Source organism: Panthera leo, chromosome A3 (genome assembly GCF_018350215.1).
Source record: "Panthera leo isolate Ple1 chromosome A3, P.leo_Ple1_pat1.1, whole genome shotgun sequence".
Taxonomy (NCBI): Eukaryota; Metazoa; Chordata; class Mammalia; order Carnivora; family Felidae; genus Panthera; species Panthera leo.
Window position 1 is genome coordinate 28,591,043 of NC_056681.1, and position 128,736 is coordinate 28,719,778.

General features: G+C 52.3%; 1 protein-coding gene, 4 long non-coding RNA genes and 1 gene segment (V, D, J or C); 3 read left to right on the plus strand and 3 right to left on the minus strand.

Annotated features, from left to right (window-relative positions):
* Positions 1–1,320: 1,320 nt before the first annotated feature.
* On the minus strand, positions 1,321–13,293 carry LOC122215726 (signal-regulatory protein beta-1-like). Its single transcript, XM_042931417.1, is given in 5 exon segments — positions 1,321–1,564; positions 2,038–2,175; positions 2,352–2,378; positions 4,966–5,319; positions 12,549–13,293. Coding segments are annotated over 5 exon segments (696 nt in total). The 5' UTR covers positions 12,706–13,293; the 3' UTR covers positions 1,321–1,544.
* A 1,227-nt stretch (positions 13,294–14,520) lies between these two features.
* On the minus strand, positions 14,521–31,023 carry LOC122215725. The segment is given in 7 exon segments: positions 14,521–15,034; positions 18,311–18,420; positions 18,536–18,862; positions 23,295–23,603; positions 26,037–26,357; positions 27,883–28,194; positions 30,199–31,023. Coding segments are annotated over 6 exon segments (1,500 nt in total).
* A 16,320-nt stretch (positions 31,024–47,343) lies between these two features.
* On the plus strand, positions 47,344–51,080 carry LOC122215727. Its single transcript, XR_006200509.1, has 5 exons — positions 47,344–47,687; positions 47,791–47,907; positions 48,402–48,479; positions 49,457–49,624; positions 50,592–51,080. It is a non-coding gene; the product is annotated as an uncharacterized LOC122215727 (long non-coding RNA).
* LOC122215728 lies at positions 48,944–60,468 on the minus strand. 4 transcript variants are annotated; one of them, XR_006200511.1, is made up of 5 exons: positions 59,055–60,468; positions 54,832–54,920; positions 54,135–54,245; positions 50,050–50,124; positions 48,944–49,908 (listed from the first exon to the last, which is right to left on the minus strand). It is a non-coding gene; the product is annotated as an uncharacterized LOC122215728 (long non-coding RNA). The 4 variants fall into 4 exon arrangements; XR_006200512.1 differs by lacking the exon at positions 59,055–60,468 and adding an exon at positions 55,714–55,917; XR_006200510.1 differs by lacking the exon at positions 54,832–54,920.
* A 17,190-nt stretch (positions 60,469–77,658) lies between these two features.
* Positions 77,659–78,910, plus strand: LOC122215729. Its single transcript, XR_006200514.1, has 2 exons — positions 77,659–78,092; positions 78,215–78,910. It is a non-coding gene; the product is annotated as an uncharacterized LOC122215729 (long non-coding RNA).
* Positions 78,911–85,872: 6,962 nt separating this feature from the next.
* On the plus strand, positions 85,873–87,524 carry LOC122215730. Its single transcript, XR_006200515.1, has 3 exons — positions 85,873–85,911; positions 86,027–86,117; positions 87,437–87,524. It is a non-coding gene; the product is annotated as an uncharacterized LOC122215730 (long non-coding RNA).
* The last annotated feature ends 41,212 nt before the right edge of the window (positions 87,525–128,736 follow it).

Below are 128,736 nucleotides of genomic sequence, written 5' to 3' on the forward strand. Positions count from 1 at the left end.
GTGAGACTGTGGTTAGAAGAAGGCAAGCCCTCTGCAAACTACTCTTGATAAGTCTTTACAAAAGATAAAACACTTCCCTTTTCAACATTTCTAATGTTTGCAGTGACCCCATACCAAATGAATAACAGCCTTACTTTTCTTTTTTCATGTCCTTATACATTCCTAACTGATAGTTGGAGGGCTTCTAATGTGTTGAAAGAAGTTTTTAAAGGTCGCAGAAAAATTGTTACTTTTCCCCTCTGATTATTGAGATCACTTCGCTTGCTTTCAGCGGCGCTGTCATTGCCTGAGTCCTGCGTCACTGTGCAAAGTGAGCACTGTCTCCATTTATCCTGTCAGCTGATCTTAAGTTCTAGGGAAACAACTCAGTTTGGGTTTGAGCTGTGAAAACACACAGTGGAGACAGGAATTGGTATTTTATGTGGGTGGTTTAAGGAAGGTGCCAGAAGGGAGACAATTTGACCTCCATTTCCAAAGGGTCACTGTGGCGGAACCCGGAGAGTCTGTTAGGCACGTGGCAATGGCCCAGGAAGGGATGCTGGTGGCCGGGACCAGGGGGCAGCCCGGGAGCGAGCAGTGTGCAGGTGCTGGGTAGAGCTCCCTGGTGGGCGGGAGGAGGCTTACACTCGCTCCTGAGAGCTTTCCAGGAATTTTGCAAGCTAGTTGTTCCACGGTTGGCAGCTTGAAATTGGCCGCATTGGGAGTGTAGACAACACAGAAGTGGACAACCACCACAAATGAGGCTTCTTTTTCTTTCCGAACGTGGATTGTTGAACATTTACCATCTCACCACTGGACATAGCATTATGAAGGCAGAACTGAACACGGGGTATAAAGAAGGAAACCAGGGAAGGGTCCAGGTTTCTGGACTGCCAGCACCTATACACGAGCGGGGGGATCAGGAAAGATGAAGCTGAATGGAGAGCTGGTGTCCCCATCACAGGGAGAGGAGGGAAACTCTCTACTTTGAGTAGAAGGACATGTAGGCAAAGGGGAAGGAGAATCATTTCCCTTCTTCCACACAAGATGGGATTCATCTGCATTCAGGAGGCATTGGAAAACCTCACTGAGGCTGGCAAGTCTGGGGGTTGGCAGGAATGGCCCATGAGAGCATGGCCTTGAGTGTGTACTTAATGGCCACGGTCCCCAGGAAATGGATGAGAGATAGCCTGGTACACGTACACGTGACTTATTTCTCACATTCTAGGAAGATACCCATGTGTCAGTTTCCAGAGCACGTTCCCATGGTCCCTGCTCAGGACCAGGTATGAAGACCAGCTCTGGGGGCATCAAGGACTGGGACAGGAGCAGCAGGAACTGTGGGCAGGTGGGTCTCTGGGGAAGCGGGCATCTGGGGCAGGGTTGTGGAAGCTTCTAGTTGTTCCTTGTCTTAGGCTGGGCCCCTCAGGGAAGGAAGGAGGCAGCAGAGACTGAGGATGGCATGTAGCAGGGGAGGAAGGAAGGAGCCGTGGACCCATGTTCACATTTGATTATCTGCTCATCATTCCAGAAATGTTCTCCACGTGTCTCCTATGTCCTCGGTGCTATTTTCCTCCTGGGTCACCTGTAGTGAGAGGACAGGCGGTCCCTGACATGGACTGTGCCTCCTCAGCCTTCCTCCCTAGGTCCTGATCGCCCTTCCCCATCCTCTCCAGTCTGTCCCACGGAGGGTCAGAGTGGGAGCCATCCTCAGAGCAGCCAGCGGGCACCTGTCAGCATTCCTCTAAATGTGGACACCTTGCGCCCAAATAATCTAGAGATGGTCTCCCCGGGGTTTCCCACCATCCAGCCCCTCTACCCACTTCCTTCCAAGAAGCCCTAGGACTCTGTGCACATGCTTTGACAGCCCTTGACCCCACCCACTTCCTGCAGGACCCCCACAGTCTTCTTGGGAGCTGGGAACCTCTCGGAACAATCCCTGAGGCTCCAGAGGGTGTGGACGGAGATGCGTCACCTGCTCTTTACTCCAGGTGGGCACTGACCCTGTATGACCTGTGGGCTGCCCCTTCCACTGACCTGGCTCCTTCTAGGACTGACCTGACTTTGTCCTCCTTGTCCATGACTCACAGTCAATCCATTGCTTCCTGTGGCCATAGATGGCAGAGACAGAGACGAGCAGCAGCAGCTTGGGGCCCAAGGAGAGAGCCACCAAGAGTGAAGGAGAGAGTTCTAGGTCTGGAAATGAAGGGACAGGAGGCAGCATCAGAGAGGGATCCAGAAGTCTACTCCCAGGGGCCTCCACTTACCCCAACCGAGGGAACCTGGGTCCATCAATGGTCTGAAGCTCATGAATTTCCCCTGTGAGGGCCTCGAGGCAGAATTCAGGGTAAGAGGTACTCCCTTTCACTCACCTTTTCCCAGGCTGCCAGCTCTCCTTCCTGAGGGAAGACATGGGGACAATGAGAACTCAACAACATGCAAGTGAGCTTTACTGACTTGTTCCCCACACCCGATGGGGCAGGTCTGACACTCTCTTTCTGAGGAGGGAACAGGCTCATAGTTTACGGAGGGTCACAAGATGAGTGGGAAATCACTCACTGCTGTCCCGTAGGGTGAATCTGTGACCTTGTCTTTGGACCAGGACATGTCCAACCTTTCAGGGTCATAGCAACGAATATCAGCCCAGCCTCGAGTACAGTGAGGACAATGTCATGGTGAATGAGGTGCAAGGCTGTCCTGCTTTCTTCCACGCACGGGCCTCGATGACCCCGTGTTCTCATGTGTTGAAGGAGCCCTCAGGGTGACCTGACCTCACAAGACCTGCTGCCTGGACAACACCCTAGAGAGGTAAGAAATGGGGCTTCAAACACCATCCCCCACCCAGACCCCGGTGCCAACATCAGGGAACATCTTTCTGTTGTACATAGATCACTGTTCTGGATGCATAGCTTCAGATTCTTTGCCTTTTTATAATGATTGCTTTTTGCTCTTAGATTTACATCAAGAAGTTCCAGTAAGTTTTTGAAATATACAGAATAATCTTTGAGGAAGAGGCAGAGACACCATTTTTACCCCTGGCATGTTGGCAGATGGTGGGTCCTAGCTGGGTGGCCCTCTGATCTTATACTCAGTTGAAAGAGGTGCATTGCCCATGTTTGCACCTGCTTCTAGAGGGCAGCCTGCAGCAGAGGCCTGGAGGAAGAGCAGGTACAGAGGTTTCGCCCCTCCGCTCCATTTTAAAAAGTCAAAAATAGCATCCGGCTCGTCCAAGTATGACTCTTCTGTGCTGCCTTGTGTTCACTATCTCCCTTTGCCAGTCTTGCCTCCTTCCCTGTCTCACATGCACGTGAATTGGGCAGCGCTCCACAGTGAGCTATCCCCCTTCTCGTGTATCTTAGAGGCTGCTTCCCAAGGCAGGTGACCTGCGGAGTTTGTCTGGGAGGGGTCTGGAAACCCAGCTCTAAGGTGCAGATACAGACCCGGGTCTCAGTCAGCTGACTGGCCAAGAGGTCCTCAGCCTGGTGGGTGTTGGGGCAGGGGTAGGGCCCAGCAGTCCCTGATATTGTCACTGCTAAAACCTCACAGTGGTGACCTGGGATGATGTGAGCAGAGGATGGGAGTACCCTGGCAATCTGGAAATGAGTTGGGAATTACAGGAACTATGGGATTGGATGGGTGTTGCTGGGCTGATGCCTTTCAGAGAAAGACGATGCAAACTAAGACCAGTGAATCACACCTGAAAGGTCAAGTGTGAAAGAGGACATCCGGGCAACATTGTAGACTCACATCTCCTAGAGCCGGAGGGAAGAAAAAGCTAAGGACACAATTGGGTCCACCATCACCATAAGAGCATCGGCGCTACAGAGAAGACTGGATTCTCAGCTTCAGTGCACCTGCTTTGCCAGAACAGGGCCGTGATGGGGAACGATGGGAGACAGATACTGAGATGTGGGATAGGGACTTTGGAGACAGGGCATTCAAAGCCCTCAGGGCACTTGTGTCTGCTGAGGACAAGGCAGCACCTTAGTTACTCATCTCCAAATAGAACTTCTAAACCCAAAGGAAAAAGAATAAAAGGACAGTAAATTCTATGGAAATCTGGTTCTCAATAGCCCTTGAAGACAATGCCCAACCTTCAAAATCTCTGGGAGAGAAAAGAGAAAATTCACCAAATCCAAAAGCTCAGTCACCTACACTGCTGCCCTCCCACCCTCACCAGCCAAAGGAAAGGGCAGGTGAAGGGGCCAAGGAGCCTGAAAGTTATTTAGAAATCTCACTGCCAATATTAAATCCAACTTAAATTAGAAAATATTGAAATATGTCCCGCACATCAGGACACAGATTATAGGAAACTGTTTCAAAGTATGCCTGACTTGGGACTTGGGATGGTTGGCCAAGATCCCTCAGAGTCTGTGAATAGGGTACCTTCCATGGCAAGAGAGACTTGTGTGGTCATTAGGTAGGGTTTTGAGCGGGTCGTTATCTTGGATTATCAGAGTGGAGCCAACTTAATCACAGAGACCTTTACAAGTGAAGGAGGGACACAGGAGAGTGGGAGCAGGAGGCATATTGACCGCAGCAGAAATAGGTCAGGAACGGGACCCTAGGCGCTGGAACAGCAAGGACACCGACTCTACCCCAGCAGGTGCTGAGTAAGTGCTGAGTAAAGGGAGTACTGGCCACATGAAGCAGAGGTCTCTCCAGAGGCAGGGGTGAGGTGAGGCCTTGTAACTGGGAAAGTCGCTCAGACTTTCAGTCCCTCATCGCTGGAACCAGAGGGCTGGTCAGGATTGGAAAAGGGAAGAGCTGGGAGCCTGCAGGCTGAGGTTCCAGATTTTCCACCAATTACCAGCCATGGGGCCTTGAGCAAATAGCACAACCTCTCCAGGCCTCAACGTCCCTGATCTGTGGAAGGGGCTCATTCAGGGGCACCCATAACAGCACCTGATCCTTATCTGTTGCTCAGACAGTGGAGGGCATTCTTACTGACTTGCCGTCACAACCAGGGGATGGAGCGATACTCACCACTCACGGTGACCTGGGTGCCTGGTCCAGACTTAAACTCCACCTCATGGGCCCCTTTCTGGAACTTCACTCAGTAGTAGGTTCCCGCGTCTGCTGGGGTGATGTTACTGATGCGGATGGAAAAGTCCAGGTTGTTTCTTCTTGTGGCGTCTGAAACATTTGTTACGCGGGGAAAGTGGCCTCCTCCGAAACTGAAGATTAACTCCCGGTCTGGCCCCGTCCCCCTGAACCACCTGATTTTCCCAACGGGGACCAGGGAGGTCAGAGTGCAGTGCAGAGTGGCCGTCTCTCCGGCTGTGACAGACACCAGCTTCTCGGGCTGGATCACCTGCAGTTCCGCCTCACCTGCCACACCTGGAGGGAGAACAAAGCAGGTATTTAGCATCCTTGTGCGATCCTGTCCATCCGCGCAAGTGTTTATCCACAACAGCCTTCACTGAGTGCACACCGTGAGCCCAGCCCGCTGCGTGTACATGGCATGTAGCCCTCGCGACGAGCCTGTGACACGGGACCCTGTTGCAGACGAGGAAAGGAAAACACAGAGAGATTCAGTGATACATATATCACATTTTCTTTATCCATTCATCAATAATGGACATTTGGGCTCTTTCCATACTATTGTTGATAGTGCTGCTATAAACACTGGGGTGCATGTGTCCTCCAATCTGTGTTTTTGTATAGTTTGGAGAAATATCCAGTAGTGCATTTGCTGGCTAATGGGGTAGCTCTGTCTGTAACTTTCTGAGGAACCTCCATTCTGCTTTCTAGAGTGGTTGCACCAGGTTACATTCCCACCAACAGTTTGAGAAGGTTTCCCTCTGTCCGCATCCTGGCCAACATCCGTTGTTTCCTAAGGCGTTAATTTTAGCCATTCTGACAAGTGTGAGCGGTATCTAATTGTAGTTTTGTTTTGTATTTCCCTGGCGATGAGTGGTATTGAGCATGTTTCTTCACGTATCTGTCAGTCGTTTGTACGTTTTCTCAGCCATCCAAAGGAATGCAATATTGCCGATAGCAATGACGTGACTGGAACCAGAGTGTGTTATGCGAAGGGAAATAGGTCAGTCGGAAAAAAGATACCGAATGATTTCAGTGATAGGTGGAATTTAAGAAACAAAACAGATGAACAGAGGGGAAGGGAAGGAAAAGTAAAATAAGATAGAAATAGAAAAAGAGCGAACCATAAGAGAGTTTTTATCTATAGAGAACACTGTGGGTTTCTGGAGGGGAAGTGGGTGGGGGGATGGGCTAATTGAGTGATGGGCATTAAGAAGCAGAATTGTCGTGATGAGCACTGGGTATTATATGTAAGCAATGAATTATTAAATTCTATTCCTGAAACCAATACTACACTATACGTTAACTAACTTGAATTTATTTTCTTAAATATAATTTTTTGTCAAATTGGTTTCCATACAGCACCCAGCACTCATCCCAACAGACATAAATGAATGGAAAAACTTCCTCTGTTCGTGCATTGGAAGACTTCATATTGTTAAGATGTCAATACTACCTAAAGCGATCTATAGATTCAATACAATTGTTATCAAAACCCCCATGGCATTTTTTTTTTTTTTTTTTTTGCAGAAATGGAAAAGCCCATTCTAGAATTCATATGCAGTTTCCAGGGACCTAGATCACCAAACAATCCTGGAAAAGAAAATAGTTGGGAAACTCATACTTCTTGATTTAAAAACCTACTACATAGTATAATAATTAGAGTACTATAGTACTGAAAAGAATAGGGGGATAGAGAAATGAAATTGAATAGAAAGCCTAGAAATAAACCCTCACATATATGGTCAAAAGATTTTCAACAAGAGTGCCAAGGCCATTCAGTGAGGGAAAGAGTACTCTTTTCAACATGAGATGCTGGGAAAACGGGATATCTACATGCAAAAAAAGAATTTGAACCCTCATTTTACTCTATATAGAAAAATGAGCTCATTGGATGAAGGGACCTAAATGTAAGAGCTAAATGTATAAAATTCAGAGAAAAAACCGTAGGCAAAACTCATGATATTGGATTTGACAATGATTTCTTGGATAAGAAACCAAAGGAACACATAATAAAATTAAAATATATGTAAATTGGACTTCATCAAAATTAAAAACTTTTGCACAGCAGAGGACAATATTAAAAGTGAAAGAGGGACGCCTCGGTCGCTCAGTTGGTTAGACATCCAACTCTTGATTTCAGCTCAGGTCATGATCTCACGGTTCATGAGTTCAAGCCCCAGGTTGGGCTCTGTGCTAACAGTGTGGAGCCTGCTTGGGATTTTCTCTCTCTCTCTCTCTCTCTCTCTCTCTCTCTCTCTCTCTCTCTGCCCCTCCTCCACTTGCACTCTTTCTGTCTCTCTCAAAATAAACAAACTTACAAAAAAAAGTGAAAGAGAACTCACAGAATGGGAAAAAATATTTGCAAAGCATATGTCTCAGAAAGAATTAATAACCGGCATATATAAAGAATTCTTACAATTCAACAAAAAAATATCAAATAGCCCTGTTAAAAAATGGACCAAAGACTAGAATAGACATGTCTACAAAGAAGATACTCAAATGGTGAGTAAGCACAAGATATTGAACATCACTAGTCATTAGAAAAATGAAAATCAAAACCACAATGAGATACCCTTTCATCCCTGAGAATGGCTTTTATCAAAAACAAAAGAAAGCAAAACCAAAATACAAGAAAATTAAAAATCAGAAAATAAGGATTGAGTAAGCTGTGGAGAAACTGAAACTCTTGTGTGTCGATGGTAGAAATATAAAATGGTGCGGCCGTTGTGGAAACAGTTGTGTTATCATTAAAATTTAAGTGTAGAATTTGCCATATGATCCAACAATTCCACTCTTAGGTAAATATCCCCCAAATTACAGGTAAGTACTCAAATACTTGTACATCCTTGTTCATAGCAGCATTATTCATGATAACCAAAAGGTAGCAGAAAAAATTCATTTCTATCCATAGATGAATGGATAAACAAAATGTTGCTGTAGGTATGTATGTGATATATACACACACACACACACACACATATGTGTGTATATATATATATATATATATATATATATATATATATATATACACACACATACACACACACACACACATATATATGTATATATATGGAATTTTATTCGGCCTTAATAAGCATTAATAAGCAATGATAGTCTTGGGGTGCCTGGGTGGCTCGGGTGGTTGTGCGTCTGACTTAGGCTCAGTCATGATCTCACGGTTTGTGAGTTCGAGCCCCGCATTGGTCTCACTGTTGTCAGCAAAGAACCTGCCTCGGATCCTCTGCGCCTCTCTTTCTGTGTCCCTCCCCAGCTCACACTCTCTTTCTCAAAAATAAACAAACAATAACAGCAGCAACAACAACCAAGAGCAGTGATAATCTGATATGTACTATAATCTGGATGAACCTCAAAAGTATCATTCTAGGGTGACATATGCCAGATACAAAAGGACAGATATACGGTTCCATGTGTATGAAGTACCTAGAAAAGACAGATTCATAGATACTAAAAAGTAGTTGCTGTGGGGGTGAAAGGAATGGAGAATTCTTGCTTAATGGGTACAGTGTCTGCTTAGGATGTTGAAAAAAATCCTGAAATGTGCGGTGGTACCAGCTTCACAACTATGTGAACGTACTTAATGCCACTGAATTGTATCCTGAAAAATGGCTGAAATAGTAGATTTCGTGTTATGTATATTTTAGCACAGTAAGAAATATCTACAAATATCTACAAACAAGGTGATCCCCCCCATGTAGAGCCTTTCAATTGGACTAAATGGCTCTAGGAGAAAGAAAATGTATCGTTCCAGGGGCTCATGCATTTGAGAAATCTGCCCCCGAAGGGGGAGATAGAACCATGGGAATGTCTAAGCAGGCGAACTAGTAGGCTACAAAATTGTTCATGTTCTGCAAAGAGTTGTGGGACGTTGCCTATGGCTGAACATTGAGTTATGCATTGAAAGGACGCGAGACGCCTTCGGAGCAATCGTTGAACTGCGCGTGCCAGACTTTGCAGGTGGATTTCACTGCCTCAGTGACTAGCCAGTCTCTGAAGACACAGAGAAATACAAAATTATTCCTTATTACTGGAAGTGTCCTAAAAACTAGGCAGGGATATAAATCAGAGAAACGGGCACCACACACACACCTGTGTTCTTTTCTATTGCTCAGCTACTCCTCGGGGAGAAAATCTGTGGTTCACTCTTGCAGAGTGTGAGCTGGTAAGACCCATGCACTTAGCACGATTTGCGACCGAGCATGTCTCCTCAGGAGGGCACGTGTCACCACAGCCAGGTCTTGGGTGTGCCAAGAACATCAAGTGGTTTGGTTATAAGTTTGGACGAGGAGATTGGGGTGAGGAAACTGAGCTGCTAAGACAAAAATGGGAAGAAACAGGAATGCATTTTTGGAGGAAGACATGGAGGGACCAGGAGAGGGAGGAGGTAAGAGGGATCAGAGCATCAAGAGGAACCAGGGTGGAGCGCCTGGGTGGCTCAGTTGGTTAAGCGTCGGACTTTAGCTCAGGTCATGATCTCATGGTTTGTGAGTGTGAGCCGTGCTCTGGGCTGACAGCTCAGAGCCTGGAGACTGTTTGGATCCTGTGTCTCCCTCTCTCTCTCTCCCTGCCACTCTCCTGCTTACACTCTGTCTCTCTCTCTTTCTCTCTCTCAAAAATAAATAAATACTTCAAACAAACAAACAACAGGAACCAGGGAAAGGTGTAAACTCTGCCATCTGTGAATCTATATTCCTCATAGATTTCCATCTCTGGCCCAGGCCTCGTCTCTGAACTCTGGATTTGTATGTGCAATGAGCCACTCAACAATTTGCATAGATAGAAGCAAACCTCTCACTGTTTACACTGTCCCCAACTGAACTCCTCAGTTTCCCCCACATCCTTGTACATCTCAGATGAGGCACCTTTATTCTCCAAGACGCTCAGGTCCAAGCCCTTGGGAACCTCTCTTTCCACTCCAAATCCTATGTATCAGGAGATCCTGTTGTCTCCCCTTCTGCATGCACCCACAATCCGACCTCTTTCCCCTTCCTCTCCTGGCTGCTGTCTGGGTGCAAAATGCTTTTCCTTGTTTGCACGAACATGACGAACTCTTGAATGCTCTAGTCGCTTCTGTCTGTGCCCTATGGTGTCTAATCTCAACCAAATGCTGGTATAAGTTAAAACTCATGGTGGATCATGTCATTTCTGTCTTCAGAACCTTGCAGTGGCAACCATTTTACTCAGAGTGAAAGCCCAAACCCTTGAACAGAACAGGAGGATTCTACTCTCCTGCTGTAACCGAGCTATTCGGGAAGGCTCTTTCCCCAGAAGATCACATGGCTCACACCCCAAATTCTTGTAGTCTTTGCTCTAATCTCCCTGTTCAGTGATGCCCACCCAGGCTACCTCTTTAAATACATCCCACCCTGAAGAGTCTCTCATTGTCTTCTCCAGCTGTACTGTCATGTTTTTCCTTAACACTCATCACTTTCTAAATTTTTTTTCAATATATGAAATTTATTATCAAATTTGTTTCCATACAACACCCAGTGCTCATCCCAAAAGGTGCCCTCCTCTATACCCATCACCCACCCTCCCCTCCCTCCCACCCCCCATCAACCCTCAGTTTGTTCTCAGTTTTTTAGAGTCTCTTATGCTTTGGCTCTCTCCCACTCTAACCTCTTTTTTTTTCTCTCCTTCCCCTCCCCCATGGGTTTCTGTTAAGTTTCTCAGAATCCACCTAAGAGTGAAAACATAACACTCATGACTTTCTAACATACTATGTTATTTCCTTATTTGGTATGTCTGTTGTTTCTTTTCCTTTTCTCCGCTACGATATAACTTCCATGAGGGCATCTACTTTTTCTCTTTTAATAACCAGTATGCCCAAAGCTCACATAACAGTTCTTGGCACCTAGTAGTTACCCAGTAAATATTGGTGTAATGTGTGAATTGCCCAGTGTGATCCCTGTCTGAGACCCTGCCCTCTATTTTCAGTGGAGAATTTCTCAGGAAAATATAATGAGAAGCTGAATTTCCCATGAAGATGACTGTGGGGGAAAAAACTACTTGCATATACTCAGAAAACGGAAGAGCCCAAAAGAAACAAACCACAAATGCTCTTCCCCCCCACCCTACCCTTCCCTCCACCCACTGGCAGATCTGCAGAAATCTCATGGGATGGATGTGGGGCCATAGGGTTCGAGAAGAGCAATGGTTAGACCCGTGAGATCTAGAATCAGACCGCCTGAGTTCAAATCATAGCCCTGCCTTCACCACTGAGTGACCTTGGACTTTTCCATGCCTTCTTTGCTTATCTGTAAGGTAGGGGGACAGAAATGTCTACCTTGGGTACAAAGATCACAGGACATAACAGACACATGCATTTCCAAGTGGGTGTAGCACATGGTGAGTGCTCAGGAAATTGGAAAGTGATTACTCATGAGATTTCCTGAGGCCTGGAGGCATCAGCTGACACTAGATGGTTGGGATCAGGATATAATTACAGGTGCGGATCATACAGGCAGGATCCTCTGTATCTTGGACCCCTTCTTTTCCTCCCCACTCCGGTCCAGCATGGAGGACCTCCAAGGTAGTAATGCACAAAGTTCTACTCCTTCTACCCAGAGAGAAGTTTGCTTGTCTTAAGAGCTTGGTGGATGGTGAGCAGTACTTTAGAGAAGTAGAAAAAGTGGGTGAGGAGCTGAGAGGGAACCAAACATCTGTTCACTGTGCATTTCACGTAGAGTGGACGTGGCGTGAGGAAATCGATAAGAAAGCGTTTTCAGATATCCCATACCCACGTGTGCACCCTTCCTCATGCCCAAACATGTACACACACACACATACACAAGTGCATTCCCAAGTATACATGAAGTGTGGCCCAGCATGCTAGCATACAGATCACTTTGAGGATTCCATGAAATTGTCATACATGTTAAAAGCCGAGTAAAAGATTTGGCGCATAGGAATCACCCAACACATCGTTAACCAAAGTTTGGGAGGACACACAGCAGAACTGGAACTCTGGAGACCTCGGAGTGTGCTAAGTGATGCCTCTTCTTCTGTTTCCCTCTCTGTATTTTCTGATGTTTGTTTAGTTAGCCTCCACCGAGAAGCCGAGCAGCATAACATGGTGAAAAGAATGAACCGTGGAGCTGGGTGGCCTGGACATGAATCCCGGCAGATGCACTGACTTAGGTAGCTGACATTGGGCCATTAACTCTCTCTGCCTGAATTTCTCCATCTGCTGATCAGCAGTACAGTCCTAGCTATCAGGCAGGGGTGTTGTGAGAATTAGATCATTTAATACCTACAAACTTGTCCTTGTGACAGATTGAAGCCTCCACTGTCTGGATGCCTCTGGTAACAAGCTGTAGGTGATGGATGCATAGAGGAAATGCTCAGATCCCCGACTTCCTGCTCTCAGATGACACCCAGTCCTTGGTCTTCTGTGGCAGCCCTGGGTAGCACACCTCTGGTTACCTGCAAGCCCTTGATGTCCAGGGACATGGGAGGTGTTGTGGGATCAGGAAGAGGGGATTGTACCCCAAGGCAGTGCTTACCTGTGAGCAGAGCCAGCAGCAGGTAAGGAGGCAGGTGGGGCCCGGAGGCAGGGGCCAACATTGCGGAGGCCTGGAGACCCTGCTCTGTGCAAATGTGTATGCTGGGTAGAATGGGCCTCTGTTCTGTAGAGGGGAAAAGCCTTCCTTCTCCTGTCATTAGGGGAAGTGCCTATGATGGGGTGACATGGCTGTGGGGCAACAGTCTGCTTCTAGATTGTGAAAGAGAAGTCAGGCAGAGAACACCTCACTTGGTGAGGGGTCCTCTTCTCTTTTTCAGAGAGAGTGGAGAGGCCCAGGAGAGATAATGCTTCCTGCCTGCATGGGGCCTCTGCCCCCTCCAGTGGGCCCTCCCCCCATCTTGAGGTCTTCATGGTGATTCCCACTTGGGAGCCCCAGACCAAGGCGGATCTGCAGTTGGGGGCTGTGTCCCAAGCTCCTGAGCCCAGAACACTTAGGGGTGGCTGGCTTGTGGCCTCAGGCTCCACCAGCCTGCCAAACGACGGGGGAGATGTCTAGAAGTGAAGTAACTCCATGCTTTGGAGTTACTCAGCAGGAAGAAAAGTGCCCAACTTTGTGATTGAACGAGGTCTGTTCCAGAAATGACTCCCCATTCCAACCCTGTATGTTGCAACTGGTAAAATTTCACCCAAAGGCACAGTACAGAGTGGACCTCTGAAGTTGTCTGTGCTTGGGGCACCTGGCTGGCGCAGTCCATGGAACGTGTGACTCTTGATTTGGGGACTGTGGGTTTGGGCCACACCCGTGCAGATTACCTAAAAAAAAAATATCTTAGAATAAAAAAAAGCAGTTGTATGTGCTTACATCATTTTCTCTCCTCTTTCAGGAGAGGCAGTGGGTTATAGGTCCCAGAAATCATCACACTCCCAGGCATTTATCTGAGTGAAATGAAAACCAGGACCTCACAAAAACCCTTGTGGGAATGTTTACAACATTCTGCAATGACAAAAAGCTGGAAACATCCCAAACATCCAGTAATAAGGGAAGGCTTGAACTACTTCTCAGCAGTAAGAAGGAATAAATTATTTACATGTGCACAACTTGTAAGTTTCCGAAGGCATTATGTTGAGTGAACAAAATCAATCTCAAAACGTCACGTACTGTGGGAATCCACTTACACAACATTGTCGAAGTTGCAGAGAACAGATGGGCATGTGCCAGAGGTTTGGTGTGGTGGGGTGGGGTGGGCACTCTGAAAAGCTAGCACAACGGAAACTTTGCGGCCACGGAGTTGTTCTGCACCCTGAATATGGTGGTGTTTACACCAAATACACATGAGCGGAAAGACACAAACGAAAGCTGGGAATGTTACAAGACTGAGCTGTAAAACACAGTGCCGTTGTCATTCTAAGGTGGACACCCACTATGACGTTATCTAAAATTAACATATTAAGATGATGGGATAGAAATGTGCACGCGGGGTGTGGGGTCCGGAACACCAGAGCATTGTATCCCCATCATTCATAGTAGGATGTCAGCGAACAATGCCTATGGGGGAGATGTCTAGAAGTGACAGCGTAAGCATGCTATATGAGATCTGGCTATGACATCTAGAATAATCAGTTAAAGATAATCAATTAAAAGAGTGGAAAATGGTTGCCTCTGACGGATGGAAAATAGTGGAAGGTAGGGAGATTCCGGTTTTAATATGTAGAACATACCGAACTCTTTGCCTCTTAAACCACGTGCATATGTAACTTTAATAAAGGTAAAATCTATCTAGGTGAGTAGATCGATAAGAGGTACTCATTAAAGAATGTCCACACGATAAGCGGTAATACAGGCTTGATAAGCTTTCTGAATCTAAGATCGATGTTCAAAACTCAATTACCATCCTATACAGAGGCCCAAAACCCAGTGCAAACAATAATAATAATTTTTACAGATTCCATAAACTAGAAAGTTAATACTCTAGTTAATAGCTCTAACTAGGGACGCATAAGAACAATAACGGAACAAAAAGCCCTATAAAATGGTGAATTAAAAGTCATCAAAGAAAACTGAACTTGAGGTGTCTCATGTCCATGAGTGGCAAAACTCATTGGAAGATGTCAGTGCGTCCAAATGAGTACGTAAAGTCAGTGTAACCAAATCATAATCGTAAAGGTGTTTATAATGAACGTTGACAAAGTGATTCTCAAATGCGTGTGGGCCAAGGAGAGCCTGGCCGTTCTGAGAAACCAGGACCAGGTGGGAAGGTTTGCCCAAAAGAGGTATCGAAACGTGTTCTACAGCTATTCTAATGAAGACAGCAGTTTTTTGTTTTTGTTTTTTAACGCATTTTATTTTTTGTTCTTTGGTGGAGCGGCTCGTCAAATCTTTCATGCACTTATAAAATGGGATTGTTTGTCTTTAAATATTGTCTCTCAGGCATTGGCGAGCTTTGTCTTAGATGGCCGGACAGTAAATGCTTTATGCTTGTGGACCGTCAGGTCCGGATGGCAATCACTTCTCTCTGACATTTCAGCCTAAAAGAAGCCACAGAATAAAACTTGACTCGCACAAACAGGGGGTTGTACCTAGTCCGCCTGTGTCCCAGATACAAGTCCTCGAGTAGATTCGTTTGACAAATACTTTCTCATCGGTCACCTTCCTTTTCTTTTTATCAACAGTATCTTCTGAAGAACAAGGTTTAAATTTTTACGAAGTCAAATGGATCAATGTTTTCCTTTCCAGATTGTGCTTCCCATGTCTTACCTAAAAGAGTCTCTGCTCACCCAAAATCATATTTACTTTTGTTTGTTTGTTTGTTTGTTTTTTCCTCCAGTTCCTTCTAGAAGCTTTACAATTTTAGGTTTCAAATTTAGGTCTAGAAAAAAAATTTAGGTCTATGATCCCACTGAACACATTCATTTGTTCTGAGTATTTTTGTGTGCATTGTACGATAATCTTTCTATAAGGTAATATTCTTTTAAGACCGTATTAAATGCTGTGTATGTTCTAAGGAAATGGTCACGTCAAAAGTTGGGGCGCCTGGGTGGCTCAGTCGGCTAAGCATCTGACTTTGGCTCAGGTCACGACCTCGTGGCTTGTGAGTTTGAGCCCCACCTCGGGCTCTCTGGTGTCAGCGCGGAGCCCGCTTTGGTTCCTGTCTGCCTCTCTCTCTGCCCCTCCCCAGCTCGTGTTTTCTCTCTGTCTCAAAAATAAATGAGAGCATCGAAAACTTTTTGAAAAAAAAAAAAAGTCATCAAAAATGAAAAGCTCTGGGGCGCCTGGGTGGCTCAGTCAGTGAAGAGTCCGACTTCGGCTCAGGTCATGATCTCGCGGTCGATGAGTTCAAGCCCCGCAACGGGCTCTGTGCTGACAGCTCGGAGCCTGGAGCCTGTTTCAGATTCTGTGTCTCCCTCTCTCTCTGACCCTCCCCCGTTCATGCTCTGTCTCTCTGTGTCTCAAAAATAAATAAACGTTAAAAAAAAAAAAATGAAACGCTTTTTTTTTTTTCTACTAGAAAAGCTCCCAAATGACACTAATACAGCTGCTGTGTGGACCACAGCAAGGGAACAAGAGGGACTCTCTCACTTGTGCCCACAGAAACAGAGAGAAAAATGCTCATTGCAAAGTTGTATTACCCAAACAGCAGATAGAGCTTTAATACTATCCTCAGAGTCGGCCCTAAGTTGTAGAATATTCTTATAATATTTTTTTAATATTTATTTATTTTTGAGAGAGAGAGAGACAGACAGACAGAGCATGAGTCAGGGAGGGGCAGAGAGAGAGAGGGAGACACAGAATCTGAAGCAAGTTCCAGGCTCTCAGCTGTCAGCATAGAGCCTGATGCGGGACTCAAACTCATGAGCCGTGAGATCATGACCTGTGCTAAAGTCGGATGCTCAACCAACTGAGCCCCCCAGGCCCCCCAGAGTATTCTTAGAATAGAGAGCCATGGAGCTGTGGAAAGTTAAGAAAATGCAGCTACATATACCAACGTGAAGAAAGCCCACATGCTACGCCGAGCCCAAAAAATAAAAGTTCCAGAGTGCTGTATACTGTATAACAGCATTTATATAAAACTTAAAACATGCAAACTAAAATTGTGTATTCCTTAAGGATTTATAACACGTTGTAAAATTTTAAAATCCACTTTGAGAAGGATAAACGTGAAATTCAAGACCGTGTTTTTAAAAGAAACAGGAGACCGTATCAGCAATATGTTACTATTTCGCAAAGACAGGATGGGGAGGGCCAAGGATTTCTTACATATTTCCTATATGTTTCGGAACCAAAACAGGCTCATTCCAGGCAGTGACCTCAAAACATACAGGGGTCAAATAAAATCGTACTTGCAGAAGGTATGTATGAAAGTAAAATGCGTTCCTCCAAAATAAGGAAGCAGCTCAAGTGTCTACCAAGAGATGAATGGATAAAGAAGATGTGGGTATATGTCCACATATACATTGCACATATACACACATTACTCAGCCATAAAAAGGAATGAAATCTTGCCACTTGCAGCAACATGGATGGATCTAGAGAATATAATGCCAGCTGAAATAAGTCAGGGAGAGACAAATACCATATGATTTCACTCACCATGTGGAATTGAAAACAAAACCAATGAACGATTTAAAAAAAGGAGGCACACCGAAAAAACAGACCCTTACCTGTCGAGAACAACCCGATGGTTACCAGAGAGGAAGGTGGGGGGTGGGGGGTGGGGAGGGGGATGGGAGAAATAGGTGAAGGCAGTAAGAGTACACTTAATCGTCATCAGCCGTGACGAATGCATAGAATTGTTGAATTCCTATGTTGTACACTTGAAACTGATATAACACTGTATGCTAACTGTACTGCAATTCACATTTTAAAAAGAAAAAAGGAAAGTAAAATGTGCTATGAAAATGAAGGGCTGTTCCTCATCACAGACACAATGGGAACCTTCTTTTCTTGACCCTCTTGATTGTCTTTGGGGCAGAGGCAGGGCCAGTGTGAAGCTCAGTGCATCAGGGTCTCTGGGTCCCTGAGACCAGGGTCCATCCTTGACACTGCTCTGAAGAGAGCGGAACATCAGGACTCCGCTCCGAGAGAAGAAACATCAGGAGGGTGTGGGGAAGGGGGCATGTCCAGGATGGAAATGGGGGCAGGGGGCAGCTTCTCCCACCATGTGAGCCTCCTGGACGGGGTGGGAGGAAATTCATTGCAGAGCATGCAAGAGCGATCGTGGAAAAATCATTCATTCATTCATTCATTCTTGTATTAATTCCCCAAATACTGCCTGGATTCATGGTACAGATCAGAAGTAAGACCCCTACTCACTACACCCCAGCCCCCTCTGTCTGGTATTCTGAACTCCCCCCACCCCACGTTCATGTTTGCCAGTAGTCTGAGCCTCCCTGTCCCTCGATGGGCTCCATTAGTAGATTTTAGCAATACTTTTCTAATTCATTCCAAAATAAGTCCTACGAAAACTGGCATATATAACAGTATATGGGGGCACTCTTTGGAGCTTGAGGCTCAAAGCTTTGACCTTCATCCCACCTCCACACCTTGGATCCCCACCCAGGGTTCCAAGGGACTTCATTTAAAAGCCTCCAAACCCAGGGCACTGCTGGATGCGTGAGAGCTGGAAGCCTCTGAGATTTCCAACAGACCTTTGGAGAAAACAAGTGTTTCCAGCCTCTTCTTGAGCCTGGATCTCCCTGGGAGGCACAGTGTGAAACAGTGGCCTTACCCTGGACTCCTCTTGCCAGCCCATGATGGTGACCATGACCTCTCTCCTTATGTACTAAGACCTGCCCCCAACTCACCTGTTACCGGCTCCGCCACCTGCAGATGTAGGTGACTATGAAACTCATCGCCAGCAGCACCTTGAAGCCCAGAAGGAATCCCACAAAGATGAGGGCAGGCATCTCGGGACCTAAGTACCAATGGGCAGAAGGACACGGCAAAGGGGACACTGTGAGTTTAAATACCTCACTCCACTCAGGAGACAAAGGTGACCTAGTTGCTCAGAGCAGTGGAGGTGGGCTTACCTGAGCTTCCGATGGGCTTGTATGTGCCGTGTGCTTCCGCAGACAGTATGAGGCTGGCCTGGATGGGAGGTTGGGTCTCGTGCTGCACCTTACAGGTGAGCACCTGCTCGGACCCCGGCCCTGACACGTTCACCAAATGCAAGCTTTCCAGGGTGTAGGTCCCATCGCTATTCTGCTTGGATGTGAGTTGCTCAGCTCCCTCGATCGTATGGCAGTTCTCCGTCCAGGTGAGATGCACACTCTGTGGATAGAATCTCTGCACGAGGCAGGTGACAACCACCAAGTCCGAGGAGGGTGAAGACTGGGACACTGTCACTGTAGGGGGAACTGACACAGCCCAGAGAGAGCAGACAATTACTATAGGAAGGCCACTGTGGGAGCCTGGGAATTCCTTGACAATGGGTCATCTGCCCAGGGTCTGCCCCAGAGGAGGATCCAGGTACTTGTGAACAGATTCCTGCATAGGTAAATGCATGGCCGAATGAGAGTGTGCTTTGAGTGAATGCATGCTTGATGCATGGTAGGAAGGAGGAATGCATGGATGAAAGAATGAATGGGCTTGATGAAAGCCTCAAAATCTTGCTCTCTCTTTTTCCACTTTGGCCATGAAAGATACAAAGATGAACATTAAATGCCATTTAAGAACCTACAAGTCAGGTGACCCACTCCATGACTTGATGATTCTACGAGTTGAAGATTCACGGACTCTACATCTTTACGACTCCAAGGTACTGAGATTTTACATCGGAAGGAACTAGGATTTGGAGAGGTTCAGTAACCTGCCCGAGGTCACAAGTGGCAAAGCTGGGGTTACACCAGACACAGCGTGTTTTACTGTCGTGCTAGTCGGACACCCCAACTTTCAGGCTCTATGCATTTATGATTCCCGGCTTCTGAAATCATGATCTAACGACTTCTAGAACTCTTTGCAACTGGGTTTTCAGCTGTGCAGTAGAATGTATTCACAATGAGGAGACTTTGGAATATGTTTCAATATGACACAACCTTGTTCTCGCGGTCCGTGAGTTCAAGCCCTGCGTCGGGCTCTGTGCTGAAAGCTCAGAGCCTGGAGCCTGCTTCGGATTCTGTGTCTCCCTGTCTCTCTCTCTCTCTCTCTCTCTCTGTGCCCCTCCCCCCTCACGCTCTCTGTCTCTCAAAAATAAGTAAATGTTAAAAATTTTTTTTTTAAAAGATGAGTGGGACAGCCAAGGCAGGACGCCATCCCCAGAAGTCACTATCTGTACTCAGCCTTTCCCCCCTCAGCACACAGGTAAGGATTACTCCCAAGCAAAGAGGAAGAACTGGAGAAGGGAGTATTCAGGATGGAGGAAGCCTGGGGTCCAGGAAGGATTGGCCAGGGTAAGTAAGAGGGCGTTAGAGGACGCCAAAGACCACAGAAAGGAAGGACAGGCTCACATGCCCTTTCTAGCCACCAGGGAGCTCTCCTGGCTGTGTGGTATCCAGGCAGCGTCCGGAGGACAGAGACCCGGGCCCAGCGGACGATCACTGTTTCGACACACAGAATGGCAGTGCATGTGTGGTCCCCTCTAATCCTCACAAAACCACATGAGCTGAACAGGGCATATGCTACCTAGTATCAGAAAACAACAACAGCCACTTAGAAGGAACCTGTACCAAACAGGCCCCGATCTCATAAAAATTCTCAAGGAAGAACTGGTTGAAACTTCATCTGGTAAAACGTTTCAGTGATGAAACTAATTTTGTTTAATTTACATCTTAATTCAATATAAAATATAACCACAGCGATGTGCCGACTCTTGGAAGGAGCGAGTGCTGCGAGTCTAAGGAAGTAGAGAGAATTTTCCCCCAAACCTGACTCTACGTCCTACCAGTGAATCCATATGGTACCTGCACATTTCACATTCGCGGCACCTTCATTAAAAGGTCGTTGAAAAATTATTTGAATGTCCTGTCGATTTTCACAGGGGCCTCTTTCAATCAATGCGTTCTCTCTTTAAGTTTTTAATGCTTATTTATTTTTGAGACAGAGAGAGACAGAGCATGAGCAGGGGAGGGGCAGAGAGAGAGGGAGACACAGAATCTGAAACAGGCTCCAGGCTCTGAGCTGTCAGCACAGAGCCCGACGCGCGGCTCGAACTCACGAACCGCGAGATCATGACCTGAGCCGAAGTCAGACGCTCGACCGACTGAGCCACCCAGGCGTCCCAACAACGTGTTCTCTCTTTTGAAGTGCCCACGGAATGATGAGTATCATGGATCTTCTTCGTTTTCCATCTGGAAGCACTCAGAGGCTTTGCCTGTGATGCCTGCGGTCCCCCCATCGTTGGCATCAACTTCTCGAAATACAACTTTTGCAAGATCTCTGATTTCATTTCACAATGGATGCAGATTCCTTCTGCATAGCGTGGTCTCTAGCTTGCCAATCAAGGCAAGACTGATCTAGAGCAGAGGGTTTCTAGACTACGCACCGCCTCCCCCAGCTGCTGGTTCAGAGTGGCCGTGCTGGGAGACTTGTCCCTCCTTGAACTCCCACGACACTTCCCGCATTCTCCGCCTTGGGATTTCTCCATAACCATGAAATGTCACCCAGACCATGCAAGCACATCCCAGCTTCCCTCTCCCCACCCCCCCCCCCTCCAAGGGACAATCCCCAGGAATGCTCTTCCCAGTTCCTGAGAGGGTCCCAGTAGGGCTGAGCCTCACTTGTCCACAAGGGCAACCATTCAATAACTCACCCTTTCTTGAGTGTCCTGCCTTCCCTGTCTGACCCTCCCCACCCCTTATCCCAACCGCTGTGCCTCTGTGGATCCCTTCCCAAACACCTGCACCTGGTCCTGGTTTCAGGCTCTGCCGTCAAGGGAACCCAGATAAAGACACCCACAGTGGCATTTCTGGGACGGGAAACCCAGCAGAGGTGCAGCCAGTGCTGAGCAGCGAGGGGTTTGAGTGGGGGCTAGTTTTACAAGTAATTCATTTGTGAATATCTGTATTTTCTAGGATTTTTGCTTTCCTACACCATTGTCCTAACTCCAGGGAGTTATATAATAAATACTCAGGTAATGAAGAACCCTCTGAATTATCATTTTCCTACTTTACGCTCAAATATACTGAGGCTGGGAGAGCCTGAGTAACTAAGCAGGCAATCCCATAGATGGTAAAGAGTGGATAGAAGCCTGAGTTCACCTCTTGCACTGCTGGTGGGAATGCAAACTGGTGCAGCCGGAAAACAGTATGGAGGTGCCTCAAAAAATTAAAAATAGAACTACCCTACGACTCAGCAATTGCACTACTAGGCATTTATCCAAGGGATACAGGTGTGCTGTTTCGAAGGGACACATGCACCCCCGTGTTTATAGCAGCACTATCAACATAGCCAAAGTATGGAACAAGCCCAAATATCCATCGATGGATGAATGGATAAAGAAGATGTGGTATGTATATATACAATGGAGTATTACTCAGCAATCAAAAGAATGAAATCTTGCCATTTGCAACAACGTGGATGGAGCTAGAATGTACGATGCTAAGTGAAATAAGTCAGTCGGAGAAAGACAAATATATGATGTCACTCATGTGGATTTAAGATACAAAACAGCTGAATGTGAGGGAAGGGAAGTAAAAATAAGACCGAAACAGAGAGGGAGACAAACCACAAGGGACTCAAATACAGAGAACAAACTGAGGGCTGCTGGTGGGGTGTTGGGTGGGGGGGAAGGGCTAAAGGAGTGAGGGGCACTAAGGAGGGCACTTGTTGGGATGAGCACTGGCTGTTACATGTAAGTGATGAATCACTGAATTCTATTCCTGAAATTATTATTACACTATATGTTAACTAAATTGGATTTAAATTTAAAATAATAATAATAATAATAATAATAATAATAATAAAAGAAGCCTGAGTTCATATGAAAAATCTCTCACTCGCTGGCTTTGCAACCTGGGGATGGCTTTACTTCTTTGAACACGAGTTTCCTTCTGTAAATCCTCAAGGGCACAAACAGCACAGGGCAGTGGCATACCTTTAATTCGTCAACCCACATGAGTGTGCTTTACTCACTGTGTGCTATGCTCATTTGAGGTGTTAATGTCAGTATTTTTATTCGTGTAAAATGATGTCTTTCCTGCCACAATAATAGCGAAAATATTGAGAAAATATTTTATAGACTTTAAAGTCCGATGCACATTTAAGGAATTAAATATTACTGCTGTGCATCCTTGGACCACTCACTTGCCTTCTCTGGGGGTTAGACTCGTCATAAACAACGGGATGCTTGCTATAATTCCTTCTAGGCATGATGCCCATGACCTCACCGAATTTACAGACCTGCCAAGCATGGGTCCAGGCCAGGAAAATCGACAACAACAAAAAAATCAGATGACACATTAGGCTCTTACCTAAGTATGAGTAATCGTCCAAAGACGACATAGTCCCTAAAATTTAGAAGCTGCAAACACTTACATCCTCTTCATATAAAACAGCAATAATAAAAACATAAACTTCCTGGAAGGTACTGTTCTTCATTTTACAGATGAGGAGACTGAGTTCAGAGAGGTGACGTGAATGGTACAAATAATAATTAGTAGCCACCCCAGCGGCTGCCACCCTGAAAGGTTAGCACGAGCAAGGCACTGTGTTGTGCACCTTACAGGTGTCATTTCACTGCACCCGTGCCACCACCAAGTGAGGGCTGTGCCATTTTCAGAGGAGGAAACAGAGGCAGAGACATCCACAGCCCAACTCTGCACGGACCCACCTGAGCAGCGAGAACGCCCTTACCACGGAGGTACTGGTCCAGGCTGATGGCTTTCTGGAAGACCAGTGTGGATTTATGACTGACGTGGCATTGGACGAAGGAGAGCACATCGTCCGCTTGCAGCGGGACGAGCACTCGGCTGGTCACATTGTGTGTGTCCCCACTGGGGTGGACGTAGGTCTGCGTCTTTGGGAGCTCGTGGTTCTTTTTAAACCAGGTCACGGTAATGTGGCGCGACGGGAACCCGGAGGACACGTAGGTCAGCTGGATGCTCTTCCCCGGCTCAGATCGCTGAAGGGGGCCTTGCAAGGAGTAGGAGTAGGTGCTCCGGCCTGCAGGGAGAGACCACCCCTCCCATGAGAGGCACGGAGGTGCCCAGAGACCACGGCTCCATGAGAAGCCCCATCGCGTCCTCCCCCTTAGGGTGTAAAGGTTAATTCCAACAGGAGTGGGATTCTGAAGCCAACATCGGAGGCCCGACAGTGACTAGACGGGGAGCACAGCAGTGTGTATGGGGCCGACTCCCACCCACACCCCCCGGCCAACACCCGCATCACTGGACTCATCTCCATTTCACAGATGAGGAAACTGAGGCCCAGACAGGCTAGGTAACTTGCCCACGGTGCCCAGCCAGTCAGTGGCAGAGCCGGGGTTCTTAGCCAGACAGTCTGGCCCCAGGGTCTTTGCGGTCTCAGCTCAGGCGTGTCCTCTATCCCCGACAAGGGAATATCACGTCCATGCGCAAAGCTCCTGGGTCAGAGAAAAGCAGGTGGCACAGAGAAGACCTTAAGAGCACAGGTGTTGGGGGTCACACTGGGCTGGGCACCCCGGCGACTGCAAACAGTCCAGGTGCCAAGCAAAGGTCAAGGAAAGGAATCCCCAGCAGGCCAGGCGAGCCCCACAGGTGTCAGGACACAGATGAGGAACTGAGCCCTGGGCAGGCAGTGCTTTGCCCGAGGGCTCAGATGGTTGGTGGCAGCCTTGTGATGGGACACCGATCTGCTCAACTCCAGAGTCTGGCCACCTCTAAACACGAGATCCAGAGTCCGCTTCAAAGGAGCGAGGGAGGGTCCCGTCGGCAAGCAGACGGAGCCCTGCAGCAGGTGGCCCCGCGGGAAAGTGCCAGTGTGATGACCGAACCATGTGCACAGCGGGGCCGTTCAGGGACAAGGACAAATCAGAAATAGAGCACGTAAGCCTGAGTTTGAGAAGAGACCTGAGGTAACACTGAGGTCTATCTTCTCCGGCAGGATGGGGGAGAAAAATACAAAAGAGCACAGTGATTTTGCAGACAGACCGCCCTGCCTTTTGACCCCAGCTCAGACCTCTCAGACCTCGGCCCCTCCGTTGCCTGCCCTGTCCTATGTCAGCCAAGCTACGCGAGCACGACTGGGACACGGTAAGCCCCCTACAGGCGTCAGCCAGATGCGAACGGAGGGCCGAGGTGGGGATACCGAAGAAGGGCTCTGTGGGCCAGATCGGGGAGGTGCTGCTGTGCAGGGGCACTCGCACCGAACGGAAGGGGCCCTGAACGCCAGAAAAGGAAGAAAGATAAGACAGAGAGAGGAAAAAACTCGGAGTGAGTCAGTAAAGAAGTGACTCAGAATGAAATAACCATACTTGCTTTTCCGAGGACAAAAGACCAGTTTGGAGTTTTCTATCCAGATCTGTGTATCCCACTGGGTGGGGTTGGGGGGGGGGGGACACTTCTCTTATTTCTGCTGGACGTGGACAAAAAAGAACCTGGAGAAACTGAATGGTGAGTAGGATCATTCCCCAAGAATTCTTACAGCAGGCAGATCAAGGCCGGATCTGTCCGGGAAAGATAGGATGCAGGGTCGAAGCCCTTGCTGGGAAGACGGGCTGTTGTGCCAGCCCGGCCTCCATCCACCCTTTGCTGGGAGCGGCAGGGACCCTGAGACATGTGCACAGACGCAGCCATTCACACCTGCACACACCTCCTGTAGGGAGCTGTCCTCCCCCACTTAGGGCGGTTCTGGAGAGCTGTCAGTCCGCACTGGGGCTCCCCTAGGCCTGGCCAATCATGATACTCTCTTCTCTTCCCATCCCCACATCCCCTCCTGGCCCGTCATTCATTCTCCCGAGCTGATCCAAGCTGGTCCAGGAGAAGCAGCTTGCGCGGCTGGTGTGGGTCTGAACTGCGAGCAGGCAGCTCCCCCTAGTGGACACAGTCACGCGCGGCCACAAAGGGCGAGAGAAGGGGAGCTTGGAGAGGATTAGGATGGGCGGAGGGAGGCAAGGAGGAGAGAGAAAGGAGGCAGAGAGAGAGAGAGAGAGAGAGAACTGAATAGGAGAGAGGAGAATCTTGCTCTGGCACCCACTCTGTTTCCCAGCTAAGGGAGTTGAGAATTCTGGCCTCTTTGAAATTGACTCTCAGAAACTTCCAGCTGAACCAGTCTTGATTAAAAACCTTTGGTGCCCAGCAGTCCCTAATCTCTGCCATTTCCTGCAGTCAAGCGTGAAGGCAGCAAACTTCCTACCAGAAGAGTGCATGGGACTGGGGAAGGGAAGTCCTGCTCCTTGTTGGTGAGGGTGGGGGGGAAGGAGGGAGGGAGGGAACTTAGGGGTGAATGGCTCCGAGTTTTATCGCCAGCCCAGGGAACCCTCCCTTTCGTCACCTTCATCCAGTGCCACCCCGAGCCCCTGACCTACTATAGCCTGCACCCCAGGCCCATGCTTGGTGTTTTCATGCCTGACTCTCCCATCCATGCCGCCCAGAGGGGCCAGCAAGAGACCGCACCCACCTTTCCCCAGCCTGGGTGCCTGGGCCCGCAGGGTGATGTTGGCCCGGAAGGGTGGCTGCTCATCCTGGACCACCCAGCAAGCAAACTCGCTCCCGTCCAGCGTGGCCTCCGCCTGCCACGTGTGTTTCAGAGAGTAGGTGCCATCTGGGTTTCTCGTGACCTGTGGGGACTCCACCGTGTGGACCTGGTGTCTGTTCTCCATCCAGGTGAGACGTAGGTGGGAGGGGTAGAAGTGGCTCGCGTGGCAGGTGAGATTCACTCTCTGTTGCACGTGGATGTACGTCCCGGAGGTCTTGGTGGTGATCTTCAGGGTGGGGACAACTAGACAACCAGAAAGGAACATCTGTTGAGATTACCCCTGCCCAGCTGGCCTCTTTCCTTCTCCCAAGAACCAGACACAAGACCTGTCACTCTCATCTGTTACCTTTCTTGTATGCTTAATGTAAGGCAAATAAAGTGAAATGTTAACATTCATTAAATATGAGTAGGGGTGCCTAGGTGTCTGGTGTGTTATTTTTTGTATGTTTGAAATATTCAGTACCATGAAGCACAATTTTAAGAATCACTGGGGCACCTGGGTGGCTCAGTCGGTGAAGTGTCCAGCTCTTGATTTCAGCTCAGGTCATGATCTCACTAATTTGAGCCCCGCATCAGGCTCCGTGCTGACAGTGCAGAGCCTGCTTGGGATTCTCTCTGCCCACCCCCTGCTTTGACTCTCTCTTTCAAATTAAATAAACATTTAACAAATCAAATTAAGTTAAGTTAATAAAAAGAATTACTGGGGCACCTGGGTGGCTCAGTTGGTTAAGCTTCCAACTTCAGCTCAGGTCATGATCTCACGGTTCGTGGGTTTGAGCCCCATGTCAGGCTCTGTGCTGGCAGCTCAGAGCCTGGAGCCTGCTTCTTCCTCTCTGCCCCTCCCTTGTTCGTTCTCTCTCTCTCTCAAAAACAAACATTAAAATTTTAAAAAATGTATTAAAAAAAAGAATTGCTAAAATATGATGCCCACAAGGACAAGGATTTAATTGTACTCGTTGCTGTATCTTCAGCACCCAGAACAGTGCCTGGCAGGCAGTCAATGTTCATTATTTGTCGAATGAATAAGACATTTAAAAAATTTTCTTGAAATTTACATTTATTTATTTTTGAGAGACAGAGAGAGAGGGCACAAGGAGGGGACGGGCAGAGAGAATGAGACACAGAATCTGAAGCAGGCTCCAGGCTCCGAGCCGTCAGCACAGAGCCTGACGCGGGGCTCAATCCCACGAACCGCGAGATCATGACCTGAGCCAAAGTCAGATGCTTAACCAACTGAGCCACCCAGGTGCTCCAGGACATTTTTTAAATTTAAAAATAATAACAATGATATTAATAGAGCAATGATATTAATAGATGCAATGATAGTAGCAGTGATATTAATCGCAATGATATTAATAGATATTAATAGAGGTGTTTGGGATGGAAAGTTGAGACAAGATCATGAGATAATAGTAAGATGATGATGATGGTGATAAATGGAAAGTTGGGACCAAACATTCATCAACAACTTCCTGTGTGCCAAGCACTGTTCTAGGTACTTCATAAGGAATGACTCATGTAATCCTCACATGAAACCTACAAGGGCTCATTTTTATTCCCACTCTGGGAGGGGACTGAGGCCCAAAGAAGTTAGGGGACTTAGCCGAGATCACACACGTCATAAAATGGTGCAGCCAGGATTAAACCCAGACGGCCGCCCCCGGTCTCCCGGGGAGTGGAGGGGAGAATGGGACTTTGGGCAGAAGACACTGAAAGCTAATGCTGCTGGGAGGTGACACCCTTCCCCCCACACTTCCTGCCCACCCACCTTGGAGCACTTGGGAGAGGTTCATGGTCTTTCGCAGAGGCTCTCCCAGCGCCCTGTGGGTGACTTCACAGGTGATCTCCAGTAAGAGATCCTGGAGGGTCAGTGTCACCCACACCTTACTGGTAACGAAGTAGTTGCCTTGGTTGTTGGTCACCAGGTGCTGGGCTGAGGCTGGATGCTCATCGCTGCCCTTCATCCAGGTGACATTGAAATCCCAGGAGCTGAAGGGGCCGGCGGTACAGTTGAAAGGCACCGGGTTTCCCGGGGTCGTCCTTCGAGATGGGCCCGTCAGAGAGATGAAGGGCTGCCCGGCTGTGAAAGAGAGCTTGTGACCATACAAGGCGCATCTGACACTCAACAGCCTGTAAGGGCTGCCGGTGGCACGTCAGGCCTTGGGGACTGACTGTGTGCTGTGTCTTGTTCCGGCCTTGGGGAGCATAGGACGCATGATGACAAGTAAACAGACAAACATAGCATTCTAACTGAGGCTCAACCTCAGGGAAACAGAGTGCTGAGGTTAAAAAAAAAAAATGCCAGAAGGCTTATTCTAGAAGAAAATAGTAGTCTACGGCCATACCACCCTGAGCGCGCCTGATCTCGTCTAGAAGAAAATGAGAGAAGGCTTCCTGGAGGAGGTGACATTTTGAACTGAAACTGAGAGATGGATAGGAGCCAGCCATGAGGAGGGGCATGGGAAGAACATTCTAGAAAGTGGGAATGGCAGGTGAGAATACCTTGAGAGGCTGAGAGATCTGTAGGACTCCAGCATCATGGGCAAAGAGGTACAGATGGGGAAAAGCCTGTGGTTCAAGGTAATGCTGCTGACTCTATTCTGAGTGCGACCGGAAGCCATTGGAGACCATGAACACAGGACCAGGTGGCCTCACCGACGTGGTTTAAAAGGATACTGTGGTTGCCATGTGGAGGATGGAAAGTGGGTGGCAGGATGGGAGCAGCGACAGCAGTGAGGAGGGGACCCAGGACTGCCTGGGCCAGGCCGGTGAGCGATGGGGGGGACCTGAGACCCGTTCGGCAGAAACAGCCAGCAGGACTCGGTCACAGACTGGACACAGCGGGCTATGGGGAAATGTGTCCCAGGCTTTTCTGTCGGGCATCTGGGCGGACGGTTCTAGGTTCGGGGAGAGGTGTGGCGAGGACACAAAGATCTCCCTTTTGGACACCAGTGTGACATCGAGAGCCACTGCGGGCAGGGATGGCCGGCCCTCCTAATCCGGTCCTTCCCGTCCACATCTCCGCTTGCTCAGCTCCGGGGAAGCGACATTCTCTCCACCTGAGGCAGCATCCCCCTTCCTCCTCTTCTAGCCTCCAATCTGTGCCCTAGACTCATCCCACGACACCTGCAGGACCGGGCTCCCCTCCCCCTCATGACAGCCTGCAGGGGCGTGACAGCGGTGACCTCTGCAAGTCTTCACTGCCCCTGGCCTCCCCCCCCACCCCCGTGCCCCTGCGCTGAGCCGGTCTATGAGCTGGGTGCTGGGGACACAGACAGGTGTCAGACAGGACCCCTGCGCGGGAGGAGCATCTGGTCAGGTGTGTGGGTGTGGGGAGGACAGACAAACCAGCACTGACAACGCAGGGTTCTGGGTGACGGAGGGCAGCTCGGGCGGCTGTGGAGCGTATCCTCTCAGCACCCAGCTCCGGAACCTTCTGCGTCATGCTCTCTTCTGAGTAGACCCTCCTGATCATCGTCACCCCACTGCACGGGGCACCCTGTGGCTCATAGAACGTTTCCAGGTGTGTGTTTATTCTCATCTGCATCCCACTGCGGGAGGCTGGTATTGTTGTCCCCGCTTTCCAGAAGAGGAGACAGCCACAGAGAGGTTTAGTGACTTGTACGAGGTCACACAGCCTGCGGGGGCGGGGGGGGGGGGCGCTAAGGAGGGAGGTTAAGCAGTCTGACTGAGAACCCTGCAATCTTCCTGCGAGGCCAGAGGCGCCATCACTCGGGGGGGGGGGGTCCTCCCTTTCTGTCCCTCCCACCCTCACACCCTCTCTGACCTAGATGTGTTAGCCACTCGGACCAGAGCTGACATCAGGGAGACCAGGTGGGAGGTGGGCTCCCCCTTCACCCCCTGCCCTCCCCCAGTCTGTCGTCCTTGTGGCCTCCTGGCCCCAACCCCCCATCACCTTTGTTTCTCACAGGTGAGGACAGGACACGCCCTGGCAGGTAGGCAAAGGGCCCCGCTAGGTCCTGTGGGCCCCAGACCCCTGCAACCCAAGGCAGCTGCATGTAGTAATCCCCGAGGGCCTCCCTGCCAGCTCTGAGGGTGTCTTGGGGCAGCACCCAGGACTTACCTGTGAGTCCCAGCAGGAGGGCAGGCAGGATGGAGGTCAGGACCTGCCCACACTTAGCAGCCATGGCGAGGAGGCTCCGGGTCCCTGGTCGTGCTGGGCACCAACCCCGGATGAGGCTCTGCATGAGCCCAGGAGGCACTGTCTGGTCTCCCGACAGCCGAAGGCGGGCCACACGCTTCCTGGACACTCTCCCACCCCGGGCCTGAAGCAGTGGCTTGAGCCACAGGGACAGAAGTGGTCACTGTGGCCCAGGCCTCCTTCCAAACCCCAAACCCTCAGGCCTGGGGTGTGTAGCTGGGGAGGCGTCTGTTGCCTCTGGCCTGGGTGCTGACTGTCCCCAAGGCCCCACGAAGGGGACCCAGAAGGGGCTGGGCTCCCCCCACCCTCACCCCGAGCTGGGAGCCAGCTCCCTGTGATGTGGTGAGAGCCTCCTCCGTGCTGAGCAGATGTGACTGACAGCCTGCTGTGGCCAGCCCATGGTGGCTCCTGGGTCTACAGAACGGGTTGGCTGGTAAAGTGAGCTGGGACATCCATGACCAAATAAAACCAAGTAAGTGCACAGACTTGGAAACCCAGCCCCCCCCTTCCCCCACCCCGGGGCTGGCACAGCGTGGCTGGGCTTCTCTTGTTGCCCAGAATCCTCTAGGAGCCCCCGGGGTGGGGGTGGGGGGAGCTGAATGCTACCGATGCCCTGACCTCTCCCCTGGGTCACGCCCCGTCCCCTTAGGCTGCTAGATTTGGCTTCTCTAGCCCTGACGTGTTTACTTACTTATTCCTGATCCCTTTCCCCCATTAATAACGATTGGCCAGTGGGGTGCCTGGGTGGCTCAGTCGGTTAGGCGACCAACTTCGGCTCAGGTCACGATCTCCTGGCTGGTGAGTTCCAGCCCCACGTCGGGCTCTGTGCTGACCGCTCGGGGCCTGGAGCCCATTTCGGATTCTGTGTTTCCCCCCCCCCCTTCAAAAAAAAAAATAAATAAAATGATGTTTGGCCGTGACGATTGCTGTCTTTCATTCATTGCTGTGACCAGCACCTCATGCTGTGCTGGGCACATAGTAGGTACTCAACAGTAACAAACGGGACCAGGTATGTTCTCAGGGCTAATAAACAGCCGCAAAGTCTGGCTGGGCCCCAGCGCTCCCACCTCCCCCATGCTCTGTTCACCCAGCTAACTGTGGGAGGGGAGATGTCAGCCTGGGGGAGACAGATTTGGAATCTGTCCCCTCACTGCCTCCGCCGAGCAAGGCGCTCCCCCAAAACAACTCCTCGGGACTGGGGTGCCTGCGGGAAGAGGAAGCCGGTTTTCTCCCCTCCAGATGTCTCCTGAGGCTGGCCACGCTGGCAAGAGAAAAAGGAACTGAAACCAGACAGGATGGTGGAGGTGCGGCCTGAACTTCCCCCATGGGGCGTGGCGGCGGGGGGGTGGGGGTGGAGGTGGAGGGGGCGGAGCCTAGTCCTCAGAACCGCCCCCCTCGCCCCCCCCCCCCGCCCCCACCAGGGCCCCCACCAGGGAGGACGATGGCCAAGCTTAGAGCATGCCGTTAGCAGCCTACTCAAGAAGGCCCCAGAAGCTGCGGGATGGAGTCTGGGGATGCGGGCTGCAGAGCGGGAGCAGACCATGCAGAGGGGGCTGTGCCGTGGGTCCCCTGCCACCACGCACACGTGCACGCTCGCCACGCATGCACGCACACGAGGCCCACGCCTGGGACCCGATTCAGGGGGCGGGAGGAGAAACCAAGGAGCCCCTTTGCCTCCGTGCCTTCCATATCCTGAAGCAGAGACGGAGGGGGGGGGGGGTGCCGGGCCGTAGTGAGTGAAGGTGTGATGTCCCTACGCTGGACGTAGTGTTGGCATCTGGAAACGGCTCGGGTTGGGCTGGGCTTTAAAATAGGGCCTGCCTGACACAGTAGAGCTTTTTCATAAAAGTTTGATGAAACAGTTCGCCCATGATCATCCATTCGTTCAACTATGGCAGAGGATCTTTCAACACGTGTCCAGAAATGTGGGGGCTGCCTAAGAGACAGAGGGGCCGGCAGAAGAAATATGATAGAGCCAAGCTGGAAGCAGGGAAGAGATAAATCAAACTGGTTCAGGCTGGCACCCCTGAAACGTTCAGGCTGTTCAATGAGGGGGTTGCACCAACCACAGGACCTTGGTCAAACCCGAGCCTCGGTTTCCTCATCTGTAGCAAGAGGCCAGTGATATCTGCCTGTGAGTGAGTCTTATGCATGTAACATCTGAAGTCCTGAGCATAAAACAAAAGCTAAGTAAACGTGAGTTTCCATCCTGAGAAACGCGACCCCATCCTGATAGCTCTGATGAGTCTTCTACCTGTTAACCCCTCCTACTCACCTTTCTTCTCTGAGCTCAGCTGTCTCCATGGAAATACAGCAGGAGCCACAGGGAGTTTTAGATTTCTAGTATCCACGTTGAAAAAGTAAAAAGAAACATGAAATTAATTTTAGCTAACACATTTTAACCCAACATCTGAAATAGTATCATTAACACATGTAAACACTAGAAAAATACTACGATATTTTACATGATTTTTTCCTCTAGTCTTTGAAAGTTTCAAGTGCAATGTAGCCCTATTAAGGCAATAAAGCTGTGTTAATATAATAGACATATTTTTACACTGCTTCAGTTTTTAAATTTAAATTTAAATTAATTAAAATGAAATACAATCAGGGGCGCCTGGGTGGCTCAGTCGGTTAAGCGTCAGACTTCAGCTCAAGTCATGGTCTCACCGTTTGTGGGTTTGAGCCCCGCGTCAGGCTCTGTGCTGATAGCTCAGAGCCTGGAGCCTGCTTTGCATTCTGTGTCTCATTCTCTCTCTGCCCTTCCCCCACTTGGGCTCTGTCTCTCTCTGTCTCTCAAAAATAAATAAAAATGTAAAAAAAATTTTTTTTTAATATTTAAAGAAATACAATTAGAAATTCAGTTTCTCCACCAACCGCATTTTTCACAGAACTAGAACAAATACTAAAATTTACATGGGACCACCAAAGACCCCAAATAGCCAAAGCAGTCTTGAGAAAGAAACACAAAGCTGGAGGTATCACAATCCCAGACTTTAAGATATACTACAAAGCTCTAAGAATCAAAACAGTATGGTATTGGCACAAAAACAGACACATCGATCAATGGAAGAGGACAGAAAGCCCAGAAATCAATCCACACTTATATGGTCAATTAATCTACAACAAAAGAGGCAAGAATATGCGAGGGGAAAAAGACGGTCTCTTCGACAAGTGGTGTTGGGAAAACTGGACGTCTACGGGCACAAGAATGAAACTGGACCACTTTCTTACACCATACACAAAAATAAACTCAAATGGATTAAACACCTAAATGTGAGACCTGAAATCATGAAACTCCTTAAAGAAAACATAGGCAGTAGTCTCTCGGACATCAGCCTTAGCAACCTTTTTCTAGATCTGTCTCCTGAGGCAAGGGAAACAGAAGCAGAAGTAAACTCTTGGGGCTACATCAAAATAAAAAGCTTTTGCACAGAAAAGGAAACCACCAACAAAATGACAAGACAACCTACTGAATGGGAGAAGATATTTGCAAATGATATATCCGATAGGGAGTTAATATCCCAAACATATCAAGAACTTCTACAACTCAGTATGAAACCCTCCCCCCAACCCCCGTTAAACACTCTGATTTTAAAATGTTTGGAAACATTTTTTTCCAAAGAAAACATCCAGATGGCCAACAGACACATTGAAAAGATGCTCAAATCACTCATCATCAGAGAGATGCGAATCAAAATAAAATGAGATATCACCTCACACTTGTCAGAATAGCTAGCTAGTATCGACAAGACAAGACTAGCAACAACAGGACAAGGCGTAACAAGTGTTTGTGAGGATATGGAAGAATAAGAACCCTTGTGTGCCGTTGGTGGGGATGCAAACTGGTGCAGCCACTGTGGAAAACACTGCGGGAGTTCCTCAAAAGATTAAAAATAGCACTACTACACCATCCGGTGATTCTATCATTGGGCATTTGCCCAAAGGAAATGAAAACACTAATTTGAAAAGATAACCGCACCCTTATATTTATTGCCTTATTTACAATAGCCAAGATATGGAAATAACCCAAGTATCCATCCACAGATGAACAGACCAAGAAGATGTAATGTATATACACAATGGAATGTTACTCAGCTATAAAACAGCATGAGATCTGGCCATTTGCAACAACATGGACGGGCCGAGAGAATATGGCGCTGAGATAAATCCGACAGAGGAAGACAAATACGATACGATTTCACTCGTATGTGGACTTGAAGAAAGAAAACACATGAACGAGTTAAGGAAAAAAGGACAAACCAACCAACCCCAGACTCTTGAACACAAAGAACAAAATGGTGGTTGCCGGAGGGGAGGTGGGTGAAATCCGATGGGTGAAATCGTTAAAGAGGATAAGAGGACGCTTATCATGATGAGCACTGAGTAACGTGTGGAATTGTTGAATCATGACATTGCACACTTGAAACTAATATAACGTTATGTTTGCTTCAATATATATATATATATATATATATATATATATATATATATACATTTAATTTCATTTCCTTTGTGGCACTGGCCACATTTCAAGTACTCAGTAGCCCCATGCAGCTACCGGCTGCCATTGTGGGCAGTGCTGTGTTGGGTGAAACATTCCTTCCTCGGGAAAACCGTCCCTGCACTGACGCCCACCCCCACCCCCGCCCACCACATAGGTTCAGGTACAAGTTTCGCATAGCATTTATCACAGCTGTGATTCGTTTTGAAATTTGCAACTAGCTGCACAATTCCCCTTTTTAGACTGTAAGCTCTGTGAAGGCAGCGGCCATGTTTTTGCTCACCTCTGTGAACACGTGTTAGGAGCTTAGTAAGTGCTCAGTGAATGTAGGTTGGTTGGATGGATGGATGTTTGGATAAACAAACAAACAAACAAACAGAGGATGTGCACTCTGGGCGTAAGGAAAAGGAGGAGGCACTACTAATGAGAAAGCACAGAAGGCTTCCCGGAGGAAGTGATTTTGTCTTCAAGGGCCCTGCTCTGCCCTTAGGCTTCAATCATGCCATCTACAAGAAAGGGAGGGACTGGCAACACCAGGCTGGGGCTGTAGGGGATGGGTAGCCATGGGCAGGGTGTCATGTGAAGCTGGAAGGCTTGAGGAGAAGTGGGAGATTGGAATCCTTTCGGGGGTGGTCTGAGAAGTGCCAAGGTACCCACAAGGCTCACCCAGGCTGGGCCTCATGCCCACCGGGCGAGGCTGGGTTTCCTGAGTGGAGCCATGCCAGTCTTCTTCCTGATTCCAGCGGCAGCAGGAAGCGGGTCTCAAACAATGTGCAAGCACGTCTTATGGGTGGAGGGCCCCAAGGGAGCTCATCATACGGGCGGAGCCCAGCCTCGGCCTAATGGGCTGAGGAACCCGGGAGACAGAGCCTTCCTAGTTCCTCAGAAAAGGGACGATGGTCCCCCAAATCCACCCCCTAACTGCGAGGACCCATTCCCATTCCCCTTCACCTCATCTTCTTAGACACGGCTTAGGCTCGGCTTCGCCAAGCCACCCGTCACCCTACTGCTCCTCCAAAGATCTGTGTTGCCCCAAGACGGTGAGCCAACTCCTTGAGGGCAGGCACCATTGTCCTCTTGCTTCACATCTGAGTTCTCTGTGCCCGGCACAACACCTGGCCCAGAATACCCTGCAAAAACGCTTGCTAAGTGAATTCATTTCATTATGAATCTGTTCATCCCTTCAACAGCTCTTCGTAGGGCGCCAGTGACGTGCCGGGGGCCAGCAAGTCACCATGCAAGCAAGCAGGGCGCAAGACAGGTCTCCACCCTCCGGCAAGCCGTGTTCTACAGGGGATCCTGAAAATAAAGGAACAAATAGGTACCGTCAGTTCAGGGAGGGTTAACTGGTATGAAGGACCGCACGGGAAAACCTCCTGGGGGAAGAGGCTTGTGGGCTGAGACCTGAATGAAGGGAAGCCAGGGGGCCATCGTGGGGAAGAATGCTCTAGAGAAGGAATCGGCATGCAGGGTGGGCTTGAGCTGGGTGCAGCTGGACCATAGCAAGGTCACCGTGTGGGAGCAGAGGGCAGGGGGCAGACGGTCATGGGAGAAGCCACGGGGCCTGATCTTGTGGGCTGCGGCAAGGAGGGGGATCGCAATCTGTATGCAGTGCGTCGATAGGCTGAGGGCAGAGGTGCCGCAGGACCTGATCTGTAAGTTAAAAACTCACACTCAGGTGGCTCAGGGAGTGGGGCGGGAGGAGGGTCAGAGAGGAAGCGTAGGGGGTGGTAGGAGAGGAAGCAAGAGGCTACTGCAGGGGTGGAGTCTGGAGCTTGGGGAAAAGACAGCAGAGAGGGGAGATAGACATTTGCAAGGTGTTGTCAGCATGTGACGGGTTTCCGTACAGCACGGGGCAGGGGCGACTGGAAACAAACGGAGAGGAGCGGCAGGGGTGGGGGGAGAGGGAAGGATCCCAGGGCTGGGGTTGTGATTCAGCTCTGGAACCAATTTGCAGGATGACCTCGGGCCATCTCTCTGGGCCTCAGATTCTGTAACTGGATGTGGAGGGGTTTGGGCCAGGTGACCTCAAAGGTCCCCCTTGCCTGAACTTTCATGAGCCGGGTTCATTTCCTGCAGTCTGGGGTCCCAGCCCCACCCAGGCCTCCCTCACACAATGTCTGCTGAGCCTGCTTCCCCAGACAAAGGGCAGGGTCGGCATCACGGGTACGAGATCCCTGCAGCTGGGCCGGGCCCACGCTGGGACAGACTCACACTCATTGCTGTGCCCTCACTGGCTTGAAACGCGTCGTTTTCGAACAGTTTTGAACAAGGGGCCCTGCATTTTCAGCCCGCACCGGGCCCTGTTCGGTGTGTGGCCTGAGCCGCCACAGGCCCTTGGCCTCCTCGCTGAGAGGAGGTGAGCTTCCCCAGAGGTTGCAGGCATCCCGCAGCGGGGTGGCGACAGGGAGGAGAGGAGGCCGCTCAGGACCTGCGACCCTGGCTGGGCCCCTCCCTGGGGCCTGAGTCCCTGCCGTCTCCGGCCCCTCTCCACCCCTCCAGACTCTCTGATATCCCCCACAGTGCCAACAGCTTCCCTGTTCCGGGACCAAAGACTTTGACCACTTGGATGGATGGACTCCAGTGACCCCACTCCCGTAAAGCAAAAGAAAATAAAAGCAAGTAACAGGAGACGACAGGTGAAGATCAAGGCCCAAAGAGTGGCTTTGATGATGGACTCGCAGGCTCCGTGCACTTAGGGAGGGGGGCACGTGCGTGGGAGCAGGAGGAAGAAAGTGAAGCCCGGGGAGGAGTGATCGCCTTCATAGAGACCCGCAGCCCCACAGGAGCCAACGGGGAAGTTCCAGGGAGGTGAATTTCACCTTCGGAGAAAGAAGGGCTTTCTAACATTGAAGGCTGCTGTCCAATAGTGAAACCTCTTACCTTCTGAGGGGGGGGACTTCCCTTCACCAGGGGCGCTGGATGCATGTCACGGATGCTGGAGGGAGGTTCTGGCAGAGCCGTGGGACGAGGAAAGGGCTTTTCAAACCATGGGCCACGATGCAAACTTGGGACATGAAATCAGTTGAATGGACCCAAAGCAGTAGTTTGTTTTTTTTTTTTTTTTAATGGAAAAGATAGGAGACGAGGGGCACCTGGGTGGCTCAGCCGGGTAAGCGTCCCACTCTTGGTGTCGGCTCAGATCATGATCTCGCAGTCCGTGGGTTCGAGCCCCGCCTCGGACTCTGTGCTGACAGCTCAGAGCCTGGAGCCTGTTTCGGATTCTGTGTCTCCCTCTCTCTCTGCCCCTACCTGGCTCTCTCTCTCTCTCTCAAAAATAAATAAACATTAAAATTTTTTTTAATCAAATAAAAGAATGGAAAAGATAGGAGACGACGTAAGAGAAGACAAGAGAAAATGTCTGGGTTTATCCCACATAGTTAGGAAAAACGCCGTTTCATGAAACTTTCTATGCGTGTGTATGTGTGTCTAGGCATGTGTGTGTGTGTGTGTGTGTGTGTGTTCACACTGGACAGCGACATAAAGTGCATTACTAATGGTGGATGCTAGTCAGAAAGATCAACAGCCTCAGAAAGTTCTTCTCCAAGAACCTCTCAGCTTTGCGGTCATGTGAGGCAAGGGTCTTCGATTTTATGTGTGGAATTATGAGACTAGAATTCTGAGACTCATTTATTTCTTTTTCATTCATTTACTTCACATTTATTTAACAGCTCTTGTAACCGCGCTGGGTGCCGGAGGCACAGAGATAGATCAGAATCAGTCCCTGCCCTCAAGTCAAGTGAGGGAGACAGACATTTAAGCAGATCATTATATACAGCGTCGTATATAATGACACTGCGCTTCAGTAAGCATTTGGCCAAGGCGTGTGCATATTTCATCCAAACCCATGAGGGGGGTGCTTTTCTCAGCACCTGTTCTGCAGGTGAGAAAAAAAAAATCAAAGCTAAGTTGGTCACACAAAGGATTAATCAAGGACACTCAGCAGAGCCCTGATTTTCCCCCAAGACCACCTGTTGGTACAGGTCAGGGGTATGGGGCTCGAGGAGGAAGGGTCAGATTGGGGCGGCTGGGGTGGTGAGGGAGAGTCCAGGAAAGCATCACAGTAGAAGGGACCCTTGAACTACCTCCCGAAGGAAGTGTGGGAGTCTGATGGCTTGGCAAGGTGGCAAAGGCTTTTCTTCCCTCAAGAGACAGCCAGGAGCCATGCTGAGAATAAGAAAGGGTAGGATTTTAGAGGAAACAGACCCGGTTTGAACTTTAGTTCCAGCTTTTACTAGCTGTGTGACCCTGGGCAAGCCACTTAACCTCTCTGGTTCTCCATTCTTTTCATGGAAGATTATCATGAGAGTAGAGATCCCGTATGTATGTAACACATCTAGCATTAGCACAATAGCAGAAGCTTCATGCTGGTTACAATCCATTGACGCACTTCCCCTGAGTTCAAATCCCAGCTTTGGCACTTACCATCTGGGTGACCTGGGGTAAGTGGCTCACGTCTCTGTGCCTCATCTTTAAAAGGGGAATAATGAGAGTACCTGCCACGTAAGGCTATGAAAATAGAATAAATCACTATATGTGAAGGAAGTGCTTAAAAGAGCGGCAGGTCCAAATCAAGGTGCACGGTAGAGACTGGCCACTGTCAATACTTGCTCAAGCTACGGGCTGTGATAAGAGCTTTATAATTGTATTCATTCATTAGAATAACAAATGACTGTTGAGGGATCGCCGCGGTGCAGGCAAAGTTCCAGGCGCATCAGAGAATCTCACTTAGTTCAGAAGCACAAGCTGGACCCCTGAGTGTGACATTGAGTTCGTCTTGTGGGGGGAGTGGCAGCGGGGACAGGATTTGGGTGGTGAGAGAGGAGGCTGGAGGGATGGGGCGGGCCATACTGAAAAGCATTTTATGTCACATTTACGATCATTTCACGAGCACCCTGTAAGCAGTGGAGAGCCCACGGTGATTTTCAATCTGGGGAATTTTTATTCTTGGAGTTTATGATTCCCCAGTTGCAAAACTCTATGTGCCAATGTCTTTATGATCCCAACATTATAGCCCTATGATTTTGTGACCCTTTAATAATTTCGTACTTGCAGTGGTAGATTGGTATACAAAATGGCCACAACAGGGGCTTCTGGTGTCAAGCCTGACACGTAAAGTGCTGAGAAGCCATTGCTTCTGTCTTAACCATAAGCAAAAACTAGGTGAGCTGAAAAACAATGACTACTCTTGAATCCACCCCAGAACTGAGGTTGCAAGGCACCCTGGGACCCCAGAATCTGAGCAGTCAGGCACATCCAGAAAGATACGGCACCCAAGACTGGCTTCCAACTGCTGAAGGTGATTTGGGCACCAGTGTAAGAGACAGAAGCCCCCAGGGACCCTGGTCATGGGCAGTGGGGGAGACCTCTTACTTTTGCAGCCTTTTCCTCCAGGAACCTCACCAGGCTCCAATGGGGGAGGGTCTGAGAGAGCTCCCCATGTGGCTCTGGCGGGGAGAGGCAAAGAGAGGCCATGGTAAAGTCCTCCCGGGACCTTCCTCCTCAGCTCTGGTGGATAGGACTTTGCCAGAAGGCAGTTCAGAGACTACCACAGCTAAGGCAAAAGGAACTCTGTGCCTCCTCAGTCCTCTCCAGACTTCCTGTTTCACTCAAGGGGGTGGGGGTGGGGGTGGGGGGATACCCTAGACAACAGAGTGAATAGGCTGGGCTGTTTTAGCCAGAGAAGATACCAGAAGCAGGGGGAGGGGAGCGCTACCTCGGGAGGAGGAATAGAAACACTCCCCAAAGGCCATGCTCCTGAGATAAGAGGAACCCACTAAAAGCCTGAAACTTCATTAGAAGGTCAGGGATGCCCCCACCCCCCAGCTTTACCATCACACCTGTAAGGCTCCAGAATCATAATAGTGCATGACGGCTGAAATTACTGCAAACCACAGGGAAGCTCCAGAAATGAAAAAGAAAGAGAGAACAAGGACACAGAGGAACTTGAAACCTATACTTGTGCCTAGAGCTACAAGTATTGAGTGCAGTTCAGCTCCTAGAAAGATTAGCGCCAGCCCTCAGTATTTATCATCCTATACAATGTGTCCAGCTTTCAACCAAAATTTACAAGGCAGGCTTGTGTTAGTTTCCCGAGGCTGCCGTAACGAATTACCACGAACCCAGTGGCTTAAGACAACAGAACTTGGGGCACCTGGGTGGATCAGGCTGACGAGCGCCGCCTCTTGGTTTAGGCTCGGGTCACACGGGATCCCAGGGTCGTGCGATCAAGCCCCGAGTCAGGCTCTGCGCTGAGTGTGCTGCCTGTTTAAGATTCTCTGGCTCTCTCCCTCTGCCCCCCCTCCCCCATTCGTGCCGGATCTCTCTCCCTCATAAGTAAATAAGTAAATAACAAAAACAGAAATGTTATTTCCTTACTGTCCTGGAGGCCAGAAATCCATAATCAGTGTCACCGGGCTAAAATGGCAGCTGGACTGCCACTGTCTGAGGGCTCTAGAGGAGAAGCGCTTCCTTGCATCTGGCGGTGGCCGCCATTCTCTGGCTTACGGTGGAGAGTCTATTTGTCTTCTCCATGGTCCCATCGCCTTCTCCTCTTCTGTGTGATTACACGATGGCTGTGATTGCGTTTACCCTGGACAATCCAGGATGATCTTCCCATCTCCAGATCTGGTTCTTCAGCCTCCCCCAGGGGAAGGAACAAAAGGCAAGGAAAAATACAGACTTCGGAGACAAAACAGACATCAGAAGCAGACTCAGATATCACACTGATGTTGGAATGATCAGACAGGGAATTTAGAATACCTGCGACTATAATGTTAAAGATTCTAACGGAAAAACATTCTCCAGGGTTCCGTAGGTTAGGCCACAGAAAAAGTCTTACTACACTTTAGAAGATTGAAGTTGTATGGAGAACAGATAGTCTCTTGACTGCTGCTGGAACCATATGCAGAAGAAAAAGATCCTTCGTATAGACCTTAGACTTTACATAAAAGTAACTAAAGTGAACTCAGATCACAGACCTAAAGGCAAAACACAAAACAATAAAAGTCTAGAAGAAAACAGGAGAAAATCTGCTTGACTCTGGGTTTGGTGGTGAGTTTTTAGATGCAAAACCAAATATGCAATCCATGAGAGAAAAAAGTTGCTAAGTTGGACACCTGTTAAGGCTTTGCTCTGTAAAATGCACTGTTGTTTTTAAATGTTTTTATTTATTTTGAGAGAGAGGGAGAGAGAGAGAGAGCAGGGGAGGGAAAGAGAGAGAGGGAGACAGAGGATCCGAAGTAGGCTCTGTGCTGAGAGCAGAGAGCCCTATGTGGGGCTCAAACTCATGAACGGCAAGATCATGACCTGAGCCGAAGTTGGATGCTTAACCGACTGAGCCACCCAGGTGCCCTTGTAAAATGCACTGTTAAGAGGACGAAAAGATCCCAGCCACAGGATGGGAGTAAATATTTACAAATCACGTATCAGATAAAAGATCATATCCAGAATATGCACAGAACGTCGAAAACTCACCAGGAGGAAGAAAACAAACAACCCAATTTTAAAATGGGCAAAAGATATGAACAGACACCTCAGCAAAGAAGACACACAGGTGGCAAACAAGCCTACAAAAAGATTCTCAGCCTCATTTATTTTCGGGGAAATGCAAATTAAAATAAAGTGCAAATGTAAACAACGACTACACGCCTATTAAAATGGACAAATCCCTCCCCACCAAGCTGGCAAAAGCAAGTGCAGATGTAGATGCGAAGCAGCGGGAACTCTTACTCATTGCGGCTGGGAGTGAAAAATGGCACAGTTACTTTGGAAGACAGTTTGGCAGTTTCTTACAAAGCTACTTCTCAACTTACCATATGACTCAGAAATTTACCCAGCTGATTAGAAATACTACGCTCACACAAAAGCCCGCACACAAATATTTATAGCAGCCTTACATTCCCGACAAAGCTGGAAGCGGCTAAGATTTCCTTTCATAGGTGAATGGACAACAGTGGTACATCCATACGATAGAATACTATTCAACGATCAAAAGGAAGCCGCTGTTAAGCCGTACAACAGTACGGATGCGTCTTAAATGCGTATTTGCTAAGTGAAAGAAGCCCGCCTCAAAAGCTATACACTGTTTGATTCCATTTATATGATTAACAAAAAGGTGAAACTATAGAGAGCAAAGACAGACCAGTGGCTGCCGCAGATTTGAAGAGAGCGGGATAGGTGATTAGGTGAAGCACCATCCTAGAGCCCTGAAACCATCCTGCCTGGCCCTGTAGCAGTGGGCACGTGACTATCCACTTGTCAGGACTCGGAGACCTTTACGAACAAGAATCGAAGCGAATCGTAATGCAGGCAGATTTGAAGAAAGAGTTTAACTGTATCGTAAACGTATGACATAGTCTCACCGAGTGATGTGAGATATAGGTGTGCCGACCTAAATAACTTTGGGAATATCTGGAGACAACACTGGAGGCCAAAGAACCGTCCGTCCATAAGCACTGTACTCTAGTTGGTAAAGTTATTTCTCATGGGAGCACAGGCTGAGAATTCCGAAACTCCCATGCATGTGTGCTGGAATTGCCCAATTAAATAAATTAGGACGCCAGATGGTGGGAGCAGGTGTCTCGCTGTTGAAGTGGGGGATTCTAGATAAGCAAGAGGAGAGAGATAGGATGAACGCTATGAATGGGGTTGAGTGGGAGGCATTAGCATGAAGTCATGTTTTGCTTAATATAGATGCTAATGAACAGATATAGAAATACAGTTATGTGTATATACGTGTGTGTGTGTGTGTGTGTGTGTTACACACAGTACCCACTGAGAATGGACTCCAGTCACAACAAGCACACCCAGGGTACAGACCTTGATTTAAAAAAATTTTTTTTTAATGTTTATTCATTTTTGAGAGACAGAGTGTGAGCGGGGAGGGGCAGAAAGAGAGAGAGACAGATAGACAGAATCCAGAGCAGAGTCCAGGCTCTGAGCTGTCAGCAGAGAGCCCGATGTGGGGTTCGAGCCCACAAATTGTGAGACCATGACCCGAGCCGAAGTCGGACGCTTCACCGACTGAGCCACCCAGGCGCCCCAAGGTCCTGATTTGCAATACCACTCTCCAGTGAAAGGAAACAGGCTCCGTGGAGAAATGGCTGATTGTAGGGCTGGGGCCGAAAACAAAGGAGATGAACTTGGAGGTAGTTACAGTGCCAGAAAGTAAGCAAGTGCTCAAAAATAAAAATAAAACCAAAAACAAATGATGAGGGTATGTCACAAGGGCACGGGGGCCAGTCATCTTACTAGCCCCAACGGGAAAAATGTGAGCAACAAAACATATAACATAGTGTTAGATGACGCAAAGTAAAGAAGAAATACCCATGAGTCCACGCTGATATGATACATGACATAAACAAGTAACAGTAGAGTTCCGAACACCTTGTGTAGACCCTGCCCCCTCAAGGAAGCGGGGAATAACTCTTCCTCTCTTAAGTGTGGGCTATGCACAGTGACTTCCCTTTACAGGGAACAATATGGAAAGAGGGAGAAAAGAGTCACATCCCAGTGGAGAAACCTTGCAGCCACCACCTTACCTAGCCGGTTCATCGTTAGTGAGAAGTGACACTGGTAACGTGTTCCCTTGATGTAATGTGGTGAGAAAGACACTTCACTTCTGTGGTCTTCTTCCCCCAAATCCAGAGCTCCATCTAATCATGAGAAAAACACCCGGCAAACCCTAACTGAGGGACAGTCGACCCAAAAAACCTGATCCGCACTCCTCCAAAGTGTCAAAGACTCCAACCCAAGGCAAGTCTGACAAATGGTCACAGCCAAGAGAAACCTAAGGAGCTAAGATGATTAAGTGTAATATGGTACTTTGGATGGGATCCTGGAATGGAAACAAGACATTCAGGAAGAACTAATGAAATCTGAATAGAGTACGGAGTTTAGCTAACGGTGATGCATCACTGATTGGTTCTTTAGTGGTGACAAGTGTCCTACGGTGATATAAGATATTAGCAATGGGGGAACCTGGGTACAGGGGTATATAGGAACTCCCTGTATTAGCTTTGCAGCTTTTTTGTAAATCTAACTATTGTAAAATAGAAACATTATTTAATTTTTTTTTTAACGTTTATTTATTTTTGAGACAGAGAGAGACAGAGCATGAACGGGGGAGGGACAGAGAGAGAGGGAGACACAGAATCGGAAGCAGGCTCCAGGCTCTGAGCCGTCAGCCCAGAGCCTGACACGGGGCTCGAACTCACAGAGCGCGAGATCGTGACCCGAGCTGAAGTCGGACGCTTAACCGACTGAGCCACCCAGGCGCCCCTAGAAACATTATTTAAACATATTGTTCAATGACCGCAACAGTTCACGTCCCATGCATCATCCCTTTTGCAATGCGACTTTGCCACCCTTCCCTTGGAAAGCTGGTTTCTATCTCCCCATTGAATCTGGGCTAGCCTGTGACTTGCTTGGGCTGAAAGAATGGGGACAGAATGTGGTACCAGTCATGGAGTTTCAAAGGCCTTGCACTATTGACTGAGACATTGCCCAAGCACCCTTCGTAGCCCAGCCAGGAGCCAACCAAACACCAGATATGTGACTGAGTCCCTTCCTCCTAGACAACGACCTGCAGACCTGCCCTCTGCTCCAGCCACAGAGAGACAAGGCAAAATTAGCTCAGCCCTACCCAGATCAGCAGGGCCACAAGTGACTCATATGAACCATAAGAAAAGCTTTTTATTATACAGCTAATAGCTAACTGATGCATTCGTACTGGAGCACAATGGTGTGTGTACAAGGTTATTTTGTTGCAACAATATGATTATAAAAGATTACAAGCAACCTAAAGGCTCATCCGTGGAAAACTGATCAAATAATTATGAGATCTGTACCACGGAATATTATGCAGCTGTTCAAAAGAATGAGGCCTCTCCGTACGAATCGCCATGGAACAAATCCCATGATACATCTTCTAAGTGAAGCTTCGAGATGCCGAGGAGCATAAGGCAGCTACCCATCCTGTGAAATATTTATATTTGCACAGACTTTCTGCTGGGGGATATACACAAGGCGGGTGACAATCGCCGCCTCTCAGAAGGGCAACTGGCTGCTGGGAACAGCCGTGGAAGGGACACTCCCTTTTCACTCTACGATCTTTTTTGTCTTTTGAGACGTGGAAACGTGTTGTCTATTCAAAAATAAATAAAAGCAGAATGAAAGAAAAAAACCCCAACAACCTCCCGTGCCTTTCCATTTCGGCCTGTTATTCTCCACTCGCAAGATTCCCCAGATCCGCGGGGTTACAAAGGGCAGCGGGGGAGCCAGGCTGCATTTTCTCCCGCCCTCCCCGCGGACAGCCTCCACCACGCGCTAAGGGAAGCCTGTTTCTGCGGTTCCCTTGTTTGCGAGCCCGGCCAGGCCGCCACGACCGCGCCTGCCACTAGGGGGCAGCAGGAGGCTACCTTCCCGGGCAGGAACTGCGGAGAGGTGGAGGTCGGCCCGAGCTGGCTGGCTCCTCCCGAAAGGGCTCGGGCTTTACGTATGAAATATAATAATATCAACAATAACGATAGAAAAAATAAATGGTTTCGATCTGGGACCAAAACTCATCCCCAAACCCCCTCCAGGCACTGGATCATCCATCCAGTTCCCATAGCGTCCCCAGGGGAAGCCTGTGCCTCTGTAGGGGTTGGGGGGCAGGGTTGAGGGTGCGCGGCCGAGAGGCGGGTGGGGAGTGGAGGGAGATGACCTTGCCCTCCACCTGCACCCAGCTGTATAAAACCTGCCGGAGAACTCGCCCTTCAGGCTGCCGAGACCAACAATCCTTACACTCAGGAGATCTGGAGGGTTTGCCATTGACCCCCCCGCCCTCCGCGCGCCCCTGAAAAAGCCCCTTTCAACCTTGAACCTGCTCCACCTCTGTAAACTGAAGACGTGGCTGTAAGGACGAATGAAGGGGTTCATTTGTGCCCTTGACCTAAGGACCTTCTGGGCTGTCTTATCCCCATTTTACAGAAGCTGTGGCTTCATGGGGCAGAGCAACTTGCACCTGGCTGCACACCTGGCAAGTGGCGAGCTGGGTTCGAATCCAGATTTCCCTGGCTCCTGACTCCCAGCTCTTACCGCTTAACTTATCCTGCCTCCGCGGGCCGCCGAGAGGGATTGCACCGGAGAGGTGGCCGCGAAAGAGCGTTGGAAAGGGGCACGAGGCCGCGTTCCCGAGTCCCGTCTGCGTGCCCGGCGCGCACCCCTCAGGGAGGTGCTTTCCCCTGGAGATGGGCCGTGTGACCTTCGCGCCCCCTTGGGACAGGCGAGGAGCGGGAGGCGCCCTGCGTCTCAGCCCTCCCCCCTCCCCCCCTCCCCGAGAATAGCCTAGATGAGCCGGCCGCGGCTTGCTCCCCGCCAGCTGTGCCCGCGGCCCCGCCGCCCCCAGCGGGCCCGAGGAGGGCGCGCGGCTGCGGGGGGCCGGGGCGCACGCTGCGCTCCGCAAACCAGGCCCTTCAGCAAGCGCGCAGTTCTTGTTTGCGTGCACAGGCCTTTGTTCGCGCACCGGGACGGAGACCTCTTTTCCTCGGTCGCTTGGGTCGCGTCTTGAAACACACACGCGCCAGGAACAGAAACGCCGCGCTGCGGCAACCCGCGCTCAGAGCGCGTCTCTGTGCCCGCCCGGCGGGCGGCGGGCGGCGGGGCTGGTCCCTGCGGCCCTTCGCTCCCAGGCGCTACACCCCTGCCTCAGTTTCCCCCTCTGCACCGGGAGGTGGCGTGCATCAGGGCCCAGCCGCCGGCTGGAATTCGGTCTTTGCAAGCGCCGCGCGCGGGAGGCGGCGGGGAGCGGGGCAGACAGGGCTGCCTGTGGGTCGTCTGTGTTTCCAAGACCGTAAACAAGTAAAGGAGAAAACAGACAAGATCATTTGAAATAACACCAAGTGGTAACATAATAGAAGCACAGGTAAGTGTACAGCCTGTGCCAGGCTCCCTTCTGAATGCTGTCGTGTCTGTGTCGGCCCCAAGCTCACAGCAAACCTGAGGGAGAGCATGACCCCCTTTCACAGATGGGAAAATGGAGGCTGAATCGCCTGTTGGAGGGAAATGAGAAGTTGAAGCAGTTGAACGATTTCCCCATTTCCTCGAGCGTCCAGTACGTGGTGGAGACCAGATTCGGACTGCAGGTGACAGCTGGGCTCCAAGTGTGGCCACGTAATCACTCGCACTGTGGCTGTGCGAGGAGGGATGATGACTTCAGAAAGAGAGTGCTGAGGCTAGAGGAGGGCTCTTTCCACAGGGAGGACGGAGAGCGTAAATTGGTGGCTTAGCTCTTCAACCCGCCCCCTAGCCTTCTGATCTCCTGGCCTCTAAGAGATTGCTGGTGACATTCATCAGCCCTTGGTCTCCAACCAAGGTATCAGATCAGCTAAGTCCTCATTTTATAGACAAGGTGACACTGAGGCCCAGACTGAAGGAATGGGTCAGGTGGCTTGTTACCAGTTTCATTTGCTGATGAGCCCCACCAGCATAGGCCTGACCTGGCCCTTAGATCCAGGCAAGGGGGACCCTACCCTTGTCCTCACGGATTAAAGGGCCTCTCTCTGGCCCTCCTCCAGCTGTGTATGACCCCCCCAGGGCCAAGGGGAGATAGCCACCCAAGACTTTATCTCTTTTCTAGACATACTCTGGGTTCCCAGGATTCCTGAAATCCAAAGGTTCCAAGCTGGCTTCCAGGGCCTGTGCAAGCCTCTTGCTGGTATGTTCTCTGGAGGCAGAACACTAGGCCTGGGGGGTAGGCAAAGGGCAGTGTGGAGCATGGGGGTGGAGGGAGCTTGTAAAGGCATGGGGTGTCTACACACATGCATGTGGGGTCTGCACAGAGCGGCCTGGGGCTGGGGATGACAAGGGAAGGGGCCAGCCCTCCCCACTGCCACCATTCTGCACGTCTGGGGGGTCTGAGGTTTCCAAACTGAACCTGGCCTTCCAGGTTGTTGTGAGGTTACTTACATTCATCGAGGAGAAGGATAGAACATGTTAAAAACAATATATTAGCTTGATGTATAATGTTTAAACATTTAGATTTGGGGGGATGGGGGGGAGCCCAGACCCCACCAATATCAGGAGTGGGTCTGGCCTAGCACATAGGAGATATTCAGCGTTTATCAGCCAGATGGATTAATCTCATTTAATTTAATCCTCACACAGACTCTACAAGGGAAGTAGGCATCGTCTGTTTTTTATTGATGAGGAAACAAAGCTCACAGAGATTCAGTGACTGGTCCGATTTTTCACATTAGAAGGTAGCAGAGTTGAGCCTCCAGTCCCAACATATCTGATTCCAAAACCCATCGCAGTTGGCCCCCTGACAAGTTCGTATCCGATTACGGACACATGAAATGTATCATAATGACTTGGGCACGCCCCATGGTCTTTTTGGATATGCACTGTTTGTATTACATGCAAAAGGAGGTAACAGGGCAGGCGTTAATGCTCCAATGAATAATCGTGGGGAAACTGAGGCCATGAGCCACGACCCAAGGTATCATCAAAGCTTAAACAAACAGAGTCTACTTTTCGTGTAGGACAAAATATCCGGAGGCGGCCAGGCCTCCAGATGGTGTAATTGTTACAGCATCCTCAACAAATACCTTCTATCTCATGGTCTGTTCTGGTTACGTATTGGTACCCAGCAGACACTCCCCAAACAATAATCATGTTTATTATTTTCTACAGTTTTGCAGGCCTGAAATTCGGCCAGGGCTCAGCTGGGCGGTCCTTCTGATCCATGGGCGTTGACTAGTCACTTGGCCGCGTTCAGCTGATGATTGGTTTCATCTGGAGGAACAAGATGGTTTGGGAAGACTGCAGTGCTGAGCTCAGCCGGGTCCCTAATTCCTTTCCGTAAGGTCTTAGGGCTTCTCCAGGGGGGGGTCTCTCCAGCAGAGTGGTTTGACCTTTTCCTTGGCAGCCATGGATCCAAGAGACCATGGCAGAATCTGCCAGTTGCCTTAAGGACAAAGTCCGGAATTGGCAGAGCATCATTTCCACTGTATTCTGTTGGTCCAATAAGTCACAGGCCAGCCCAGATTTAAGCGGAGAGGAAGTCCAAACAAACTCTTCCTCTTGAAGGAAGAAGGACCAAAGAATCAGTAGCCATCTTTAATTCATCACATAGTCCAGCATGGCTGTTTGAGAGCCAGTCGTCACATTTCAAATTCCAGCCAGCAAAGAGAAAGAGAGGAGTGAGATATCTATTCTCCTTTTTAAGACATTTTCTAGAAGCCACACAAAACATTTCTCACTGGTAAGAACTCACATGGACATACCTGGGATTCGGAAAGAAAGCAGGGAAGTGTAATCTTCATTCTGGGCTGCCACATGTCCTGCTGAAATTAGGGATTCTGTTGACAAAAGGAGAGAGTGGATATTGAGGAAAAACTAGAAATCTGTCGCACTGTTGGATTTTTTTTTTGCTACCAGTAGCCAAACACATACTTAGCGGACATGTTTCAATTCCATTCTTGTCCCTCCTGCGACATCCTCCACGCTGTCACCAAAATAATAACCTTTCCTTCTTAATTATTTTTTTTTTATGTTCCTAAAAGGTAAATCTTTTAATCATTCCCATGCCAACAGCAAGTTCTGAAGTTTTTTGTGGGGGGGGACCAGGGATTTTAATGCCTAAAATAACAATAAACGCGTAGGCACTTTAACAAGCACCATATGAATATATCTTACTCTGTCCTCACAGTAACCCAATGAGAAAGGATCATATATGAGGAAAGAGAAGCCCCGAGAGGTTAAGTGGCTTGCCCCAGGCCACACAGTGAGTAGGTGCAAGGTGGAGATTCATATCCTCGTCTGTCAGATTCCAGGGATGTGCTGAGGCACCCACACATGTGCAGCCCGGGATCATTTATTGGAAATTTATTGGAAATTACCCTGGAGCATGGACAAGGCCCATGCTTGGAATGTAAGTGCCAGAAGAGGTGAACATAAGCCGTGAGCCTGCAGATGCCCCCTCCTTCCTGCGATCCTTTGGCCGGGGTAGTGGGCATATTTCATTAAACTAAGCTGGCACCAGAAATTCATGTCATTCCACTTTCTTTATACCCTGAATGAACTCTGGACCATGAGTATGAGTAGGAGACTGTAGAACTGGCTACATTGCTAAGCAGTGGTCAGGATACAGGCCCAGTGACCTCCTGGCCTCTGTGGGCCCAGTGCAAGGAGGCGCCTTCCAGCTCTAATCCCAGTTTCTTCTCGCCTTAATTTTACCCAGTTCCAGAACATCCAGTGGCTCCCAAATTCGCTTCAGTTTTGCCCTGCAGGGCGTGGGGAGGATAGAGGAAGGGAAAGGGACAAACCTGGGTTCGAATCCTGATTCCCTTTTGGTGAGTCTCAGTCTTTGCATCCGTTAAATGGGAGGAATAATCCCTGCTCTGCTGACTTACTCAGGCATTAGGGACCACACAGGACAAGGGATAGGAACGGCCTTTGCAGATCAGAGCTGGTGACCTGTGCAGAACGCACTTCAGCAGATTGCATTGTCTCTTTGGAGGGCAGGGAGAGCTGGGGTGGGGCTGGGGGCAGTTTCAGGCAGAGTGCTGCCCCTTCTGGGGGGGCTCCTACCCGCAGCCTCACGGAAGAAGTGGGCCACAGTGGGCAGTTACACATAGATGCGCCCGTCAGGAGACATGATGATTCAGAGCAATGGTTCTGAGTCAAGGGCCAGTCAAACCTGGGTTATAAACCCGGCTCTACCCCTCACTAGCTGAGGGACCCTTGGACAATTCACATAACTCCTTTGTACCTCCATTTTCACGTTCGTCAGGTGGGATTAAAAACACAGCCTGTTGCATTGGCATTTTTGTGGAGAATTGAGTGAGAACGTGCCTTTAAAACACTTAAGGGCAGAAGAACTGTCCGACCAGTAGTAATGACAACGGTGATTACATTTTTAATTACATTTTTGAATGCAACCCTAATTAAATATGTCCTGTAGATGTTTCATTGCCTAGTTTAGTAGTCCTCACCGTAACCCTAAGACGTAGTTAACATTATTATTCTCCACTTAAAGAGGAGGAGATGGGGACATGGTTAGGTTGAAAGCTGCCCAAGGTCACCGTAAGTGGTAGGGGCAGGGTTTGAACCTGAACCCAAACTGCCTGATCCAGAGTCCACCGTGATCAATACCTTACGCGGCTGTTATTACTATCGCCATTGCCACGGTGGCTCTTAGAGTCTGTATCCACTTCCGTAAGTGCCCCAACAGCCGATTGGAGCAGGAGAAGTCACCTGACCCAAAGGCTGCCAAGAGATAGGCTAACCAATGATATAGCCTGGGGCAAAAGCTCCACCCAGCACAGCTGAGGGTGGTTCGACCAAACCAATCAGCATTAACCAAACCAATCGGCACCCATCCGGGCTGCCGGTTGGGGTTTGGGTGGAAGAGGGTTGGGTCAAATGCACAAAAGCTGGAAGACCAGGCCAGGTCGGATGGTGCCAAGACCGTATGAAGGCGCAGGGTTAATGAGGAAGCCCAAACCTCCAGGGAGAGGAGGGAAGAGGGGAGACGGTAGGGGAGGTGGAGGCCCGCAGACACCTGCTGCCTAGGAGGCCGGAGAGTGAGCTCTGTCCTGGGTCCTGAGCCCTGGGTCCTGAATGGTCTCCCGGCGGCTAAACCACCTTCTGTGAGGCGCGCTCAGAATTCCTGCCTTCCAATCCCTGCACGTAGTTTGACAACAGCTCCCGCGGCTCCAGTTAACTTGAGAGTTTCAGCCCTTTTCATCCTAAATCAGGCTGGATCAGCCTTCCTCTTCAACCTCAGGGTAAATGCTAATAATGGGAAGTGGCCAATGGGGAGGGGGCAGTAACCCCCTCCGTGTAAGCCCCAGGCGTGACTCTGGCCTGAGGAGGCCAGAAGACACAGCCTGGCCCGGTGCCTGGCTCACGAGAGGCCCAGGTCTGTGCTTGGTCCACTCCCCTGCCTATGATCAGGCTATCACACACCATCTGGGCGGCGGGACGCCAGGGCAGGCCGCTCCCCTGCACCCCAGGTTCATACGTCCATATGCATTTTGTGTTGCCCACGCACCTCAATTTTAACCTGTTCCAAACACAACTTCCCACCATGCCTCCCCAAAGCATCCCTCCTTGCAGGACTTCCATTTCAGGAAATGCCAAACCTCCCTGTCTAGTTGCTGAGATTAAACACCTTGGCGTCATCCTGACCCCCCTGCTGGTTTCCTACTCCAACATTCTTTCAGCCAACAAATCCCGTTGGCTCTACCCGGCAAACATTTCCAGAAACCGACCACCTCTGTGGTTCCAGAGACATGCTCACCTTGACCACCCCGATCTGGGCCTCGGTCCCCTGTTCCTTGGGATGAACACAGTAGCCTTCTCCAGTTTCTGTGCTCACCTTCTATAATCGTTCTGCGCTCAGCAGCCAGAGGTGTCCCATGAAAACAAAAGCCAGATCTTCCAATCCCTTTTCTCAAAACCCACCAATTACTCCCCCCTCACTTGGGAGAAACAAAGGTCTTTACAGGCCTTCATGGTCTGCCACTCTGGCCTCACCGGTTTCCCACGGCTGCCTCCCTGGCATCACCTGCCAGCCCCGTCCCCCACTCTCCCTCTGCTCCAGCCACACAACATGCTCACTGTTCTTGGAAGGAATGTTCCCACCACTGGGCCTTTGCATGTGCCATTCCCCTCTGCCTCGAATGCTCCTCCCTCTTGGCTCCTCCCTCACCTTCTTTGGGTCACCTTGGCAGAGAGCCCTTCCCTGGGCATCTTACTAATGAGTGCCAGCCGCCCTCATCCACTTCCCTGCTTTATTTATTTTTTTTTCTGTAGCACGAGTGCTACATGTCACAATCCGACTTGCTGCCCGTTGTCCTTTCTGTTGACCATCCATCTCCTGCACTCGACTGTGTGAGCTGCGTGAACCCACAACTTAGAACACGACCCCTGGCATGAAGCAGGCGCTCCGTGAATCTTTGTCGGAAGAACAAAGGAGCACACAAAGTAGGACTTTCTGGAGACACCCTGGCCCAGCTGTCACCCTCCGGGTGTTCCCAGGCTACTCACTCACCTCCTTGATCCTTTTAGGGGTAAGCCCCAAGGCCCTATCCCCAAACAAGAGAACCAAGGAGACAAGTCAAGGAGGGATTAGGACAAATGCGTGGCAATTTCTTTTTGAATATAACTGTTTTTGCCTTAATACAAAAGTGCTGTGTCCCAGCTGTTGGCTCTCCTGTCAAATCACGTTCCAGCCCAAGAACTCGGCGCTGGAGTTCTGTGTTCCAGCCAAGGATCTGCTGTCACGGAATCACTGATGAGCAGCGTGGGCTTTCCAGGAGGCTCCCAGGGAAGCTGGGGCGCCCCACCGGCCTGCAGCACGCACCTTAAACCCCCTCACACCGGAGGGACTCCGTGTTGCTGATTGATGAGGCTGGTACCAGGTAGTGGGGTCGTCGTATGATTCTCTGCACTTTTCCATAGTTTGAACATTTCCCTAAGAGCAGAAATAAAAACGAGGGTGTCTTCTCCGAAGCTCCTCTTCCCGGACACATCCCCAGAGGACTTCCGATCGCCCTTCCCTCTCCACTGTCACCACCCACAACTTCTCTCTTCCCCTCCCTTCTGGTTTGACAAGAGATCAGTTCAGCTCTACTTACTAGCTGCCGCTTGGCCTACTGGAGTCATCTGAGGACACTTAGAAACCTTTGATGCCTTCTGGTCTCCCCACTTCCCAGGATTTGGAACCAAATGGTCTGATGTGGGGGCGCTGGGCACTGGGTGTAGTAAATGCTCCCCAGGCAATTCTGGAATTTTCTCAAGTTGAACAACCATCTTGTCAACCAAGGCCAATTCCTGATTTTCTTTTTCTTTTTCTTTTTTTTTTTTTTTTTTGCTGCGCCCAGGGGCCTCCCGTTAACAGGGGCCAGCTTTCTTGGAAGGCCGTTTAGCAACACCTTTTGTTACCTGAGCCCATCCCTGGGGTCCCAGCACAAGTGACTTAAAGAGTTATTTCTTTCAAACCCAGACAATGTACTTCATTCACCACCAGGGTGCCTGGTGGATGGCGTTCTTTCCATTACCTTATGCAACATGGGTTCACTGTCATCATTTGAAAAGCACAGAAAAGCACACAGGAGCCGACCACAGCTCCACTCTGGCCCAGTGATTCCTGAACAGAAAGGATCCATTGTCACCAAGTCAACTTTAAGGGAGCAGCTAAAAAACACATTCAAAGGGCCCTGATGATAATGAGTATGCTAATATGATTTCCATTGGGTGCCCATGTTACCTCCAAAAACACTGTCTGACCTTCCTCGTGGATTCAAAGCTTCCATTGAAGTCAACGGGGGATTTGGGTTAAAATAACATCAAAGTTTTCACTTAAATGGACGAAACTGGGGAGTTGTGCATTAAGGGTGAGTTTCACATCGGCCCTGACACTGCTGACCTTGAGGGGGAAATGCCTTCCCTGGTAGGTTGTGAGTGGAGCTTTCGGCCAAGCAGCTGTTGCCTTTGGGTGGGTCGAACCAGCAAGCGTTAAATGGGGGTCCCCTTCTCCATGACCAATGAGCTCAGGAGGCCTGGGTTCAAATCCCAGCTCTCTATTCATTAGCCAGATGACCTTAAGCAAGGCAAATCACTTCTCTGGTTGAGCCTCAATGTCCCCATGTGTAAAATAGCACAGAGGAAACATACTTTGCAGGATTGCTTGTGAGAATAAAGTGTCGCTCAGCATATATTTATGAGCTGCTTCCTGGGTGCTGGGGAGCTCTGTCTGGGTGCTGGGGAGATAACTATGAGCAAAACACATGAACTCTGTTCTCACTGGAGCCCCCATTCCGGTGGGAGAGGAGAAAGACACCAAACACAGCCCCAGAAATAATACATAAGCGGTGATAAGTGCTACGGAGAAGGAAAAGTCCCTAGGAAAGGGACAGACCCAAACTCAAATCCCAACTCACCCCTTGCCGGATGTGTAACTCTTGGGAGAGTAATTTTGTCTCCCTGACAATCTTTTTATATGTTCGGTGAGATCCATTGATCATTTCTCTACCCATTGAACAAATATTTATAGGATTCTGTCTTGAGTCAGGCATTCTTGTGCATATTGGAGAGCTGGCAAGGAATAAAACAGACAAAAATCCTTGCCCTTGGAAATTTAAACTCTAGAGGAGAGAAACAGACACAAGATATATATATATATATATATATATATATATATATATATATATGGTAATGAAGGAAAAGGAAAAGCAAGCAAGTAAGGTAAGGGGTGGAGACTTATGGAGAAGGGTGCCTTTTATGTAGGCTGGTCAGGGAAAGACTCTATGGGGAGGCAACATTTATTGTGAGGCCTGAAGGTCTTTGGGGAATTAGCCCTGTGGGCCTCTGAAAGAAGAGTGTTCCTTGGCCAGGGGAGAAAGCAAGGGCAAAGGCCCTGAGGTAGGACCGAGCGTGGCTGTTGGGAGGATTAGAGAGGCAGAGACAAGGTATGTGTAAGCACCTGGCACAGCGCCTGGCTCCTGAGTTAGAGTTCAATAGATCGTGGTTACCGATTGTGCCCCTTTCGCGCAAAATGAGGGATAAGTCGCTGCTTCCCACTCGCATAAACGTTCTTGGCGGTTCTGCAGATTGGTGACCTTTTCCTCTGCTTTTCTTCTCTTGTTCTCTGAGAACCAGCAAATCACCCTCCCCGGGGCCTGCCTCTGTCTCCATTCCGAGCCAACAGGAATGGTGGCCATGTGGCTGTGGTGCTGGGGTGTGTGTGTGTGTGTGTGTGTGTGTGTGTCATGAACGATGGCCATTAAATAATAACGGCCGCATCTTGAATTTCTTTCCTCTCCGTAGCCTTACAAATTAGGCGCCCTGGAAACGCTGTGCCCGTCGCCAAGATGTGCCTCCATCTGGGGTGAAAGGCAACATCTGCTAAACAGCTGCATCTTGTTTAAGGGCTGGTACTTAATTAAATTACTCCGCTCCGGTAGGGGCAGGCGGAGCTGAGCAGGAAGTCACAGGCATGTGTCCCCACCCCTCCCCAAGCTGGCCCAGAACCCCTTTCCCGTGGTGTCCCTCCACGCACCTGGTCGTTGATCCCACCAACCTGGACAGCCACATATTTGCAGGACACTCACTCGTGCTGCCTCCTCACCCTTCCCCGAGCTGCCCCTCCAACATCTCAGACCTTCCAACATCTCAAACACCGACATGTCCTCCACGAGGCCTTTTCCAACATCCCGGGCTCGGTGAATCACGTCCCATGAGCCCGCGGGGTACTTTGCACTGGGACATTCGTTACCGTTACATTGCAGGCTCAGGGACCTGCCGTTCTGTGAGCTCCTTGCGGTCGGGAACCACGTTTAATTCGTCCTTATAAGCCCAGCATTGTGCCTGGCTCTCCATAGACACTTAATAAGTGTTCGGTTAATAAATGGATGGATGAAGGGATGAGGAAGGGAGGGCAGAAAGAAGGGATGGGTGAACAGATGGATCCACCTGCTACCATGTAAATCCATGCCGCTGCCACTCTTTCCGGGGACAAACACCGCAGTCTCTTACTGGCCTTCCAGCTTCCACTCGTGCCCCACCCCCCCATAGTCCGCTGTACTTAGAGCACCCAGGATCTTTTAAATATGGAATTACATTACATCACTCACTGTTTAAAACCTTCCAGTAGCTTCCACGTTCCCAATCCTAGCCGACAAACCCCTGTAGGATCCAGCCCCTTCCTGCCCTTCTGATCTCATCTCATTTTCCTGTCCTCCAATTGCTTTGGGAACCAGCCAAGCTCTCTCGCCCTTTGAATCTGCTGTTCTCTCTACCTGGGACTGTTCTCCCCCCCGGCTGTGAACCTGGCATCCTATCAGTTCTCAGGTGCGGCTTTAATGCTACCCCCTCAGAGAGGCCTCTCTTTACACTCCTCGTCAAAATGTCCACCATTTTGATCCCCAAAGCCAAAGGGGCCAGAGCGAGACATCCAGAGCATTGGCCGCTGGTACAGACCTGCCCCACCCCAGGGCCGGCCACAAGCCACCCCTTCTCCCAAGGGGCTCACTCCTCCTCTCCATCAACTGATGATCCCTCATGAATGGGCTTGCAATTAACCCATCGGAGCAACATTGGACCATTTGTTTACTATGGCACTTAGAGCTGGAATGGCTTGTTGTTTTGACGGTTTCTATTTTCAGCTCCATTTCCTGGGGGTAGCGGGGAGAGGGTAGGCAATGAATCCTGGTCTATTCAAGCAAAAAGATGCTTCAGTGAATCCTAACATTTCAGAATCACAAAATTCTAGAATCATTTCCATGGGAGGCGAGAACAGTAGAAATGTGTAATTTTAGTTAGAGGTTCTTAGAGTCGTGGAATTCTGGAATCGTACACAACGCAGATTAGTATCTTAGTGTCAAACCAGTTTAGCCTCAAAGCCTCAGAGGGATGGGCTCTCAGAGATTCTCGCCTTGCCGAGGTCTCTGCTCCAGTGTCACGCTCCAGAAGCCCTCCTCCGATGACCTTACCTACGAGGAGCGCCTACGCCCACACCCTGTCACTCTCCATTGTTTTACGCGGCTTCATATTTCTTCATCGCACTGCTCACCACCTGACATCCGATGTAGTTCTCTCTGCTTATTTGCTTATTGTCTGTCTCCCCCACATGTTGGATGGAGGTCAGGAACTCTGCTTTGTTCACAGCCTAGCAAGTGCTTCGAAAATAGTGGTTGACGTGCCGTAAAGATTTAAAAAAAAAAAGAGAGAGAAAAGAAAAGGAAAGTCTATTTATCCAACAAATATTTATCGAGTGCCTACTTTGTGTTGACCTCTCAGAGATAACCATGTCCCGGGATGGAAGGTAGGTCTGTTTGCAAGCCAAATCCTATTGGTGGTAGACACCCAGAGAGAGCACCGTGCTGAAAAGGATTCTCAGGGCTCATCCAAGCTCCGTGGGGGAGGGCGATCGATCAGCGATGTCTGGCACGGACCCAGCAAGGGAGAGAGGCAGCTGTCTCCACGATTGGCTCTTATCTTACACTCGACAAACTAAAGTCCAGAAGCCGGTGGGAGGGCACCAGTGTGGGCCCTCCCGGGCTGGCTCCCGAACCTGAGTCTCTCTGGGGCACAGGTTGAATGCCCTGCCCCCTCACCCGGCCCTTTGGCTTTCCCTCCGCCCAGGCCTTCCCGGGAGCGAGGGGCTGCTGGAGTGCCTGGCCTTGAACCCCAGCCTGGGAACCCAATTCTGGAATGCTGCCTGCACACACAAGCCGGTTATTTTTAAAAATCCAAAAAGAAAAGGAAGAAAGAGCAAACTCACTGCTTCGGTCTGTGCACCAGCCCCAGCTGAGAGAATAGAGGCTTGAAAGGAACAAAGAGTTTCCTCAAACACAGCAGATCAAGGGCTTGGCTTATGTGGTAACCGGTGACCGACCACCGCGCTTTGTGACCGAGCCTTCAGAAGGCGCTGGGGCCTTGGTTCCTGCTGCAGTCTGTGGGGGAGGGGGAGCCGGGAACACCCTCCCCACCCCCACCCCACCCAGGTCAGGCTGCTTACAATGACGGGCTCCTAGAACCCTGAGGGTCAGGGCCTCAAAGGCCCTCTCAGAGCCTGTCGTCTGCTACCCTTGGTCAGATGGGCAGACGAAGCCCTGGAGGGGCTCCAGGTCCACACAGGGAGCCGTGGGCCAGGGCACGCGCCTTCTTCCCGCGTCCCCTTTCAGGGAGGTGGAGGCCAGTTAGGTGAATCCAACTGCCCTTGCCTCTTGTACCCACCAGGGCTGCCTGGGAAAGCCTTTTCAGAATCTCTCCCAGCCACTAAAACTTCCTGTTCCCTTCCCTCCGCAGATTTCCCCTTTTGGGGTGCCTGTGGGGGAGGGGTTTTACACCTAGGTCCCCAGGGTCAGCCCTGACTGGTGAGTTCTGAGGTCTACAGAAGGATCGCAGTTGAGCCCTAGACTGCACCATGGGTGACGTCTACCCCCGTTCCTGTGAGGGTAGCGATCTGGGCGCTGTGCCAAGGCCTTTACAGGCGGGTGTCTCACAGCGGGCGGCACAACAGCCCCGCGATTGGGTATCACCGTCCCCCACCATGCAGGTGAGAAAACCAAGGTTCCATAGACGGCATGACGTGTCCAGGGTGACGTGGCGGTGATTGGCAGAGCCGATGCTTGAACTCAGGTCCTTCTGTTGACCTCTGCCCTCTGCCCCCATTCCCCCCGGATGTCAAAGGTCAGCAGGGCTTAACGGGAATCATGGGCCTGAGGCAGGTGCCAGAGGGCCCGGGCTGGGGACGAGGAACTTCCCTCCATCAGATGTCATCCTGCACACGAGCCACGCGTTTGTCCCCAGCACACGCTGGCCTTCAGCCTGAGGGTGGCACAGGCCCATCCGGTCTCCTTGTTCCCACCGCCCCCCCCCCCCCCCCCCCCCCCCGCCGTGTGTCACCATCCACCTGTGTCTCTCTCCCATGGTTCTTCCCTACCCCACCTGTCAGTCAGTGTCAACTCCATTCTGTGGGCCTCTGGCCTCATGGCCTCCTCCAACTCTGCCAGTGTCCCGCTCCCGTGTCTCCTTTCCCTGCCCCCCACCCCACTTACATCTGTGTGCTGCTTTCTGCCCCTGTATTCTGTGTCCCCCCTGATCTTCCGCCTGAGCTTGTGTCTCTGTCACCAGCCTGTCTCTGTAGGGGACACATGTCTCTCCCTTTCTCCCCAGAGCGATTTCTCTCCCTCCCTCCCTGTCTCTGTCTCTCTTCTTCTCTCTGTCTCTGTCTGCCTCCATCTTTGCAGCCTTCCTCCTCTCCTCCCCTCTCCCCTCCCCTCGAGCCTGCGCCTTCTCTCTCACACCCTTCACGCTGACGTGTAATATTCCAGTAAAGCCCAGTTTCGCTGTAAGGGGACAAGGAGGGATTGGTCAGGGATACTCCGAAAGGTGGATCTGGGGCAGGGTCACGTAAAAGGGAACTGAGCCAGCCTTCCTTTCTTCCTCGGAAATGACTGGCTGCTTTCCTGAGAGGCAGACAAGAAAGTCCCTGAATAGGGATTTAAAGCACTAAGCTCTGATTCCTTCTTTTTAATATTTATAAAGAGAGAAAGGGGATAATTTCAGGAAGATCATTTCAAGGCGAAAACCCACATATTTTCAATAGAATTATTCCAAAAGCCCCTTTCCGGCTCATTGGAGTGTATAATTTTGTAAGTTAAAGACACGAGGCCTGGTTTCCAAGTTCCCTAAAATGACGCAGCTAAGTGAGGGCCAGAAAGGAAGTGTAAGATGAGAAGAGGGGGGATGGCACAGAAGAGAGCGACAGGCTTGTTCCAGGGCCCGACGGGCCACACGTGGGCCAAGGGACAGCGGCAGCCCAGCGTCCTGCCTGACCCTTCTCTCCTCTGCCCGTGTTCCTCAACCAACCAGTCAAACTCAAGGTATAACCACCGTCAAATACAATTGTGCCCCCAATCCTGAGACCCCCCCGCCCCCGCAGTCCAGACCCACAGAACCAAATGCCCCCAGGGCAGAGGGCTCACAGGCCCAGAGCCACCACTGTCTTCCTTCCTGCATCTCTGCTGTCCTTGTCTTTCCTCTCAGCCACCCGGTGTCCTGGGCTGGCAAGCCGGGAGTCCTCCCTGGATCCTCCCTCACCCCTGCCACCTCTAGGTGGTTGACAAGGCTGTTGACCACCCCTTCCCTCTGGAGTCTCCTTCCATCCACACTCCCATTGACTAAGCTTGGGCCTCAGCATCCCTGGCCTAGACCACCGACCTGGCCCCGGGGCAAGGGTCAGGGCCGTGGGCCTGTGTACAGGCAGACAGAGCGGACTTCCTGAAGCTCAGCTCTAAGGACAGTCCTCTCTTCCCCAGGAAGAGTCACAGCCCCCCACCATGTCCAGAGTGCAGACAAACCCTCCCACTTCTGCATCCGTGGTCTAGCGACGATCCAACAACTTGATTTCCTCATGTTCACGCTCCCACCACAAACTTTTCACTGCAGCGTGGCCCAAATGAGCCTCTCTTTCGTGTCTACCCCAAAGGAATAAGAAACGTTTTCCTACGTCCAAGCCTTGGCTGAGTCTCCTCTCTCCCCCCGGAAGGCCACCCTGCGGTCTTCACATGTGTAGCTCCAACCCCCCCTCAAAGTTCGTCTCCAATGGCACCCATCTGTGAGGCACGGATCTAATCGCTCATTGCCCTTCTCCGTGCAGTTTCTTTTTCTTTCTCTTTGACCCACGACATTTCACTTTGACCTTGAGATGAGCTGCGAGGCCTGAGGGCAGGTGAACTCTGGGGCTCAGACGTTTCCCCAAACCAAACCAAGCTGGATTCTGTGGTTCTGATGGGTTCCTCAAAATTGTTACCCTGCTGATAATGACTGTTGTCATTGCAAAGATCAATTACTGAGTACTTACTCAGTACTGTGTGCTAGGTGGCCGGTGTCGACAGACACCTACTAAGTGCTTCGTACACGTGATCTCACATAGTTCGTGATGACCCAGTGTTGTGGGGACTTTTGTCACCTCAGTGGTCCACACGAGGGAACTGAGGTTGGGAGAGGGGCAGCAGCCTGTGCAACATCATGCTGTGAGTCAGAGGATCAGGACTCTGGCGAGGCCAGCCCAACGCTGGAATCTTTGTGCTTAACCTCAGGCACACTGAGAATCCTGACATCTCGGTACCAGCAGGAACTGAGCCATGCGGTACCTGACTCAGCCCCACTAAAGAAGACCTACTCACCGTGAGGCCAAAGCCACATTCCCCTCCCTTGGGCCCTTGCTTCCCCATCTTCTCAATGGTCAAGTTCCTGTTTGAAAAGCATGGACCTTTTCACTGCCACCTCCGCCACCCTCAGCCATCACAGCTTGCCCTCTTTTCCCCAGAGAAAAGCACGGCTGGGAGAGGTGGAGCCCAGAACTTCAAAAGAAGCCCACGGGAGCCAAAGCAGTGCCCTTCCACTTCTCGCTCCAGCACCAGACTGGGTTTGGCTTGGCCGGGGCTCTTCCCAGGTCCACCTGTGAAAGCCCTCAGGGACGCTGCCATGGTGACTCCTGCCCAGGGCTGCCTCCTCATTTGCAGACTCTAGCTTCATTTCTCACCAGGGCGTCTACACCAGCCTCCTCACCGGTCTCTCTGCTTCTACTCTAGGCCTCACCCGCACAGCAGCCTTGTCTCATTTTAAACAAACGCACAAAGTCTTTCTAGTTCTTAAAGCCCTCCATGGGTTTCCATTACAATTAGAGTAAAGCCCAAACTGCTCATCCTGGCCCCCCAGGCCCTGTCTTCTCTGACTCCCTGGGCTTCAGGCACATTAGCCTTCTAACAGTGCCCGGGACAAACCAGGTTCTTTCCTGCCTTGGGGCCTTTGTCCTTGCTCTTTTCCTAGTTCCTTTCTTGGATTCTTCCTTCCCCCCTTCTTCAGTTCAAAAATCATCCCTTTCCCAAGGCTTTTCCTCATTCCAATGATCCATAGTAGCTTCTGCCCTGCACACATTCACTCTAGCAATGCAGTTCACTTCCCTGTATTGTGCAGTTGGATATTTGGGCCGTCTCTAGTGTATTGTCCATCAGAGTCAGCAAAATGGCAAACTGGGAAGCTCTAAGCCCCCATCCCTCTCACGGAAGCATCAAAAACAAACACAAAAATCTAGAAACTGGGCTGAACCAATATAAATGCTCTGGAAAAGAGTCAAAGGTTTACAGCAACCAGCTGACCATCCAGTCAAGAAAAGGCCACCCTCAAAACAGCGTAGAAGGTTCGTGGTAGTTACTCTAGCCCTTGTCCCCTCCCCTCCCTGGAAAAACAGTGTTCTTGGGCTGGACAAGGCAGCAATCTAGTTCCCGACTGCCTCCCTCAAATCAGAGTTTGGGAAGCAGATCTTATTTGCAGCATTCTAACCTGATGAGTGCTTCCTGAAGGGATGGTACCTTTTTCATCCAACTTGGATCTCAGGCAGGAAGAAGCAGCAGGCATTGCTTATGAAAACTGCAGGGAGACTATAGATCCACAGATGCCTGGGTCCGTAGATGGTCTATGGTATGTGCCCACCCATAAGATCTTGTGCCAGGCATTTTGATTGGATGTTCGATTGGTTACTATGAGCCTCTGACTGTTTTCCAGGGCCCCTATATTAGTTCAGTGCAGTTTCTAGTTTTTATTTTTGTTTTGTTTTGATGTTTCCGTGGGAGGGATGAGAGCTTGGAGCTCCTATTCCGCCATCTTGCTGCCTATGATGATGAGCAATGGATTTGAGCTGAAGGAAGAAGACAAGACAATTGAAATTATCGAGTCTGGGGGCGCCTGGGTGGCTCAGTCGGTTGAGCGTCCGACTTCGGCTCAGGTCATGATCTCATGGTCTGTGAGTTCGAGCCCCGCGTCGGGCTCTGTGCTGACCGCTCAGAGCCTGGAGCCTGTTTTGGATTCTGTGTCTCCCTCTCTCTCTGACCCTCCCCCGTTCATGCTCTGTCTCTCTCTGTCTCAAAAATAAATAAACGTTAAAAAAAAAAAAAGAAATTATCGAGTCTGAAGAATGGGAAGAAAAAAAGAATGAAGAAAAGTGAACAGAGCTAAAAGACTGTGGATACCATTAAAGGAGCAATATATGGATTATGAGAGTCCCATAAGATGAGGAGAAAAAAGGGGCAGAGAGTTTATTTGAAGAAATGATGGCCAAAACCTCCTAAAATCAATGAAGTATATGTATCTGCAAATCCAAAAGGCTGAACCAACCCCCAAGTAGAATATACGCTGATCCACACCGAGGTGCATTATAATCAAACTGTAAAAAGCCCAAACAGAAGCCAAAATCTTGAAAGCAGCATGAGAGAAGTGACTCATCACATACAAGGGATCCTCAGATACAGTTATCAGCCTATTAGCAGAAATTTTGAAGGCCAGCAGGCAGCGAAGGGATACACTTGTAGTGTTAAAAAACAAAACAAACAAACAAACAAAAAACCTTTCAACTAAGAGTTCTATATCAAAAAGGAAAAAAAAATCTATATTCAGCAAAGTTGTCCTTCAGAAATGAGGTAGAAATTAAGATATTTCAAGATCAGGGATGCCTGGTGGCTCAGTGGGTTGAGCGGCCGACATCAGCTCAGGTCATGATCTCACGGTTTGTGAGTTTGAGCCCTGCGTCGGGCTCTGTGCTGACAGCTCAGAGCCTGGAGCCTGCTTAAGATTCTGTGTGTCCCTCTCTCCCTGCCCCTCCCCCACTCATGCCCTGTCTGTCTCTGTCTCAGAAATAAATAAACATTTTAAAAAATAAAAAAAAAAAAAGAAATTTCAAGATCAACAGAAGTTGAGGGAGTTCACTACCATGAGACCTGCCCTACAAGTTTTGCTAAGGAGAGTCCCTCAGGTTGAAATAAAAAGATACTACACCTCAAAGCTGTAGAAGTAAAGACCTCTAGGAAAGGTAAATAATTGGGCAAATATAAAGCAAATATTATTATAATTTTGGTTTGTGACTCCATTTTTTATTTTTGTTTTTTTGTGACTCCATTTTTAAAATTTTCTACAAGGTTTAAAAAACACACAAATAAAACATTCTTATAAATCTCTGTGAGGGGGTATGTAATGTATAAACATGTAATTTGTGACATCAGTACCATAGCTGTATTGGAATAGAGTTTTTGTATGCAATTGAAATTAAGTTGGTATGAACTCAATTAGATGGTTATAACTTCAGGATGTTCTACATAATCCCCATGACAACCATTAGCAGATTTATATTTTATAGGCATTTCTATAGATATCATAAATATCTATAGAATATACACAAAAGGAAATGAGAAGGGAATCGAAATGTGTCATTACAAAAAAATCCACTGAACACAAAAAAGGAAATAATGGAGAAAATGAGGGACAAAAAGCCTATACCATACACAGAAAACAATAAAATGACAAAAGTAACTTCTTCCTTTGCAGTGATTACTTTAAATAAAAATGGATTAAACTCTCCAATCAAAGAGCATAAATAGACAGAGTGAATTTAAAAAAACAGGGGCGCTTGGGTGGCTCAGCAGGTTGAGCATCCAACTTCGGCCAGGTCATGATCTTTCATTCTTGGGTTCAAGTCCCACATCAGGCTCTGTGCTGACAGCTTGGAGCCTGGAGCCTTCTTCAGATTCTATGTCTCTTTCTCTCTCTATTCCTCCCCCGCTCACACTCTGTCTCTCTCTCAAAAATGAATAAGCATTAAAAAAAAATTTAATAAAAAAAATATATCCTAGGCTGTTACAAAAGACTCCCATTGGATCCAAAAACACAAATGGGTCCAAAATGAATGGATGGAAAAAGATACGCAATTCAAATAGTAACCAAAAGAGGGCTGGGGCAGCTGTACTAATATCAGACAAAATAGACATTAGGCCAAATGCTGTTACAAGAGACAAAGAAGGACATTATATATCGATAAAAGTGTTGACTCGACAAGAGACTATAACAATAATAAATGTATATGTAGCAAACAGCAGGGCTCTAATGCGTTGCCTGTTACGCGCCCTGAATGTTAGTTCCATGCAAGCAAGAACTGGATCTGGGTTTCTCACTGCTTTACTCCAGTGCCAGGCACTGCTTTCCATTCTCACTGCTCCCTGCATGTGATCAGCAGCAAAGCAGACCAAGTAGGATCTAGGAATTGTTACCAACCCTCAGGCAGGGGTGTTGGCCACTGGCTGTCCTCAGCTCTCCCAGTTGCCTCCTCCCACCCCCATCTCAGGAGTCTAAGATTCTTCTCCTCCCTCCCCCCTCCCAGATTATGGCCAATCGTGAAGGTGAAAAGGAAAGTGTTTAGAATCTCCCCAGCCAAGCCAGAAGCCAAGGACTTGTGGCCACACAGCAAGAAATCCATTGGAGTTCAACCAGTCTGACTGGTTTATGGTACCTATGCAGACATTGAGGCCCAGTGAGGGCAGAGGGCCAGCTGAAGGTCATACAGTGACCTAATGGCAGACCTGGTATTCAGACTCAAGTCTGCTGACTGCTCACACAGGCTCTTTCTGTAAGTTGCCCAGGGAACTGCCCCAGGAACTGCCCCAGGAACTGCCCCAGGAACTGCCCATAACATGGCCAGTTCTCTAAATTCTCCATTCCCTCCCCACTTTTCCTTTCACCCTTCCCTTTCTTCTCTGTTTCTGCAAGACATTCTGTACTCTCCATCCCCACAGCACACAAGGCCACTGATGGTCTTTTCTAGATGTAAGAGTTATATCACCTTATTTGACCCCCAGGATGACCCAGGAAAGAAGTGCGTTTTTAAGACTCGCTTTACAGATTAGATAAACAAAGCCATGTGATAGGAAGAGGTGAGCCAATGAATGTGGGGCTAGAACCTTGCCCAGCCTTTTGACGCCAGGTGTCAAGGCCGGGTCTGCTTTCTCAGATGACCTTGTAGGTATCAAGAGACTTGTTTCAGCAAAAACCATCAGGCTCACTTCCTAGGGAAGAAGCCTTCTAGGCACAAGGGCTCCTGGCTCCCTTAATCCTATGGATCCCCTCTTTCATCTCAGCATGACCGTGGGTATGGATGTTATTCTCCAAACTGGAGTATGTGGAGAGGTGGGGGCCCAGACTCCAGACTGGAGGCAAGGGCCAGGGTGTGGAGTGTGGCCAGATCTCAACAAACTCAGCACACTTGTGCATTGATAGATACTGAGCTCAACGCTTTGCAGATGTGATCTCAAGTTCATGCCCACCAGGCCCAACAAACTCCAAGCCCTCACTCCCACTTTGCAGGGGAGGACACACGTTCGTTCAGAGGAGGAAGGGGCTTCTAGTACAAGAGTACTCGCAGCTAGTAGCTGGTCTGTGGGACGTGTGCTTAACCCCTTCAGTGCCTTAGATCATGGGTCACGGGGTGTGTGAAAACCCTGGAAATGTATGGAACAGAGTCTGCGTGAGCCTGTGGATTTTCCCAGGTCACCTTGATATCTTGTGATTTCTCTTGTCAGGAGTAAGGAGCAGTGAAGGTTGGCCAGGATATTTTTGCTCAGATCACTTGTCTAAGGCCTACTTCTAAAGGGGCCTGACCCACAGGGGGAAGGGGCAGAGCTGTGAGATGAGGCAGGTCTGGCCAAAGCCTGGTGGGGGAGGGATGGCTCAGAACTCAGCAGTTCCTCCCTTCGGTCAGTGGTGGGGAACCCAGGACTGTGGTCAGTGGTGGGGTCTGGAGAGGGCTGGGCGTGGGGGGAGTGGGGAGTGTTTCAGGGGGGCGGGGACAGGGACCATGCTTCATCCTTGGATTGGGGAGGGATGGGACGCCTGTGCCTTCAGGAAGACAGTGAGCAGTTGGCAGGAGGCCCTTCGTTCTGGCTGCTGGGAGTTTCTCTCACCCTGGTCACTTGATTCTCTTACTTTTCCTGTCAGTGAGGAAGCTGTTTACTCCCAGAAAGTCATTTATTCCCGATAAGATCAAGCTCATTGTTAACTAGAATTCTCACTTCCTGCCCGGGAGGAGGGAAAGGCTAAGTTTCCAACACTCAGAGCCCCATAAACATTCAATGTGAAGGAGGCTTTAGAGAACACACTGTTCAACAGCCGTTGTCTTAACAATGGGGAAACTGAGGCCCCAAGAGAGAAAGAATCAGGGAAAGGGTCAGGTTGCATCTGAGCCCTAATCCAGCCTCCTGAGATTCCCAGGCCAGGGATCACTCTGCCCCCATCTAAGCACCCAACAATTCCACGAGCTGGCTTTGGATTTTAAGATTCAACGTGCCATCCTAAGAAAACATGCTAACGAAACAGTGAGACACAATATTTTATTGTAACACTCTAATATAGTCTTATAACAGAACACTCAAATATAACATTCTGACACAGCTTAATATTCTAATTGAACATTTTAGGACAGTTCTAACCCACATTCTAATCAATGCTCCAAAGCAACACAGTACTCTAACACATAACATTACATAACGTCCTGCTACAATATTATAAGACATTGTAACACAACATTCTAATCTAAGCTGCTAAGATGGTATGACATTTCTATATTATTTGAACACAATTCTAATGCAACGTTTTAGAATAACTTTCTAAGTTATTACTCTAATACCGAGGACTCTGAGATTCTAAGCCTCTGAATTCCACTGGATAAGGTGACAAGAGCCCCAGGCATGCCGATCAGTGCTCGCGGCCCCCCACATCTGGCCGTGCCCAGCCTGTCTCTGATCTACAAAGGCCAGGGCACTCCCCTGCTCTGGGGGCCCCCAAGACCCAGGTCAGATGGACTCAGCTTTCGAGCCTCATGGAGGATACTTCTTGAGACATGGGGTGGGGCTCCTTGGCCTCTGGTGGCTATCTCTCCCTACCCTCCCGTCCCTAGGCCCCATGCTTCTGTGGGCTGGGCTGTGCTGGGGGCGGGGGGTGAGGGAAAAGGAAGAAGAGTTGGTTTTGATCCCATTGCGAGCACACTGGGACAGATGAGGACAATCCCAATATTTGGATCAGGCTATTCTTACCACCTTCTACTAGGGTTACTAGGGCCAGGGGTAAGAGAATCTGCCAAGAAACCACAGCCAGGAAGAGGAAGAGAGTCAGGACCTCAAAACAGCATTCACTCTGTCAGGCCTGGGGAATCAGGCTACTGGAGCTTACCCATCAGTAAGAGCAATAGCTTTAGAACTTTTGCTTGGCCAAGGATTCATCAGTCCAGCTAGAGTCTTACCTTGGCCACTCCCTTCCCTCAGGCTTCCCATGATTCATTCCCTCGCTTTTTTTTTGGGTCTCTCCTGCTCTAGTGTCACCTCCCCAGTAGCTCTCTCTGACCAAGTTGTCTTAAACAGCAACCCCATCATGTCTGATGAATAGTAGGTGCTCAGTAAGTATCTGTTGAATGAACACATTCAACCGGATGTTTCCATTAAAAAATTTTTTCCACACAGCAAACATTTGAAACAGTATGAAAGGAAGAGTGAATTTCCTGCTTCCCTAGGCTAAGTGGAGTCTTAAAGGCAGGGCACCATTACTCTGTCCCCCTTCCCCTCAAAAAGGACATGGCATTTCCTACAGAGACACAGCACGTGCAAAGACCTGGAGGTGTGACCTAGCATTAGTCTCTGGTTCTCGCGATATTTCTCTCTTGGCGATTCTGTTACCATCTCTCGAGCTGTCAGCCGGGGCCACTCATAACATTGCTGGTCTCCTCTCAGAATACCTCAACTCCCCAGGGGTTCAGATTCTCCAAATTTCCTTCAAGCCTCCCTTTCTTCTTCAGCCAATAGGAATGGTTATCCTGCCTCCTTAGAGAGGGTTGGGGGGTGGCAGTCTGTGCATAGAATGAGGTCATGGATGTAAAGTGATATATAAACCGTGACATACTGTGCATCGTAATGACTGAGGGCCCTCTCTGTGCCAGGCATGTGCCTTATTCTTTAGAGATGCCATTGCATTGAATCTACACAATAGCTGGAGGGTGAATTACTCTTGTGCCATTTTGCGGAGGGCGAACAGAGAGGTGGGGTGAATTGCCCAAGGTCACCGAGCTGGAGCCAAACCCAAGAAGTCTGCTCATGTCCAAAGGTTGTGGAAGCTCCAGGGCCGCTGATCCCTCGAGTACCAGGTCTGTAGGATATGAGAATTCCCAATTCCATGAGTACCAGGTGGCCATGACAGAGCAGACGGTCCGGCTTCATAATTTATTTCACTCCCACCCAATTGTTTGCCAAAGGGAGGGGTGGGGGGTGGCTGGTGGCTAGGAGCCTGGGCTGCCCAGTCACGGGGTGGACTTGTCTGATGGCCAGCCAATCCCGGCTGCCGGAGCTGGTGTTGGAAAGGCCCTGGCCCCATCTTGCTGGGACACTCTATCTTTGTCCCTGGACACAAAAGGGGCCTTGTCTTGGCCCGGCAACGCTTATTCCACATGCTCCCGACCGCCCCAGCCCCTCTGCCTCAAGAAAGGCCCACTTTGTCGAATCAAAAGACTAACTTGTTTCTTTTTCATCGAAACGTGTTGACTGACCTGGTTGATTTATCTTGGGAAAGTGGTGGGCGAGGGAGGGGAGTGAGGTGACAGAGACCAGCAAAATCCAGAAGGCCATGCAGTCGAGCCTGACTTGGGGGTAGGCAGCCAACGTTTACCTGAGACAGAGGCATAGTTGCATACTGAATCTGATCTCAGGGAGTCAGGACAGTCCCGCAACCTCACTGGTTGCAAAAATTCCACCATTTGCTATTCATTTATTTGACTTCAACCTTTGAAGGCAGCTAAAAATGAAAACTTCCTTTGAATGTGAGTGCTCTGCTAATTGCACCTGAGCATGAATTAGTTTTCCTGAAAACAGGGGTGAGTCAGTAGCAAGAGAGAGCAAACATTAGAGAGGAGCCACAAGGAGCTGAGGAGGAGGCCTAGGAGAATGGAGGAAGGTACTACTCACAGATGATGTGGGATTAAGTGAGGAAATATACATAGACTTTTTTTCTTTTGTAAGTTTCCCCCAAGATTAGTCCTTCCCTATCCACATCCACCAAGCCCTATTGCTTGGAGTTTTCATCCATCCATCCATCCATCCATCCATCCATCTGTCCATCCATGCATCCATGCATGCATGCATCCATCCATCCATGCTTCCATCCATCTGTCCCATCCATCTGTCTTTCCATCCATGTACCCATGCACCCATGCATCCATGCATCCACCCATGCATCCATGCATTCATCTATCCATCCATGCATGCACCCAGGCATGCATGCATGTATTCATCCATGCATCCGTCCATGCATCCATCCATCCATCCATCCATCTGTCCATCCATGCATCCATCCATGCATCCATCCATTCATCCATCCATCCATTTATCCATCCATCCATCCGTCAGTCCATCTGTCCATCCATTCATCCATCCATGCATCCATCCATTCATCCATCCATTCATCCATCCAGCCATCCAGCCATCTGTCCATCCATCCATCCATCCATGCACCCATCCATCCATCCATCCATCCATGCATCCATCCATTCATCCATCCATCCATCCATGCATGCATACATGCATCCATCCAAGAAACATTTGTTAAGCATCTACTGTATGCCAGAGATTCTTTTAGGCACTGGGGCCACAATGGAGAATAAGACCCCTGCTTTCAGAAAGCGTCCACTGTTGTGGGGGCTCCCACTGATCAACAAATAAGCAGATGAGCTAACAGGGTAACTGGGTAAAGCCATGTGCTATGAGGAAATAAGGCAGGGTGGCAGAGCAGAGGTTGGCTGGGGGGGGGGGGGGTGGGCTGTCTGAGGGGGGATGTTTGCCCTGAGATGGGGAAGAAGGAAGGAACCAGCCATGGGGACCCTGGGGGACAAGTGTGCAAGTCAGAGGGAACAGCATACAGGAAGGCTCTGAGGTGGGACCAGTTTGGAATCTTCCAGATACACTGAGGAGGCCAACATGATTAGAACCAAGCATGTGAGTGGGAGAGTGGCAAGGAGTACAGATCCATAGGGCTCGTGGATCCTCAGTGATGCCTTGGACTTTTATTTTGAGTGAGATAGGAAACTGGAAGAGTGTGCACGTGGGTAACATGATCTAATTTTTATTTTCTAAAACGCTCTTCTGGGTGCTGTGTGAAAAATGATAGTCTCCTGCAGCCATTCAGGTGAGAGCTCCCAGGGGCTGGGCCTGTGGGATGGGGCCGGGGGGGGGGGGGAGTGAACAGAAGTGAAATATATTTTTTAGAGCTAGGACACAGACAATGAATGAATGAATGAATGAACCCTTGAGGTGGGAGCTAGCAAGTGTAGATTCTGATTCCTATTCTGTCACTGAGAACCAGTGTGTCCCTAGGGAAGCCCCCACCGCTCTTGGGGCCCTAGTTTCCCCATTTACAAAGTGAGGAACAGGCAGCTTTGAGTTCCTGAGCCCCTGACACTCTCAGGGGCGGGGACTGTGATCCAGTTACTAATCCAGTCAGGCCTGGCTGGCCCGAGGGCAGCTGCAGAAACCTGGTGTTGATGTAGTGATTCACGCTTGGTCCTTCTGGCTGTGGGCAGAAACTGGGACAGCCGGGGGCCAGAGACTTGCCCGCAGGCTTGGAAAAGCCTGGCAGGATGCCACCACTCAGCTTGGGGGGAGGGAGCCAGGCTGCCAGCACTGGGCTTCCTGATCCCCTCTGGGGACTGATGTCGCAGCCACTGGAGCCACCAAGCGTTCCCCCTCAGCCCAAACTTGACTCTGCCCCACCTCTGTGGGCGAACGGAGCTGGTGGTGGGAGAACAGGACCCACTGGGTGCCCACTCAATCCCCTCTCTGCCAGGCACTGGAGGAAGTAGATGTTACTACCCCCATTTTATGGATCAAACTGAAACCCAGAAAGTTGTGGATGGCCAAGCCAAGAGTCACATGTACATTTGACTAATTCCATGCTCACTCTACTCTGCCTCCTAAGTCTGGAGAGAGCAGGGGTGACAGAGAAGAAAAAGAGAAGCTAAATATCTTTTAATACCTATAGACACTCAAATACACACTTTCACGCTTACCCAGGGCTGAGGACTTTCAAACAAAAGCCTCTTTTTACAGTCTAAGTACAACCTTTTTGCAATGTGGATAAGCCACTTGGCCATTGTTCACAGCTCTTTGGCTGCTCATTTATTCATCTGTACGTTGGGCAAATATTTATCGAGAGCATTCTACATGCCGGGGACTACGTGGGACTCCGAGGAGGGGCGTGCAATGATTAACGAAGAGTGATTTGGTGCCCGTGCCCACCAGCTTATGGTAGAAAGGGTGAGACAGAGATGAACAAAAAACGTTGCTGGAGACTACGGTCATGTTGCAATCGTGGCTTTGAGTAAGTTACTTCCTTCTCTGAGCTTCGGTTTCCTCGTGGTAAAACAGGATGGTTGCAAAAGGGGTTGGTGGAGATACGGCCTGGCCCATGCATGATATGTGCTCATTAAACACTAGCTGTGGCTGTGACCATTTGCTGGGAGCAACATAACTTCAACGGCCAACCAGTTGATAGCTGTGTTAGCGTGGTCCCCCGAGAAGCAGGTGTCAAGATTGGATTCGACAGGCAAGAGATTCTGAGAGAGAGCGAGAACAGGAGAAAACAGGGAGAGGCTTGTGCCGTAATGATGCAAGTCTGGCACTTGGGGGTGGCAAGTGGGGAGAAGGTCGATCGGATACGGAGAGTCCCAGACCATAGCCCCGTTCTAAGAAAGGCTCGACCGTGCTGATGGGGAGTCCTTGAGCCAAAGTCGGCGTTGGGGGAATGCTGCGTCTCTCCAGGATGGCCTTGTCTTGGAACCCCCCCCCCCATCACGCACAGTCAGGGGCTGAGAGTAGCCCACGGGAAGCGGGGGCTCAGCTGGGGCAAGATGGCTGGGGCTGTCGGTCAAACGTGCTCCCTGGAGCACGAGAGCTGAGTGGCACATTTCCCCAGCTGCCGCAGAAACCACGCTCGGCCCTGGACCCAGAGAGCCCCCAAAACCTACCCCAGCGAGTTCGCGCGGCAGCGTTGTGTGCCCTCAGTGAGACAAGTTCACCGGCTAGGGGAACTATGGGGAGGGGACTTGGCCAATGTCAGAAGACACACACACTCTGGAGAAGTTTTGAATTGTGCAAGATGGAAAAAATCGTGGGAACCAGACCAAAGGAGGGCCCATTGGGACCAGACACTGCTGCCTTTAGGAAGGGGAAGTTGGGACCACTCTTGCAACAGCAAGGCAAATCCGAAAATACACCAAAGAGACAGCTGCTGAGCACCCTTGCTGTTTAGGGGAAGTGAACTCCGGTGAGGGGGTCCATCTCTGTGGAAGAGAGGTTGCTGGAGTGCCTGGGTCCCACCCAGTTGGCAGGGTCTGGAGTTTCTATGGAAACCTCCCTGCCCAGTTGGGAAGGGACCTTTCACTCATCTGGTCCGACCCTCTTATTGTAAAGATAGAGAAACTGAGAACCAAATGGGGGCCAGAGCTGGACAAAGTCCCCTAAGAGTTACAAGCTGCTGAGCTGAGTCTTGAGCCAGGATTCCTGACTCCCAGAGCAGGGCTGAGTCCCCCACAGCCAGCCCGGCCGGCACGGACCAAGGGTCTGCTATGGGAAGAGGGAGGGAGGCAGAGGGGGCAGGGCAGATGCCCAGAGAGGGAGACAGAGGGCCTCGGAGAGGGGACAGGATGACATCTGGAAAAGGATGTGGAGACTCGGCAAGGAGGCTGAGGTTCAAGAGGTATGAGAGCGTAAGAAGGGGTGGACAGTCAGAGGGGGTTGCGGCTCAGAAGGCAGGAGCCCTGACAGAGGGACAGGGCCGGGACGTGGACCCAATGGCTGGGTCCAGGCTCCGGGGACTCACAGCGGCCTCAGACATGCCGGCAGCTCCTGGAGGCGGCAGGTTCCTCTCCGTACCGGTGGTTCCCCACCTCACACCCCTGTACTCCTGGCCACTTGTGCTGCCACCGGAGCAGGAGGGACCGACAATCTTGGGCACTAGTCAGCTCGCAGTGGTTAAAAAAAAAAAAGCCTCAGTAGCACCCGTGAAGAATGCATCTCCCAGCTTTGGGAGTCAAGGGGGCCGGAGCTCCCAGCGGCTGGGCTCTACCACAGGGGGTGGGGGGAGGGGGGAGGGTGCACAGGAGGGGGCCCAGAAAGGGCAGAAAACCTCACTCCCGCGAGACGATGCCTTCCTCCCCTCTGGAAGCGCTTAAATGATAACAATAGTACAAGGATGCTTGTCATTAGGAGTATTGTTTGTGAAATCGTGACTCTTGCACCGGCCCCGGTAGGTGACGAGGGCTCTGGTCCCCACTCTGCTCACATCCGGATGCCCCACCTTCTCGGCCATGCAGAGGGCAGGGGGAGCGTGGGCCTGGTCAGAAGAGTGGCCGGTGTGCAACTAGTTACAAGCGGCAAGGGACCTCAGAGGTACCCCCCCCCCCCCCCCCCCCCGCTCCACCCGCACCTCCCTCCACTTCCCAGATGGGAGAGCTGAGGCCCTTGGAGAGCAGTGATAGTCCAAGGTCACACAGCGGGGTGCTCGGGGCTCCTGTCCCCAAGCAAGGGGTAATTCCAGCAAGCCCACTGGTGCCTTGAAGAGCCCGGCCCCCAGCCAAAGGGCAGAGAGTGATAACTGTCATGGGCTAGTGCTGGCATGAAGGTTCATGCGATCCTTAGCGGTGCCGTGAGGCAGGCACGACTTGCCGTCTCATCTACATGAGGAAGTTTAAACGCGGTACCAAGGGCCACAGAGCTGGGAACTGGTAGAACCAGGACCTGAACCCAGGCAGGCAGGCTCCAGGGCCCAGGCAGTTAACTACTGGGCAGCCTGGCCCTTGTTAGGCGGGCACAGACAAGAATCGGGTAATGACAAGGGTTGTTGATTGGAAGCTACCATTCCTTGGCACTCATGATGGCAGGTGCTGTGTTAAGTGCTCTGTGAAAACGCATCCATAGGGGGCACACGGGTGGCTCGGCTGGCTCAGTGTCCAGCTCCGGATTTTGGCTCGGGCCTCGAGCTCACAGTTCGTGAGTTGGAGCCCCGCATCGGGCTGCGTGTTGACAGCGTGGAGCCCACTTGGGATTCATTCTCTCTCTCCCTCTCTCTCTCTCTCTGCCCCTCCCCTGCTCGCATTCTCTAAACAAACAAACATCACATTCTAATCCCCCATGAGATAGGTTTTTTTTTTCAATTTTTTTTCAATCTTTATTTATTTTTGGGAGAGAGACAGAGTGTGAGCAGAGGCAGAGGGAGACACAAAATCCGAAGCAGGCTCCAGGCTCCGAGCTGTCAGTACAGAGCCCGACGCGGGGTTCGAACCCACGGACCGCAAGATCATGACCTGAGCCGAAGTCGGACGCTCCACCGACTGAGCCAGCCAGGCGCCCCGAGACAGGTATTTTTATCCCCATTTTTAGATGAGGCACAGAGACATCGTGTCACTTGCCCATGATCACATAGCAAAGCCCACTGTTTAGACTAGGCCTGGCTGAGGACTTGTATCTTGCTTTTAGGGACCCTTTTCCAGCAGTATCCCCGGAAGGGACTGAACCAGAGATGTCTGCACTGGGCCCTGGATGTTTGTCCAGGGCTCAGACCCTATCAGAGCCCCAGCTAGCTTTAGCCTCAGTCCCTCCCTGGCAAATAGGCTGATGGCCCTGCCTTCCTTAAGCTGTCGTGAGGATTCCTTCCTTCCTCCTCCCTCCCTTCTTTCCTAACACTAATTATGATACCGCATGACATTGTACAGACATCAGAGTTTATGAAACCTCCCTTCCTTCTCTGACAGTGGCTGTGGTCTTCAGTTGGACAGTATGAGGTGACGCTGGAGGGGGGGAGAGGAGCTGCGGAATAAATAGTTCAACCTTACCCTCCTTCCTCCCATAACCTGCCAGGGCTCCCCATGGGCCAGATCCAACTGGATGCTGGAGAACAGGCAAGGTTATCGGCACGTTCCCGAAAGGCCAGCGTCTCAGGACAGACAGCAGGGAGAAGGGTGGGAAGGGGATCCAGGAGGAAAACCACAAGGTCTCCAGCCAAAGGTAGATGCATTATCCTTATTTACTGCCCTATGCTCGGCGTGAGCAGGTCCCGCTGCCTAGACCGGCGACGTCGCTCGTGAACGTGGAGTAGGCGGTCCGGCTAGGTCATGATGCAAAAAGACACAACCCCCAATTCCCAAGTCTTCTGACGAGGTGAACAACTTTGGGCCCGCCAGCCGGCCACTTGATTTTGGAGACACAGTTTCGACAGAGCAGAGCGACAAGCACTCGTTCGCGCCCCCGTTGTCCGCGGCTCCAGTGGCAGCGTCGAGTGGCTGTGAGGAGCTTAAGTACTCATTATCTGGCCGAGAAGGTTGCCAACGCCTGGCTGGAAATCACAAAGGTTCGTTTCTTACCCTGTGGCATGTCCATCTCTAGCTGGCGGCGCCTCTCCTCTGTGTTGTCCTCGGTCAGGCACCCAAGCTGGCCAGTCTCCCCGGCAGGGGTGGGGATGAGAGGTAGTCACCGCCCTCAAGGCTTCCACTGGGAAGTCGCATGCTTCCCTTCCACGCGCCGCGGATGTCTGGCTAATTCAAGCCCCACAGCCACGCCCAACTCCGGGGGCAGGAAAGCGCGATCCCTCCGCGTGCCCTGCACGAGGAGAGGTGGACGCCGACGCTGGGCCGCGCGCCTAACGACTGTGGCCAGCGAACGTGGCAGACGGTACGGAAGGGGAGGGCCGGCGACGCCGTGTTTCACAGCGAACCTCGCTGGACTTCCTCGTGGGCGCAGGGCTCAGCTAAGCCAGGAGGGTTCAAGTGCAGGGAGTGAAGAAACTGGAGAAGACAGACATGGCGCCCCAGCCTTGCTCCCCCGCGTTGTCATGGCACCTGTGAGGTCAACAACCGTGAGACCAGAGGATCGCCGGGTCCTTTCCTTAGGATGCAACATTGAATGTGTGTCAGGCGGGGAAGCTAGGTCTTGGGTGGGGTAGGGGGGAGGCTAGGTCTTGGGGTGGGGAGGGCGTGAAGAGGGTCTTGGGGGTAGACTCCCAGGAGCTCCCTTCTCTCCCCATCAGGGACCGGAAGCCAGCCAAGGACCCCAGAGGTCTTGGCCCAATTGCGGGCTTGATGACCGGTCACCTTCCAGCCATGTGAACTTGGCAGGTCTCTGAGCCTGTTTCCTTGGCTGTAACCCTCGTGTGGTTCTCATGATGAAATCCTGGCATCAGCAGCATCAGCACCCACGGGGAACTGGTGCGCACTTGTAAGTCTTGGGCCTTGCCCCGCACCCGCTGAACAGACACCCCTGGCCGTGGGGCCCAGCACTCTGGGTTTTCACACGTCTCCCAAGTGACTGATGCTTGCTCAAGTGTGACGATCACTGGGATAGAGAGAGGCTGAAACCGATGGAGGTGCGCAAAGCCCCAGCACAACCCCGCGTTGCTGGCAACTGCATTCTTCCTGCAGACAAAAGGCCCAGAGTCCTCCCGGATCAGGGTTCTCCAAACCCAAGCCCGCGGCGGAAACTTTAGTTCTCATTAGGAGGTTAAAAACTTCTTGTTATAAAATAAATACATCACGGGGACGTAAAGCGCAGCGTAAGGAATCTAGTCCATGAGAGTGTCATAATGCCGTGCGGTGACAGATGGTAAGTGGTCTTACGGTGAGCGGTTCGTAACGTGTATAAATGTCGGATCAGGACGCATACACCTGAAACTCACATAATATTGTGTGTCGACGAGACTTCAATTAAAAAACACGTGTCTAAGGGTGCCCCTTGCTCACCGCCTCCTCCACTCCCGCGGCACCAGCCTCCTCCGTCCTGCACTTGCTGTAATAACTTTCCAGCCACCTCTGCCCTCGCCCCTGCAGCACCTCCTCACCCCTGCAGCCAGAGGAGCCTCTTAAAAATGAAATCAGATTATTCTACTCCTCTGCTCAGAACCTCCGACGATTCCCATCTCACTCTGCTGTCGGCCAGGCCCGATCCCCCTCCGGCCCCCCCACCCCACTCCGACACCCCCCCAACACCCTCCCCTCCCCGGCTCTGCAGCAGCCCCTCCGACCTGCCAGACTCGCTCCCACCCCGGGGTCTTGACTCCAGCCCTTTCCTCGGCCGTACACCCTTCTCTGGGTGTCCCCGCACGGCTCTCGTGCCCTCACCTCTAGATCCTGTCCAAATGTCACTACCTGAGAGAAGGCCTCTCTGACGCCATTGTGTGCTGTCCCCTCCTCCCGCCCTTTTTTTTCCCCTCCATAGCACTTACCACCACCTGACACACATCTTTATTGTTTCTCTGTTTATTGTCTGCCTCTTCCCACTCGGACGCGAGGTCCGTGGGGCCAGGACCCGCCTGTTTTCACTGCTGTGTCTACGACGCCTGTAATATTGCCTGCACAGAACAGGCTCTTGGTAAATGTTTGTCGAGTGGATGATTGAATAAATAAGTGAATTGTTTTTTTAAAAAAAAACCTAATGGGAAATGCCGGTTGCCCAACCTGCTCCCGCTGGCATTGAGTTCGCCCAGGGCCCTGGCTGCGGCCAGTGCAAGGCCACCTCCGTGGGCACCCCCAAGGGTGACATGGCAGAAAGCTCCCAGGACTGGGGATCTGGGCTCTGGTGCACGGCTCCGGGATCGGCAGGTCGGAGACCCCATCTCTGCTCTCCAGCTGTCCAGCCCTGTGACCCCGGGGCAAATCCCACTACCTCTCTGATCCTCAGTCTTCTCATCTTTAAAATGGGAATGATGAGAATAATGTGCACCTTCTACCTTCTGGGGCTTTACCTTCTACGTGTAAAGGGCACAGCCCCGCACCCGGTATCTCCTAGGCACACAGCCCGTGGGGATTACTAGCACAAAATTATTGCTATTGTTTTGTTCCCTCCTCAGTTTGGCTCAGTGGCCCAAGGTATTTGGGCAGCAGGAGGACTTGTCGATAGTGTACTTGGCTTCAGGGAAAGAGGGCTTGAGTTAGAGCCCTAGTAGCTGCTGCCTTGCTGTGTGACTTCGCACGAGTCGCTAGCCCTTTCTGGGCCGCCAGTTCTCCATCTGAGGAATGCAAGTACGGGGCGTGGAAGGGGACAGTCCCCACGATCCTTGCGGCTGGCCTCCCTCGGTCCTTCCGGAGGACCAGGCCCCGCGCCCACGGATCCCTCAGCGTGGTGCACACCAGGGCAGTCCCACGCTGCCCTCCCTCCCTCTTCACTGGTGCCACAGGGAGGGGTGGGAGGAGCCCCGGGGCGAGAGGCAGTACAAAGTTGGGGCCCAGAGTGCCTGAAGTCCGGATCTAAACTGGAGCTTCTCCTCCGGGGGCTGCCCCACTTGCAGCGGTTGGCTTAGCCTCTTGGGCCTTGGTGCCCTCATCCGGAAAATGGGAATAACTGTAACTTGGGAGGATGAAGTCAATTGTTACGTGCAACGCATTTAGACAAGCGCCTGGCACAGAACACCCCTGTTTTACTATTAGCTGTTATTATTACTAATAGCCCCAGCCGGGCTTTGGACCAAGCACCGTGCTAAATGTCTTACAACCTTGGATTGAATTCTTGCAAAAACCCTATGACTTTCTGGTCTCCCTTTGAGAGGTGAACAAGTTTGGCTCAGAGACATGCCGCTTGCCCAAGGTCACACAGCTTGCAGGGAGAGCTGGGTGCAGGCACAGTACTCTATCAGAGCCACTTCTTTCCCTCACTACGGTGTGTCCCCTCAGGTCTCTGTTACACCGATGGGAAAACTGAGGCTCAGAGAGCTGAATCCTGGGCTCTAGTCCTCCTGGGACTCTCACCAGAGCCTTCTTGAACCCAGGCAACATGGTACCCGGAGGCAGATCTATGGGACAGATTCACTCCCATTCATGGAGAAGAAAACCGAGGCTCAGGAGACACGGGAGCTCTCCCCAGGGGCACAAGGTGGGGGGCAGAGACAGTTCTGGGCCCGTGGACGGGGAGGCTTCTGAAAGAAGGGGCCCATCTCTCAGCCCTGCAGCCCCCACTTCTCCTCCATCTGTCTGCTTTATGACCTGTTTTATGAGCACGGCCTGGCGGCTTCCACGTTGCCATGGGAACCAGCTTGGTGCGGACTCCAGGCAGCTCCATCTGGGATTGGCAATTTTAAGTCGGGAGCTGCTCCTGGGGGGGTGGTGGGGATCCAAAGGTTGGGGTCTATGGGGCCCCGGGGGTGCACGGTGCCTGCCGGTTCCTCTGCTCTGCTCCGGCTCCTGGGTGCCGAGGAGTTCAGGAATCTTGCAGCTGGGAGATCGTGGGGCCCCTGAAGTCCTGGAGGGGACTGGGGTTGCCTGGGAAATGAGACGGGGCCACTGAGCAGAGGCATGGAGAGCCAACAGGGCTGGAGGGGGTAGACCCACATGCTAAGGGACCCACAGAGACACAAGGACAGCCACTCTGAAAGTCGTGACACTCACACACGCACACGAAGAGAGATATGCACACGGCAGCCACTGGGAAAGAGGCAGAAATCCAGAGGGGTGCTCGGGTGTCCAGAGAAGCACACAGAGGGCACCTGAGCACCCAGAGACACATATACAAAAGGACAGACAGACATGCATCCCTCACCAGCTGCGTGACCTAGGTCCATTGCCTGACCTCTCTGAACCTCAGTCTTGTCTTCTGTCAAATGGGCCTCATAATCCCCAGCTCATGAGGACAGGGGAGAGGTGATGAGAAAAATGCCTACACGAACTTAGAGGCCTTTATCGACTCTACCAATATGTGCCGGGCACCTTCCATGTGCCAGATAGCTCTTCTGAGAAGCAAGCTAACAAGAGTCTGCTCTCAAGGAGCTTGCGATCTAGTTGGGGAGATAACAAAGGCATAAACCAAACAGTTTTGAATAGTGAGACTCGGCCAAGGAGAGTGAGTCGGTCGAGAGAGAGATCAGGGTGGTCAGGGAAGGCTTCTCCGGGGAGGCAATAGTCGCCTGAGTTGGATGGGATGGGGCTGGACGTGGAAGGATGGAGAGAAGGACCTTCCAGTCAGCAGGAGCAGTGGGTGCAAAGGACTTGAGGTCAGAGCAGGGCATTCCTGGAGCCCCAAGTAGGACACTGCAGGGGAGGGTGAGGGGCAAACGAGGAGTCTGAGGGCAACTGGGGGCCAGATCAGCTAGGACCCTCTCAGGCCACGTTATGGGCTGTGGGTTTCATGATGCGTGAGACGGGACCCACTCAAGGGTTTCCATCAGGAGACGAGCTGGTCAGAATTACATCTTAGTAAGTTCACCTTGGCTGCTGGGAGGAAAGTGTCTGCATGGGGTAGGTAACACCGGACATAAGAAGACCAGAATGAAGGCGGTGGCAGCATCCAGGGGAGAGGCGACTGTGGGCTGTCATCGGATACTGGCCATGGCGGTGGAGAGAGACGGCCGCCGTGAACTTGTGCCTTCAGGGCATTTTTGTTGAGCTCCTACACCGCACCAAGCACACCGTTACAGGCACTGGAGGCACAGCAGCCCATGACAACAGAAATCCCTGCCCTCCCGGGTATACGATCTAGACAAAGGTAACCAGGTAACCGAGTAAACGAATTGTATTGTAACCAAAAGATCAACAGGTAAAGAATGGCTCTGTGTGCTGTGGAGGAAAACAAAGCAGGGAAGGGAGGGGTGGGGAGGCCAGGGAGGGGCAGAAAGGCCTCACTGAGAAGGTGACATTTGGGCAAAGATCTTAAGGAGGTGCCAGAGTGAAATTAGGGGTTAGAGAGCTCCAGGCAGAGGGAAGAGCCTGTGCAAAGGCCCTGAGGCAAAGATCATACCTGGGATGATCCCCGTGTGGAGGAGAGCGAGGAGGTTCATGTGACTGTGGTGAAGTAAGACAGGGCAAAAAGAGGAGAGGGAAGGAGAGAGGGAAGGAAGGGAAGAGGGAGAGGAGGGAGGGAGAGGAGGGACATGGATGTTTATAGGGGGGAGGGGAGCCAGTGGGGGAAGGCAAGAGCTCCAGGTCAGGCCTGGTCCCTGTCCCCATTGGCCCCGGGGAGACCTGGGCCAAGGAAGCAGAATTTCCTCCTTTTATCCCCTAAACTTTCATCGGCCAAAAAGTGAAGAAAAAAAAAAAAAAAAAGACAGAGGGGAGGAGGGACAAACTGTCCCTTGGAAGGGAAGCCACTGAAATTGTGCCCTCACGCAGGACAGACCCTGGGCCAGGTTGGAAGGGACTTCTTCCCGTGGCTCCTGTCACAACTCCTGCTGCCCTCGCGTGCAAAGGGGAGGTGGGCGGGACAGAGGCAAACAGAGCTTGAAGAGTCAGGTCAGCCTGCCTGCCTCCAGCACTTTCTCCCAGTGTGCCTTGGGGCAGGTTCCCCCCCCCCCCCCCCGCCCCCGCCCTGGAGCTTCTGCTGGTAGCCCGACTATACCCTCATCCCTGGGATATCAGGACGGGGTTGGGCATGTGTACAGGACTCAGTGAATCCTGGTTTCCGTCGTTCATTTTCCTCAGCAGATGTCTTACGGTGGCCTGTGGCTGGGGGTGTGCCCTCAGACTGGTGTCATGGGGCCTCAGAAGACACAGAAGAGGGGTGCACGGTTCAGGGCTCCTAAACCTGTTCAGAGACACCCCAGCCTTGGTGCGGGGCAGCCTGTGGTCCCCGGAGGTGAGCCCCCTCAGCTTCGGGTGACAGAATGGATTTCCTAGGCGGCAGGCAGTTAATTAGGACGCTGCCTCCGGTTGCTTTCCGGGCCGCGGGATGCCCCGGGTTGGATTTTAGGCCCATCAGTGTCTTGGCACAGATGAGCAGAACCTCTCCGGCCGTGAGCTGTCCAGCTGCCCAGCCCTGCTTGGCAGGAGTGGGGAACCGGAGGGAGATACGCAGTGACGTGGTCCAGCCCCACATCCCAGTCACCTCCAAGGCAGGCTGGGGTTCAGGCAGCCGACTGAGGAGCGCCCCCCTGCCCTGAACCTCATCCTTATTCGTTCAAAGGGGATCAGAAGCCTTGTCCCCCTGACTCCCAGGGCTGGGGTGAGGTAGGCGAAAGCATGAAAGTCAAAGTGCCCCGAATTGTGAAGGGGACAGGTAGACCTCCAGTGTAGATGGGTCTGAGGACAGTAGCCTGCAGATCTCCCTGCCTCTGCCCTTCCCCGGGGTCCCTCTCCCCCAAAGCCCCGGGATGCCCTTCGTCGAATGCTAGGTGAGAGAATGACCACAGGATCCAGCAATATGCCACGTCTGGGGATAAACCCGAAAGAACCGAGAGCGGGGACTCGAACAGACATTTGCACCCCACGTTCACAGCAGTGTTAGTCACAACAGCCAGGAGGCGGAAGCAACCCCGAGTGCCCACAGATGGACAAACGACTAGAGAAAATGTGGGGTACACGCACAAGGGAGTATTATTCAGCCTTTAAAAGGAAGGACGTCCCAACACAGGCCACAGCATGGAGGGCGCTTGAGGACGTCAGGCTCCGTGAAATGAGCCAGTCACAAAAAGACAAACGCTGCACGATTCCACTTACATGAGGCACCCCGAGGAGTCAACCCAGAGAGACGGGGAGCAGAAAGGTGGCTGGCAGGGGCCGGGAGAGGGGTGAAATGGGCCGTTAGCGTTTCTGGGGGACCGAGTTTTGGGTTTTCAAAAGGAAAGTTCCGGAAACGGATGGCGGCGGTGGTGGCCCAACACTGATACGTAATGCCACTGACCTTACGCTTGCAAATGGTTAAGATGACCAATTTCACGTCGTGCTAATTTTATCCCAACCAAAGCCCGCGGGCGCATGCTCCCACGCACGCACATCCCCGTAGGAAGACCCCAAGCCTTTCTTCTACTGGGCGCCTTCCTGCAGCTCTCATCACACCTCCTGCTCACTGCGGCCCCCACGGCGGCCCCTCCCCTGGGCTCTGCACCCCAACCTCTCTGACCACACCCCCCGCCCCCGCTCACTCCGCTCTAGCCCCATTGGCCACTTTGCTCTTTTTCCAACCCACTGATTTCATGGCAGCCTCAGGGCCTTGGCACTGCCTTCCCTTCTGCCGGGAAGGCTCTGCCCCCGATTTCTACAGGGCTGCCTCCTCCTGGTCCGCCAACTCTCAGGTTAGATGACGGCTCCTCAGGGCTCCCCGACCACATGGACTCATGGCCCCCAACCCCGCCTCCTATCATTCCTTCCCCCTTTACCTGGACTTGTGTCTCTTCGTAACATCTATCACCACCCGAAGCAATCCTGTACACTTACCTGCTGTCTCCTTTACTAGAATGTCAACTCCGGAAGGCAGAATCTCACTTTTATATGCCCTCAAACAATACCTGGTACGTAGTAGGTGCTCACGAAACTGTTTTTGAAGGAAGGAAAGAGGACCCCGCTGATGTACAGTATTTGTTATATCTGTGCGGATGTGAATATACCAGAAAGGCCTGGAAGGATACCCACCAGGTGTACAACAGTGAGCCAAGGGGAGCGGGCAGAAGGGGCTGCGGGCCATGGATCTTCCGTGGTTTACTCAGGACCCCCAGGTACTGCCTGAGACTTCCAGTGGAGAACAGGGTCCGTCCTGTGGCATCTGTGATTTTTTTTATTTATTTTTTTAATGTTTATTTATTTCTGAGACGGAGAGAGACAGCGCATGAGCGGGGGAGGGGCAGAGAGAGAGGGAGACACAGAATCGGAAGCAGGCTCCAGGCCCCGAGCCGTCAGCCCAGAGCCCGATGCGGGGCTCAAAATCACCAACCGCGAGATCGTGACCTGAGCCGAAGTCGGTCACTCAACCGACTGAGCCACCCCTGCGCTCCCACCTGTATGATTTTTTTTTAAAAAGAGGTCTGAGGTTGTGGTAAGTATCCTCATGTGATTCTCTCACCTACCCTGCCAACCACCTGTAGTGGGGGGGCGGGGGGGGTATGGCTACCTATTCCCTATTTGAGAGTGAATCTTATTCTCCATGCCAGGCACTGTTCTGGGCTCAGAGACACCAGAGTGAAGAAACAATCCCGCCTTCATGGGGCTTACACTTTAGGGGGCGAGACAAGCAATAAACTGGTAAATAGAACTTGTCCGTGGGGGACTAATGCTACGTATAAATGTAAGAGAGTGACAGGGCGGGCCGGCGGGGCAGGGGAGGTATGGGGAGGAGGGGTAGCAATTGAAGTAGGGAGGTCACCAGGACCCTCACTGGGACGGTGACATATAAACAAAGGCCTGAAGGAGGTGAGTGCAGAAGAGAGCCATGTGGAGCCGTGCCGGCAAAGGCAAGTGCAAAGGCCCTGAGGCAGGAGCGTCCCTGGGGTGCTGCATGCAGCACGAGGGAGGAGGCCACTGTGGCTGGGGGCGTGCTCTAGGTAGGGAGGCTCAGCCGAGTGAAGTCACTTGCCTCACAAGGAGGAGGGCAGCCGAAAGTACTATGCCGGGCTTGACTGTAAAGTTGGGGTTCTTACCAACAGAGGGCCTGACAGTCTGGGGAGGAAAGTGGAAGGGGTTGAGAGCCAGTCCCGGCACCCCAGGTCACCACGCGGGTGTAGCCCACCCTCCTGGGGCTGTTGTTCCAGAGGAAAGAGGGGAGGAGCCTGTGCAGAGTCGGCGGAAGGGGAGGCTGGTTTCTGCAAGAAAGAACCCGTGTGATGTTTCCACATCTGCGTGTGTCGACGGGGTGGGGCGGGGGTGGGGTGGGGAGCCGGGCACAGGTGCATACAACGCGTGTGCTCTGAGGGCACGTCTGAGCACACCTGTCACGCAGCCTGGGTGGGGGTCTGGAGTTAAGTGGGGGGTTGCTTAGCCCCCCACATCGGGGGGTGAGTGCGTGTGGGAAGCCTCGTCTTGCCCCCGTGATCACGCTAAGAGCAATGCGTCAGCTATCATTACGTTGGGTCTGCAGACGTCTGTTGGTCGGAACGTGCTCCCCGTCCGTGTGTCTGTCTGCGGGCACAGCCTCGGTCTCAGCCGTGCGTTTGCAGGGCTTAGTCTCCTCTCTGGCCTCCGACAGCAAATGTGATGGCTGGGGTGGCAGCCGGGGGAAGGCCTGGCAGGAGGGGGCTTCCTCCATGGCCTGGCCAGCTGGACTTTTCACAGCCCAGTGACTCGGTCTGTCCGTCCGAGTGGCCGAGCGGCCAGAAAGGCGGGCAAAGGAGGGGCCCCTCCCAGGGCTGCCATGGCTTGCGCTGGAACCATCTCGAGCCCTGATCCCGAGGCTTGGGTTTACATGCCTGACGGTCCCGGGATTGAGAGACGTCAGAGGGTAGGGCCATGTCTGAGTCACTTCTGAGTCCCCGTGTCACGGCATTCAATCTTTGACGCCCAGAGCTGGCTGAGTGCCAGGCCCTGGTCTATACTCATACCTAGGCTGACTGGTTGAACCCTCACAGCAGGTTTCGGGGACAGGTCCTCCCGTCGTTCCCACTTTACAGATGAGGAAAGCGAGACAGGAGGGATGAAGTGCTTATTTAAATCACGCAGCAGGTAAGTAAAAGACCAGAATTCAGACCTGCTTGTCGGGCTCCAGAAGCTGCCATTCTCTACCCTGTCTCTTTTACGGAGTTAATTACACTGAGTGAAGTACATGTTAAGCGAGTGAATCAGTGAATGAGAGAGACAGAGAAGGAGGTTTAGGGAGGGGTGAGGAGGCTGAGAAAAGCTGGTGGTGATCCTGGCGGAAGAGGGGACCAGCTTGGCACCCTGCTGGGAAGCCTTGGGGATGGGAGGGAAAGGTGGATGGGGCCAGATGGTGGGGGTCTGCAGGGCCGAACAGAGGGGCTGGAATCCGAGCCGGCTCCACTCTTCAGAGACCTGGCCACACCGAGGTGCCATGGGGACCGGCCACCTGGATCCTTCTTTGTGGATAAATTGGTGAGCTGAGTCCAGGTCTCTGGGAGCTCCTGACTGAAGTCGGGCTAACAGGGTTGGATAAAACAAAAATTCTACAGCCAGTTTGGGGTTGGAACCCCAGTGCCTGTAACGTCCTGGCCAGGGGACCTGGGGCAGATCACTTCCTACTGTCAAACCTCAAATTTCTCATCTGAATCAACGTGTCGAAGAGATAAAAGTCATTAGCCCGATGCCTGACACACAGTCCTCAATAAATGATCATCTACTAGCAAATGAGGACTTTAAAATAACTATTAGAAAAAAACAATTAAAAGAAAGGGTGGTGGGAATGCAAGCTGGTGTAGCCACTCTGGAAAACAGTGTGGAGGTTCCTCAAGAAACTCAAAATAGAACTACCCTACGACCCAGCAATCGCACTACTAGGCATTTATCCATAGGACACAGGTGTGCTGTTTCAAAGGGGCACATGCACCCCCATGTTTATAGCAGCAAGATCCACAATAGACAAAGGATGGAAAGAGCCCAAATGTCCATCGATGGATGAATGGATAAAGAAGATGTGGTATATATCTACAATGGAGTATTACTCGGCAATCAAAAAGAGTGAAATCTTGCCATTTGCAACAACGTGGATGGAACTGGAGGGTATTATGCTAAATGAAATTAGTCAGAGAAAGACAAAAATCATGTGACTTAACTCGTGAGGACTTTAAGAGACAAAACAGATGAACATAAGGGAAGGGAAACAAAAATAATATAAAAACAGGGAGGGGGACGAAACAGAAGAGACTCATAAATCTGGAGAACAAACTGAGGGTTACGGGAGGGGTTGTGGGAGGGGGGATGGGCTAAATGGGTAAGGGTCACTGGGGAATCGACTCCTGAAATCATGGTGGCACTAGATGCTAACTAACTTGGATGTAAATTTTAAGAAATAAAGAATAAAATTAAAAAAAAAGAAAAGAAAAGGTGGGCAATATGCACAAACAGGCAAGGAGTTTAGGAAGAGAGAAGGAACCCCTGAAAACCAAAAGAGCTGACTGGGAGTTCTAGAAAGTGCTAGAAAGAGAGGAAGAATTCTTGCGAAGAGATTATCCGCAGACTGAACTGAAAAGAGGCAAGTGAACTTGGTGATGGGTCACGAGAACTTCTCGCAACTGAATAAAGTGAAAATGCGCATCAGAATTCATAGTGCGGGCTCCCTAGACGTGCTAAGATGGCTGATGCCCAGGGCCAGACATGGGACGGTCAATGACATCCGTCTTTCACTCGCCTAACAAAGACGTATTGCGCTGGTAAGACGTACCAGACGGTGTTTTTGGTACTGGGATCTCAAGAGTCCGCAAGAGGACGAAAGTTCCTGCCCTCATGGAACACACACCTCAGGAGAGAGTCAGACTAATAAATAAGTAAAACATAGGTTATATAGAGGTGCTCTATCTTATGGAGAAAAAAATTTAGTAGGGGTCAGGAGTAGAGGTGGGGATCAGTTTTAGAGGGGTGCTCAGGGAGGCCTCAATAAGAAGGTGACATTTGAGGGAAGACCCGAAGGAGGTAATGGAAGGAATTGTGTGATTATCTAGAAAAGCATTCCCGGCAGAGCAGCAGCCGGTGCAAAGGTCCTGGGGCATGGGTGCTCACAGCATTAGTGGGAAATCTAGAAGGCCAGGGTGGTCAGAGCTGAGTGATCAAGAATGATGGGAAATAAGGTCAGAGAGGTAAGTGGGAGGTGAGGGCCACCAGGGGATGGTTATGTAAGGATTTTTTTGAAATGTGTATTTGTTTTGTTTTTTTTTTAAATATTTTTTGACGTTTATTTATTTTTGAGACAGAGAGAGACAGAGCATGAACGGGGGAGGGTCAGAGAGAGAGGGAGACACAGAATCTGAAGCAGGCTCCAGGTTCTGAGCTGTCAGCACAGAGCCCGACGCGGGGCTCGAACTCACGGACCGCAAGATCATGACCTGAGCCGAAGTCGGCCGCTCAACTGACTGAGCCACCCAGGCACCCCTGTGTATTTGTTTTTAAGACAGAGAGAGAGACAGAATGCAAGTGGGGAAGGGGCAGAGAGAGAGGGAGACCTGGAATCTGAAGCGGGCTCCAGGCCCTGAGCTGGCGGCACAGAGCCCGACGCGGGGCTCAGACTCACGAACCGTGAGATCATGACCGGAGCGGAAGTCGGATGCTCAACCGACTGAGCCACCCCCGCGCCCGATCATGTAAGGACTTTGACGTCAACTGTGAATGAAACGGGAGCCTTTGGAGGATTTTAACCAGAGGAGTGACACCACAAAACTTCGGTTTTAATGGGATCCCTCTGGCTGTTGTGTGGACAGCAGATGGGACGGAAACCAGGTGAAGCAGGAGGCCAGTGGGAAGTCTCCCAGTGACCACCCAGGTGCAATTATGATGCCCGGAGTGGGAGGTAATGGCAGTGGAGGCCCTGGCCTGTTTTAGAGTCAAGGTGCATTTTGAAGGCTCGGCTGACGTTGGGAGAATCATCATCGTTATCGTTGCCGCTGTGAAGGCTAATCAGCACCTCGAAAGCTTGGTCAGGGAGTCCCCGCCCAGAGAAGCACAAGCGAAGCGGGTCCCGCTGGGTGGCCAGCCGCCAATGACCATCTAGGGACGTGGCGGGACAGGCTCCTGGGCCCAGGCAGCCCGGGATGGGTGGCAGGCTCAGGGCAGCTCCTGCGGCCCCAGCTGCCAAGTTTCCAGCCCGACTCTTTGGTTTGCTCACAGTCGGCAGGGGTCAACAGCAGACTCGTCAGGAGAAGCTGATCCCTATAGCAGGTGGCCCTACCTCTCCCCGAAACCCTCATAGAGGAACCAACCTCTCCAAGACGCCCTGGTTCCCCACCCCTCCCTCTCCCTCATAGCACTGCCCAGGCCAGCCCCGCTCTCCACCTGCTGGCTCTCATGGGCTTTTTGCTGGGACGTCCCCTCCACCCCCCACCCTTCCACCCACCCCACTCACAGGGGCCTTTCTGAAAAATATGTCAACAGGGTGGAGTCCCTTTCTACCTTTCTGAACTGTGCAAACCCCCACTGGCCCATCACGTCCAGTCTCAATGCCCTCCTCTCCAGAGGGGCACACGTGGCCTTCCCCACTGTCCATGGGAGACATCACTGAGCCATCAGGGCAGTCTTCCCCACTGAGCCCAAATACAGCCTTCGGACCGCGGCACCCTGGGACCAATGGTAATTGAAAAGGGGCGAACAGATAGGTTAAAACCTATCTTTCCATCTCCAGTTGCCTGTTAATGTTATGCACCGCGCGTGTGCACACACATGCACACACACGCACAGCCATAGAGCATGGCTTCCCTGAAGGCAGAGTCAAGCGTCTTCTTTCTCTGTCTCTCCGGGATGCCACAGAAGGCCTGGCACTGTGTGAAGCGTTCACCGAGGCTCATCCTACACTCAGCCCTGCCTGCGGCCCGGAGGCGGCTGGAAAGAGCGACACTGACAGCTGGCTCTGTCCCCTTTCACAGGTGAGACGACTGTGGTCTGCGAGAAGGCGTCCCCCTGAAGCTACCCCGAAGGACAAGCAGAATCCGCAGGACAGAGGCCTGGTCACCTTGACCTCCCCTGCCCAGCGGGGGCTCTCTAGGCCACACGGAGCCCCCCGGAGCGTCCTTTGTACCCGATTCCAATTAACATCTGTGTGTAACCTCATCAACGCTGGCCCTCCCTCAGGATGAAACTCGCAGACCATTCGGGGAGAAATTTGGGGAACCGAAACCTTTACCCTCTCTCGACTCTCCTCCCCGCTCTGTCTACATTGACTGTTGTGTCTCATGGCAAGTTAAAAGCCGAGGTATATGAGGTAGGGGTCAGGCTTGACAGCATTTCTCAGTGATGTCCTATGTCCACTGCGAAAGGATTCTGGGGACAGATGTTCTGGAAATTCTATGTGAGGTCTTCCCCCTCGGGAAGCTTCACGTTACACATAAGCACCTGAAAGAATCTAACTCAGGCAAAAAGAAACAAAAAGTTTGTCAAACTCTGTCTAACCGGGTTCTTCAAACTTATTTGACCACATACCCTTTTTTTCAAAGTTCCTGTTTGCCTCTCTATCAGTTACCATTCTTTCTGTTGTTGCATCAGACGCCCCACCTGAGCCAGTCTATACAACCGAAAGGGTACGTTAGCCTCTGTGACTGAGAAGTCTAGAAGTCACGGGGGCCTCGGGTGTGGTTACATCAAGAGCTCGACTCCATTTCTGGGGAGTTCCCCTCGGATGTCTATTCCCTCCTCTGTGTGTTTTTCAGCTTCATCCTTAGTCTGGCTTCCCTCATGGCAGCAAAAGGGCTGCAGCAGTGCTGGGCATCACATTTGAGTACCCACTTCACAGAGGAAGAGAAGCCTTCTCTTCTCCCCATTACGCACTGCATGTTCTGACCCTATTTAGACCAAGTGCCCATCCCTGAGCCAATCATCAGGTGAGAGGAACAGGCCAGCGAAAGCCCACCCCAAGGATGAAATCATAGTGCTCTCTATAAAGCCCATGGCAATGTCCTCTCTCCAGTAACACCCACCCCACCTACCCCACCCCATTTTTTCCTGTTAAGATCCTAAGGAAGGTAGGCTCCCTCCTGAGCCCCGGGTATAAATCCTGATTTGTCCAAAGGCCACGTAATTCTCCTCATTAACAATTGGTTTAGGCATGTCGTATGGAAACCAACTTGACAATAAATTTCGTATTAAAAAAAAAACACAATTGGTTTAGGAATGGCTGTAAGACGTGGTTCTGGCTGATTAGATGCAAGCAGGAATCTGCTGGGTGGGGCTTCTAGGAAAACTTTTGCTTTTCTGATATACAGGACAGACTTCTAGGCATGCCCCTTTGCCCAGTTACCATTCCTTCTCCATCAAACCGAGAATGAGGATTTGATGCGGTAGAGGTGTGGCAGCCATCTTGGGACCATGAGGCAACCACTGTGAAAACAGATGCCCCCGTACCCGAGATGGCAGCACAGAAGGGTGGAGCCCGAGGCCTAGACAACAACACCAGGCAGCTGCACATCCCCTGCACTGCTGTCTTCAGTACAAAATTAGAAATTCGTATTTGTTTAAGCCAAAGGCATTTCTTTTTTTTTTTTCAATATATGAAATTTATTGTCAAATTGGTTTCCATACAACACCCAGTGCTCATCCCAAAAGGTGCCCTCCTCAATACTCATCACCCACCCTCCCCTCCCTCCCACCCCCCATCAACCCTCAGTTTGTCCTCAGTTTTTAAGAGTCTCTTATGCTTTGGCTCTCTGCCACTCTAACCTCTTTTTTTTTTCCTTCCCCTCCCCCATGGGTTTCTGTTAAGTTTCTCAGGATCCACATAAGAGTGAAACCATATGGTATCTGTCTTTCTCTGTATGGCTTATTTCACTTAGCATCACACTCTCCAGTTCCATCCACGTTGCTACAAAAGGCCATATTTCATTCTTTCTCATTGCCACGTAGTATTCCATTGTGTATATAAACCACAATTTCTTTATCCATTCATCAGTTGATGGACATTTAGGCTCTTTCCATAATTTGGCTATTGTTGAGAGTGCTGCTATAAACATTGGGGTACAAGTGCCCCTATGCATCAGTACTCCTGTATCCCTTGGGTAAATTCCTAGCAGTGCTATTGCTGGGTCATAGGGTAGGTCTATTTTTAATTTTCTGAGGAACCTCCACACTGTTTTCCAGAGTGGCTGCACCAATTTGCATTCCCACCAACAATGCAAGAGGGTTCCCATTTCTCCACATCCTCTCCAGCATCTATAGTCTCCTGATTCGTTCATGCCAAAGGCATTTCTAACTGACAAGAGGCCGAGCCATTTTTTGCAGACTAGGACTTGTGTGGGTACAGAGACACAGCCTTGGAGGCACATTTCAAGATTCATTGGCTCCCAGGGGTGCCTGGGTGGCTCAGTCGGTTTTAAGCATCCAACTTCGACTCAGGTCACGATCTCACCGTTGTGGGCTCAAGCCCCGCGTCGGGCTCTGTGCTGACGGCTGGAGCCTGAGGCCTGCTTCGGATTCTGTGTCTCCCTCTCTCTCTCTCTCTGCTCCTCCCCTGCTCATGCTCTCTCTCTCTCTCTCTCTCAAAAATAAAGAAACATTAAAAAAAAAAAAAAGATTCATTGATTCCCAAAGACTTCTTGAGCACATTCTGCCCCATGGATGTTCATGAGAAAGCAGATTATCCAAACCTCTCTCCACTCCGGCAGAGGGCCGAATGTCCCCTATGTTGAATGAGGTGCCAGGAGCCACACATCGAGCAGCAGGCTGCTGAAGGCAGCCACCGCCTCATCTGCTCCCCTCCCAGGGCACCCCAAGGTTGCTCTGGGGCTGATTTCAGGGGCCTTTAGCAATGCCAACACAAAAGCGCATTCTTCAATCCAGATGCCAGTTGGGGCTCAGCAAAACCCCTCCGGAGCCTGAAACTTACTCCCCCTTCCAACCCGGTCATTCTGGGGTCTCCCCGGAGAAAATCCCCCCAAAATAAGCGGAGAAAAAGCCAAGGACCTAAACATCATCATCCACAGCCTCATAGGCCACAGCCAAAAAACCAAACAAATCTAACAAATCTAACAAATCCATCCCATCGCAAGGGAAGGATTAAGAAACTGTAGGGGCGCCTGGGTGGCTCAGTCGGTCGAGCGTCCGACTTCAGCTCGGGTCACGATCTCGAGGTCCGTGAGTTCAAGCCCCGCGTCAGGCGCTGTGCTGATGGCTCAGAGCCTGGAGCCTGTTTCAGATTCTGTGTCTCCCTCTCTCTCTGACCCTTCACTGCTCGCACTCTGTCTCAAAAATAAATAAACGTTAAAAAAAAAAAAAAGAAAAAGAAAAACTATGGTGGAATATTACATGGACGTGAAAATACTCCTGTGAGCAGAAAGAACAAAATTGACTTTTCTTTTTAAAGCTTCCAGGACCCTCCCCTGCAGGAGCTCATTGCTGTCATCTCCCCTCCAGTAAAGCGGCTAATCAAGGACTTCCTAGAGCCGGTGACCCCTTTTGCACCGGGCCAAAATAAAAACCAGCTTCCAAACCTGGCATATTTGATCAGCAGCTTGAAATTGTTTCAATAGGCAAAGGGAGTGGTGGGGAAAGGGAAGATCAACACCCTATTTTTAAACGCTGACGTAAGCTTACAGGAACTAAATTCTAGAAGAGGTACACACCATTCTAGGCCTTATGCAAATCTATGCAAATGCAACACGGTCCCTGGCTAAGTGAGAATTCTGGGCCTGAGCTCCCACCTGGAATCCTAGGTCTCCCGGAGCTGGGCGGGGAAGAGAGGAGGCGGGAGGAGGGAAGAGTGGCGACCCCCATTCACTGAGCACCTACTAAGTATATGGCTTGCAAGTCAGTTTCACAGCCTGGAGCTCCTCTGCCCCACCTCTGAGCACACCCGGAGGTATCCGTGAGATGATTTCTCCCCCACTTGGCAAGTGAGTCAGATGGGGCTCAGAGAGGGAGATGATCCGTGCAAGGTCACAGAGGGACCAGCTGAGTCCATAAGCCGGTGGTGCTTGGGACCAGGCTAGGCGGTCCTCGGGCACTGGGGGTGGGATCTCTGGCCCTCCAGTCCTCCGGTCCTCTAGTCCTCAGTGTGGAGGAGACAAGGGAGAGGCAATGCCATTAGATATCCAGGCAAGACATGTGTACAGACATTCCCTGGCCTTTGCACAGGCTGTGCTCTCGGCCTGGAATACCCCACTGATGTCAATGGGCTCGCTCTGACTCCCAAGCTCACCTTACCAGAGGGGCCTCGGCTGACTGCTCTATCTACCACGTTCACCTGCCCCTCACTCCAACCCCAACAGCTATGCCCTGCCCTGCCCTGCTTGCTTTCTCTTCATAGGACTTATGGCCTCTCTTCTGTATGTATTTGCTGATGGCAAGAAAGTGCGCTCTGCGACAGTAGGGAGTTCAGCTTTGGGGTTCACCTGGGTGGCCAATGCCTGGTGCATACCTGCTATTCAAGAGGTATCAGAGGAATTAATGAGTAAATAAATGAACCTCCGCTCTCTCGGAACTTAGTTATACAAGCTTAGGCAATGACCCGACAACAATAATCACAGCATAGTTATGAAAGGTACGTTCTTACGGTTATAAGGAACATCGCTGAGCACGTGTTTTGACATTCCTTTCCTTCTTTACCCTGTTCTCGACCATCCGAGGCAGGGAATAGAATTATTTCCATTTGACAGCTGCAGAGACTGAGCCTCCAGAAAGTCCGGTCCAACGCCCAGAATCAGAGAGCATAACCAGCGGAGCCAGGACTTGGATCAAGTATGTCTGATTCTAGAACGTACTTCCCTTCCCACCACGTGATGGGGCTGGGTGGATTTCACCCAAGGAGAGGGCAGGTGTCCCGTCTGCATTATTCATTGCTGTAGTCCCCTGTGCCTGGCGCCAACTTGCTCTGGATGAGGATGGGTTAAACAAATCAGCGGTTCTCAAAGTGAAGTCTCTGCGCAGCAGCAAAGTTGGGAACCTGTTACAAATGTTGCTTCTCCAACCGCCGCAGACCGACTGAGTCACACTGTTGCGCACCCACCGGGGAGTGTCAGAACCACAGGGATAAATGAACCGAGGCCCCCCACCTTTCACCCACCCCGTCCCTGAAGCGGGGCTGATCCTTCGGTAGGGTCCTGGCGAGGGCAAAACGAGAAACGGGACTCTGACTCCATGCCGGACCTGGCAGGGGTTCTCAAGCTTCCCTGGGTCCTCCCACGAGCTGCTGGAGGACAAGTTTTCGGCTCACATTTCAGGCCTTTGATTTTGGCCTCATCTGGCGCAGGAGATGCCAGCTTGTCAGAGGGAGGGGGGAGCCGGGAGTGACGGCACTGGAGCAGGAGGATCCATTATTAATTACCATGTAACATTGATTAAGAGCCCACAGGGCACCGCAGCTGCAGGAGTTTGGGACAACCTCCACTCGTGCCTGGAGGGGAAAATGATTAGCAACATTACGGACGGGAAAGATTCATCCTGTAGCAGGCCCTGAGCAAATGCCTTCAGGGGCGGGGAATTTTCTTCTCCCGGGGATCTCTCCTCCTGGAGCCGGGCAGCGGGTGGGCTCTGCGGCCTGGGGCAGGTTTGTCGGGTGGGAGGCTGGCCCAGCGGACCTCAAACCCGCCTGCAGTCAGGGGCCGGACTGGCAGATCTGAGAGCACATGTTCCTCCACCTAGTCCGAGGTGGTCCGAGATGCCCAGCTCGACCTCTCTCTCGAGAAAGCCGTTCCAGACGGCTGGATCTTTCCGACTGCCTGAGCGAGAGCGGCAGACTGGATTTTGATGTCAAATCTCCTGAGTTTTCAATAGGGTTAAAATAAATTCTGGGTTTCTAGCTACTCAGCTGCTGTCGTCGCATTTAATCTCTTCAACGAAGCCATCTCCATTTTCTAGGTGAAGAGACCAAAGCTCAGAGTGGTCACCAGCCCAGCGAGTGAGTAGAGTGGCTGGGATTCAAGCCCACGTGTCGTTCCTGGGTCCTACCGGACCGCTCAGGTGTCTTCTTGCCCCTTGTGTCCCCAAACCACCTAAACGGACTCCAGAAAGTCTACGATTCTGGCCCAGCCCAGGCTATGCCCCACCCCGCCCTCCTCACCCCTGCCCTGCCAAACTGTGCCTCCCACCCAGATGTAGCATAGAAATCCCTAGTCAGACAACAAGTCTAGGTGTTCAACCAAATACCTATGCTATGTTTCTAGAGATAGCTCCCTGCTGCTTCCAGAACCAAGTGCCCATGAGCCGGCACCCTCCCACTGGGCCGGCTTCTGATCTTTGACCTCACATTTCCAAGAAACTCAGATGGGACTCACCAATCATCTCTCACTTGGAACTGTGAGAGCAGCACAGGACTCTGTTTTTTTCTGCCACTGACTAGCCTCAAACTTTAGGCAAAACCCTACCCTTCTCTGGGACTCGATATCTTTTATGTGCCAAAGAAGACCGCTTAGACCCAAGGATCAAGTTCTGGACCTCATTGGTTCTATGATGAGTCACTGACCAAGTGATTCCTAAATTCCAGAGCGAGAAGATGGGCTTCACCGATGGTTGTGGTGTTGGTGACGATACCAGATGCTTTATTTATTTATTTTTTTTACTGTTTATTTATTTTTGAGAGAGGGAGACACAGAATCCGAAGCAGGCTCCAGGCTCCGAGCTGTCAGCAAGGAGCCCGACGCGGGGCTCGAACCCATGAACCGTGAGATCACGACCTGAGCCGAAGTCGGACGCTCAACCGACCGAGCCACCCAGGCGCCCCGATACCAAGATGTTTCAATGCAACCAACCTATGAGCCGGGCCCTTAACATGGATTATCTTGTTTAAGCCTCATGCCAACCCCACAAAGTGGCATCGTGAGTGCCATTTTACAGAGATGAGATTAAAGCCCAGGGAGGGAAATTACTCCAGAGCACATGCTCTGAGCCGCCACTCTGATGTCTGTCCTGCATCCCCTCCCATGGCCCCTAAATACATTGGCTCCTTCTGAATTTCTCCTTCTATAGTCCAGACCACGTCAGCTCCCTGGGGCCGAGCAAGTTGCTCTTTTTCCCAGGAAACCATTTTGAGCCCTGAGGACTTATTAAGGAGCCCGCGAACTTGGCGGGGGGGAGAGCTCTCCCATTGATGCAGATGGCTACCAATCCCCAGGCAGGTAGTGAGCTCCCCATCCTCGCAGGTGTGCAAGCTGAGGCCGGGCGATGAATTCCGGGGAATGTTGTAGCGGTTTCTAACACCAGCTGGGGAGACAGAGGATGAGCTAAATCAGCGGCTTTCTGGAAGAAAACAGAAGCGGAGAGCCAGACCGCCTAGGTTCAAATCCTACTTGCTTTGCTGTCCGACCTTGGGCAAGTTACTAAGGTTCTCTTTGCTCAATATCCTTTCCTTCAGAGCAGAACTGGTGACAGGACCTATCTTGCCGCGTGGCTGCAAGATTACACAAATTAATACGTGTGAAGGAACATTTAGCAGAACGCCTGGCACGTGGCAAATTTATAGCATACAAGCTTCAAGCATTAGCTATTGCTCTCAAACTTTTGCTTTTAACTTTGGAGTCCGATCTTCCAATCAAAAGTTGGGTGGATACCAGTATAAGAAGCAGATCAGGGAGAGGCTGCTCACCCAAGGAGGTGGGGGCAGGCGGCGCAGGAGCCCCAGCAATTGCCACGTCCTCCTGCCGCGGTCTCGACCCCACGTCAAGGGCCTCTGTGGCCGACGTGCCAACCACAGCCTGTGCCGCTGTCGGCCCTCCACCTGGCAGGCTCAGAAATGCTTCCTGCCGTCAAAACCATCCAGGCTTTTCAGGACTCTCAGAACTATGGCGGTCAGCGACCACACTTTACAGATGGGGGACACTGAGGTCCAGAGAGGAGGGGGAGCTCGCTGAAGTCACCGGCCAGTTGACGGACAGAGGGCGGAGGGGCTTTTCAGCCCCGTTTCCAGAAAACAAAAACAAAAACAAAAACACTGGGCCACAGAGGGGCCCGGGGAGCCTCCCCAAGGCCCCCTCCCCAAAGCGGGGCCTCTCACCACAGGATGCTGGCTTCAGAGGGCCGTTGTGGTCTCCTAGAAGTGATATTTGAAGAAGGAAAGAGGGGTGGCAAAGGAGAGAAGGTTGGGGCAGGGGGCGGGCAGAGTGAGGCAACTCAGGCCTTCCAGAGGCAGAAAGAGGCTCTGCCCAGCACCACTCGCCCGGCAGGGAGGAAGCTGTTATCAGCACACCTAGAAGAGCCCCCTGCACCCCTGCCAGCCGGGACCCCCTGCTCCCTGTCCTAGGGCGGGCTCTCAGGGAAGGCATGGCCACAGGCTGCCTGAGGGGTCCTGTCTGATAGGATTCTGTCGGAGTCCCACCAGGCAAGGCTTATAGCGACCGTCGGGTTCTAGACCCTCACTATAAAGAGGGGACACCAGCCCAGAGAGGGGCAGCGGCTTAGCCAAAGTTACACAGCGGGTCGGGGCAGAGCTGGGATCACCCATGCGACATGGGGGCCTTATCACTTTCACCGGCATCCCAGTTCGTGATAACAACGACAATTTAAGGACGACATTTTGGGCTTGAACGCCCACTATGGGGCAGGTGCAATTCTAAGTCCTCGTGAAACAACCCCGTGGGGAAGGACCATAACCCCGTTTCACAGATGAGGCACAGCAAGGCTACAGCACCTGTCTGGCACACAGCTGGTACTCGGGAGAGTGGGGATTATGCTCCCGGCATCTGGATCCCTCCTCTGTCAGCGGGGAGAGGACCTTCTTCCTGGAAGTTCGAGCATTAGTGAACACGGGTGACGGGGACTTTAGCATTTGGGGAGCCACTCTAGAGCTGTTGAAACCGTGTGTGGGCAGCTGCCTTCCCCACAGCTAATATTCTCACACTGGCTACAGGAAAGTCAGAAAACTGTTTTTCCCAGCTTCCCTTTCGGGCCAGGGGTAGCATGGGACACGGATATGGTCGATGAGATTTAGGCAAACGTCTCAGAGCCATCATTTCTCCACAACTAGAAAGTCCTTTCTTGTGTACTTATTCCTTCCCCTTCTTCCTCCATGGAACAAAGATGCAACGCCAGAGACCCGGCAGCCATCTTGGAACCATGAAGAACCAGGGAGGAAACCAAGGGCTACGCGCTGAAGGTGGCAAAGGAGTAGTGAGTAGAGCCCAGGTCCCGAGAGCCACCCTGGACTTCTTGCCATATAAGACAAGAAGCACCAGCCCGATAGTCAGGTTTCTGTTATTTGTAGCTGCGTGCATTACCAGTTCTGCTAATGGTGGGAACGAGATGGGACCGCAGTCCCGTGTGACCCCAAGTCCATGCTCCGTCTGTGGAACCCCACGGCCTCCCAAGGGTCACCCTTTCCCTCTTCCTCTCTCTCCCCAAAGGCAGTAGCCACAGGCCTCTGCCCGGATCAGGGCTCGGAAAAGGCTTCCGAACAATCAGTCACCCCTCGGGCCACACCCTTGAGCCACCAGACCAACGGACGTGAACCCACTTGAGGACTGCCAGGAATGGAGAGGGGGTCTTGCCCTGAACCCACCAACATGACAATTCCAGGGTGTCGAGTATCTGGCAAATTGGACCTCCGGGCACCCCGTTAGAGTTGGCCCACAATTCCCCACGGCACCCATCCTTTGTCTGACTATTGAACAAGTATTTATCAAGGGCACGCCAAGTTGTAGGTGCTCCCAGGTGAACCAAGCCTCCAGTCCCCGCCGGCAGAGCTCACATCCTAGAGGGAAGGCAGACAAAAAGCAAGCCAGCAGATGTAGCCCTCTGGTTACCACCCCTCGTCCTTACCAAGCACTTGGCAGTTGACATTGCCTAACTCCATCCCCCTCAACGACCCTGCCAAGTCGGGGCCACGTTCTGGTTTTACAGAAGAAACAAAGACACCAGACGGACACTAAGCTGAGACTTCCCCAAGATCACCCAGCCGCAGAGGGGTTCGAACCTTGGTCGGTCTGGCCTCAGTGGTGCTCCCCAAAGCATGTGCTCTGTTCATTAGAACGATCAAAGCAGGTCCCTCCGCCATGTTGGCGCCTGATGGTTCTTTAATTATTCATCCCCGCTGAACACCGGCCCAGGGCTTCAGCCATGCTGTTTGGAGCTCACCCATGGGGGAGCCAGGGTAATGAGTCCAGACCTGTCAAGAAGTTTGGAATCTGTCTGCCCACAAAATGTTCCCTGGTCCTCCCACACCAGCCCTGCCAGACACAGTGGAATATGGGCTGGGTTTGCAGTTTTGAGGGCTAAGACCTCTTGGCCCGATCTCCATCCCATCCAGCCCAAGGTCTTTCAGCCTTCCAGCTAAGCAGAGGAAGTTGTGAGGGAGGGTAGGTGAGGGGTGAGGGTGGGGGAGTCATTTCTTCAGGGCGACTGGGGCAAGGCAGTGATTCAGGGGTCCAAGAAGCCACCAGATAAGATCTCCACACGGACAGAATCAAACAGACCTGGCTTAAATCTTGGCTTAAATCTGTCAGTGGTTAGCTGTGTGTCCTTGGACAAGACACTCACCCTTTCTGATCAGGTACCTTGAATACGAAATGGAGATTCATCCATCCCATGAATGGGCACTGGGGCCCCCACCATGCTCTAGGCACCGGGAATAGAACAATGAAAATAGCAGACAAGCCGCTGTCCTCACAGCGGGGCTTTTGTAAAGACTGGAATGCATACATAGCATTGTGGCCCATATTCATAAGGACTCAGGACCTGGTCGTTACTACTTTACTTATTATAAGAGAACTTAGGCTTTACGTATACAACTATTTTCTATCCCCCACCCTCGATGATCATTTTTACCACAGCATTTTGGCCCCTGCACACTTGTGCACGCGCGTGCACACACGGACAAAAACACCAACTATTTTCAGAGAATTTATCTCCTCCTTCAGAGTTGCTTTGGACACTCATATCTCCTACCCTGTGAGTTTTTTGTTTTTGTGGTTCATTCGCTTCCCCTGTGTCCCAAAGTATGCTAACTTGTCCTAACCTAGTGTGGCATCTAGCAGGGACCAGTGACTGTTTTCTTCACGCGCGCACTCACTCGCTCACTCGCTCATCTATCCATCCGTTCGTCTATTGGACAAATATTCAGTAAGTCCTATGGGGTGCCGGGTCCTGCTGTGACTGAGACAGAGCCTCACGGGATTTACATCCCCAAAGGGAAGACAGACAACAGGCGGGCAAAAAGTACGCTATCCCCCCAGGTGTGGAGGCTACAAGAGGGTGAGGCGGGAAGGGCCGTTCTGAATTGGCTGGGGAAGGAAGGTCCCCCCGCGGAGGTGACATCTGAGTCCCACGGGGTAGCCTGCCCTGGCTTCCCAGCCGGCCACCACAGGTGGTCAGGCAGAAACACAAAAACAGGCACTGATAAGCCGGGAGGCTCCCTGGACTCACTCAAGCTCCTAGAACGGGGGCTTGAGAGGTCATCTCAGACTCCAACCCTTCTCCGGAGAGTTGGGAGAACAGGGAACAGAGAGGGAAGGGGGTTTCCCAAGGTCACAGAGCCAGCAAGGGCACGCGTCCTGACTCCAGCCAGTGCTGTCTTCACAAAACCACTGACTGCCTTTCTGGATGTCACATCAAGGGGTCAGGAAGATCCTGGGAGACACAGAGGATCACACAGGTCCGGGGACAATCTGGAGGCAGAGAAACTCAAATTGTCCCTCCACTGCCAGCCACGCTCGTCCTCCTGTTCAGAGAACCGCAGGAACCCACAGCGAGCAGCCCCCATCCTGGCTCTGCATCTGGGAACCATGGTTACAGCTGCCTTTTGATGGGCAGGGGATCTGGAACGCCTCGGAGCCGCCCCCTGGCTCCTAGAGGTTGTGTAGAAGCCGGAACGAGGTTCCAGGGGACAAGCTGGAGGTCACCAGCCGCCCTGGGATGCCACCCCCTTCACCTTCCCCTCCCGAGCCGATCATCCGGGCACCCGACACCACCGCGAAATCCTTTTTAGAGCCTGAATTAAAAATAAATTTGCAAGCACATAACCAGATGTTACATGGGGAAAAGATAAATAACTCAGCCTGTCAAGGAACTGCCTCATCTCAGTCAACCCTCTCCCTTTCACAAGGTTTTAATTTTTAATTTCACAGCGGTAACTATAGCAACCTGCAAAAATAATATATTCCAAAGCAAAACAACTTTCTTGGCTCTGGCTTGGCATCTCCATGTTCCCTCCTTCCCTCCTCTGTACCAACTTCATGCAGGTCTGTGCCCAGAGTGGATGAACGTTCTCAGCTTTGAACTCATTTATTCATGAAGCAATTCATTCATTCATTCATTCATTCATTCATTTGCAAGTATCTCTTGCACCCAGATCCACGCCACTGCTGAGTTCCGATTACAGGATGTTGGACAGTGGGTTCAGAATCGTGAGGGACACCATGTTATCTAACGTATTTGGTTCCTAAGTTTTGAGTAGATAGGAGCAAGAGTCTGGGTAGCACGGGACACCTGTATTCACTGGAAGCCTAATTTGTCCCAGGGAGAGTGCTGGGCTTTGGGGCGAGAGAGCTGAGGAGGACTGAGCCTGCCCTCAAGGAGCCCAAAGCCCTGTGAGGGAGACAGGCATATAAACAGATCATTGCAATAAGGTAAGACAAGTCTTGGGTAAAAGGGGTGAATTATGTACAAATGGGGCCCCAAAGAAGTTCAATATCTAGGGTGGTCTGGGAAGGCTTCAGAGAGGAGGTGACCCCTGAGATAGGTCTCGCCGATGAGTAGAAGTTTCCTGAGTGCCTAAGATAGGAAAGGGCACGCCAGGTAGGTGGAACAGCGTGTGCAAAGGCAGAGACACGGGAGACAGGTTGGTGGGGCCCACACACAGGGCGAGGGCTGTGCCTCAGTGGGACGCCGGAGACACCAGTGGAGAATAATCAGACAGAGCCTGGATCACTGCACTGAGGACCTGGGCTTAGAAGATAAGAGAAATCAGCGAAGTAGGGGGGGTGAACGAGACATATGTTGGAAGGTGACTCTGGGGACAAGCGCGGGGAATGGATTGGAGTGGACAGACGGAGACAGCCCGAATGCAGCGGGGAGTGGCCTAAATTGGGTGGTGGCTGCAGGGTGAAAGGAGTTAGTTTGGGTTCCCCAAGAAGCAGATCTGAGCCAAGGGTTCAAAAGCACGTGGGAGGTAATCCCCAGAAGCAGCGATTCCGGGTGGGGATGTGCAAGGGAGGGAGAGGAAGCCAGTGAGCGTTTCGCAAGGAGCAACCAGAACTGAGCTCTGCTGGGGAGCCCTGGAGCCAGTGTCCAGGGCGCCCCGGGGCTGTGCCCCCTGACGGCAAAGGACCTGGAATGTTTAAGTGCCAATTTCTGTATGAATCGGCCGAGAGCTGCTCCCCTGGAAGGATCACTTCCCGGGCACATCGGACCTGCCATTCAGGCTTAGGAGCAGAGCCGCTCCAGTGGCCAGAGAAAGTCCCCACACAGACTCGTGTGCAGGCAGCCGGACGCAGGGCCAGAATGCCCTGAAATAGGAGAGAGAGGCCAAAGAGATACGGATGGGGCATCAACAGCATCCGCCCGAGCGAAGTTCTGAAAGATAATAAGTGGGCCCAATGGAGCCTGACATCCGGGGGGTTGGGCAGCGCACTGACTCATGCAGCCCGGTCCAGGGGCCCCGGGCAACATGCCCCAAGTGAGGATGGACCCAAGGCCGTCTGGATCCACGCAGGTTAAGGCTAAGTGGAGACTGATCAGATACCGGGCAGGAGGCCCCCAGAGCAGCTCTCGGGGCCCACACGGGGTGGGTTAGACGTTCCTTCCGAACGGAAAGCCTCGGGTCTCGGGGAGACAGAGCTACCCCCTCAGTCCCTGACGGAATGTGGAACGTGGCAAGCAAATGCGTCGGTTGGGAAAACGCACGTGCAAGGAAGCGTTCACGCAGAGATGTAGCACGGATGTGTAACCTCGGGCGAGGGACTTCGCCTCTCCTGGCCTCAGTTTCCCCCCCCGCTGTAATGAGACGCGGTTTATAGAAGGGTCCGCTGCACAGGCTTGTTGTGAGGATGTAATTAGATGCTGCTTCGAGATGCCCGGAAGTCACCTAAAAAATATGACCTGTTCTTGTTGTTATTTGGGGGCCGTATTTCCTGAGCACGGCGTGCACATCAGGTCCCCGGGGATCCGGCGGCCATCAGACACCCACAGTTCCTGCCCCTGCCCTCGTGCAGCCCGGAGCCTCGCGGACATGCTGAAGCGCTTTATATAGAATGTTAAAGAAAGCAAGATAGAAAATTATGCATAGAGCTTGATTCTAATTTTGTTTAAACACACACACTCACAAAGGCCCGAGGGATATACACCAACATGTAACGATACTCAACACTAGATGGGGGAGTTGAAGGTGGCTGGCATTTCTACAATTCTTTTCTGTGGGGGTTTTTTTATTTTTCTTTCTTTTAAAATTTCACAGCGGACTGTATTATCTAAATTGCCATTTTCTAAAAAGAAGGGAAAACAAATAGGTTTCTTTCTCTGACTTCCCTACCCCTCACCAACTTCATCCGCTTTCTGGGGAAGCAGGAGATCCCCCTGTCCAGGGTCCCGGGGCCTGGCCTCACCCCGAGTGCAGTGCGCGGTGGAGGGCAGCCGTTGGAGCGGCTGGACCCACTGACCACGAGCTGGGAGAAAGAGTCGGGCTCCCCGTCAGTCTGCCCGTGAAGACCGGCCCTGCCCCTGGTGTCTGAGGACTCAGTCTGGGCTTGTCCACCGACCTACGCCTGGAGAGGAAAAGCTGTCCGGTGCTGTGGACAGGTGCGGGCGCTTTCATGCACCCGTGTGCCCAAGCCACCTTCTCTAGATGGCCTTTCTCCAAGCTGACATTTGTCCCACATCTCTAGGAGCCTGGGCCCCTCTACGGCTTCTGCACTTGAGTCGGGGAGAAAGACAAGTTGTGTTGATTGCTGATCTCGGGGCACATGAGTCTGGGTCTCCCAAGAGTAGCCTTCTTCCCTGCCACGTGTGGAGAGCCTGCTTATGGAATAAAGCCAAGCAGAAAAGATAACTTTGTTGAATCCCTCTGTCCAGCCATTCCTGAAACTGCTTTCCTAGAAAAGAGCCGGTACATTCCCTTTCCTTTTTAAGTGGGCACGAGTTGGGTTTCTGTCTCGGGAAAGGGAAGGAATCCTGCCCAGCTTCCTGGAGGGCACATCTACCGGACGAAAACTGGTGGTCAGCGAAAATATCTGGAAGAGTTCCTGGGTCATGACCTGGTCCCTCCATCACTGCCGGGTCACTTCCCTGGATCCCCAAACAGACCGGGTGAGTTAGCCAGGAGCCTCTTCCAAGCATGCCCATGAAAACTCTTACACGGTCCCCCAAGCCCTACCCTTTTCCTCTCTGGACACAGAAGATCCAGCAAGGATCGTCCAAATGTACGTCAGAGCCACTGGGTGGAAGGTGGGGTGTCCAAATGACCGTGACAAGTAGACCCACGAGGGATATACACCAACATGTAACGATACTAGAGCACTAGACTAGAGCACGCGTGAGAAACACACACATTATTGGGCCGAGCCACTGAGATTTGGGGGCTGTTTGTTACAGCAGCTATCCTGCCCTGATCGCTACAATAGGGTGGCACTTGGGAGTTCATACCCGAGAGCTGTGACCCCGCGGGGGTCTCAGAGCTTTCTTTCCACTGAAGATATTTATTGAGCTCCCATTCTGAGTTTGCATGGCCCCACTATATTTCTCTTTATCCTACTCTGGCCTCGATGGCCTCCTTTTCCATCTATCTGTCTTATCTGCGTGGACCCTAAGCTCCCCCAAAGCGGGGTCCTCGGTCTATCTTCTTCCTATGCTGTGTCCCAGTGACTAGTTCAGTGCCAGGCATACATTAAGTGCTCAGTAAATATTGATTTGCAAAACGGCCACATGCACAGAATTGTTTGAGGCTTAAGTGAGGTTTTGACTGTGATACCACAGGGCACACAGCAATTCCTCAGGAAATAGAGTCACAAGGAGCTAAAGAAGGACACCCATGGGCTGGGGAAGGCTCTCAGAGGGAGGGCAGAGGTTAACTGGGGCTGTTCTGCCCCACACATTCCAGACAGTTCTCTCTGGTCTCTGGCTGGCCCCAGAGTCCATGCAGGAGGCTGAGCCCGGGAAGGGGAAGGGGGTCAACGCTTCTCTGAGGGAGCCCCGGTCCCAGGAGGTGTAGGCTGTGGTCGGGGTGAGGAGACACTGTGGGTAACAACCTTCTGAAGGCTTTGGCTGCGTGAGCAGCCTTGAGGCAGACTTCTTTCTTTCCTTTGCCTCGGGACAGAGGTGGGTGTGGGATGCCTGATGTGCTTCTGGGGTAAAGCTTCCCTGAGCAGCCTGAGATCTCATCTCAGGAAATGGAAACTCCTCGCACCCAGTCCTACTTGTCCGACGCAGGCTCCAGGAATCTGGCCCAAGACTCCCGGGCTAAGGTCCAAACTGCCTGACTGGGCCGGCAATGGGGGCGGCTTGTCCAAGCAGCATGGTGTGGTCGTTGACAGCTTGAGCCAGAATGCCTGAGTTCAAATCCTGGCTCTGGCTACTCACTAGCTCTGAGGCTTTGGACTCCTTAGTTGATCTGAGCCTCAGTGTACTCATCTATAAAGTGGGATGATAATAACAGTAACCACACTGGAGGGTTGTTGGGAACATTAAAGGAGTTACCTCGAGGCAGGACACGGCTGTGGCCCCTGGGTCTCTCTCCGGGGGGTGGCGGGTAGTGTAAATTTCGTGTCTTTACTCTTGTGACAGCACAGACCGGTTAAAAGCTCTGATGTTCCTTATCCCTATGATTGCACTACGTTGCATGTTGGGCTCTTTCTTTGGGATCTTTGAGACCCTACTTACTACATCCCCTCAGCTGGGCAGCAAACCCTTCCTTCCCGCGGGGGAGCTGGGGACCCGCCACACCCGCTTACTTGCTGTGTGACCTCGTGTAAGTTCCTTGTCTTCTCTGAGTCTGTTTCCTCATAGAAAAAAACCACTTGCAGAGGGATGATGATGATAGAATGAGATTCTTGCTATTTATAGTCATCCAACAACCGCTTTTTTTGAGCCCCTACTCTGTGCCGGGCATCGTTGTAGGCTCTGGGGACCCAGCAGGGGACAAAACAGACCACATCCCGGTCCTGACGGAGCCAATGTTATCACAGGGCCGCCACGACCTAAACAAGTAAGTAAAATACATGATGTATGGGATGATAATAGGGGCCGTGGAACGTAATAATTAAACCAAGAAAGGGGAAGGGGAGCGGGGTGCGGGGAGGGTGGCCAGGGAAAGCCTCTCCGGAAAAGAGTGGGGCCAGGTGAGGGGGCCACAGAGCTATCTCAGGGAAGAGCTTTGCAGGCAGGCATGTTCTAGAACCTGATGAGCGAGGGGGAGACTGGAGAAGGACAAGAAAGACAAGGTCAGAGGAGCAGTAGTCTCAGTAGGCCGGGGCCTCCCAGGCCACTGTAAGGACTTTGGCTTTTCTCTGCACACAACTGGGAGCCCCGGGAGCTTCTGAGCGGAGGAGGGTGTGACCTCGCTTACAAGCAGATGTCACCAGTCGGCAGGAGAATAAGGCTCACAGGCCCCGCCCGGCAAGCCCCAGTGCCCGCACTCCAGGCCCCCAGCCCCTCCAGCCAGGTCTCGGCCTTGACTCCTGCTTGTCCTCTGCTCGCCGTCTGCGTCCCCCTTCCTCACCTGCCCTCATCCTTCCCTTCCCAGACAACCAGGAAGCAGGAGCAGGCGACGGGTCTCAGCGGCCATGCACCACGTTCCAGTCCTCCTAGTTAGCATCGCTGTGCCTCAGTGTTCCTCATCCAGAAAATGGAGCGATGACGACAGACTCGCCCTCACCGAGTCCGTGGAGTCCCAGAGATCTAATCGCGGGCAGTGCAGCCTGGTGCAATCCCAGGGTGAACGGACACCCGAGCTTTTAGCTTTGTCGGAAGAGTGAAGACAGGAAAGTCACGCAGCCCCCCCCCCGCCCTGCACAAAGGTCACGCCCCGCTGCCCCCGCCCCCCCTCTGCGGCGACTTCCCACTCAACCCAAGACTGTCCACATTTCTGAACAGGTGCTGGACCAAGGTTGGCTGCCTCTCACCAGCCAAGGGATGTCAGCACCTGTGGGCAGCGGTAACGAGTCCCTGAGACCCTGTGTGAACCGTCGTGGGGAGCGTGCCCCGCGGGCTCGGAAACGTCAGCTGCTGCCTCGACTCCCCTCACGTTGCCTGGGAAGGACATCCTTCCTCCGCTGCTTGGCCCCAGCCAGTGAGACAGGCTCACGTGTATCACCAACGCCTGGGACAGAGCAGGGGCTCAGTGAATCCTCACCGGCCACAGCCACAGCACAGCTAGAGGCGTGTGCGTGTCCTGCTTTGTGCCATTTACCTTGTGGCCTGGGGCGAGTCACTTTACTTCTCTGAGCCTCTGTCTTCTCATCCATAAAATGGGAGGACTCATTCCTCCCAGCAGGGTGAAGAGGGCATCCCCGGGGCTCCCGTGCCTCCCCTGGGTCCTCACTAAGGTGCCCAGAGGATACCTGGAGGAGAGGCCCAGTGGACACGGTGGTGGCCATCCAAGCCACCGCGGCATCTGGGAGCAGATTGGGGTGTGAGCTCTGTTGAGTCCCAGGCTGAGAGTGCTCCATAAGACCCAGTGAGGCTCGCTGGGGCTGGGGGCCCGTGGCGGCAGGTGTCAGCGGGGGTCGGGTCCCTGTCTCTGCTCCGTCGGGGATCCTGTGTTTACCCTGGTCTCAGAGAAGAGCAGGACTCACTGGGAGCCTTTCGCCTTCCCTTGCCCCAGTTCAGGGCAAAGAGAGCCCCTAAGGAACACACGATGGGTGAGGACCTTCTATAGGACCCCTGCACTTCTAGGTACTTCCTGACAGCTGGCTGTTACTCAGATGCCTCAGTTTCCCTATCCAGAAAATGCAAGCAATAGGACCTGTGTCATCTCATCATGAGACTCTAGTGAGGGGCTGTGTTTACAAGGGAGATGGTCTATAAGCAACAGAGCTCCCTCCGGTCCTGCCAGATCCCTCCTTCCCTAAAGTTCTGCGCACTTCTCCCCCGTGTGTCTCCTTCTGCCTGTTTCCCTCTCTGTCTTCTCTTCTGTGGCAGAAAAGCTTCTCTTTGTCACTTTCCTCTCTTTCTCGCGCCCTCCTGGGTCCTAAATCCTGGCTCTGCATGTCTGTGCTGCATAAGCTCAGGCAGGGTGCAGGACAGACATCCTCTGACAGTGGACATTCTCAAACTCGACGCTCTAGGAATTTTTTTCCTGGGGAATTCCTAGGTGCAGATTCCCGGCCCCACTCCAGAGAGTCTGATTCCATGAGCCCAGGGCAAGGTCAGAGAACCTGCATTTTACCCAGCACCCTCCCCGCCACCACCCAGGGAAGATAGGCTGGCTCTTAGACTATCCTTCGAGAAGCCCCGCATTTGCCCTCAGTTTCCTCATCTGTAAAATGGGAGCAAAGAGAACCCACCTCCCCAGGGGGGTAAAAATAAAATGACGTGATTTGTCTGCAAGGCCGTTCGTGTTTCTCCATTTTTCTCTGTCTTGGCTTCCGTATGATTTCTTTTGTCTCTGCCTTTCCCGTGCTCTGTTTCTGATGTTTTCATATTTCTTTCTCTCTCCTCTCTCCTCACCCTCTACCTAGAAGCGAACCCAACCCCAGAGCCGAAATGGAAGAACTGGGTGGGGGGAAAGAAAGAGTGGTCCTTCTGTAAGGGCCGGGGGCCCAGTGACCACTCAAATCCTCACCTCCTCACCCCTGGCTGTCCCCCCAGACGGAGCATCTCCCACCCTTGCAGCCCCCTCGGCAGCAAAGCCCAGGGAAGGTGGGGGATCCATTGTGCAGGAATGGCCTTGCTGCTATGGAAACCAGCGCTTAGGAACAGCTCAGAGAGACGATCCATTCTGGGGAGCAGCCTGGTCTTGGGGGAGGGGGGGAGGCCAAATTTCAGCGCCTTGGACCTTGCCCTCCCATTAGCAGCCGTGTGACGCTGGGCAAGTCACTTAACCTCTCTGAGCCCTCTCTCCCTCACCGGCCTGGGAATGCGGCCCCCATTAGCAGTGGGTAATCACGGGCCGCCAATGACGGAACGCCCGTGCTGCGGCTTTCAAGCCTGAAGCCACGCCAAATTGCCGTTTGCTTTCGTTACCGCGAGCTCAAAATATTCTTGTGCCAGCTTGCCGTGCGACCCTGTGCCACCCGGGGGGCCACCAAACAATTTCCATGATAGAATTCCCTCTTGTAGAGGCGCGGGGTCCACTCCGAGTCACCCTGGAAGGAATACACACACACACACACACACACACACGCACACACGCACGCACACACACACCAGCCACTGAGCTCAGCTGCCCAGACACCAGCCCCAGCCCCAGCCCCAGTTGAGAAAGGCTCACTGTGGTTCCTCTGTGAGGAAGAAGTGAGCTTGAGGTCTGGGTGATTACTCCATCTACAAAATGCCCAGTGCCCTGCAGGGCCGACAGCCACGGGGCACTTCCCTGATGGTGCATTTGCTTCCTCAAGAAGAAAATGAAGAAGCCCCAGGGTTCCCTGGGCTCCTCGGGCCTCCACTCCCAGGTCTGGGCTCATCAGCCTGACCTTCACTGGCCCGAAAGTCTCTCCTAAGAGGCCTGCCCTGTTCCCCCGCTCCCCAGCGTAACCCCCTCGACTTGGTCTTTCCCTATGAAAAGGTGGGAACTGCCTGGCCCCCCACCTCTGAGGGGCATCGGGCAACGGCTTTACCCCTCTCTGTGCCTTAGCTTGCACACACACTCACACACACCAAGACCCATGGCGCACCTGCACACACAGCACATGCCCACACCCGTCCCTGGTCCCCCAGACATCTGGCTGTCCCCCGAATAAGCCGGGTGCTATCGTGCCCCCTTGCCTTTGCTCACATCAATCCTTTTCCCTGGAATCGCTCCCACACGTTTGTCCAGAATCCTCTGGGATCCTCTCTACCCACCCCTCCCCACACAGCCAGTTTTTCAGAGAAACCTGGGACTTGCCCAAGATCACAAAAGAAGTGTGTGGCCGCAGAGCAGAGCCCATGTTGGAACCCAGTCCTTGAGGGGGGACGCGGACTCCTGCAGCTCCACAGGGCATCCATGCATTCACTCAGCCAGCCAGGCGTCTGTTTGTTTGTTTTCCCAACAAACATTTATTACGCCCCAGGCAGGCTGCTCGGTGCTGGGGACCCAGCCATGAACAAGGCCAGCCGAGAACGAGAACGCGCAGCCCAGAGAAGCAGACAGATGCTAAACAAGTAATTACAAGCGTGATGGATGCCACAGAGGAAAAGCAGAGAGAGCCCAGGGAGGGGACCAGAGGGGGGCACTGATGTCTCCCATTTGTGCAAGACTTTACAGCCCCCTGCCTCGGAGCCCCGCCCTGGGAAGCCTGTTTAAGCCCCCCAGGCCTGCAGACTAGCATCCTGGGGAGGGATGCATCCTCCTGAACACACACATGCCCAGAGAAGGCCGCCCTGAAGTGTAAGGACCGCAGCTTTAGAGGCCTTGCGGGGGGCGGGGTCAATATTTTCCCATCACCACCATATCCCGACCTTACCCACCTCTTGCCAGCCTCTCGCATACAGAGAATTAGCCCCACGCGCAGAGGAGCAAGCCAAGGCCCAGAAAAGCCCACTGAGTCATGGGCGCACAGCAGGGAGAGCGTCCAGGCTAGTCAGAATCCAGATCCCCAGACGGGGATCCCTTCAGAGAAGGCCCAGCTTCTGGGTGCCCAGCACATAGCCCTCCTGGCTGTGAAAAGGGACTGAGTCACCAGCAGCCAGTGAGCCGGGGGTGACCGCTCACAAGGTACCGCCTGTACGTCACCATAGAGGATCCTGGTCACACGGTAAGAAGAGGTGCTTGTGTCAGAATGAGCGAGCGTCCAGCCGGGGTGACTCTGTTCCCCAGCTATGTGGCCCGGGGCAAGTTGTCCAGTCTATCTGAGCTCATTTCCCCCCCCTCTGTAAGGCAGGGTGATGGAGGGACCGGCACTCAGGGCAGGTGTGAGGGGTTTCACCCCTCTGGGCTCCTCGTCCTCGTCGGTCACCTTCCCTCTCCCTCCCCACCCCCCACCCCTCCCACTGCTCCCGCCTCTGGGCTCTTCTCAAACAGGCCAGGCCCTCTCTTTGCTCACAGCCTCCCACGTGCTGTTCCCTGTGCCTGGACACTCTTCCTCCGGAGAGCCACGTGTCTTTTCTGCTCTCCCCCGCACCCCTTGAGTCTCTCTCGTCCACTGTCACCTTTCCGGAGAGACTGTCGCTCGTCGCTCTGGCAAAAAAGGGCCCCTGCGATCGAAAATACAGCGCAGGGAATATAGTCCACTGGTGTGGTGATAGCGTCCTGTGGTGACAGACGGCAGCTATGCCTGGGGTGAGCACAGGCTTCCGTATAGACTTGTCGGATCGCGACGTTGTGCGCCTGAAATTCATGGAACTTCCTGTGTCGGCTCTACCTCCTTTTTTTTTTTTTAAGTGGGAAAAAAAAAAGCGCTCCCCCGTGACCTCGTGTCCCCTTTGGGCTCCTTATTTTTCTCCCCTGCTCTGTCACCAGCTTTGTCCCCATCTCCCCGCATGAGAACGCAGGCCGCGGTAGGCCGGAGCCTTGGTCGGGTCGGCTGTTGTCTCTCCAACGCAGGCACGTGACGAGGGCCACCCAAGCACACAGGCCCTCGCGTCCCCGTGGCCCGTGCCGACCCCCCCGGCAGCCCTGGGAGGAGGTGGCTGTGCGGGGCTCCTGCTAAGCACTTGGCTCTTACCCTGCAGACGGCGAGGCCCAGGCCAGAGGGTGTCGGCCGCTCTGCCGGCCTGCTTGGCCCTCCGCCACAGCCAAGGCTCTGGAGCAGGGGCAGTGAGTCCCTCGGGGCCCCCCGCCCCAAGTGCCCTGGAACTGGCAGGCAGCGGGAAACCAGGCCCAGGCTTGGCAGGGGCTTGGCAGGGGCTCAGTGCCGAGGGGCAAGGCCCTGCCAACCTCACTCCCCCAAACAGCGACCGATTGTCCCAAGGCTCCCGAGTCCCCGAAGACCTCCCAGCCGGCACTCTCTCACAGGGACACCCCACTCTCAAAGGGGCCCGGCAGTCTGGCTGCTTCCGGCCGCCACGGGGCATGGTGGTCCCGGCCTCATGAGAGGCCCTGGGACTTCCGGGCCCGCTGGGAACTCACAGCCCGGTGCTTGGCAGAGAGCAGGCGAGGACAGATCCCGGGGCCGCCTAGGCTCCTCGCATTTGTATGCAGCTGCAGGCCCCGAACATGAGCTGGAATCCATCACCAGAAAATAAAACACTCAGGGAGAGCAGGCCTCCAAAGACAAACGGCTGCGGGGCGAAGGTAACATCCACCCCTGCCTGCTGCGCACTGCCTGTCTTGCTCTCAGGGGCGTCTCTGAATGGAGACTCACCCAGCCCTCCAGGGGTGGGGAGGTGGGAGCTTATGGGATCTCCCCTTCTCGGGGAGGGGAACGGGGCGCACAGAGGAAAAGCCGCCTGGCCGGAAGAGGGATGTCAGGATGCGAACCCGGGCCTCCTGTCTCCAGAGACAGGGCCTGGATGGCTCTGCCACACCCCGAACCTTCCTTGCTGGGGCGGGAGCTGATCGCTGGAGGCGCGTTTCCATGGCAAAGCTGTCTTTTTTTTTTTTTTCACCACGCCTCCCCCAGAGCCTTGGGTCTGAGTCTGGCCTTGGACCACGGGCATCAGAATGGGATACAGGGAGCTTACTAAAAAGCGCAGGCCCAGACCCACCCAGCACCTGCTGGAGCCGACTAATCTGTCTTATTCACACCACCCTCACCCATTCTGGTGCTCGTCTGAGGTGGAGAACCACCGGCTTAGACCCAATTCTGACCTAGACAGAACTAGCTTTCTAGTTGTTAGGTGAATGGACCTTTCAAAGAGCTGCCTGTGTGGGATCTGGAGGTGCCGATAAGAACTACTATTTATTGAGCATTTACTATGTGCCAGATCCTCTTTTTTTTTTTTTTTTTTTTTAATATTTATTTATTTGGGGGAGAGCGCAAGCGGGGGAGGGGCAGAGAAAGGGGAACAGAGGAGCCAACGCGGGTTGCTTGTGTGCTGATAATCTGACAGCAGCGAGCCCGATGTGGGGCTCGAACTCACGGACTGTGAGATCATGGCCTGAGCGGAAGTCGGACGCTCAACCGGCTGAGCCACCCAGGCGCCCCCTGCCAGGTCCTCTTCTCACCGCCCCATGATCATTTCATCCTCGAAAAGGCCCCGAAGAAGAGGTGATATGATTATTTTGTCCATTTTACAGGCGGGAAAATGGAGGACGGTGGGGGGTGGGGCAAGGCTTCGTTCAAGGTTGTGCAGCTAGAAGATGGAAGGGGCAGGATTTGAGCCCAGGTGCCTCTTAGTGTTAAACTCAAATCAGGGTCCCGTCTGCTACCACCCCACCCCTGTCCCAGATTCCACAGTCTAGTGGGAAAAGAAGTTTGTAAGCACAGGTTCTAAGCTTCATGGGGACGTTCATTAAGGGAGGCAGCTGCATAGGCCGGGACCCCCTAACCCAGAATGAGGACCTTGTTGGAAAAGCCCTTGAGGGCTGGGCTCCGCCAGATGAGTAGGAGTTTGCCAGGCAGATGTGGCAAGAGGTACAAACAGCTGGAAACACATTCAGGGAAACGCCATGTGACAGCCGCATGGGGTTAGGGGAGAGCTTGGTAGCTCGGAAAGACCTTGCCGTCCTGGCCAAGGAGTTGGACTGTACCCCGAGAACGACAGAGGAGCCACCGAAGGGTGGAGAACACAGTCTGGACTTGCAGAAGGCCTGACCCATGCTGTGTGGAGGCCAGATTGAAGAGCCACGGCCCAGGGGTGGGTGGGGAGTTGGCGAGTTCCTTTTTAAGGGCCCTTGGGGCATCCAAGAGGGGTATCTGGGAACAGTTGGAGATACTTGGGTGGGAGGCATCAGCGGCGGCCAACCTTCAGTCTGAGGTGGGTGAGGTGCTCCACTGAGGGGAGAAGTGGGAGGGGAGGCTCCTTTGGGGCACCCCTCACATCCTAATCTCCCAACCTTTGCCCACACTGGGGGTCCCACCTGGAGCAGACCTCTGTCCTGTGGAGTGCCACAACCATTCATCCCTTCCCTCCGCATTCTCAGCCTGGGGTCGCAGGCCGCTGCCTGTCTGAGATTCACACAGTCATTTGGAGGAGGTCTGTCTTATCCCTGGGTGACCCCAGAACCTTCCAGGTGCCCTGGACATGCTCGAGGCACTAAATGGAAACTAAGTCAGGTATGTTCGGTTAGGGTGGGGTCACAGGATGGCAGTTTCCAAGGGGGACAAGCTTTAGGCACTCCCTTAGCCCCCCGCCCCCCCCCCCCACATCCACACATCCACCTTCTCGGGCTCCCCGGCAAGGGCACAGAGCCCCGCTCGCCACCTATGTGGCTGTGAGCGAGCCGCCGCCCTCATCGCCATCTGTAAATAGAGATGCTAAGATGTAACTGATAGAGAAATCCGCTCTAAAGGGGTCACGTGGTTAAGCCCTAAGGAAGGGATGGGGGAAGGGGTCAAGCCCTAGAGTGCGTGTCCGGACCCCACTGGACCCCCCCCCCCCATCTGAGTGTACATAGACTTTTATCTCTAAGTCTGCACAACGGGGGTCAGACTCATATGTCGTCTTGGGGAGACTGAAAATGCACAAGGCCTGCACACAGTGGGCCTCGCTTTACGGTGGCTAGAATCGGATGGGTGACTTCCGGGGCCCTCGCACTGCAGGGACTATTGGCGGGGAGAGTCCCCTGGCCTGGCCTCAGCTGGAGCCTGGAGCGGGAAGCTGGTGGGCCAGGCCACAGGGAGATCAGAGCGTAGGGCCGGTGCTGGTGACACAAGGTATTTGCATTAGATGATGGGTCAAGTGCCTCAGTTACTCCATTAACTCGGGTAGCAGTGGAGAGAGAGAACCGGTATTGGAAACCCACAGTGAGAGTGGGGGGCTGAGATCACTGACCAGCAACCAGACGAGGGGGCTTCTGGGAGCTGCAGGGGGGTGGCCTCTGGGTGGAAGCGTGTGGGTGAAGCTGGGCTTCCTTCTAGACCCTCAGCCCCCGTCCTCAAGGCAGGAGACGCGGCTGAGGGCAAAATCAAGAAACACATCCCAGATACCACCGTGGCGGCAGTCCCGGGAAGGGGCGCAGGAAGAGGGAACAGCAAGGACAGAGGCCCCGGGTTGGATCCGGCCAGCACATCAAGGATGGGAAGGAGGCCAGTGTGGCTGAAGCAAAGTGGGCAGCAAAGACAGTCTGGCCTCAGGACTGGGAGGACAGAGGGACCGGGCATAGAGGGCAGTGTCAGCTGTAGGATTTGGGTTTGATTTTAAGCACTGTAGAAGTCGTGGAGGTTCAAAGGCAGGGGAGGGACACGACCCAATTTAGATGATCCCTGGCTGCCGGTTGGGGAAGGACGGCCGGGGCCAGGATGGGAGCAGGAGAGCCAAAGGGGGCCCGGCACAGCGTCCACGTGAGGGCAGGTGGTGGCTGGGGAGGGTAGTGTGGGCGAGGTGGAAAGAGGTAAATGGACTAGAACTGGGGTTCAAAGGTGCTGTCCACAGGCCCTGTGAATGGGTGAGGGTGTGAGGGAAAGAGTGGGGGAGGGTGACAGGGACTGAACGAGACTCGATGTCGGTAAAGGGTTTATTGAGCGTGGCACCTTGCACGTAATATCTGCTCGATAAATACCGTCCATCAGAAGAGCTCAGCGTCTTGCCCCAAGTCCGACCTTCTTCCAGGACCGGCCCTGCAGATCATGCAGGGTGACGTTTCAGGTCTCAGCTTCCCCGGGCTGGGCCAGATGACTTCGGAGGGGAGAACAGAGGACTCTCCACACTGGAAGCGTCCAACGTGTGCCGTGGCAGCAGAAGCGCTGGGCAGGGACTGGCCCAGGGTCACTGGGCTTGTTAGGGGCAGAGCAAGACCCAGAAACCGAGCCCCCTGATGCTATCAAATCCACCCTACCCCACGATCTGCAAATTCTACGATTTCCCAGGCTGCTCGCTGGCAGCACTCTCCTCCGGAATCCACTGAGAAATGGGCTCTCAAGACTGTTTCCTGATCTTGAGGCGTCAGTGGTGCCCAACGGTCCCACCTCAGAGCCTTCACACTTACTATTCCCTCTTCTTGAACCTTCCCGCGATGGCTCCCCCCCCCCTTCCCCTGCAATCCTGCAGAAGCCTCCCTGGTCCTGCAGGATTTCCCAGCACGGGGCAGCAGTACAGGCGATGCTGAAGGTCAGGACATTACCACTGCCTTACCTCCTTCCACAGCCAACTTGGAAGGACTCCCCAGCCCTATGCCAGGAGAGGCCAGCATGGCTGCCAACACCCACGCTGTGGCGCCACAGCCCAACCCCCCCCTCCCCACCCCATGCAATGGACTGGGCCGCATAGGATAGACCCACCTTTCCTGCTGGGATATATGGCCCAGGCGGAATCCCCCTTTCTTCTTCCTGGCTCAGCTCGGATGTGAGTCAGGGAAGGTCCCGTTGACATTTTTCCTCTGCCCTCCTCCCTGGCTCACGAGGGCATGAGCAGGCACAGCCTTACGGGGCAGGGAGGAGGGGTGGAGCCAGTTAGAGCAAACGCACCCCTGCTTCGCCTGGTAAGGTCATCCAGGAGCCTCAAGCCAACAGGCATTCCTTCCTCCTGTCCCTAAGGCCCCGGCCTGATGCTGGCCCCAGACCCAAGATACAGGCTTCACAGTTAACCCCAGTGTGGTCCCTGCCTCACTCAGGGCCAAGTTCACACAAGAGGCAATCAGGGGCTTAAGTGGCTGCCAGAGAAGGCCAGCCGCCTGGTTATTAAATATTAAGTGGCAAGAGCCTGGGAACGTATAATTGCAAATGAGACTCTAGAGCAGATGTTGCCAACAGCTTGGACCAGTGCTCACAGTTGGGACCAACAGGGGATTTCAAGTCACCAAGCTGGGCTGCTGGCAACGGCTCCACGTTTACTGGGCACCTGCTGGGTGCAGGCTCTGAACTGGACGCTGTCGGCAGAAAGATTGAGCAGACGTGGTCATTAACTTCAAGGGGTTCCTGGTCTGGTAAAGAAGACAAAGTAAGCAAAGACCTTTGACCTAGGGTGGTAAATTCTGGGCCACGGGTAATCCCAGGGGAGGGGTGGAGGGCCAGCGAGACACCTATAAGGAGGCGAGGAACAGAGGCTTCAGAAGGGCGATTCTGCAGGATGCATCCGACCTGTTAGTCGTTCAACAAACATTGATCGAATACCTACAGTGTGCCAAACACTGTTGTAGGTTCCGGGAAATAAAGTAGTAAGTCAAACTCTCTCTCTCTCTCTCATGGCACTGAAAACTGAGTACGACCTTCCCTTCCGTGGATGGGTAAGAGTTTGCATCACGACGAAGAGGCAGAGAGGAGCAAGCCCCACGCCGATTTGGAGGCACGAAGAAGTCAAACAGATTCGAGGTGGGGAGGGAGGTCAGGGTGGCTGGACACACGTGGAGGGAGAGATGGGATGGCTAGCAGTCAGGGCCTGAAAAGCTGCCACGCGCAGAAGTTTGGGTGAGTCCTGGAGGAGATCAAAGTACGGTAGAGTGTCCTCCCTCAGAGACAGTCCGTGGCTCCCGGCGATAGGACTAGCCTTTTAGGCTGCCATCCCAAGAAGCCATGAGAGGAAGGTGGCTGGTTGGCCACCCCCTCCACCGCAGGCTGGGCTGCTGAGTCCCCACGGCCAAGGGCCTCAGAGGAGCCCCACCCTGGCTCTCCTCACACCTGCAGGCTATTATGCCAGCTCCTGAATGGCCGAAAACATATCCTGGGAACATAGGCGCCTTTGTCTCTGAGGAGAACGCGGTCCTAGCGGAAGGTGACAGCGGTAATATGAGAGCCCAGATCATTCAGGAGACAAGTCCTTGCCAACGGAAGATTCCAGTTCAACGTCGCCCAAGAATGTCTCAGCTGATGGGCCTCTCTCTCTCTTTCCGCTGCCCAGCCCAGAGCCAGAGGGTGGACGGGACGAACTTTCAAGGTCATTCCTTGGCCATGATTCTATACAAAGAAAAGCAAGAGAATGGGGAGAAAGAGAAGATCTGTGTTTGAAGATCCTAAGATCCCAGGAAGATTAGAGTCTGCGAACGTGGTTCGAAGAGGCTGGAGCTGCAGGAGGCTGAGATTCCAGAATCCCGCAGATCTAAAATTCTAGCCTTCTAGAATCCTGTGATCGTAAGACTCTGGCTTGATGAGAGGGAAGCTACCACAGACATCACATCCTCTCCATCGGATTCATGCCTCTGGAGAGAAGCCTGCACCTCGAACTCCAAAACCAAGCAGGCTCGTTTTCCCCTTTCTGCCTTTAAATTGTCTTCATGCTCCTTCGTGTCTGCTCATCTGCACGCCCCCTCCACAGTCCCTCCTCCAAGCCTGGCAGCCCACATTTGCCATCTGCATATAACCCAGTGATTAGCACAGCCACTGCTTGAGCAGGAGAGGAGGGGTGTGGAGCCCTTGCTGTCTGCCAGCCAGACGGCCTTCCGTAGACCGGGCTGCAGGGACTCACTCCTGGCTCCCCAGTAGGGCTGAACAGGGGAGGGGAGACGCACAGAGAAAGGCCCACGAGCCCACAGACACACAAAGACCCAGAGAGACGTCCACATCACACACAGGCATCTGCAGACCGCGTGCACTCACACACATTCAAACAAGCCAAACGAACAGAGGCGGACACACGACCCTACGGTGACAGCCCCCCCCCCCCACCGCCAATACACATAAACACGAAGATCTAGAGAAAGACATGCACAGCACACGTGGGTATTTGCAGGGAAACACACACACATCTATAGAGGCCGAGCCACACAGAGCAACACAACGGCATGCTCACACATATATAGACAGACACACACACACACAAACTCAAAGATGTGTGTTATTTAGACTGAGACCCCCACCCCCCCCACCCCAGAGGGCCACAGCGCTGTGTTGTTAGTGGGTGCGCCCTCCAAAGGAGAATTGCCAGGAAAGGCATCCTTCCCAACCCCCTCTCATCCCTCCGCCACCGCACTCCTTCAGGGGACGTTACTGGAGACCTACTATGCGCACGGCCTGGCATTGGGCCCTTGGGAGACCCCAGAGCTGTGACCCGGTGCCAGGGAGCGTGGGAGCAGCTGAAACACACACGGGCACTGAGGCCAGGAAACCATCCCCAGAGCCTGTACAACACGCACCTGCCCGGAAAGGGGATGAGCTCCCCGTTGCCAGAGCCAAAGCTGGTGTAACAGAGAGGTTTGCGTATCGGATGGGAGACCGGCTGCTGGGGGCAGGTGGGGGGGGGGGGGCAACCGATGGCCTTTAAAATCCCTTCCGGCTCTGATAGTCTCTATCGATTCCACTGGACTTCCAAACGGCCGTCTTCAACATTTTGATCATGGTCCCGGTCAGTAAAAACGTTTTAAACACGCACCCCCAATGTGTGCCCGTGTGTGCGCATGCACATCCTTTTAGAGCACTGATATGCTTCACAGAACACACAGACGCACAAACAGAAAACCCTGAAATAATGAGACGAAACCACATAGATTGCTACCTACAAGGACAGGTAGGGCTGGAGGGAAAGTGATAGAACATTTATTGAGTGCCTCCTGTGTGCCAGACTTTTGATATACAGTCTTTCTTTGAATCTTCAGAATAGCCCCGTGTAAAGAGGCTATCATGGGTTGTTTCTCTCTCTCTCTCTCTCTCTCTCTCTCTCTCTGGTTCCTGTGGCACAGATGGTGGCAAGTTTGGGGCCCTCAGGCTGGGAGGAAGAGGCTGCGAAATTTTGTCCAGAGCCTCAAGTGACACCCCGGGAAGATTTAGGCTTGAAACTGAGCAGCAGGTGGGATTGAGGTGGTTTCCAGGAATCCGTCTCCAGTCTCCACCGCCTTCCCTGTAGCTCCCGGGCCCCATGTTGCTCTGAACAAAAGCCCCAAAGCTGTTGTTTTTGCCGATACTCCGGCATGACTCTGTCTCTCGATTTCTTCTGGAAACTCCATTCCCTGAGCAAGACACTCAGGGCCACACTTCTCCTCCTCGGCAGCTATCACTACCTACCGAGTATGCGGGTGCGGTTCCTCAGCCATGCGCGTATCTTCCACCCCCACTGGAACCCCCTCCCCCCCTCCCCGGGCCGCAGCAGGTGTTCAGGAAATACCTGTGACTGAATGAAGACCCGCCATCTTCCCTGGCTCAGCAGGGCTGTGGGCCTGTGGGGTCTGCGGTGAGGCCAGAGGCCTTGCCACTCAGGTCTGGCTTCCTGGGGCCACCCTGATGCTGACCCCTAGGCCTCCTCCCAGGCCCCCAGCCCTGTTCAGCAAAGGGGCACCATTTCCAGGCAGTCGGGGAGCCCCCACTTCTTCCCCAATTGCCCAGTTCTCTCTGGCAATTTCCCTGTTTGAGACTTTAGCCAGAACGCAGAAGGTCTTAACTCCGGGCCATTGCGCCCAAACCCCTGCAACACCTGTTGACTAAACCCAGTCGCTGGCCTGCAGCGGGGGGCGCGGAAAGCCTGAGAGGGTGGTCAGGTTAACTTGGAGCGTTTCCCTCTCGACGCTCCAGTCTTGTCTGTTCCGTGGGGACAGTTGCTACTTTCTCGACTGGACAGGGCCTGACGCTCAGGGAGAGAGGACACTTTGGCGGTGGATGTCAGGTGCGAGGCCAGGCACTTAGAGGTGGGACAGGGAGGAGGGTGGGTTGCAGGCGAGGAGGACACGTCGGGGGTTTGGTACGGAAAGGCCTGGTTCATCACCTTGCTTGCCACCAATCCCGTGTCACCAATCCCGTGTCACCAATCCCGTGTCACCCAGGCTGGCTCTGCCCCTCACGGAGCCTCTGTTTGTGTGGCCACACAAACGGGTAGGAGGGCGAGGGCCCGGTTCCAGGCAGGCGAGGCCCCCTTCACACAGCACGGCCGCGAGGCTCCCACGGCCTCCCATCCCACCGTCCTTGCTCCAGAGGCCGGGGCCCTGTGGAGGCTGACGTGGCCACCTGCGGCCCCGAGGCCACAGAAGCTGAGTGGAGAAAGTGGTGTATGTTGCTTCAGTTTTCCTGAGAGCCAGGCCGGTTCCTGCCCAGGGACAGATACTTCCTTTCTGGAACAGGAATGGGGCCAACTGGAGTCCCGGCCTCGCTGCCCGGGAAGGAAACCCAAGTTCAATGAGGACATCTGTTCCTCGAGGAATCCCAGGCCAAGCAGGGCTGTCCGTCCCCATGGACGGAGCTGCTGGCCGCTCGGCTCCCTCCTTCACTTCGTCGACCTCATTTACTGAGGTCCCTGCCCCCTGTAGGCACAGCTCCGGGTGCCGGAGAACAGACTCAAAGGCCCCGCACGGAGCTCCAACTTGAGAGGGGGAAAGCCACAGCAACCAAGAACTATATGGTATTTACATGCTACCAAGAAAGAGAAAGTGGGGTGAAGGGATACAAAATGATGGGGGGGGGGGTGCCGCCTGGGTGGCTCAGTCGGTTAAGCGTCTGACTTCGGCTCAGGTTATGATCTTGCAGTTTGTGGGTTCGAGTCCCGGGGCGGGCTCTGTGCCGACAGCTCGGGGCCTGGAGCCTCCTTCGGATTCTGTGTTTCCTTCTCTCTCTGCCCCTCTCCATCTCACTCTCTGTTTCTCTATCTCAAAAATAAATAAATATGTAAAAAATTTGTTTTTAATTTTTTTTTTTTTTTTTTTTTTTTTTTTTTTTTGAGATAGAGACAGATAGACACATGCCTGCGTGCCTATGGCCAGTCAACGAGCCCAGGTCCGGATGCCACAGAGGGGCCCAGAAATCACAGAGCCAGCCCTGCGGTAGGGAGGGACACCCAGAGATAGCACCGTGGGGCCCCAGACTCTCAGTAAAGGAGAAGTCAGAATGTGCAGAGGTGGGGAGCAGGGGCTGGGCGAGGAGCACCCCTGGGTTCAAAGTCGAATTCTGCAGCTCAAAAGCTTACTCTTAACCTCTCTATGCCTCAGTTTTCTCATCTGTGAAATGGGGATAAGAATTGCGGTCACGTGAGGCAGAGTGAGGCGCATGACAGAATCCGCTGAAGTCCTTCAAGCCTGGGGGCTTAGCAGGCGCTCCTGCATTTTAGCTAGGTCAGTATTACTGTCGGGCAGAGTCCGCACTTGAACTCAGGTCTCCCGACACGCGCCAAAGCAATCAGCTTTGTGGCCTGACGCCAGCCCTTCCGTCACCACCCTGCAGGGGACCCCCACCCAGGGGTGTTAAGGAACGCCTGGCTCTGCACAGCTGGGCTCGGCTCCTGGCAGAGCCAGATTCCCAGAGCCTGAGGACAGTGTTTAGGGCCTGACAGCGTGGTCCCACCCCTAAGGAGCTCAGGCAAGCTGCCTGCCTGCCTGCCTGCCTGCCAAGATACTTAAGTCGCTGACTTCCCTTGGAAAGCACTAATTACAGCATGGCTCCCCCAGGCCCCGGCTGGGTGATCTGTCACAGCCCCTCAGCTTCGGGGCACTGGCTGCAGTCTCAGCTTCGGGGCACTGGCTGCAGTCTCTGAGCCACCGCCCGTGCCCCCTCTGCTCTCCCCTGGGCAGGGAGGACAGGAAACAGAGGGGTAGACAGACCCCACCCACAGGAAAGCTGGGACTGGGCTCTGGAACATTCCTGTCCTGTATTCGGTAGCACCAGAACCACCTGGGGCCTTGTCAAAATGCAAATTCTCAGGCCTTACCTAAGACCTCTGGGGGTGGGGCCCTGGGATTCCTGCATCAACAACCCCTCCGGGTGCTCAGTGGGAAAACCACAGCTCTGATTCCCATGTGGAAAGGTGGGGTACTGTGGAGAGGCGATTTTAAGTGGGGCGCTTTGACACGCAGGCTCAGAGAGACCCTTCAAATCCAGGCTCTGCTGATTTCTCGCCCCGCCCCCTCGGGCAGCTCACTTTTTTTTTTAACTGAATACACATTTGCTGACAACCTACTGTTTACTGTTGAAGGCCCTGGGGCTTCAGTGCTGGGAGAAAACAACAGCAACCAGCAATATCTTTTGCTCTATGAACTCATCCCTTGCAAGAGACCTTTTAGTAGGTACGCTTCCGTGAATCGCCAGTCTGGGCAAGTGAGGCACTGTCCGTGCAGCGCTGACGTCTGAACCCCAGGATGTGCGTCAGCCAGGCACTGGACCACGGTGGGCCAGGTTGACCTGTGGCTACTCGAGAAAATGGACAAAATGCAATGAAGACCCCCCAACGCTGGCAGGTCAGGAGGCACGCCAGGGAGACAAAATAAAGCTGGGAAGGGGCGGAGCGCTCTGGGGGTTGGAGAGGTGGCTGTTGTCACAGGGGGGGCCCACAAGGTGACCTGCGATGTGGGCAGAGACCTCCGTCTGCAAAACAAAGGCAACGCTTGGTACCTCTCCTAGGTGTGGTCAGAATATGTCACAGGCACTGGGCCCGGCAAGCAGAGGAGCTGCGGAACAAAGGGGAACCGCTATTAATCCGGGGAACTGAGTTCGAATCCTAAACTGGCTCAGCCGCTCACTAGCTGTGTGTCCCGGGCAAGTCACTCCATCCCCCTGAGCTTTAGTTTCTGCAGCTATAAAATGGCTTCGGGGAGCCTTGGCCATACCCCACGATACAGGTCAGGGAGCAGAGCAGACGCAGGGCAAGGACCCCCCCACCCCCACCCCACCGCCTGCCCCCACCATGCTTTCTCGCCAGCTCCTCAGGAACATCTCTCTGGGGCAGTTGGTGCCCTGGTCCAGGCTGCCCGGGAGTCCTCGCTATTTTTATTTTTATTGTTCTGGCTCCATGGCTGAGGCCTCTAACTCCAAATGGTTCCTGCTGCCCAGAAAACTAGGTGGTTGGCAACTCCAGCCTCCTAACGGGCCCCACACAAAGGCAGCCTGGCCGGCCTGCCCGCTGATGCCAGCCCAGGGTTCTGGGAAGAGGAGCAGAGCCCAGGCAGGGCCACTGCCCTGCAGAGCTGGGTCCCTGCAGGTTCCGGCATGCCCTGGCAGAATGACCCTGGTCCACTTACTCTCTGCCTCTGGGAACGCAGTGGAGTCGCTGGGGCTTCCGTGAGACCGATGCCCGCCAGGGGAACCTCGCACACACAGGGCGCCCCCCCCCCCCCCCCCCGCAACCCGTAGAGGCAAACTCCAGATTTGCTCCCACCATGGCTGCCTTCACATCCCTGCCACACTGACAGCCGCCCCCCATGTCAGGGTCGGCCGGGTTACTCCCATTTCACAGATGAAGAGACTGAGGCTCACAAAACACATTTCATTTCCCGAGTCCTGGACAGCAGGGAAAGGATGACACCTGCCTTCCAGAACGGACGCCTCTGGCTGCTGAGTGGAGAGTCGATGGGAGAAGGGGAGGCCGAGGGTGGCAAAAAGGTGCCCAGGTGGGAGGTGGTGGAGACGCTCAGAAGCGGCTTGGTTCTGGAGGTGGAGACAGGCATCGCTGACAGGTTGCGCACGGGGAGTGACAGAGAAAAGCAAAGCACAGACGGGGCCGCCTCTGGCTTCCTTTCCCGAATCTTGCAGTCTTCCCTCAAGTAGCACGTCGTCAGAGGCCTTCCCCGACCCGTCTCCTCTCGTGGGCACTCCTGGGCCCCTTCCCTGCCTTGCGGGCAGGGGTTTTTGTCTGTCCCCCCCCCCCCCCAAGTGCTGTATTCCCAAGCCTAGCACAGTGCCTGGCACACGATAGATGCTTAAAGAGTATTGGCGAGTGCGTGAATGAATGGCATACGTAGGAAGGAAGTTCGATTTGAATCCAGGGCAACCCAGGAGGCCTCCCGTGGAGGTGGCTGGTTCACCTCAATGATCTGCCACAATCGCTCGGGGTGACCTCAGGCAAACTGTCCCCCGACCCCAGCATACCCAGCTGCCCACTGGTCTGCCCACTCCCAGCCCTGACCGTCAGTCAAGGGTGATTTTTCTGTGGTCTCTGGATTAGGAGAACAAGGCCAGACCCCCCCGCCACACACCGCTCTCCGCTTCCTGGGGCAGAAGGGGGGATGAAAGGGGCCCCAGTGTGGGGAAGGCCTGTTGACTGTCTTTGCCAAAGGTGCTATACATAAATAGCAGGTGGTTCAATTATTATCCTTCCTTAATCCGCAGTTTCTTAATCCCGGGGAGGTCTGCGTGTGTGTCCCGGGGAACGGTGGATGGCAGAGCCTTCTGGAAGCCCAGGCCCGGAGACCGCCTCGTCGCTGACCTTCAAGCAGCAGCTTTTGCTCTGCCTTGTACCCCAGATAGATTTGGGTGATGGATTTTTCCAAGAGCCTCAGCTGGTCACCTTCATGGTCTCTGCCCGATGTGGCCTGTGGAGTTAGAGACTCTCTACCCCCCACCTCAGACATGAGGAGGCCCCCCAACACCACCTCCTCACTGGCGTCCCGATTCCACACTCCCCTCCCTCAAGCCCCACCATCCACTCTCCACCAGAGTGGCCTTTTAAAACACATAAATCAGACCTTGGAGCTTCCCCACTCTGCACTCTCTGGTGACTTCCTATCTGCAGAAGAAATGCAGGTTTTTTACCAAGGGCCGCGAGGCCACCCGGCCGGACCACTCTTCCCCATCCTTGCTCTTTCCCTTCCAGCCAAGTGGCTCCAGGGCCTTTATACATGCTGTTCCCTCTTCCGGGAACAGCAAACCCCCAAATCTTCACCTTGCTGCCCCATCTGGTGGCTCAGCTCCCAGCCTCTCGGAGAGGCCCTGACATCCGAATGAGCCCTCATTTCTCACTCTCTACGCTCACTCTTCTGTTGTACATGAATTATTTCCACTTGTCTACTTATCCGCACCCCCCCCCCCACACACACACTCGCATGTAAATTCCTTGGGGACAGGGACCTTGAATGGGTCATTGCTGTACCTCCCCCGCCAAAGAAAAGAAAATCCCCTTGTACTTCAGACACGGCTCAGAACCCCGTGGGGTCCCAAGGACTGTCGCCAAACAGTTTACTTATTTATCAAATGGTATCTAGGACTGGGTACTCACTAGACACTTTTCGAAGTACTATACACAATGAATTCATCTCATCCTCACAACAGCCTTTTTAGGTCCATTCTCCTGTTATGTCACTGCCGATGAGGAAGCTGGGCCACAGAAATGACAAGGTATTTTCTCAAGTCCACACCGTCACAAGCGATGGCTGGCGGGATCAGAACCCCGGGGACCTGGTCCAGGCCCTAAACAGGTATACCCTGCCTGCCCGCCTGCCTTACTTAGCACAACACCAGGACCAGGCATTTGACGAGGAGGCTGGGCTGGGGGTGAGGGTAGGGTCACCCTGCGAAGGTCTTTATTTAGCCTGGGAACCGGGAATTAAAATCTCGTTTTTTTACCCCAGGCCTCG